Raw genomic sequence first — 144,179 nt, 5'->3', positions numbered from 1 at the left:
TGACTTGCACAACAATGGTCACAGGCACACGGTCAACTTCAAAATCTAGTGTTGGTAGGCGGGCAAACACATTTGTCCCTTCAATGGTGGAATCGCAGCAATTTAATAAAGGGGCGGTTGTTTCAAGACCCTGTGCCTCAGACCATAATCACAACAGATTTATCAATGATTGCTTGGGGAGTTCACCTAAACAATCACAATATTCAAGGGCAATGGGATGTCAAACAGAAACAGCTACACATAAATCATTTAGAATTATTAATGGTGTTCCTTGCCCTCAAAGCATTTCAACCTCTTCTCAAACAGAAGAATGTTCTTATAAAGACAGACAACATGACAACCATGTATTATCTCAACAAACAAGGAGGGACACATTTGTTCCAACTGTCCCTTCTAGCCCAAAACAATTGGAAATGGGCAATTCACAATCAAGTTTATCTATTAGCTCAGTACATTCCAGGAATAGATAATGAGTTTGCAGATATCGTCAGCAGAAATCACCAACAAACACACGAATGGGAGATTCATCCTCAAGTACTTCACAAGTACTTTCAAAAGCGGGGAACACCAAACATAGATCTTTTCGCAACAAGCGAAAACACAAAGTGCCAAAACTTCGCATCCAGACACCCACATCCCCTATCCAAAGGCAATGCTCTATGGATCAATTGGTCAGGGATATTTGCTTACGCTTTCCCCCCTCTCCCACTTCTTCCATTTCTGGTCACCAAGTTGTGTCAAACTTCACTCAACATGATACTCATAGCACCAACATGGGCACACCAGCCATGGTACACAGCACTACTAGATTTACCTGTAGTACCGCACTCCAACCTCCCATGCAGACCAGATCTGTTAACACAAAACAAAGGACAAATCAGACATCCGGACCCCAATGCTCTCAATCTAGCGATTTGGCTCCTGAAGTAATAGAATTTGGATATTTAAAACTCCCGTCAGAATGTATGGAAGTTATTAAACAAGCACGAAAGCCCACTACTAGACAGTGCTACGCAAACAAATGGAAAAGCTTTGTCTATTATTGTCAATCTAAAAACATAGATCCTCTCACAGCATCATTACAAGACATTGTATGCTATTTACTTTATTTGCAAAAATCAAATTGAGCATTTTCCTCAATAAAAATACATCTTACTGCAATATCTGCATATTTACAAACTCTTCAACTTAGCTCTTTATTTAGAGTTCCTGCATTAAAGCTTTCATGGAAGGCTTAAAAAGCATCATTCCACCAAGAACACCACTAGTTCTATCTTGGAATCTAAATATAGTGCTTACAAGACTTATGGGACCATCTTTTGAACCCATGCACTCTTGCCAAATTCAATTTCTAACATGGAAAGTTGCCTTCCTAGTGGCAATTCTTCTTTAAGAAGAGTAAGTGAAATACAAGTTTTTACTCTTGAGGAACCTTTCTTCCAAGTACACAAACACAAAGTTGTACTAAGAACAAAACCAAAATTTCTACCAAAAGTAGTCTCACCATTTCATATCAACTAAACAGTGGAACTGCCAGTCTTCTTCCCACAACCAGAATCTGTGGCAGAAATAGCTCTACATACATTAGACCTCAAATGAGCTCTAATGTACTACATAGACAGAACTAAACAATTTAGGAAAACAAAACAACTTTTTGTAGCCTTTCAACAACCACATACAGGCAATCCTATATCAAAACAAGGTTTAGCAAGATGGATTGTAAGGTGCATACAAACATGCTATATCAATGCAAAAAGACAACTTGTAATCACCCCAAAACTACATTCTACATGAAAAAAGGTGCAACAATGGCTTTTTTAGGAAATATACCAATGGCTGAAATATGTAAAGCAGATACATGGTCAACACCTCATACATTTACTAAACACTACTATGTGGATTTATTATCACAACAACAAGCCACAGTAGGACAAGCTGTTCTAAGAACATTATTTCAAACAACTTCAACCCCTACAGGCTAGCCACCACTATTTTGGGAGGACAAACTGTTTTGTAGTCTATGCATAGCATGTGTATCTGCAGTACACATGCCATCGAACGGAAAAAGTCACTTACCCAGTGTGCATCTGTTCAAGACATGTTGTGCTGCAGATTCACATGCACCCTCCCTCCTCGCCAGAAGCCTGTAGTTGTTTAAGTTAACACATGTGTACATATGTATATACATTTACATGGACATCTCTTTTTCCACTTATATACTTTATCACTCCTTCCTTTATCCTCTGTGGGAAAACAATCTAACAATGGAGTCGATGACCACGCGCAATGGAACCGAAGAAGAGCAGTCACTCGATCCTGTGACTCTAAAAGACTTCTTCGAAGAAAACGAACTTGTAACACTCCGAGCCCAACACTAGATGTTGGAACCGATATGCATAGCATGTGAATCCGCAGCACAACATGCCACAAAACAGATGTACACTGGGTAAGTGACATTTTCCTTCCTACTTGCATTTTTTTCAGAACATTGAATTTTGAAAGCAAAAAATCACTCTGGCTTACAAGCTGCTGCAAACATTTCCATCTAATCAGAGAGCATTCTGAGAGCATTACACTTAGTCTCATACTGTTAAACTTTTCAAACAAGTGTGTACACTTTTTTTTTTTTTTTTTACTGTAGCCACTCCTAGTAGTGCAGCGTGACCTTAAAACGTTTATTCACAGCGCTCACCCTAATAATGGAGGCTTTTAATTAATTAACCATAAATACAAGTTTGAACAGCATTAACTTTTGGACACACATATTACCTCAACTGCAGACAATTCCCTTCTCTATAAACTGGCAGGGTTTGTGCTACAGGGGGTTGGGCCTACTTGTCCCAAGGACAAAATAAACATGAAAACTTGTTGCCCTTGACCCCAAAATATATGTCAGGTGATAGGAATTCCACATCCCTGGACACACACACCAGTGGTAGCAAAAATATGATTTTGAGGAAATACTATTAACTCCTTCTAGTCATAGAGATGTGGCTTAATGTTATGTCAGATCTCACTGTAAGAATGCTCTCACTGCTGCTAGGTCTCTCCTTCCCATCATACATAAAAAGTGCCCTATAAGAGAAACAACTTAGCATTTCACACCTTGAAGTTGTTGTGGGTACATTCCTCGCGAACCCTCACATTCATCTCTTAACCCCTTAGCTGCTGGGCCTTTCCCCCCCCAGTGCTGAGCCCTTTTTTGGCTATTTGGGGTAGTTCGCGCTTAGGGCTTCATAACTTTTTGTCCACATAAGCTAACCACGCCAAATTTGCGTCCTTTTTTTCCAACATCCTAGGGATTCTAATGGTACCCAGAGTTGGTGGTTTCCCCTGGAGGAGACCCAGAAAATAGCCAAAATACAGTGAAAATTTAGTTTTTTCCAAAAAAATGGGAAAAAAGGGCTGCCGAAGAAGGCTTGTGGTTTTTTTCCCTGAAAATGCCATCAACAAAGGGTTTCTGGTGCTGAAATCACTATCTTCCCACCTTTCAGGAACGGGCAGACTTGAATCAGAAAACCAAATTTTTCAACACAAATTTGGCATTTTACTGGGACATACCCCATTTCTACTATATTTGGTGCTTTCAGCCTCCTTCCAGTTAGTGACAGGAATGGGTGTGAAACCAATGCTGGATCCCGGAATGCTAAACATTCCTGAAAACTAGACAAAATTCTGAATTCAGCAAGGAGTGATTTGTGTAGATCCTACAAGGTTTTCCTACAGAAAATAACAGCTGAAATAAAAAAATATTGAAATTGAGCTGAAAACAACAGCCATTTTTCTTTATGTTTTACTCTGTAACTTTTTCCTGCGATGTCAGATTTCTGAAAGCAATATACTGTTTTGTCTGCTGGACTCTTCTGGTTGCGGGGATATAAAGGGCTTGTAGGTTCATCAAGAACCCTAGGTACCCAGAGCCAATAAATGAGCTGCACCCTGCAGTTGGTTTTCATTCTATACTGGGTATACAGCAATTCATTTGCTGAAATATGAAGAGTGAAAAAGAGGTATCAAGAAAACCTTTGCATTTCCAAAATGGGATCAAGATAAGGTTTTGAGGAGCAGTGGTTATTTGCACATCGCAGAATTCCGAGGTGCCCATACTAGCATGTGAATTGCAGGGCATTTCTCAAATAGACGTCTTTTTTACACACTCTCTTATATTTGGAAGGAAAAAATGTAGAGAAAGATAAGGGGCAATAACACTTGTTTTGCTATTCTGTATTATAGAAAACACAGCTGTTTTTTCCAAAGTGCCTACCTGTAGATTTTGGCCTCTAGCTCAGCCGGCACATAGGGAAACCTACCAAACCTGTGCATTTATGAAAACTAGAGACCTAGGGGAATCCAAGGAGGGGTGACTTGCGGGGCTCGGACCAGGTTCTGTTACCCAGAATCCTTTGCAAACCTCAAAAAGTGTCTAAAAAAACAAGTTTTCCTCACTTTTCGGTGACAGAAAGTTCTGGAATCTGAGAGGAGCCACAAATTTTCTTCCACCCGGCGTTCCCCCAAGTCTCCCGATAAAAATGATACCTCACTTGTGTGGGTAGGCGTAGCGCCCGCGACAGGAAACGCCCCAAAGCGCAACGTGGACACATCCAAATTTTTGGAAGAAAACAGAGGTGTTTTTTGAGAAGTGCCTACCTGTAGATTTTGGCCTCTAGCTCAGCCGGCACATAGGGAAACCTACCAAACCTGTGCATTTCTGAAAACTAGAGACCTAGGGGAATCCAAGGAGGGGTGACTTGCGGGGCTCGGACCAGGTTCTGTTACCCAGAATCCTTTGCAAACCTCAAAAAGTGGCTAAAAAAACAAGTTTTCCTCACATTTCGGTGACAGAAAGTTCTGGAATCTGAGAGGAGCCACAAATTTCCTTCCACCCGGCGTTCCCCCAAGTCTCCTGATAAAAATTATACCTCACTTGTGTGGGTAGGCCTAGCGCCCGTGACAGGAAACGCCCCAAAGCGCAACGTGGACACATTCAAATTTTTGGAAGAAAACAGAGGTGTTTTTTGAGAAGTGCCTACCTGTAGATTTTGGCCTCTAGCTCAGCCGGCACATAGGGAAACCTACCAAACCTGTGCATTTCTGAAAACTAGAGACCTAGGGGAAGAATCCAAGGAGGGGTGACTTGCGGGGCTCGGACCAGGTTCTGTTACCCAGAATCCTTTGCAAACCTCAAAAAGTGGCTAAAAAAACAAGTTTTCCTCACATTTCGGTGACAGAAAGTTCTGGAATCTGAGAGGAGCCACAAATTTCCTTCCACCCGGCGTTTCCCTAAGTCTCACGATAAAAATGATACCTCACTTGTGTGGGTAGGCCTAGCGCCCGCGACAGGAAATGCCCCAAAACAGAACGTGGACACATCACATTTTTTCATAGAAAACAGTGCCTACCTGTGGATTTTGGCCTCTAGCTCAGCCGGCACCTGGGGAAACCTAGCAAACCAGCACATTTTTGAAAACTAGAAACCCAGGGGAATCCAAGATGAGGTGACTTGTGGGGCTCGGACCAGGTTCTGTTACCCAGAATCCTTTGCAAACCTCAAAATGTGGCTAAAATACCACGTTTTCCTCACATTTCGGTGACAGAAAGTTCTGGAATCTGAGAGGAGCCACAAATTTCCTTCCACCCAGCGTTCCCCCAAGTCTCCCGATAAATATGATACCTCACTTGTGTGGTTAGGCCTGGTGCCTGCGACAGGAATAGATCACACAACGGTCAATGTTGGTCCTTACGTGAGGCAGCTGTTGACCCTGGGGTGATCCATTCCTGACACAGGCACTAGGTGTAGGCACTCAAGTGGGGTAGTGTTTTTATCAGGACAGGTGAGGAGTCACTGGGTGGTAGGAATGTTGTGGATCCCAGCATATTCCTGTAGTTTGTGTGACAGAAATGCGAGAAAAATAGAGGTTTTTTTCAACATTTCAGCTTTGCAGGGTATTCTGGGTAAGAAAACTTTAGGGAATCCACACAAGTCACACCTCTGTGGACTCCCCCGAATGTCTAGTTTCCAGAAATGTTTGGGTTTAGTGTGTTTCTCTATATGGCCGCCGAATCCAGGACCAAAAACCCAGGTGCCTGCCTTACAAAACCAGTTTGTTTTGCCATAGACAATTTTGATGTCTCCACAATATGATTTGGGTGGTGGAATTTGGGGCTGAACTAAATTGGTGAGCTCCCAAGAGAGCACTCTCCCTCTGCTTGCCGCCGCATTCACTTGCTCTCTGGGTTGGCCTAACCCACTATTACCCAGTTGCACGAACAGCTTGCGAAGGGACAGCAGGACTGTCCTCATCACCTCCCTCATAATGTACTGGAAGAGGAGTTTTCGAATGGGACTCCTCTGACTGAAAAATCACTCCCAGAGTCTGCGCCATTGTCCTATCCCTCAGATGCTGTCTCAGTATCTGATGTCTCAGTCTCTGATCCTATGTCAGAGCGGTCCTCTATAACCCGAGTGCAGGCAGCAGTCATCCATCAAGATGCCATCTCTGCTATTGGCTAAACTGTTGCTCTAAAACACTAGCCTACGTAGACAGTCACAAAATCGATGGTGTGTGTGAGATACGTGCAACAGTAGAGGCCACCTTACCTGCGCTTCTTCCCTCAATCAGCACGTACTTTCAAGACACTCAAAAAACACCTTGTCACATACCATTTGTCACAGTCTTTAGCACCTCCTGCGCCCAGTCCAACAATCATTATTGGTGCTCCCACTCCCTCCTCCTCGGATTCCCTCATTACCACCCAGCAAAAGTGCCCTTCATCTCTCCATAGACTTTACTAATGTACTCAGCTATTTACATAAAATACAGATGTGCTCTTTGCAGTAGGCATATAAACCTTCTGCGCTTCTTTATGGCACTAAAACTGCCACTAGACAAGTCGGACCCTTTTCCCCCCAGGGAAACCACACACATTGACAAAAGTGATGTATATATGACAGCCAACCACCTGAAACTCAACTCAAGCAAAACCGAAATAATCCTCTTTGGCCCTCACCAAAAAAACCTGGGACCCCCCATGGTGGCCCACCACGCTAGGCCCTGCACCCACCCCTGCCAACTACGCACGCAACCTCAGCATCATCCTAGACTCCTCCCTCTCTATGACCCAACAAATCAACGCTCTTACCTCCTCATGCTTCAACAAACTCCGTATACTGAAAAACATTCAAATGGATCCCCACAGAGACCAGAAAAACTGCACTCACGCACTCATCAGCAGCAGGCTTGATTACAGAAACGCCCTCTACGCCGGCACCACTCTAAAACTCAAGTGCAAACTACACGCATCCAGAACTCAGCAGCACGACTCATCCTCGACCTCCGCCGACACGAACACATCTCTCCACACCTCAAATCCCTCCACTGGCTCCCCATTGACAAAAGGATCACCTTCAAGATCCTCATCCTCGCACACAAATCACTCCACAACACAGGCCCTGCCTACCTCAACGAGAGTCACCTTCCACACCCCCACACGAAACGTCTGCTCAGCTGACCTCTCTCTCGCCTCTGTCCCCCGCATCAAACACACCACCACCGGGGGCAGATCCTTCTCCTACATTGCACCCAAAACATGGAACGCACTCACAACCCACATTCGCAAGACCCAAAACCTACTTCTTTTCAGGAAGGGCCTCAAAACCTGGCTTTTTGAACAGTGAACCTCCTAGCCCCTTTCCCTCCCCCCGTCCCCCCCCCCAGCGCCTTGAGACCCTCACAGGTGAGTAGCGCGCTTTATAAATCTCTTTGATACAGATCTACCTATATATATATATATATATATATATAAATATATATATATATATATATATATATACATAGATATATCTATAGATATATCCATGTACCTAGATATATCTATCTACATAGATATATATATATAGATATATACATATATTTTTTTTTAGTTGCTGTATGGTTTCCTTGGGGGCCAAAATGGCCCCCAGGGAAACCCTACAACATCTACAAATAAAATTGCCCCCACAGGGGGTCACCCTGCCCACGGGCAACCCCCTGGCTTTTCATTTTTTGAATTATTTTTTTGAAAAAAAAAATCCCCTGGGGGGGGGGGGGGGGGGCGCGATCGCGCCCCCCCCCCCAGGGGGCACCTACCTTTTTTTTTATAAAAAAAAATTATGCCGGGGGGGGCGGCCCGTTTTCCGGGGGGGGCCGCCCCCCAAAAGTGAAATCCCTGATGTCTAGTGGGGTTTCCTGGCCCCCGTGCTGTGCTGCGATCGGGGGCCAGGAAACACTTTCAGGAAGGCCTCGTAAGAAAGGGGAGACACTCCCCTTTCTTACGAGGCCTTCCCGAACGTGTAAAAGGCCGTTTTCCCCATGAAAGCAGGAAGCGGCCGCAAGGCTGCTTCCTGCTTTCATGGGGAAAACACCTTTGCAACGTCAGCGCGCCTCGCGGCGCGCTGACGTCACAAAGGGGCGGGTGGGGGGCGGGGGGAGACACGGTAGCTTCCGTGTCTCCTGGGGGGAGTAAAAAAAATTAATCCTCGGGTGCGATGCACCCGAGGATTTATTAGTGCCCTTCCTGGTGTCGGCCACTGGTCGTGACCCGCACCAGGCCCGCACTTAAGAGGTTAATATATAGTTGTGTAAATTCACCCTTCACTCATCACTTCATCACAATAATTATAATAACTCAAAAACCTTCTCTCCATCCTATGCTGTAAACCGAAAGTACTCTGCTCATGAATTTAAATTGCCACACAGACAAAAACATTTCTTCTGTTCACATTTTCTGTTTTAACACCGTATAGCTGTATCAATTGGTAAAGTACAGTTCATTTATGAAGGACAATTCTAACAAACTTAAACGTATGTCGTCTAGCCCCACACCTTAAGACTGTATAGACCGTCACTGTCAGTATCCAACAAAAAGGCTTATCAGTAGGAAAAAAATAATAGTAATGCCAGATCGCTGAGATTATGCCAACAACCTTAACCTCACCAAATCCCTATTAGATATCCTTGAAAATTAACACTGCATTTCAAAATCCATCGAACCAGTTGCTGTAGCCCATTAATACACAAACACATTTCGAGAAGTCACCTACACACTTACTGCACTAAAGCTAGACACATTAAATTTAATGGAAGTGGTGTTGTCTAGTCACTATGCTGCTGATCTTGGAATGTGAAGAATTGGAAGTTTAATTCATAATGTAGCACTTAACGAAAACATAAGGTAATTCTTAACTGTTCAATGTATCTGTACCACAAATTCTAAATATAAACACAATTCCACACCGTGCTCGCATGTACTACAATATTTGCATATTGCATTATCATATCCTGGCTTCTGTTTTTTCATCTTAACAAGGCCTCGCATACCATATGGTTCTACATGCAGCTTCTTGCGTTTAAAACGCACAATACTATGCAATATTATACGTTTATATTGTAGCAAACAAAAATAGAAACTCCAATATATAGCAAGGCTAAACCCGCCTCAGAAACGAGCAGGTAACTGAAGTATCGTAGAAGGTAATCCTCAACCTTGGATCTAACCAGTTCTTCCCAATTAACCCCAACTACCTTCCCTAACTGAATAGACTCCTTCAGTGTCCTATTGAAGCGTTCTACCATCCCATTTGTCTCTGGATGATACAATGAAATTTTTTTATGAACAATACCTCTTGAAGCAAGAAAGCCACACATAAGTTTTGAGGTAAACTGAACGCCATTGTCAGATAAAATGATTTTTTGATTGCCTTCTCTGCTGAAAACCTCAGTAAGAAAACCTACAACCGTCCTAGAAGTCACCTCATTGGTGATTAACACTTCTGGCCAACGAGACAACAGGTCCATCAGTACCACAACAAACCTGAAGACAGATCCACACGCAATGGGCCCCATAATGTCAATGGACACTTCCTCCCAGACCTCTTTAGGAATGTTCTTGAGTACCAAATGTTGAGTCCTGACTTTCAAAGTTTTATCAGTCAACCTACACTTAACACATTCTCTAACTCTCCTCTCCAAAGCCAAATCCATGCCAGGCCACCAATATAAACTCCTCACCTTTTTCTTGGTTTTGCTAATCCCATGATGACCAGAATGAGCAAGGTCGAAAAGACGCTCCTGTAGACTAGAACTTGATATTAACCTAGACCCTCTAAGCAACAATCCGTTAAAAAGCGTAAGCTCCGTAGAAACTTTTTTAAAAGGCAAAACAGCTGGATCTCTGCTATCTCTTAATTTACCAGAAAGTAGCAAATCACTAACCTTCAATAGCTCCTCATCTTTAGACATTGCTTCTGACCTATCCTGTTCTAAGAGACACCCATCTGTCACTGCACATACCTTAACATCATCATCCACCCACCAAGAAGTGCTATTGGTATCCTCAACTCCTGTATCAGAACTCATTCTAGACAAACAATCCTCAGTTTTGTTATCACATCCTGGAACATACCTAACTGTCAATTGAAAGTCCTGAAGTGCTACGACCCACTTACAGATGCGAGAGGAAACATCCCTTTTTCTCAAAGATTTCACGTAGAGGCTTGTGATCCGAACATACTTCAAAACGCACTCCCCAAAGAAACTGCTTGAACTTGTTGATTGCCCAAAATATAGCTAGCGCCTCCTTCTCTATTGTTGAGTACCTGCATTCAGCGCCTCTTAACATACGGGAAGCAAACGCCACACTTCCAATTTGCCCATCTATCGCCTGTTTCAAAACACACCCTAAACCTTTGTCTGAAGCATCACTTGTGAGGTAACAAGGCAATCCAGGTTGAAAACTACTGAGGGTTTGAGCTGAAGACAAAGCACTCTTCAAATCTTGAAATTCCAGCTCACACTCACTCGACCAATCCAACACCAAATTTTTCTTAGTAGACTCCTAATGGAACTAGACCTTTTGGCAAAATCAGAGATATACTTAGCATAGAATTCAGCCATTCCAAAAAACACTTGAACATCACTTTTCTTTACTGGAGAGGACAAATTTAAAATAGATTGAACTAGATCATCTTTCAGTTTCACTCCACTACTGGAAATGACATGACCTAAATATTCGATTTCAGACTTCAGAAATTAGCATTTTTCCTTTTTCACTGTTACACCCTTCGACCTGAAGATCTTGAGTACATCCCTGATGGTTTTCTCATGCTGATCTTGTGTCTCAGTAAAAATGAGAACATCATCCTGAAAGAAACAAACTCCTTCAATGTTACACAACATCTTACTCATTAATCTTTGAAACACTGCAGCTGCTGGACATAGCCCAAAGGGCATCCTGTTGAATTTATACATGCCAAAAGGTGTGATGAAAGAAGTCAGTAACTTTGAATCTTCTGTTAATTGCACCTGATGATATGCAGAGGTAAGATCGAGAGTCAGAAAAAACTTTGCATTACCCAGAGAACTAATCATTTCCGAAATATTGGGTAACGGAAATTTATCCTCCACCACCTCCTTATTGAGATTAGGAAGGTCAATGCAAAGTCTCACATCACCAGAACGTTTGGTAGGAACGACAATAGGGGCAATCCATTGAGCTGCCTCCACCTCCTCTATAATCCCGTCCTCCTTCAGTCTGACCAGCTCCAACTTTACTTTGTCACGCAAGCTAATGGGAACATGCCTTGATTTTGAAGTAACAGGTTGAGCATTTTCCTTTAATACAATATGATGTTTATACCCTTTGATGCACCCCACTCTAGATGTAAAGACATTAGGAAACTCAACCGACAAATCATGTTCAATGTCAGATACCTTTTGTACTTGTACTTGAGGGGTAGCCTTGGGATTCAGGATAATGCCCAATTGTTTCTGATGAGGCCAACTTAATATGGTGTCACCAACAACTGGACCATAAACTTTGCCAAAAATCTTATTACCTTTAAACTGAATGCATGCATTGAAGTAACCTTTCAATTGAATTGGTTTACCACCATAAGAATACGGCATTACATCAGGCTCTTGAAGCGTTACGATTCCATCAAAATGCTTTTTGTAATCTCCTTCAGAAACATGAGACAGTTTAGCACCTGAGTCCATCATCATGGAAATCAGAGCCCCATTGACGTCAACAAAATCTGTTGGATAGTCACAACCCACCGCAGAGGTGTCATTGTCGACATCTCCGAGGACCTGTAAAATAAAATCTTTCTCTGCACCATCACACACAACTTCATTGAGTTGTACATCACCCTTGTTGTAAGACTTGCAGTACTTAGCAAAGTGCCCCTTCTTACCACACTTGTTGCAAATTACAGAAAAAGCAGGACACACTTTACAGTTTGCCAAATGTGAGGGCGAACCGCACCTAAAACATAATAATTTAGTCTTCATTCTTAAACTAGGATACATTTTGATGTAGAATCAACTTTCTGAACAGATGTGGAACACTTAGATTGCTTCAAGTGATTGATACAAGATTCAGAATGCTCAGTTTGTTTCGCAGTCCGTAGAACTTCATCTAAGGAAGGATCACCTTTGCACCATAAAGCTTCCCTAATCTTGTCACTCTTGCATTCCAGCATAAACTGATCACAAATACGTTTATCGACACTGCCTCCACAGTTGCAAAGAGCAGCTAATTTCCGAAGTCCTCAATCGATTCTTCTTCATTTTGTTTGCACTTTCCAAAGTAGAACCTCTGAAGAATAAAGGAAATTCTGGGTAAGTAGTGTCTATCGAGTCTGAGTAATGTTTCCTCATATTCGTTCAAAGGAGCATCACCCTCTGCTCCCTCATATGGCAGGTAAAGTCTCCAACACTTCTTGGCCTTCTGCACCTAAGCAATGCTGAAGCACCAATGTATTCTCTTCAGCGGAAAGGTTGCTGCTGCAAACCTTTAAGTATGTTAAAAAAAACCTTCTTCCACTTGATCCAAGGAATGGAAGGTTCACCTGGCACTATTAAGAAAAAGAGTGGCGGATAAATATTTTGCATGGCTGCCAAGATGTGTATTGCAGTAGAAAACAGTACAGTGTAATTTCAGGGCAAAGTCAATAAACAAAAGAAGCTCCAAGAAACCAGTGAAGAACCTCCAGGGAATGTGCTAAAAATGGAGTAAGCAATATAAGTAGAAACGGTACAAGTTCGGTTAGAGTTCTCCTTCGTGTAGCACAAGTAGCACATCGTAGATAAGAAATCCTCGTCGCCAAATGAAGTACCGTAGAAGGTAATGAAGGAAGTCCAAAGTCCAGTTAGGTTGATTCCTAAGTAATTATTCTTGATCAAGTCATAGAGGAAAGGAGAACTACAACCACTCCAAACAAGACCTGCTCACATCTCAACTGTCTTAGACGGAATCGCTTCAACATTCCAGACAGGAGAAGAGAAAGCAAGCCAGGGGGAGGGACGGAATAAACCAAGTAACACAAACAAAGTTAACAGTAAAAATACAACAATAATAAAATACAAAACATGGCTAACTATACAATGCCACAGTAACCTTTCTAGAGTAGAATTATAAAAAGAGTCTTTGAGGCAAATGGTGACATATTGCAAAACTGCTTTGAGCTGAAAATCCTTATCCTCTTTGGGCAACTTCAGCTCACCTGGCAGTAGCTCTCCACTTTCACCAAGCATGTATGGAAGGTCTCCCATTTTTACTTCTTATCCCGCCAAATATATATCACTCTTAGCTGCATGTCAGAATGACAGCGAATCTTCTTGCCTTTGAAACAACCTACCAGAGGTTATTTCTTTCGGTAAAATATTTTTATTATATGCTGCTGATCTCATCAATACTTAAAAACTCTTCATAAAACCAAACAGACTTTGAGAAAAACTGACTGGCAATTATCTCGTACAGAATCAGCACTACACAAACAACATCACACATAGAGGGTCATTGTGACCCTGGCGGCCGGTGGCCGCCAGGGCCACCGACCACGGGAGCACCGCCAACAGGCTGGCGGTGCTCCAACTAGCATTCTGACCGCGGCGGTTCAGCCGCGGTCAGAAGCGGAAAGTCAGCGGTCTCCCGCTGACTTTCCGCTGCTCGTTTGAATCCTCCATGGCTGCGGAGCGCGCTCCGCAGCCATGAGGATTCTGACCCCCCCTACCGCCATCCTGTTCATGGCGGGAAAGCCGCCATGAACAGGATGGCGGTAGGGGGGGTCGCGGGGCCCCTGGGGGCCCCTGCCGTGCCCATGCCAATGGCATGGGCACGGCAGGGGCCCCCGTAAGAGGGCCCCGCAAAGTATTTCAGTGTCTGCCTTGCAGACACTGAAATACGCGACGGGTGCCACTGCACCCGTCGCACCTTCCCACTCCGCCGGCTCGATTACGAGCCGGCATCCTCGTGGGAAGGTCGTTTTCCCCTGGGCTGGCGGGCGGTTTTTCAGCAACCGCCCGCCAGCCCAGGGGAAAACTCGTAATACCCGCTGCGGTCTTTTGACCGCGGCGCGGTATTTTGGAGGGCGGCATCCTGGCGGGCGGCCTCCGCCGCCCGCCAGGGTCATAATGAGGCCCATAGTGTGGTAACAGCAGAATGAATACAATAAAATTGGAGTACACAGAGACGTAACGTGCCATCGGTCGCTGCAAGCCACGAGCTGCGAGTTAGCCGCGAGTCAGTGAGCCGCAAGTTAGCACAGCTGCCAATGCCTAGTAGCCGCTGGTCGCTGGCTTCCTGTTTATTGTCCCCGAGTGGCGTGAGAGGCCTGAGTGGCCCGAGTGGCCCATTTAAGCCTGAGTGGGTTCTGAGCACTGGAGCCCAGAGTCCAGCCTGAGGAAGTAACCAGCAGATTACTGGCCACTCAGCTGTGAGGGGCGAGAATCCAGGAGGATCCAGGAGTGGCCATAGGAGCCACAGCAGTCACAGCAGTGGGTGCTGGGTGACTTAGAGGCACCTTGACTTGAAGATACTGCAGCTTTGCACATGCACAAACCCCTGGCTGCTCTTGGTTGGACTTCACGGTAGTGCCGCTTTTTCTCATTTGCTTTGCTTGTTCGGCGTCTGCCCAGTGCCGGGTGATGGGAGGCGGTTTGTTGGTCATCGCAGTGGAGGTGAACAACTGGAGCTAGCGGTGGAAGTTCTCCAGCCCGCCAGTTTGCTGCTCCTGCTTTTGCTCCTGTTCCTGCCTCTCTCTGTGCCTCCTGTTTGCCCCAATTACAAGGTACTGTTGTTCTGCTAGTTTATATTCTTTCTTTTCACCTCTCACGGTGGCACCGTTGTTCTTCTCTCACTTGACTGATATCTGCACCCCAAGACTTTCTTCAGAGCCTTTCTGCAGAGCTTTTTGCTTTTTGGATTAGTTTACTGTTGTTTAAGGAAAACATTTACCAAAACTCTGAAAGGCATAATGGCAGCTAAAAAACTCAGATATGGCCGCCCAGGGAGATCCTGTTCTAAAACCAAATCTAACCCTTTTCGCAATGAGGGAGCAGCTGCCCCAGGCTTAAACTGCAGAAACAAAATGTTCTCTCTATGGGACAAAGAGAAGGCTCCCTCTAATCTGGAACTCTTGGCAGCAGAGTCATTTTACCATTAGGAGATCTTCTCTATCCTAGTCCCAATGAGTTAGCATGCTCTAATATTTCAGAAGAAACCATTTGGGCCTTTTCCGCACCTCTAACATCCTCTTCTAATATTGAGGTTCCTGCTTCCTGTAAAATCGCCCCACCATCCTCAAGTATATTCCTCCCTTCAGCTTATGATCCCGCCTATTCGGCTTCTGTAAGGGAGGACTTGCCTTTCGGAACTGTTAATGAATGTATTGGTTTGAAAAACCCTCTGGTTGACGTCACCCTTCCAGATTTGGACTTAGATCTATTTAAAAGATATGGGCGCTCTCTAGGAGTGAACTCCCCCCAGCCTTCCTCTCTGCCACTATCTACGGGTTTGCAGCTCTTTAGTAGCACTCCCTCCAATCATACTTCATTATGTTCACATCTCTCAGTGACTCCCAATTTGAATTTAAATTTTAATTCTCCAAGTAATCCCCCTGACCAAAATGTATTGTCTTGTCCTCCCTTTCAAACTTAGAGAGACCTTTATCTTCTATTTTAAATCTCTTAGGAAAAAATGTTGGGGGGGTCAGACTGTATCTTTGATTCCGTAACAGCCATATTAAAATAACTAATTGCCAGTAAAGGAGTTAATTCTGAATCACCTACACCACAACAAGAAGAATCTCTAGTACGGTCTTGTGCTGCAGTGAACACAGATATACTTCTGGGTACTGATTTTTATTTCCAGGCTGGCACACCTCTGATTACTCAGATACTACCTAAGAATTCAGTTCCTACTGAGAGTCCAGTAGATTCCATTAGATTTGTATTGAGCTACTTCTCATCAGGGAAAAGCTCAGCTTTTGATCTTCAAAGTTCAGGACAGGATATGTTTCCAATCTTCAAAGCTTGACCGAAGGCAAACTTTGTGATCGGGGTTCCCTGTCTATCGATGCAAAAGCCACCATGCAAAAGGAAAAAACGTAATAAGGTCAAAAAATCAATCCAACGGTTTTCCAAAAAGGGTCGGAGAAAGGTGCATTTCACTGAGGATTTTCCTGAGCCACAAGAATCCTTTACCCCGGAGGCTCCTGTTCTACAACACCATACTATAAATACTGACTCTCGAGTATTGGTCGGTCCTGTACGTCCCCCCACATGCCAGATACAGCTGACTCAGTCTTGATCCAAAATATGTCTGTCACAATCAAATAGGCTACCTTTAAGTCCCTTAGCACAATCTTTTGGAACTCTTCGGGGCCTAAGCTCAAGCCAGTCTGGTCGCCACCTTCAAAAAGGGTAAAGAGAAAAAACTCTTGAGGATACTTTAATTCTTGACTTTATGCTTTTTTTTTATACAGATCTTTTCCTAAATAGATCTCAATTGTTAAAGTGTTTTTATCACTCAATCTAATTGAAATTAATGACTTATGTCTGGTTACTCCGGGGGACTTGGGTTTTAGTCCCGAGTGTTTTTCTATTCAAAGCTGATTGTCAACAAAATCTTAAATAATTCAGAACATCTACAATGTAAAGGCATCAATGTGGTCCCTGTTCTGAGCAAGGTGGGAAGCACGTTAGACGGTAGGACCTCACAGCATTCCTACAAAGGTGTGAGGAAACACAGATCTATTCCTATTCCCCTAGGTAATCTTGACAACTATCCTTTTGATCAACTGGGTTTAAAAATCTCTCTGGGTGATCATGGCCGGGAAGTGTCACTTAGGGACCCTCCCCCCCGATGTGCTCACTCTACAATCCAAGTATTAATTCCTATTCTTGGAACTGGCTACTGGCTGCGATAAGTAGCTCTTCCACAATACCTCATCCAACAGCACCGCCTCAGTATCAATGAGCTCACTATCGTATACTGGAAAGCTGCTGGTATAAATAATAAGGGGGAAAACATTTAGTTTTTGAATACTCTAAATGCTGATATAATCTGCCTCCAAGAGACTTGGTCCACTGGGGAGTTGCTGTGTGATAAATATTATTCGCTTTGTTGTAATGCTCCCCCCTCGAATGCTATAGAGACGCCAGCAATTTGTTTCTAGCTATAATTTTACATAGCGCTGGTGAAGGTTCTAAGGTAGCTTCACTGGCGTTGATAAACTCTTATATCCCTCGTGGTGTCCTCTACAATAGCCACTTAACTAAGATATTTCTTTTATTAAGGAGTTTTACAATAGGGAGCCAGCAATGCATATTATTATGGTTGGTGATTTAAATTGTAAAATTTATAATTTAGTACTCTCGTCTCTTTGGGATGAGGAAAAAGATGAAGCATTTGGGATTCCAACTTGTGTTTTCCCCCGTAAAATAAGATCTGACATGCGTGAGAAGCTTCTCCTTGAGTATCTGAAGGCGAATGATTGCATTGTAGCAAATGGTACACTCCCATCTGATTCTCCAGCCCACTTTACACACAAGTCTCCTGGGGCGTCGCTATTTTGGATTATGTGGTAAAAAGCTATCAGGGCATTCTCTTTGGTACAGGACATAAAAGTGTTAGAGACATTCCTCAGCGATCATAATATTTTGGTTATTTCTATTGATTTGAAAGTGTTCCCTGCTGATCCCTGTAGTTTGGAGAAGCAGGAATCACAATTTAATTTCAAAACTGGCAGAACGCATTGGTCCCCCGGCAGGTTTGAGGGGCTTAAAGATATTGTAGAGATCATCTCTGATGAACTTGAAAACTTGGCAGGAAATGTTTTGGAGAGATTTACCGAGTTCCTGCAGCAGCTAACTCTGACCATCCGTCAGAAGGCCCAGAGCAAGCATTCGGTAAAACCTCGCCCCTTACTTTTATTGAATAGAGAAATTAATGCTCTCACTCATAAGCAATATAGGGAATACACATTAGAAAGGCAATCAGGGTTAGACTTATTAAAAAGAAGAAAGAGGAGTTGAAGAGCTCGTCTAAAAAAGGATACCATGAATAGATTCTGGGTTGTGGTAAGGGAAGCAGCTTTTATTGGCCATTCCAGGTGTTTTCCTCATTGGTTGCAGACGGGTGTGGTACGAGAACCAGATCTCTTCCAATGATCATTAATGAAACCAGCTGGTCTACCTTTTTATCTAGCCTTTACGCTTCCAGTGGGAATACTGTGGATCTCCCTCAAGCTGGGGCAGATTCCTTATATACATACCCCACTCTAAAAGAAATAGAGGATGTAATCAGAGGCATGCGAAGTTCGGCGGCAATGGGCCCTGATGAAATCCCTGTACTGGTAATAAACACAATATATCCACCTGGTGTAAAATCTTGGTCCAGGTTTTTCAATGCTGCTATGAAATCAGGAATATCCCTCCATCCTGGAAGGGTCGCATTATTGTTACCCTTTACAAGAAAGGGGTTTGTAACTGTCTTGGGAACAATCGCCAGATCGCTCTGCTGCATTCAGTTGGAAAAATGTTTGACAAATATCTGCTTTCCCAGATGAGCGATTGGGCAGAAAGGAATACAATTATCTCTCTGGAGCAATCATGCTTTAGGAAAAAAACATGGTAGAGTTGATAACATCTTGACCCTCCAAGTAATAAACAAGAAATATGTCTCCCTGAGAGGGGAGGTGAGTTATGTAGCCTTCATTGACTTTTCCACAACATTTGATAAAGCAGATTGAGCTACGCTGTGGAAAGAGCTTTTAAGGTTAGGCATGCTTGGCACTCTCTTAGATCTGGTGGTTGCCCTCCATTCCTCCACCTGGTGTAGGGTATTGCTCTGGGGAGAAAGAGGCTTGTCCCATGTAATTTTATCTAAAACAAGGTTGTATGCTGGCCCTGTTGCAGTTTTCCTTATACATCTCTGATCTACCCACCTATTTAACTTGGTGCGAGGGCTTTGCCCCAAAATTGGGAGGAAGGCTGTTAAGCTGTCTGCTCTATGCGAATGATATAATTATATTGGATCGTAACCCGAAAGGGCTAAAAAATCGTCTTCAAGCCCTCGTGCAATTCACGGAACCCCATTTCTAAAAACTAAACTGCCCCAAAAGTAAAATCTTGTGTTTTCACAGGAAAAAGGGTTTAAATATGGTAGTTTCCTATGGTTTTTGGGAGACCAGCAACTTGAAAGAGTAAACTAATACATTTGTTTGGGTAAAATTGTCTGTAGGAACCTTAATAATAGGGAGCATACAGAACATAATCAATATAAGGCTCTATCCCAGGCTAACGGCTTGAATGCCGTATATAGAACAACAGGTAGGAGACATTTTAAATATCTCCTAGAGGTTTATCGGGCAAAGATACCCCCGTCTATGCTCTATGGCATAGAACATATTGATGTTTCCTAATGGGTTTTTCTTGATAAACTTGAGGGCCGTGTCTTGAGGAATCTTACATCTGCAAATTTTGCCTTTTCAGCAGCTACGTCAAGGCTCGAGTTGGGCTTGCGCAGTGCTTTTGTTGAAGGATTGGCTGCAGTCATTCGCTGGGTGGTTAGCTTAATGATGTGTGGTGATGACGCTTTGTGGTAATTGTTAAAAAAATACATTTTGGCCGGCTGCAGAATGAAATACACTATTGGCAGGAATTTCATATATGCCATAGATCTTTTACAATTAGATCCTAGAACCATTTTCACATATTCTTCTACGCAGCTCAAATCCACAATTAGGCAAGCTACTTGGCCTGTGAGTCTTTGCCTGGACAATCAGGCTTGTGTACACAGGCAGAGTTTTTAATCTATAACTGACACCATATGATTGAAGGTCAGGCAGCCCTACCTTAGTTGGAACCTATCTCATGGGGTGAGAAGATTCTGGCTCTTGCTGCAACAGGGGCTGCTTCCTCTTAATATATTACAGGCTAGATGGTATGGATCCTCAGCTATTTGTAACCTTTGTCAAAATGGAGTCCAAGATTTTAATCATGTTGTCTTTATCTGTCCAGCTTTGTCGCTATATCTCGTCCCATCTGTCTCGCTCTCTCCTTACGCACTGCTTCTGAGTTATTGCAGGCCTTCTCCGCTCCCCCAAATGAAATGTTTTGTCTTAGAATCTTTAACTATTTTAAATTATCTTTGTATTAGCTTATTTAGCTGTATATGAAGGTTTAGTTCTTTACTCTTTTTAATAGCTTTTTACTCATGTGTGTTTTATGTGTACCTCCTGTGGAGTTCCGTATCATAAATAAATAAACTTGAAACATCACACATGCGTATAATGCATTGTAACATCTTTTCCCGATCCAGCAGTGTATATGTGCCTAACCAATACCCATAACAGATTCTTGCTGAGAACGAAGGGTGTACAAACCTTCAAAATTGCTGTATGAAATGGAGTAAAAGAGACAACAATAGGCAAAGCCAATAAGTCTGATTTCGGTTGCTATCGTTTGAATTTGCCAAAGCTTATTTGTTTTATTAAATTTTTTGAAAACATTTTTGTCAGGAAGTTACGGGACTCTCGCCAATAAAAATAAAATGACGAAAAACAAAAATACTTGTTGCTCTCTAAAGGGATGCATTGCTTTTGAACAAGGGGCCACATGCCCCACAAAGGGGCCCAAAGGCAGGTGGGGGCCAGAAAGGAGTGGCCAGGGTCAGCAGCCCGACAGTGGCTGCATCATTACAATTTTTCCAATCTTGTTTCCTACGGGGACAGCCATTGGTTGTCAGGGGAGCAGTGGGATCGCTTTGGCAGTCAGCAGGGGTGACAGTGCAGCTTAAAATTACCCTGATAGACACCTTGCTGTCTGCCTTACCCTGAGGCCTCCGTGCGCCTGCTACCCCAAGCTACGGATCCAGGGTACTTTCAGCACACATTCCTTTAGGATAGGTGGATCTATCTCTGCAATGGGAGCGGGGCTTAATGCAGAAACGGTGGAAGACGGACTGCTACACACGCTATATGTACTGCCCAATATGATCAAGGCACTTGGGCTCCCACCGGACTGGTGAAGTAATGACAATGATTTTTCTACCGTTTGCATCAGGTCACATGACGTCCGCTAGTGTGTGGGTTCTTAGTCATTCTTTTGTGCGTTGCGTAAAGTCAAATTTTATCCAGATCATTTGTGCAGATGGGCAATGGACGTGGGTCTTCAGTTTCACTGCGTTGGTAGGGTGGGTCAATATTTAGAGGGCCTAGGCCAGCTCGTTGAGGAGGTTGCTACCCGGGGGCTACCGCCACTGGTACTCATCATTCTTCTTATCGGCAGCAATGATCTGGCTGCAGAGGGAAGGAGGAGCCTATTATAGGCCCTGCTGGGGGAAATTGCATGGTTTGCTAAGAGGTATCCGAGCGCAGCCTCAGCATGGTCTCATGTCATCCAGAGAGGAGGCCGGAAATTTGGATGGTCTGTGAGGGGCTTAAACGAATCAGTCAGGTGTTTGAATCGCAAATTAAAACAATTGCTAAACACACCCCTACTAAAGACTATTTCTCATGGTTGCCTTCAGGAGACATTTTTCATAAGGATGGAGTCCATTGGTCTGCTCAGGGCAACAAGCTTTTCGTGGAAAATTTACTGGCCTTCGCAATGCATCATTTCTCACATCGTTAGGTGGCAGCATATGGAGAGGGTCAGTAGCGGTTAAGGAGTCATGTTTTGATCGAAGCGTAGGCAGATTCAATATGTTTCTAGTTCTTTAAGTTATTGGAATAACCTGCGGCAGGGATGCCATGAACACAAGTAAAGGGATTGTGACATCCGCTACTGAAATTGACCATTACCTGTAAAGGGTACTCCGTTATACGCCCCTTGGGATGTGTGTCTGTGGGGTGGGGTCGCTGCAGTGACCAAGGTATGGCCCGGTTGCCCAGGCTCATATAAACTCCCCCCTCACCCCAATTGAGTGTCATGGGGTATCCCTTTATGGGGTTGCTCTGGCATGTTTTTGGGGGGTACAGCTGCTTTTCTATCGCTAGCTCCTTCCATCTTCAAGGAGTGGAGAGTTTGCATTGTAAACTATGAACTATGCCCCTAGGAACTGCTGTTGGTCAATCAGGGCTCTTAATGGAATGTGAGAACATGTTGGTAGGAGATAGTTTGTATTAGTCAAACGAATGTACCAATTTTTCCAATTTTGTATATAATGAAAATGATTTTTAACATGAAGATAACAGCTGGATTTTAATGTTGTGTTTATGAAGTGTAATAAATATGGACAGAGAATGTGGACATTCTCTAATGCAAGAATGGTGGTTGGTATTGCATCATTGGGTTGCAGCTTTACTTTGGTTTCAGGGCAGGGTGGCAGTTTTAGACTTTTTTCCCAGCCCACAGGACTCATGATGCTCCCCCACCTGTGCAGTTAGTTTCTGGCAATGAAGGGAATTATGGTGTTTGAGGATGTGCCCCTTGTGAAAGAGCATGGGGTCTGATGTACAATGCGATTATACAGTTGCAAAGGGTGAATTTTGCCTTTTGTGACCGCATAACGGTCTTTCCGAATGTACAATCCCTATGTTTGCGAGCCGGCATGCAAATACCGACTCACAAAATAAGAATTGCGACTCGCAATTAGGAAAGGGCGTGCCAAGGGTGTCTCTCCCTAATTGCAAGACGCAGGGGGATGTATGATTGTTTTGTGACTACAATTGCAGTTGCAAAACAATCACAGTTACCACAAATTTCAAATTGGTGGTAACCCATTTATTCACAAACGGACAGGGGTTCCCATTAGACCCCTCCTCCTTTGTGAATGGATGCGAAAATATTTTTTCAGAGAAGGCAAGGACCACAGCCTACTCTGAAAAAATGAAAAGAAAACTTTTTTCATTGTTTTGTTTGAAATGCATCCCGTTTTCCTTTAAGGAAAACGTCCTGCATTTTTTTTTAGGAAAAAAGCTGCTTTATTTAAAAAGCAGTCACAGACATGGTGGTCTGCTGTCTCCAGCAGGCCACCATTCATTTGAGTGCAGCCATTACCAATGGGTTTGCAAATTGTGACCTACCTCATGAATATAAATGAAGTAGGTAATTTGCGACCACACTGGGAATCGCAAACAGTTACACTGTTGTGCATTTGGTTTTGCGACTACCAAATGAGTTGCACATTGTGAGTCGCAAGACTCACGGTTATACATCTGGCCCAGAATTCTGTCACGCACAGTAAGGTTCTTCAGTTGCTGAAGTGGGCTGTCTCACTGTTGAATGCGGGAGGTAAATGTGAATGACACAAAAATGAACCAATGGATGAAGAGGGCTTTCTGAAAGCCCTATAATGTAACTATGTACATATGTATGTGTGTGTGTGTGTGTGTGTGTGTGTGTGTGGTAGTGGTATTCATACACACATATATACATGTATGTGTGTGTAAGAGAGAGAGAGTGTGTATATATTTTTGGTCAAATCAAAAGGCCTTGGTAATACCAGCATATCCACCGATCATCACAACAGTTGATAAAAATTCAACCACACAAGAGCAAAGGGCCTTATAGCTCAAACCCATCAAATCTGATTTCTTCCATTCTTATATTCAACCTGCTTATGCTTTAATTCTGGGCAAATTACCTATGCTTCCCTAAATTAATTACCGGGCCAACACCAATTTCCACGACCTTTCAGCACAATATTCATTAATGTTAAACTGAAAACAGCACATTACCAGGGGCGTAGCTTGGTCAGTAATGTTGGGGGAGGTGTGAGCCTCAGATTTGTCAAAAATCATGCTTACGTATCATGGTAAAATACATTATCTCAGAAGCAGGACATGAGGGCGGCTTTAAGGGCAGAGGGTAAAGGAGAACAGTGCAAGTTGTTGCCTGTACTTTAAATATTTTGTAAAATATTAGAGTTTGTGTGTTTGTTTGTTTTACTCTGTTTGCTTTAACCAACAAATACCTCACCATACCGACTGAAAGTCCCTGTACCCCACTATTTACTACAGTAAACATTTATTTTGGGGGTGTAACACCCCAAACACCCCCCTATGCCCCTGCACATTGCCTCACAAGCTACAGAATTCAGGGATTTTCCTTTTCTGAAGAAAAACAAATGTACTGAGTCAGTTCATCCTACCACCACTCATCCTAATTATGGGCATCTTCAAATATTTCAATATTGTATCTGCTACAAAGTAAAATCAATTACGTTTTTTCAAGTACAGCCAAAAAACACATAAAGATGAAACAAATACAATAGTAAAAACACATAAAATTTAAGATGAGGGGTATTTCAAGGCAAAAATCCACCACCTAATGAGCCTTGCTGTAAGAAGGTAACAAGCTATAACAGCTATCATTTCACTGTGTGTAGGGGTCTTTAATGTGTCCAGAGCGGGTTCCATGTTTTGAACACTGGTGACTCTTAATCGGGGCAGCAACCTTTTATGTCTTAGGGGTTGTATAACAGGCAGAAGAGTGAAAAAATGTATTTTCTTGTGTTCAGTAACACCAGTACGGATTGAACAGCAGCGAGAATGGGAAGAAAAATTGCCCTATTTGGAAAGACAATAATTTAATGTTAAGATAAACATCCTGAATTTAAGACTCCAAGTTTAGCTAAACCTGGGGTAATGTCATCTAAATATGTCTCAAATTTAGACATAGATGTACACGGTAAGAGTGCCTTTGTCATGCTGTTGTGACGGCTATTGAACAAAAGACTGTCCTCGGACCACAGCTTATATACTGATTTTACTTTGGAGGCGCTGTGAGGTGTAATCATACTGGGGCAGTCCCAAAGATGTGAAAGACCAGTTTGGCTGAGCATACCAAACGCAGTCCAAGGCCATCCTGTCTGAATAGTGGAAATAAATTCTTGAGGTGGAAGAGCTCCAGCATGCTCGAGACACTTATCCAATGTAAGAAGGGGCTAGGGGCCAGATGTAGCAAATAAAATATTTGCGAGTTGCAAAGTGCGAGTCCATGCGACTCGCAATTTGCAACTCGCAAATTGGTATGCAGTACGGTGTCTCAGACACCGACTGCAACTCGCTATGGGACCGCAATGACCCACCTCATCAATATTCATGAGGTGGGTCGCAAATTGCGGCCCCATAGCGAGTATAGGCATTCGCAAACATGGAGGCCTGCTGTCGTCAGCAGACCTCCATGTTCGTGACTGCTTTCAATAAAGCATTTTTTTTTTTTTTAAGTGTAGCCCGTTTTCTTTAAAGGAAAACGAGCTGCACTTAAAAAAAAAAACGAAACCCTTTCGGGTTTTTTTCAGGGCAGGTAGTGGTCCCTTGGAAAAAATATTTTTGGGTCCATTCACAAAGTGGAAGGGGTCCCATGGGGACCCCTTCCAATTTGCGAGTGGGTTACCATCCACTTGGAGTGGATTGTAACTGCGACACCATTTGCGACCGCGTACGCGGTCGCAAATGGTATTGCATACCACTCAGACTCGCAAATAGGAAGGGAACACCCCTTCCTATTTGCGATTCCGAAATGCATATTGCGAGTCGGTACCGACTCGCAATATGCATTTCTGCATTGGGAAACGCGATTAGCGACTCGCAAACGGCAATTTTTGCCGTTTGTGAGTCGCTAAACGTTTCCTACATCTGGCCCCAGATTTGGTGGGGGTGATTTCGGTGATCACCACATTCAAACTAAAGAGAAGTCTTAGCAGACTTTTTAGAAACCGTTTTTTGCAGGTAGATGTACAACATCTACATGGCCCCAGAGTTCCACTCCATAAAGAGAAACATTCTGGTGCTGTGCTTTGTATTCTTCTAAGAAATGGAACACAGTGTCCACCCCTTTTCCCCCTATATCTACTGCAAATGAGGCCACTGCTCCTGCACTCTAGGCCAGAACAGTCTTCATCCTGGAGACGTTGCTTCTAAGAAGTAAGAACGGACTGGTTGATGCCTAGACAAGGGAACACATCCACCTGTTAGAGACTAGAGTTGTTCAGAATAAACATTACTCACACCTCATGTGATTTATTAGCTTGGTCTTGTTGGCCTTGGTCTTGTTGGCATTTGTCTTGTTGGCATGTTTTCAGAACTCCGTAAGTTTTTTCTTGAAGGGATGGTAAGGTCATGGTGGACTTGGAAACCAGTAGAGTGTCATTACCAAATAATAAGGTGGCAATCTTTGTTCAACTCAGACTGGGTGCATTGTAAATGCACTTGCTGACCTCCTCAACTACAGGATCCTTAAGGGCTATAATACTGCATCTTCATCTTGAAGACAATTAGATAAGTCAGTAAAACAAATGCATCTCATTACCACCAATGAGGAAAGTCCCTATAGCACATAAGGTTATAGTTAACAGAATGACAAAAAACCCAAATCCACCTATGGGTTTAAATTTTTATTTCCACATTACACTTCAGTGGCTTGCAAAGACCATGCTGCATGCTACAGAAACAGATGGCAACTTCCGAAGCTTGAAACTTGCTAGCACTGTTTATAGAGGATGGTGAAAAAACATTACTGGCCATAAACTGCGCCTAAGAAAAACAATTTCTGGTGTCCTCTCAATACCAAGTAAAAAGCACTCTCCCCTAGCTGCCAGTGCTAATCCTTGTGGGATGCCAAATGCTTATTTTGGACAAAGCAGTAACACAAAAACTCCATAATAGTCGTCTAATTGTATTGAAAACGTGTCATAAAACATTTCACTTCTATTTTAAGCCAATATAATGCGTTTACCATGTTGGTGTGAATGTCATCGAAACATGGTCGTGGCACAAAAGATTAAGCCAAATTGAACTACTTCAAAAATGTGTGTGAGACTGCAGAAGAAATGCATTACCTATTCGTGTAAAAAAGCATTTAAATATGGTGTGGTCATCACTGGCCAAACGTAAAGCCTATACCCACCCCTTCTTCCAGAGATCCCAGATAGACTGAGCACAAATCTTCAGATTCCTTACCAGCCCGAGCACAAATCTTTAAACTCCTTATCATTAAGCACAAAGCCATTTAAAAAGATGACCGGTAAAGCATTGCAAGCAGATAATGTTGCTACAGTTTCGAAGTCAACATGGACTAGCATTACCCAAGCCCTTAATGCAATCTCTCACTTATCCAATCCCACGTGGAAAGAGAACTCTTCCAGTATCTAGGCCAACCCACTTGAACAGACTATCCAAATAGCTCTGCATTCAACTCAGTACTTATCTTTCCCCATAACACTCCAAAATCTGAACAGAGACAATTTTCTACCATTCTCTGAGTGATCTCTACCACTTCTTAATACAGACATATGTTGTTTTGCTTTTGATCACAATATCGAATCAAAAATGTTATGAGTCCCAAATAGCATGGCCCAGTCCAGCTTCGAAATAGACATCACAGTGCAGGACAGTAAGTAATGTATAGAAAGCATGTAACAGGAATTAGAATCGCATACAGGAGTATACATGAAAGAAAAGGATAGCAACAATCTAGGCAAGCAGCACAACGGTGTCAGCACCATAGCAACGATCTAGACAAGCAGCACAACTATATCAGCACCAGGAGGATTGAGGGGCATATTTATACTCCATTTGGGTCCGTTTTTTTACGCAAATTCTGCACAAAACTAACTCCAGATTTATATTTTGACGTTAGACAAGTCTAATGTCAAAATATTGTCATTTGCTCATTTTTAGGTGCGTGAACCTACCTTGCGTCAATGAGATACAAGGTAGGTGTTCCCATCTGAGAATTGGTGCTAAACCCATAACCCCATATTTATCTCCCCGTGCTAAAATGACGCACGGGTGGGAGGAGAGGCTAAATATTGGTGCAAAGCTTCCTGTGGACCCATTTCCATGGTAAAACCCCATGGAATGGGTCCGCAGGTGCCCTCCTCAGGCCCCAGGAGCACTCCTACCCACACCAGAGGGACACCAAAGGATGGAGGACCCCATCCCAGGTAAGTAGGGTAAGTAGGGGTAAGTATTTTTTTTAATTAAAGTGATATCAGGGGCTCAACTTGGGCCCCCCTGCATGGCACAGGGTGCAGTGGCCATGCCCAGGGGACACTGGTCCCCTGTGCTGGCCTTTGGGTTGGCAGGCATGACTCCTTTCTTTTCTAAGACAGGAGTCATGTGTTATGGATGATTTTGCGTCAGAAAATGACTCTAGTCTGGTTAGAGGCATTTTATTTGCCTCTAACCACCCTAATTTAATTTTTGGGTGCAAAACCCCCTTCTCCCATACCGTCACCCCCACCCTGCTAACTTCATTTTCTTTTATGCTAGCCCACCCTTTGCACTGGCTTGCGCCATTCCATAAATATGGTGCCCGGCTGGCGCTCAGGAATGGCGCAAGCTGGTGCTAAACGTTTTAATGCAAAACTGCGTTAGTGCGGTTTTGCATCAAAAAGTAGCATTATGCCCTTAAGTATTCAGACCGCTTCAATAACATAAATGTACAAGATAGAGCATAGTGCCCTAAATCAGTCCCTCCTGTGACTGGCCTGGCTAGTTGTTAGGCATGGCACAGAGGAGGTAGGTGCGGTATGGTCCCCTTATGGCTCAGGGCTTGTACATGGGTGGCATCACCAATATGTAGGTTTCAATCCGGTCATTGCATGTTGCCATAAGCGTAGCCAGTCAGCAACAGTAGGTATTTCTCCGTGCCCCCAGGTCATCACTACTCTGCGTTTAGTCAACAGCAAGGCCATTGCTGTGAGGCACCAAACTCTTCTTGGTACCACTCTGACATTTACTAATAGGACTATCAGCCAATATAAATGTAGGGTGTGCGAAGTTATGATCTCTAGCACACTCAGGATGTCACACCAGTAATTTTCGATATGAACATTCGCAGACAAAATATAAGATTCTGGGGTCACCCTGCTTACAGCAGCGGCAGTTGTGGGGGAGTTGTGGTTAATCCTAAATTGTTATCTTGGGATGGTGTAAACCGGGTGTAGAAATTCGTAATGTAATAACTTATGTCTGTAGTTTGTAGACATGGTACTTGTTTGTTAACCACAATATTTCCACTGAGCAGTAAGTATAAGCATGCCAAGATCCCGCTGCCAAGCCTCTCTGACTGTATCGGCCCTGGCTGTCTAAAGTTACACCAGGCTATAGAGCTTGGAGACCCTGCAAGTGGTGTTCGCAGATGTAATAAAATGTGTGAAGGGAAGATATTCAGCAGGTTCCGCTGGAACACTGGCCATGTCTTTCTCACCGTTTCTCACAAGTGGGCATGTATAAATATATCCAGGGTAGTAGCATTGCCTCAGGAGCAAAACTGATCTAAAGCTATAAAGATTACATTCCTATAAAGATGACTGACCCATTTCCACCATAGCCATTTTCAAGATCGTAATCTACACTGTGCGTTCGATCCTGAGTGGGAGATCGGGATTCAATTGTAAATTAATGCCCAGGGAGTAAGCACAAAGCTTTATGTGCCAAGTAGGTAATGGTGACCGTGTGCACCGCCCTATGTGGTCTGGGCAAGCCCATTGGGAAAAGGGAGGCCAACGGGGTTCTACTGGTCTGAAGTCCCTCGCATCGGGGCCAGGCAAGGAATACTTGCATCGGAGTAGTACCAACATTTAGGAAACTTGACTATTCACCACTAAATAGTATATTTCAGGGTTCAGGATCTCCAAGACCACACGGACAAATGACAGAACCCACATGTCCCTGGCGACTCACGCTGGTTTATTCGCCTAAAGTAGCTTTATCAGTATGGCTCGGAGCGTGGTGAAAAATTGTTTATTTAGAGGTACGAGAATATCTGTGAATTAAAAGAATAATTTAGGGAGGACCACCGTCTTAATCAAGGCTGCTCTCCCAGCTAGAGAAACTGGAAACATGAGCCACAGATCCACCTGGTGCATTAAATTGTCTACTACCAACTCATTTCAAAGCTTGACTACCTCTTCTGGCTGTTTAATAACAAATATGCCCAGGTAAGGTCACCCAGCTAACAATATAGGGACAGGCATGGTGCTGTCAGTGAGTGGGAAGATGTCCGATTTCGACCAGTTAATGGAGACCATGGAATAGGTACTGTATCGGGGATCTCATTGATCAATTAATCCATCCATTAACCTCTACAATAGTCACCTATTCGAAAGGAGGCCTCTTTGAATATCTTTGTCTTGCAGCAGTGTGGCCAAAGCATTCATAGCCAATATGAACAGCAAAGGAGACAGGGGACAACCTTGTTGGGTTCTTCGTGCTAACAAAAAGGCATTTTGATGTCAACCCGTTGACGGCAATGCAGGCCGCCAGGAATGTATACAAGACCTTAATTATGTCTAGGGTACTATTAGGTATGGCATACTACCAAAGGGTTTTATGGATGAAAGGCCAATTAAGGGAGTCAAATGCCTATTCAGCATCAAGTAACACAACTGCTGCCTTAACCTGTGGGGCAATCTGTTTGGGGGCCTCAAAAACTATGCGAAGATTCAATGCTTTGGATCTGTGAGGCACAAATCCAGACCACTGGGCAATCATGATTTCAAGAAGTTGAAAAATCATTTTGGCAAGAATCATACTGTCACATTAATCAATGAAAGAGGTCAATAGGACACACATTGGTTGGGGCCTTTCCTGGGTTTATGGAGCAGAGTGGCCAGTGCTTCATGCATCAAAGGGGGCAGCCCCCAGTCCCTCAATGCATCAGTATAAACCTCAAGGAGGTGAGCGGCCAGCATGTGCTTGCACGCCTTATAAAATTTGGCAGTGAACCCATCAGTGCCTGGGGTCTTAAAACCGCCTATTGAATCAATAGCAGCATTGACCTCAACAAGAGAGATAGGCTGACATAGAAACTGGCAATGCCTGCCCTCCAACCATACCAGCGCAACTTCATCGAGATAGCTCGTGATATCAGCTGAAGATCTGGTATTATACGTGGCATAAAGCCATGAATAATGTCCATGAACTTGAAAAGAATACCATCATCTATGGTTAAGGTCGTCCGACCTAACAGCTCAGCAGTGTGTGATCTAGTCCTCTTACGCCAAAGGAGCAAGGCCGCGTTCTGCCAATTATCTCTCCCCTCTCAATACTGTCTATTCAGGGCTTGTTTCCCAACATGGTAGACCTCTCTACCAACCAAGTCTCGAAATTGCTGCAGGAGCTGACTGCTCCCACAACTGGGCCTCAGTGGGCCTGCATCCCAACTGGGCCTCAAGGGCCGTAAAGCATCTTCTGAACCAGCAAGCTGCTACCAATTGGCCCTTAATACCACAGCATGTTTGGATTTGACCTGTCCTTGGATACATGTCTTGAATGCCTCCCATAGAGTGGCTTATTTTAGTCCAGGCATTCAACTGAAAGCATTCTAGGTTTGCTGCCTGAATTTCGTCCCTAAAAACTGGGCCAAGTAGGGAGGAAGGCAAGAAGCTCCAGCACAGCCTACGAAATGGAGACATATGCTGTATCAGTATGAAGAGTACCTGCGAATGATCGGAGAGTGTGCAAGGTTGATGTTTCACCTCCATAACCAAAGAGATAAGGTCAGAGGATACTAACCAGTAACTTAACCCAGAGAATAAATGGTGTGGTGCGAAATAGAAAGTAAACTTCTTAGGGTGGTGGAATGCTCCCTGCCAGTGATCTGTTAACCCATGTAAAGCAATGAGATCTTGAAGGGTTTGCACAACCTTAGTATGCTGGGAGCATCATGATCCCAAGTTGTCCTGGGTCATGCCTAATGTGAGATTAATGTTGAGCCCCCGAAAGATGGTCTGTGAGTGTGAATCCAGTAGTTTGATAGTAATGTCAATAAAGAACTGGGGATCCTTTACATGTGGTGAATAGGTGTAGATCAGCACAATGGGGGCATTATTGAGGGTGCCTTCAAGGATAAGAATTCGGCCTCCAGGGTCAGTATGTTGACGTTGCAACTTAAAGGCGTACATGAGAGCATATAAGTATACAAACGTTCTAGAATAGGTGCTATAAGAGGAAAAATAGTGTGGGACCTACAATAGAAAAATAGACTTGCGGAGAGCTATGTGGGGGTCCCAGATGCCCACGATCCTTCGCTTGGGCATGGAACTTGGGTTTGTGGGGCTAGGTGCGTCTCCAGTAGAAAGGCCATATCCAGCCCATGGTGATCATGATAAGCCAGCACCCTACTAGTCTTGCCATGGTCATTGAGGCCGCACATATTCTACCTGAACCATGTGAGTGTGTGCATGTGGTTAACCATGGGGAGAAACAAAGGCAGTGAATAACGAGGGATAATAAGTATGAGCATCGAACGGGTGAGAAGTCGGGCAGCTAGCATTGTCTTAAAAGCATAACCATGAACTAACAAAACAGACAAATGCCCTTCCAGTCAAATATAGTCCCCATACTATCCGCACACCCACATTAAATAACCAAACATTCATTGCTAAACCCCTAACTTGTAACCTCCCACAGGAAAAAAAACATACTTCAAGCGATACACATCGTGGGTCGTTACATCGTTCCCAGGCGAGGTACAATAAGGATTAATGTATAGTCCAAATGTGTGAATGGGGGACCACACCCCAGAGCATCTCCTACAACCTCAATAGGCATAGTCCAGGAATTAGGACATCACAGACAATCCAAGATGAATGCATGAATGCAGAGACATCAAAAATGCAATCTAACGATAGATGAAAGGGAGGACCCGAAGGGGTAATTCACAAGGGCTCGGCAAATCAGTCCTCTGGAGTTCCAGCACAGGAACGATTAGCAGCGCAAAAGCTTCTGGCAGAACTTGCTAGGGTTTTAGGTGTATGGATCCAGAGGAGGGGAGGGATTTAAGAAAGTTAAGGGCCTCCGGAACATGCTGAAAAATACGTGCCTTAGCATTAGGTTTCACCTTGAGTCTTGAAGAGTAGCTCATGGGGTATCTTGGGCCCAGATCCAGAAGCAGGCGCCGGACCTCAGTGAACTTACATCGGACTTCGTGAACCACAGCAGTGTAGTCTGGAATTATGGAAATCGTAGATCTCTGATGTTGAGATGGAGGACAGTGTTGCAGTCCTGGTCAGTAAGAAGTCTGGTGATAATGGTATTCAGAGGGGCACCAGGACCTATGCACCCGTTCCACAGGGAATGCTAAAGAGAAGTGCTGCAGCTCAAATAATGAAGTCTGAAGTCTCCACATACGTGGCCATGAGTCCACTATTAGATTCTGTAATATCCAGGAGGCAAATATTGTTGCATCTAGAGCATGCCTCTTGATCCTCGTTCTTCATTAAAATGGCCAAGTCCTGCCTCTTGAACATAACAACAACTTTTGCTCTAACATCTGTGACATCTTCCTCGAGAGCAGAAATTTGCCTATTCGCAGATAACTGCAGGAGGTAGTAGCACTCCCCCACCCCTTCCCACTGGGTAGCGGCATAGCTCCCTCACTGTGTGTCAAATCAAATGTAGGTAGACCTCACAATTGCCGACCCTATGCTGGAGCCACAGCTAGTGCACTCACCATCTCCTCCTGGGTACTACAGTTATCCACAATAGCTGTTGATCCACAGGCTTCACGCCAAGCCAGCAGATCCTCCTGGGACCGCAACCGCCAAGCTCACAAGGTGCTTCGTGTCCACCTAGCTGAAGGCGGCACATGATCAGCGCTATGGTGCAGCTTCACCCGCAACCAGCGCAACCTTCTCCCCATTGCCTCGAATGGTCATCCACATCGCCGGGATGAAGATGGGGCTCCCAACGCTACATTTTAGCACTGCATGCTCACCCGACATGATGGACGGGCAAGTGGAGTGGTCTTAAACTCACCAGGAGCCCCTGAACCTGCGGGATCTCTGAGGCTTACACTACCAAACAGGCCATATCCTGATGAGGCAGAATTACGACCGCCAAGATGGGTGGCAGGCATCCCACCAGTTGCTGCAGAGTCAGTCAGTCTCTTGCTTACTCTCTGCTGGGCATTGAATGGATTAAGGGGATGGGGCAGATTGCACATGCCAGGATCTCCCCCGCCAGTCACAGCTTTGCACTAGGCAGCCATCGTCGACGCCATTGTGGCCACACCCCTGACATTTGTTTTCAATTATTGTTAATTTCCTACTGGGTTATTGGATTCTTAGGGGGTTAGTGTGTGAAGTCTTTAATATATAACTTTTTTACATTTATAATTATTTGTTAATTGGTAGCTAAGTAAGTTAATTGATAGATTAATTGTTCATTATATGTCCTGTTTTTTATTACTGTGTTGATTTTTGTTTGATTGGACAAATTTTCTCTTTGTTAATTCTATTAATCAGAATTGTTTTCTATAATTTCTAATGTAATATTCACCATGGATCATTTTTATATAATTGTGCTTTAGGTTAGTAGGCTGGAAAATATCTTAATTGGAAATAGTTTTAACTGGTATATAGAATGTGTGTTTATTATTTGTTTAGTTAAGTTTTGTCTGTATTTACATGTATTTAAAAAAAAAAAAATAGAAGTAGGAATGATTAGAGAGTCTAACCTCTCAAAAGTCCTAAACTTTCCCTACTTTTGCTCATGGCTTGGGAACATTAAATCTGAACCTTTGTATTTTTCGACTTTTGTAGAAGTATTTATACAAGTTAATGATATGTTTTTTTTTTTATTTTATATGAGTTTTAGGGTTTTTTATTTATAATTTGCTATAGGTGTTTGTTAAATATATGTGTATTTTTATTGGTATTTGTAATGTTAATATTATTTACTTTTATTAACTATCAATCACAAAATGCGTTTATTAGGGGAATGTAATGCCCCCCCCTCCCCCAAGAAACCACACCCCTGATAAGAAATTTGACAAATCTGTTGAGTAAAATTAAAGAGGGACATAGGGAGGAGCGTCCAGGGCTGGGGTCAGGCCCCCCCTATCGCCACCGCCACACAGCTATTATCCTGATTCGGAGTGACCTGGTTAGAGCCTGCGTAGGTCCCCCAACTCTTCTGCCCACTGAGGGAATGCTTCCCTTGGACCTCCTTGGCCTGTCCGCCTGCTAATTGGGAACCTTTTCTGGGGCAGCGGGTGACTGTGACTTCAATGATGCTATGGCCTGATCCATACCCTCCATCCTAAGCATCAACACTTTCAGCAGCGCCTCAGTACGTGAATGCTTGGAACCTATATGCCCACTTGCTGCTATGATGAAGGACCTCAGAGAAAAAAACACTGCCTTAAGGATCAAGCAATGCCATAAAACCCAGTTAATGCACACTAGACTGACTAGAAAGTGCCCAAAAAAGATCCACACAATGCTTCCTGCTGCCACCTTAAGCAATCCCAAGCAAGGTGTGCTTCTCAAGTGGAATGACTACAAAACAGTGCCAGACAGACACTCCACTAAGTCAAACTCAGCCCGAAATGACACACTGCCAGGTGTATACTAGGGAGCCCAGGAGGAAAACAATCCACAGAATAACTATCCAGTAAAATCTCAACTAAGCCAACATCCATGCCCCACTTACTTGCTGATGACCTTTCTACTTGCCGATCACCAAATATCACCATAAACTGTACCAGCTGATCTTGCTCCCAAAATTCCTCCTCACCTGCAGCACCAGGGCCCCCATCGGAGCTGCTACCGAGCAACACTCTGGGCAGGTGAGCAGGGTTTAAACCTGTGTGTCTCCCAGTAAGAAGCTCTGGGCTGCTGTTGAGGTTCAAAAATGTGTTCCTCAATGTAGAGTGCGAGCGGTGCGTGACAAGTCTGATGTTGCAGAGTGCGAGCTTAGTGCGCTGGACCAAAAATACAAAAGAAATCCTGGAAATCCTTTTCCAAGCCTTTTGAGGTACGGCGGTGATCCTGCTGCAGTTGGCGAGCGGGAGAGAAAGACCCACTCGCCGACCATGACCCCTTTTATGGGCAGGGTTGATGCGCGTACGCGTGACCGCAAAGCACTAGAAATGCTTCTGGGGCCACACCAGCGCATTTTCCAATGCCAGAGACTCTGGTATGGGAGTCGGAGGTGGGTGTGCCCCCACCCCCCTATCCCCCACACAAGGTGTTCCCAGCCCAATGCAGTCTGCCATATAACCTGGGGGGTTATATCGATATAGGGGAGCCTGTGCCTATGTTTGGAGGCCCAAAAAACAATGTGGCTGGCTGTTTGCTTTTGGCAGAGGCCCGATTATAAAGATATTCAAAGAACTATTTAACACTACCAGAGTTCAAGAAATATGCAGTTTTCATTAAGCACTCACACACCACCCATCTATTTTAAGCAAAGGCAAGTGTTTGTATGCTGTATAAAGAAAGTGTGCCTGTCTCTGCCTTTGAGGTCCTTCCCCTCACCTGTCTCTGTCGGATCTTTTCCTTTCCTAACTTTTTTCTTTTCATTTACTTTGATCTGCTGTATAACTCAAACGCACACTCTTTCGGCCACTTTGCTTTACTATATATAGAAGAGATGATGTGGTAGTGCATACAGTTTGTAAATAGTGAGGATACAGATGATGGATCTCTTAATATAGGGAAAGTGTAATTACTCCGCATATAGTAGTAGTAAGGGTGTCTCTTGTTAATCCTTGGGGCTGTGAGTCTTAGTGACATGACCAAATAATTCGGTTTTCAGCAGTGTGCTAAACTTTTAGTAGCTAGGCTCTGCGCTCGAGATCATAGGAGGTAGGTACATAGTTTGTTTCTTGTATTCAAAGAAACTTGGAATTTGAGTTTTAGTTGCATTAGTGGTTTGATGTTATTTGTCCTCAGCACTGTATTTACATACTATGCAGAAACATTGCAAGTAGATAAATTGGGAAGGGTGGCACTATTATGTGAGTTATGTAGACTGTCCCAAGAGCTGAGGGGTGGGGCAGAGGTGATGAAGGAATCACTCTCGCTACACTAATAGCCTCAGTTGCAAAATAGAGAATATAAACCGAGTGTGACAGTTTTGTATACATTATGTATTTGTGCAGTATTGTATGTTTTTTCAAGCGATTCACAAGCGACTTTCAGGCTAGGCAGTAAGCAAGCAAACTACAAGTATTAATCCTCGTAACGTTTTTGAGTTCACTGTGTATATTCTTTGGTTGGGGATATCCCTATTTTACATAGCGGGTGAAGGATGGCTGCTCCGCTTGATTTTTTTTATTAAAGCTATTGCTCTTTCTGTTCATTAAAATTTTACTTTCAAATCACTGCAAAGTGTAAGAGCTTGAAAAGGCTGTAAACAAGACTTTCACAGTGCTAGTATAGAGAGCTGAAAGGTTTTCGAAAGAAGGGTGAACGCCTGCAGTTGGATTGTCTAAAGGAACGTAGAAGGGTGTAAGCGGTGCTGGCTATGTAAACAAAGTTAACCTGCTGCTCCCAGCAATTGCCAAAACCTATCTGCAGCTCTGTTTAACACGGGATTTCTCCCCTCGGTCAATACATTATTGTCCTCCTTTCTTAACTTGAGGTCATGACCAGGACTAATGCACAAGTCATCCTGCAGATAAACATTTTATCGAGTACTCTTTAAATATTTACAGGGAATGGACTAGACTGGGAGAACACCAGAAAGGTACACCACCCACACCTACTTCCAAACTTTGTACATATAGTACCAAAAACACATTGCACATCTCGCAGTTTGCAATATTCTAACCCTTGCACATTGAAAGAAGACTTGCACATCCATTCACTTACACGATCAACATCGTTTTGTAAAAAGTATTTTAACTACTTTGCATTTTTGTTATAATATTTCTAACGCTATTTTTGGATTCGTTGAACAGTCTGGTATTCTTTTGACTTCTTTGTGGAACTGCATAAGTGAAACGGCATGAAGCAGTTCCAATTTTTCGATTGACAAACGCGCAACATTCTTGTGTATTGGCTGTACACCTGTCTATGATGACAATAGAAGGCCATTGAAATATTTAATGAATATCGACGAAGAGATATAGCTATCTGCAGTTGCATGCTAATCTTTTTGTAAAATACTACCGAAAATGTACCTGTCTAGTAATGTCTATTTCCAGTGTGGTTTCCTGTTCTTATTTTTTTTTATCTTAGTTTGTTTGTAGTGAATGGCTTTATTAACAGTCTTCGTTCTGTTTCCAGTTGCAAAGAATCTCTCCTACTAGGGTTTTTAAAACAATTCAGACCCAAGAGAGGCCACGATCTGTTGGTTGTACTCTTGCAGCACCTTGTGAGATAGTGCTGAGAAAAAGATGGTGCCAAGGGCTTGGATAAATTGTCTGTACATACAGAGAGACACTTGCATTTACTATCGATGCGTGTACATTTGCCCTACTATCAAACACAGAAAAGGAAACGGTATATTATTTCCCCAGAATCGGGTATTCTCAAACTTGAATGAGTATGCCAGGCAAATAACTACGCTTTAAAACTATGGCCGTTTTTAATGCTCTAATGCTTTAGCAAGATCTCCTGTGAACCATGCACAAATTCCACAGTAGAAAGTTGCAAACTCAAAATAGGAATTAGGCAAAGGAAGCTAATTGGTTATTGCCAGAACTTGGAAATCTGCGCACATGGCAGTCTTTGTGATCCTCGCTGTGTTTGAAGAAGTCCATGTTTATAACGTCAGAACTTAAAAATAAATATAGGAAGAAAAACTCTCATTTAATCTTAGTGCATTCTATAGTGATTGGGGCTTAAATAATTTACAAAATTTTGAATTTTGTTGAGCGCTATTTAAGCCGTTTGTGTATCTATCTCCTGTAATGAAAGGACAGTCTTTATTAGAATGAAAAGTTGGATGGTAAAGCACGAAGGAGAGCAGTTGTTTTAACAGTAAACTTTTCAAACTCACTAAGGAGCCCAGCTGTTTGTATTTGGTCCTTTGCCATTTGCATGAATCATGACGACAGAAGAGGAAGTACATAAAAACGACATCTTACTACAGGGATATACGAGGCCATAATAAATGCATCTTACTTGAATGACAACTTGGCGCGTACAGACGGAAATGGTAATTCGCGCATTTAGCATTGGCCCGGTGTGTGCTTTTAATGATTATTAACACGGATGTGTTAGGGATGATTTTTTTTTTTTTTTTTAAATTGCAGGCATGTAAACATACAGGACCATCGTTAAGCACTTCATTACCGTACTTGAATCAGCGATGTGTAACTGTGCAAGGTGTACTACAGAGGTGATAAGAATCTCACTAACTAGATAGGCCCGAGGGCAGATTAGTGAATGTATATTAATTACAAGATAGGGCACATTTCAGTAATATATATCCCTAAAGTTCTTGACACATGGAGTTCTCTTTTGGTTACTATGTGCCCTACAAGAAGCATTAAAGGTTGCAGTCCAAGAAGATTTGTTTATATTAATTAATTGAATCGATTGTGTGCTACTTTCAGTTGTTCCTGAGAGTTATTTTTTACTCGACGGTTCATCGTGTGGTAAAAAATAATCCAAACTCTAAATTTGATCGCTCTTGACAGGGTTTGAAGGGTTTCTCAAAATTACCTTTAAAATTTTAAGATAAATGTATTAGATTGCCTTTTTATAAACAGCGAAGAATGCAGGGTTCCTATTTATACTAAAATTGTTTGTGGATGTATTCCCATGTTACTGGTTATTTATGATTTCTTGTTAGCATCTCGTGTGCCAGATAACGAGAAAAGAGTATGACATAGATAAAAAATAACCGAAAAATCATGAAGAACACATACAAAGTTGAAAACGGATGTTGGACAGGGTGATAGCGAATTGGAGAAATGGCGAAGAGGACGAAACAGGTTTTCACTGCAAACTTACTTAACTGTTGTGGATGTTTGAACTACCCTCTGGCAGCCATGTGGGAACTAGGCCTCCTTATACGACGTTTGGGAATGTGTGGCCGTAGATTCACCCTTCTCCCTATTTATTTGGGCGTCTTGGGACAGACACAATGGCCTTACACGCATAGAAAGCTGCCCCGCGCTCTTGGCCATTGCTATGGTAAAATCTACAAAGAGGCCGAACAGAGCGGAGTCACCCTATCAGTGTGGAGAACACTGAGAAGGTACACGTTGAGAGACCTACCCGGGTCAGGGGTCTCGGAGGTCAGGCCACTGGACTGAAGGAGGGCTAATGGGATAGAAAACGTGGCCTTTCCATGAACCCATTTTTCTCCCACTTTAACACAACTTCCTTAAAACCCTCTTTCACCATCTCTGCATGGTGGCGTCAGGCCCGGGGCGATAGGCCTGAAACCTATGCGAGATGGAGTTAATATAATTTCTTCGTATTCTGTTGCCTCTTTTACCCACTCTGAAATACATTCACTTAATGAAGGCTTGTAGGTATTCTTATGTCACGGCCAAGTCTAAAAGGCAGAAACGAGAAAAAAGTATCCAAAAAAGGAGGAAGCAAACCAGGTTAATTTTTTTTTTTATCTGTACGATTGAGAGTAGTTATATGCTTTTTTCAGTACACTTTATATATTTTTGGGAACAAAGGCGTGCAGTTCTGTAGCTGAAAACAAACGTGATTAATGTGTGTGTATGGCTTTCTTGGTAGACAGAGGAACACAATAAGGCCCGTCGAATAGAAACTGTTTGTCCAGTGCTCTAATTCATCACTTTTGAAGTGCTTGCAATGAGGGCTTTAATATAGAAAGGTTTACATTCAGTGTTCAAATGTGTATTAGAGAGATTGCAGTGCGTCCCGTCCCCTTCAGCATCTAAACACGTTGTTTTTAATAAACGTGTACACGCTTTGTCTAAGCAGTGCTAGCGTGTCCGTTGGTTTGCTACGTTTTCTCCTTTGGAGCTCAAAATGTTCTTTAAATTATGTTTACCCTCACAATTTTTTTAATGCAAAACAGTACTCTACTACTACTTCAGACTTAAAACATACATGCGAGTCGACCACATTTAAAAGAATGTGGTTGGGCATTGACAGGCAAGCAGCTTCATTGCAAAGAAGAAAAAGAAATACACGTTTTTTTTCACTAGTGAAATATCTACAAAAACATGTTAACTGGGTGGAAACAAATACTACCCGAAGCTGCTGGAAAAGCAGCGGAGATCATAGCATATTACTTGTTTGTCAAGAAAAAGATGTAAAATGTATATTGAAACCGGTAACAAACAAAGGCAAACGAGAGAAACTCTTCCCTTTAGCAGAGTGAACGACGTTAGATTTCCTGCAGGTACTATTTTTTCCCTTAATCTATTGCTATCCCCCACCCCACTCCATCCAGTTACCAAAAACGTGATCTGGCACAGATTTATCAAGTGCCAATTAAAAGTGTGCCTTTTATACTGCAGACATAATCATTAATCTGATAAGCCCGAAAAATATGTTTGCTAATATCGGGTTTGAAAATCTATGCATCTCAACAGCCCTTTGTCTTCGCGTGAAAACATTCCGAGGCCTTCAGTGATGTGATAAGGGCATGCACCGGTGGTCTCACATGGAATCTACCAAAATGGAGCATCCTGTTGTGTCAGCTAAGACCATCATATTTTTCTAAGGCTAGACGCTTTGTGCATCAAAAACAATGATGTGTGGAACCAGAGCAGAACATCATTGCACACTTTATCTGACCCACAACACAGACATTACAAAAATACATGTCTCTAAGCTTGTGTCTGTAGGTCTTTGCAGTTCACAGCAAACGTTGATAATGACTTCCCGCAATTTATAATTGTTATTTTGTTTTTAACCTGACTTTTTAGTACGGAATACACAAGCGAAAGGGGGTATGAACTCGTTCGCTACCGCCTTGCAAAGACCCTTGCTAAACCCAGCAGACCCAATGGTCAGATTACCCTGAATTCCAGTCTTTAGCCTTCTCCAACACAATCTACTTTTCGAAACCTTGCTCTCAATTCTATTGTACACAATAAAAAATGCTGGACATGTTTTTTTCTGCCCCCTGTCTTAGCGGTTTCGGCTTGCCCTTCTTTCACCGATCTCAAACATTTAAAGCTTAGGACACGAAGCAATATCGTTGACCTTATTTTGGCGTTGAAGGCAACGAGGAGCATACATTGAAATCCGAAGCACAGCACTGAGAGATTAAAGCACAAAAGCACCAAACTTGCAAAGGAGAAGAAGTCACACCCACCATTTTATTTATTATCGGCACTATCACATATACACAAAAGTACTTTATTGCAATGTACATTGTTCTGACCAATTAATTTAAAAACGAAATGACACACATCACCCACGAGAAAAAAAACTAGTAATTAATTTAGACGTTGCACTTTCTTATAAACACATATACATATAGACTCTTTCCCATCTCAAAATGAAACCACCTGAACCTGTCCACTCAACAGCGTGCTTGGTGTTCTTGATTTCCCGAGAGGTTTAAGCCTTTCACCTTATGCTGTATGTATGTTTTGAAAAAAGCATAAGACGTCAAATCTCCATTTTATGCTTCCATCTAAAAGCAGCTCTCCCATGGCTTGCGGCTCCTAAAAAATATGAGAATTAAGCCAACAGTCTCTCGCCGTTTTTCCTGTTTATTTCGTCCTCAAAGACCTATTTAACTTTATGTTTTATTCGTTTCATACAAAATAAATAAAACCACGAAAGGCGCAAAATAACTAATAAAAAACACTGACAGATATTCGACTTGGCATCATGCTACATTCCATGCACTAAAGCTTTTTTTTGACGATGTGGCCAACAATACCTCTTTGTTGCACAAGAAGAAAACGACATGAACCAAAATATATATATATGTTTATATATTAAATTCTATAAATAAGCAGTCCCTTGTTTGCTCTCTGCTCTATAACCTAGTGATATCCTCCGCTCGCTGGTCCGGCACTGAGCCCTGTGAGAGTTCCTCGGCAGCAGCAGCGTTTGCAGCCATAGCGCCGCTGGAAGGGGGGTTTGAGGGAGCGGTGGATCTCACTTTGGTGTTCGGCAGCCTGTGGTCCTTTTTCCACTTCATCCTTCTGTTCTGAAACCAGATTTTGATCTGTCTCTCCGAAAGGCACAGGGAGTGGGCAATTTCTATGCGCCTTCGCCGGGTAAGGTATCTGTTATAGTGAAATTCCTTTTCCAATTCCAACACTTGCTGTCTTGTGTAAGCAGTCCTGGACCTCTTGGGCTCGCTCCCATTGTAATTGGGATTCACTGAGAGAGGGGGTGGGGAAAAGGGAGAGACAGAGAGGGTGGAAAGACAGGGTGTTGGGGCAGGAAAGGCAGGGAGAGCGAGAGAAAAAGGCAAAAAGGTTAGCGTACACAAAGAGCTGGCCCAGGAAAACTCAACCAAAATGGATCATAAAGAACGTATGTCGGCTCAAGATTTTCTCTTCCATAACAAGAATGGGGTTTCCCAGGGCTGCAAATATTCTGAATTATTGATGTACCCCTCGCAAAGCTTTGGGAGTTTTTTTCAAACCTTACACCACACAGAACAGAATGAAGCACATGGCTGGGACTGCCCAGACTAGCCTGGCTATAAAATTTATGGTGGGTGTAATTACCCATTCGCAGTCGTAAATCCAGCTCAATTGTGCTAACCCAAAGACTCTCAGCTTGAAGGGGAGAGAGAGAGGGAGGCATGGCAGAGGGGGAAAGCTTGCGAGGAATCAAAGAAGGAGGTAGGGGGACACACAAAAAAGTTGCCTACCAGTACTGACGTGTATTTTTTTCATCCAGGGGTAGACTATGGGCTGTTTGGACGCTGTGCCGTTGGAGTGGTCCTGGATGGAGACTGGGGGGACTGGAGAAGGGGTTGTGGAATCGCCGCCGGAGAGAGGAGGCGGTGGCGGTGGAGGAGGCTGATCGCAGAGCTGGGCTTTCTCTGCCAGGAGGTGGCTTCCGGGGGGCTGTCCATGTCCCCGTGTGTGCGCTGCTGCTGCTGCCGGGTTTCCTGGCCCCGGGATACTGGCACAGCTGTACTGTCTTTCAGGGTAGACCGGCGGGTACAGGTCCTGCTGGTGGTGGTGATGCGGGAATCCCGGATCCCTGGTCCGGCTGTAGTACTCCGGGCTGTGCTCTGGGATGTAGTTATTTTGCGAATATTCCTCGCATGGAGGAAATTTCGGATCGATGTAGTTAGAGTCCATCAAATACGAGCTCATGGTCATTAATTTCTGGAGTGGAAAATAATTTTTCTCGCTTTGTCGTTTTTCTGCTCCATAAAGCCCTCCTACTAGCTGGCGACCCCGTAAAGTTACTTTCACCATGTGACTGCCCTGGCCAATCACAGCGAGCAGAACAGTCCCCGGATAAGGAACCAAAAAAAAAGCGTTTTCAAAATATAAGACAATGTGTTTGTTTGTGATCTCGCAGACTAGCGGGTACTTTCCCTGACACACTCTCCAGTGAGGGTAACAGTAAAAACTCACAAATATATATATGTAAAATAAATATATTTACAGTGAAGTTTTTAATTTGATGATGGCGGAACAGAGATTATAACAGCACCACGTCCTTTTGGTTAGCCCCCTCAATGTTATTCACTTACCCCTTCACTTCCACGTCTGGAACACACAACCTCAGAGGTGGTCCTGGGTGCTGGCGTGAGTGTTGCTGTTTGGTTTTGGGTGGGAATGGGTGGGAGATTCAACACCCGGGCGAAGGGGGAGGAGAGCTGAAACTGTGTTTCTCTGACCGAGACATCGAGATGATCTTACCCTAGATATGAATTTTAGAATGAACAGGTGTGTCTCTTGCTTGCCTCCCAACAGGCACACATAGGTTATCTGCAAAAGGCCAGCATGTAAATACCACATCCAGACACTTGGTACACGCAGTTCCACGGCGCACGTGCTTTTTGCTGTAGAGATACCACAGAAGAGAACATTAGTAGATCTTTTACAGAATTGTGCATTTAAATGTAAAACACAATTTTAACTTACCAGAAGGGCAAACACATTCCACGTGCATACAGGCGTACACCGCACTGCATGAAGCTTTTTAGCTGTTCGGTCAAATGTGTGTTGCTTATGAGATTTCATATTTGAGATTGGTATTTTGCCAAATGGGCTTATTGGGCTTATTGGATGTTATTGTAATGCAAGATTGTGTTTTTTTTTTTTTATTATTTACTGATCTATTCTTTCTCCGTATAGAATTTTTATTTCTCTGCTTTAAACACCCCTCCCCCCACCACCATGACTATCACAGTTGCGCCCTTTCTACCGCCTGACATCCCCTCCGCGGTCTTCTTGGGGTCGCCAAATAACAAGTCAAGGGACATCAAGTTGCTCCATAAACTGCATGAAAACACATCTGCTCGAGGGAGTTCCTCCAGTGCTGGCCACAAGACAGCAGATCTTTCCTGGACAAAACACTGAGGATCAATTGGTTATATTTCATTTGCCAAAAAATTGATAAATTATGGACACATTTCGAAGCAGTTAGTTCAATTAAATGGATTATCTACAGCTCTCATTAAGTACTGCACGGGAAGGAGAGACACGATTGCTCCCATGCTCTGGTTGATAACAATTATACTTGAGAATAGTAGCTTGCAGGCCATTGCAGTATTTTATTTCATAACAATAAAACTGACACATAAAGTTAGATGTTTATGCTTTATTTATTAGACCAAATGTGCCAGCGGTGTTAGAGGCTTTTGGCTCGTTGTAGCAGCTTTTATGGGGCTGTAAAACGTCGTAAATCAGTCACCGTAATGGCTGGGGCTCTTTGTAGTAAGTGTGTTTTTTTTTCTACTTGCTGCGGCTGTTACTTCTTCCCAGGAAAGTGCAACACAAGTTTTTCTATGATATTTCAACCCACGTCCTTAATGTTGAGCGGTCTCACTCTCTCTGTTATGCTCTGTTTATGTGCATGTTTTTTTTACGAATCTAGTCTGCACTTGGCTGAAGCACGTGATAATGTTATTAACATTGCAAACACATTCAAAGGTTCATTAATGGCATTTTGTACGAAACTAGGGGGGGGGGGCAGGTGGAAGAGAGATATAAAAAACTCTGCTAGACTTTGACATCGCACATATACCCCCCAGAGACGAATTTGTGGCTCTTAAATATCCACACAAATTCGATTCTACAGGGTGCACATACTCGACATGTGTTGAGGTCTGGGAAAGCTTGGACAGTGTAGCCAAAGCAGAACAATTACAGTGGTAGATCTTACAAAGAACAGAGATCTCTGGAGTGGGCTTGAGAGGGAAAGCGAGGGGCTATTGAGGGTGGGTAAGTTGGCTGCTTATACCTTTAATACAACGCGTTTCACTAGTTAATGACACCCTCTGCTTTTCAGAAGAAAGTGTCCAACTTTTATTATTTATATGTAATTGGTTTACTTAGTAGGAGAGTAGGTGTGCTTCTCAAGCAATGACTGCGCCTGTGAAGTTCTCATCACAACAGCAGGTCATTGTGTCTTTTGTAGTTTGTCGAGTTGTGCGGAAAAAAATAAAAATCCTATTCCCACTAACCAGCCCACTTACCCTACCGTTTTTCAGAAAATTGTGGCATTTCCTTGAAGTAAACTATTGAGTACATGCACTTGTATGACAAATATTTTTTATTCCTTGGGGCATGTCCACAAACCCCAGCAGTACTACAGTCATTCTCATTTCCTGGAGCATGAAGGCTCTCCTATCTACCTTTGCACGCGCGCACCCAATCGCACACATTTGATCCTCTCTGTTTTAATACTACCGAGATTGCAAAATTTGATAAAACATATTTGTATACATGTTCAATGCATTTCTTGGTTTACTTGTTTCTTCGAGCCCCTGCGTAAAAAAATTGACAAATTTGCGTGTAAGGAAAGGAAGTATCTGCCAAGACTAAATACCCTATTTTTTTCTAAATGTGGTACCTCAGAATGATGTATAGCTCCAATAAGCTGTTTCACTTCCAAACTTCCGAATCGGACAATCTTCAAATTTCATAAGGCTTGGTAATAAAAGTAAACCGGAGATTAATAATCGAACTCTTGTTTTAGACAGCAGCCTAATTTGAGATAACATTATTTCAGAAGCATATCAGTTTTATGAGGCGCTTGGTGGGTTCTGCCTATGTGGTAGACGGCTTTATCTATTATTTTCTCCTTACAACATTCTTAGTTAAACCGTCAACTCATGTTTGCAATGAAAATGGAACAGGTATGTATGTGTTCATGTGTAATGGTATACTACTTTACTTTGCTGGTAAGCTTGTCTAGTTCATGTAAGTTTCCATTGTCTCATCACCCATATTTAACGAGAATGGCGCCTGGGATATATTGATCAAAGTGGATCTATAAGACACCGGCAGTGTCCTTCGCAGTAACTGGACACAATGCAAAACAATCTGAATAGAATGCAGATCGACATCCCTCCTCGCCCCACTTTGCAAAAATAAGCAATATTACAATTAAAATAGCACTGCGGAGTATGCCTATATATTGTATACTGGTCCAACTTGGCTGTTATTTTTTGTTTTCTAGTTTTGCTGTGAAGTAAAACGCTAAGTAGTTCTGTGGGTGTCAAGCCTGCATTATTTTAGCACGAAGTCCTACTGGCTGTGCGGCAGAATACTTGCCCATTGTCCCACGGGTTCATTGTGGGCCCTATTACCATATTGACCGTTGGGTAACCCGCACCTCGAGTCATTAGCAATCTGTGCAGTGGTGAAAAAAATGAACTACCTTTGTACTGACAGTTTACGTTTCCTAGTGTTTTTGAAGGGGGTTGGGGTGCTCACATTCACGCCATACCACAGTTAGACATATCTAACTAGACGTTTATCCAAAAAACAGTTCCAAATAATAATGTAATGACTCAAATAAAAGCGGTTGTGATTTATAACGATTCATGCTATATCAAGTTTCCCTCCTAATGCGAGGCCGCAGCTTCCTTGTGGATATTTGATACAAATTTAAGGCGCCCGTAGCAGAACAGGGCCACCTTACAATGCGTATATACTTATAATTCAAAATTATCCAAATAACTGATAGCGTTAATATTTTGGTTATTAGAGTATCCATCCCTCTAAAATGATTTGAAAGCAGTACGTGCTCCTGCACAATCCAGTCAATCCATTTATTGCAGCTCTTCATTAATTTCCCAACACTGTGCATACATCTTACATGTTCTTATTTGTTTGTTAGTAGCAAGCGTAGGTTGTTCCTCCTGTGGTTGAACTCAATTTTCTTCAGATCTGGCTTTAAGTGCCTTTTTAAAAGTGAACGCATTTTCATATTGGTTAGACGGCGTGACCTGAATTTCACCTCGGCTGTTTGACTGCCTCCAATAGGTCACTGCCAAAGAATTATTGATGGTGAAACTCCATTGAAATTTGTCTCCGTTCAAATGGCCTTTAGATCTCCTAGCTAGTTCAATAACTAGTTATAATGTAGAAGGGGAAAAATGAAGCCCAGAGGCAAACTAATTTGATGGTTCATTTTTATGCTGGAAAAATTGTTGTTTTTTCACTCTTTCTCGCGCTCTCCTTTTCTCCCTCTGTCTACCTCTTTAAAAAAATATACCTGGTTCGCTGCAGAAACCCCTTCAGCAGCAGCAGATCCAATCTATATTACAATTTGTTTCATATATTTCCTGACAATCGAGCCACAGTTCGTGAACTCTTGAAGAATGAACTTTCTTGGACCCCCAAACTATAACTTTCATCCTGGTAGGAAACCATATAACTTCATTTGTTTTTAGCAATTATGAAATCTAAAAGCACTCTAGAATAATAGGATGTAGTCGAATCTAGTATGAAACATGAGTTTTTCCCCCACTCAAAAACAGTATATGCTCGTAGGAATTGTTTTGGGATTTCAGAGAAGTTAAACCGGGTGTAGTGCTTTGTAAGCATGACTGCGCATAATTGAGTATAGTACAATAGGAGAGTGTCCTATTCACGTCTTACATCTGTTGTGTCGTTTACTGTGAAACGTACTGTTGTGGAGCTGTATGCTTTTCGTCTTCGGAGAAAGAGTTGTGCCGCTCATAGTAATAATGCATGTATGAGGATATCTGTATGTGTGAGTGTACATATATACACGCGCATGTGTAGAGACAATCACAGTTGTATATTTTATACTGGGGTGTGTGTGTGTGCGCGCGCGTTTGTATGTGTAGTCGGCGGTATTTTGATTGGCGGGGAAAAGGCCAACAATAAGTAAATTAATATGCCGCTAAAACATTTCTTGTCGCCGGTATTTTTAAGGACGCCAATAACCAGGCGCCTTGTTTACGAATTATTTTCGACCTGTCTTGCTTATCAAAACAAAACACATCTTCCTAGTATCAATACATTTTGTCAGCGTTAAGGGATATCTGAGTTATATTGTGGGAGAACCAGGCAAGTTGTCCATTCCCCTTTTCTGCCCATGGTGGAACGACCCTGGCCACTTCTGCAGTGCATTATGTAGACTGAAATTGGCCTTTGATCTGTTCAGACACTGACGTTTTCTTCCAACTGTATGGGAAACATCACGGATGTTTGTAGGATCCAATGTAGACGTAGCCCGGCCAGCTGACTCTAAATCAGCAGCCTCTTTCTGCCACCATCTCTGTCTTCGCACCACTGCTGTGCAGCGACCAAGCAGTGAACACCGGCCCAGAGCCCCCACCACACCGACCGCTGAGCGGGGAGCGGCGCCCGCCAGCCCCGTCCCAGGGTTTGTACCGGAGCATTTACAACCCCTGGGTAGACTGCGACCAGCACCTGCAGCAGGCTCTAGCTTCTTATTTAGGTGCCTGCGATTTACGATTGCAAACCACTGCTGGGCTGTTTAGAAGTTACAGTGGCAGAACAACTTTCCGGCGCCAGTAAGATTAGAAAGGCACGCGCTCTCTAGGCCGTGTCTCCGTATTGACGTACTGACAATTAAATATCAATTTGGAGCTCGCTTTCTCTGGGGAGAGGTAAAGCAAAAAAACAATGTATTCTTAAATAAAGTACCGCTGGCAGGGAGGGCTTTGCTACTGTGTTCTCCGACCCGTGCTATCTGTGCCACGTGCAAGGGGTTAAACTCCAGTCCCTTTGGTCTGGGCGACTGCTAAGGAATGATACCTCCGCAATATGTATGTTTATACTGATAAGTGGTGAAATCAATAGCTGAATGTTACGGAAAGGGCGCATAAATCAATTTCGCTGAACGTTTTTAAAGCCTCTTTTCATCGTGCAAGTGGCCCGGCAGTGTTGTGTCTGTGTATATACAACGGCCATCTCTACTGTGAAGGGCGCAGTTTCCCCATAAGCAGGGTTTCATCAAGCTGGCAGATCAAGAGGAGAGATGACTTCTGTGAGTTGGGAATCCCGGCAGCCTCGGTTTTCCGCTTAACTGGAGGCGGTGAATCAGGCTGTCCCAATTCCTACTATAGGGCTACCGTCTCCCTTTCACTGTTAGAACGTTTTCTACGTGTTATTGCATCTAATGATTTTCAAACGAGGTTTCCAGCTCTCAAGCAATGCTTGTTCGGAGTTGGCGTCCCTGAGAAAGAGGTATTATAAAGTGTATTATTATTGTTATTCATAAAAGTGAACCTTTTAATAGGGTATTTAGATGTATTTGTAGTTTATGTGTTATGTTTAACAATATTATTAGAACAGCTATTTCAGCACAGGTGCAGGGTGTGCGAGCTGAACAAGAACAAGTAAACCCGGACTAGAAATTAAGGAGATGGCACGATATGGGATTTTCGTATAGTGCTAGCATTATTTGGTTCAGAAAACGGATCTCCTTGATTGAATGGACATTAACGAAAATTCGTGTTGCACGTTGTTGTGCCTGTGTTCTCTGGTTATTTGAACGTTTGTTCCCACATTTTGTCTTTCTTCCCACCCTCACTATTGCTTGAAAACTTTTCTGGTGCACACCCAATGTTTGGGGCGGCTACCCATCACCTATGGAACGGATGTCTAAAGCAGTCTCCCAAGTAATATCTGCCATCTTCCGTGAATCAAAATTATAGGTAGTTGCCACGACTACACGGCAACTGCTTAGAACTGCATTTGATCCACTTTAATTTTCTTTTGATTAGGATTCTGTATACATTTCGGTCTGCAGCTGCCATTAATCAAGTCACAAAAAGCACAAAAAAAGAAACTGAATACAATACAGTGTAGGTGGGCAAGCGGAACTCCGTGTTAAAAAATACAGAAAGATGTCTGGGGTAGTTAGAGATACGGGACATTTATGCTACTGAGGAAAAGTTCAATAAAGCCTTTTGTGGACCCTGGGTATGCTTAGATCACACCCGCGAGTAGTGTGGTCGACATGCAACGAAAGTTTTGCTAAGAGCATTCGTCAGAACACGACACTATGATGCATGAACCTGAAGCTCCATGGCGCAGCAGTGGTCGCAATGTTACGGTGGCAAATACTGCTGTGCCCGCAACATGTCAGGGGAGAGAATTGCATGTAGTTGTCCCATTTCCCTAAAATAAGATTTCATTGATTGGTTTTGAAAGCAAATCATTTCCTGGGCGACTTCCAGTTTTCTGCCGTAGAAAGTGACATGTTTAAAGAGGAAACCGAAGAGGATCTGACACAGTCAGCTCCATGGTAAAAAGAAAGCCGTCTCACATGGCATCCCAAGTCCAGAACAACATACCACGAAGGCTCTTAAGAGGCAGAGAGGTCTTTATGAACGTTGCAACGTCTGCATCGACAGTACCTCGCTGTAGTTTAGAAGTCCTTCCTGGAGCAGACACCAGAATCCATGCTACTATGCAACCCTCAGATCTGGGCGAAAACGACTGGCCCTGAGCATCGTTTATGTTGATGCAAACACCCAGGGAACTTGCTGCACCGTGTCTAGCGTGTGAGCACCAAGTGTGAGGTGCACGACTGGACCGAGGGACTTATTTCTTTCCCTATGTGCAAGTATTAAGTTTAGTTATCATACTCATGCTTTTAACTATTATGGAGATGTATGCCGGGAGGCACATTTCATTGGACCTATGGTTTCTACTTGATAAAACAATAACACACTAGTGGAAGAACTTTAAGCACAGAAAGTATCTTTCTGAAAAAGAGGAAACAAACATTTCGTGACCTATCAGTGATATGTCATTCGTTAAGGGCAAAAAAGTCAATTTGACAGAACCATAATTAGTTTTTGACTAGATTCCCAAGTCACTTTTATCTCAAGATTCCTTTGTCCTACTTTTATTCATCACCCTCCTCACCCCTGTCTTTCTTCCTGCTAATTTATTACAAAATTGATCTTTTATACATTCTATTTTCTTCTCTATATTCTTCCAAACTATATAAAGCACCTTACTTGTTAACAGCAAAATGGAAACGTTGCTCGGTCTTTAGTTTGTCAGTGCAAGTCAGAGAAATGGGCCTCGTATAGTATGGAAGGGTTGTGTGAATGGGTGGGACTGGCTGTGTGAGATGTATAACAAACATATCATGTCTAAATGGTAGGGACATGTTTTGTTACTATTAACTGTTGTAACCTTTCTTTAGGATTGGTCCTTTCATGGCACAAGTTGCCACTGAGGATGTAGAGCAGGGCAATTGATGGACCAATACTCAGTATATGTTTAGAGGCTGGAATATCTAAATCATGTTTTTTTTCCTTGTCTTCTCGAGGTGCCCTTTGGAAATCCAACAGCAATTGAGATAACAAATTTCGGAAATTTACAACGGTTGAGCAAACAGACAAGCCCTTCCAGGGATCATAGGAGATCAAACCAGACCCCTACCTGCGTTTATGGCCTCCACACCCTGCTCTGGCCGAAGGGCAGCCTGCCATAAAACTTCCGCCAGCCTTCATCTGTTGGGAGGGGTGAAGGGAATGTGAAGCTATCAGCTGCCTCATCTGGCTGTAATAAGAAACAAGGGTTGAAGTAAACACAGGAAGATGGTTTACTGATAATACTACGAATCCTGCCTGCAAAAATCAACCAGCGAGGAAGAAAACGCGCTTTAAAGCGCTGAATGCTGTAATACGAAGCGGCTCTTTTACACAGCGTTATCTATTTAAGCAGCAGTTCTCAGTTGTCCTAAACGTGTTATTCTCTCACGCAGGCCTTACAACCTATTTAACTAATATCCTCTGTGTAATGTGGAGGCCTGTGAAGGGTTGGGGTGAGGCTATCTTACCTGTACATTCTTTTTATTGTATTCTGCCAAGTAAGTAAATATTATGGTTCTCTCTCCTTCTCAAAATAAGGAAACAATCAGTTCCAGAATCGGGGCTACAACTGCTATATTACCATCATGTAGTTTCTTCCAAGATCTGTCCACATAATAGCCATATGTGTGTGATTATGTTAACTTTCAGGGAATTATGTCATGGACATTTGTATTTGCATGACATACTTTTTTAACAGAGTAATGTGTTCTGTTTATTGTGAATTTTTATATTTCTGTGCATGTGTTGGGAAAGTATTAGAAGGGTGACCTGCATTTTTTGTAAACTTGGATTACATTTTCAACTTTAACTCTAAAAACAAAGTTGTCCACAAAAGAAATGCATAAGTTGACAGCGGGCATTTGCTTTTTTCTATTGGTTTTATTTTTTTGTCTGGCGAACCAAGTCCAATAATCATTTTGCAGTAAGCCCAGACCCAACCAACAACAAACCCCTTGCTGTTTTTAAGCACAGTTAAATGAAATCTGATTGCCTGTTCTACAAGAAAACCTGAACTTTGATATTCGGTTTAGGGTTTTTCCAGTTTCTGAAAACGGATTTACTACATGCTACAAAGGTTACAAAAATTTTATTTGCTGCAAAGTTCGTTACCCAATAACAGCGTGCCCTATACATTGAACATGACAATTGGCTGTGCATTCACCATCAAGAGGTGAGTTTGTAAACGCGCGGTTCGAAGGTAAAAGACGCTGCCTCCTTGGTATCTTGTGACCAATGCCTCTGTTCCACCACACATGAGAGCAACACAGCCAAGGATAAACTGCATGTTTTTTTTCACATATGGCATGGCTGCTATTAGCTTCTACCTGTGTCAGCTGGCCAAGAGCCACCTGCAGTCCTTTAAACAGCATAGCATGGTGCTGAAAACTCATTTTAAAGAGTTAAATAGAAAAGAGCTGTGGAGCACCCTTATTAGAACTGCCAGGCTGCGTTAGGGCGCATCTTAGTCCCAGATTCAGTGTCTGAGCATCTTTACTGGCTACTTTCATGGCCAGTATGGGGCGGATACTTCACTGCGAGTGCCCTTGTTTTAGTATGTAGCCTTTGTTCTCTGAATTTGTAACGGTACACGGATACCGTCCTCTCTGGTTTGCCTTTCGTAAAGAATACTGCGCCTTTAAATGTGAACCGCTACCACAATGAGCTGCAATTTTATTTCCTGACTGTCCCTGTGATTTTCTTTTGCTGCGGCTTGAGAATAAGGCACGTTTTTTGCCCTGTTAGTTTGCAGTGTGTAGTTTATGACACTAAACATGACACCAGACTTTGCAAGTGACAGTCCTATATCGATCAAATTAGACGCCGGGTTTTGGAGACATTAACCAAGCCAGTAAAACAGCAATGTCCAGCCTAAAACCCACAGTGACTAAAAAAAAAATATGAACCTCGCTCTCCCTCATTAACGGTGTATGTCTTGGAAAAACACGCAAGTCTCACCAGCAAGTTCTTTCTCTTAAGCTATGGAAAATGAAGTATTCACCACGCAGCGTCGATGCATGGTGTGTACTGCTACAGAAAACACATTTGGCAAAAATCGTAGTAATCCTTGGACCCAAAGAGTGGCAAATAAGTTGATATCGCCGCATTTGGATTTTTGAGACCACGTGTATAGACTAATTCCTATAATTACAGTTCAAAGACCATCGATGGATGTGCTGAGCTGGTACACTAAACAGGTACAATAAGGCTGTGTCTGAACACACAATTATCCTGTCAAGTTCACTAATACCACAGCATTCCTATTATCATCCCTGGCCTCTCACCACAGTCCCATCGTAAATAAAAAAGAATGAGCCTAAAAAAAAAAATAACTCAGTACCTAGAGCTTAGAAGCCCGCAGGCACATATTGAAGAGTTTACATACAGTGAGCGCGCCATTTTGAATTGTAGTGATGTAACCAATGACCTGTTTCACACACTGTTGAGTCGTTGTAGCCTGCTCTGCCAGAAGTCAATGAGGCTTTATTAATCCCTCAGTCGTAGACATCATTACCATTTCAATTTGTTTTATGGTGTTATATGCACTTTTATTACATGATGACTATTTTTAAAGGGTTGAGTGGATTGCCGACCAACCCACCTTATTCCCGTTACTCTCTCACCTTCATTTCTCCCAGATGTAGAATATTTAGGGCTTGAGCGGGGGGGAGTAAGTTAAAGTTGAAGTTTGATTACCACCGACTCCAATTGCCTGCTCTGATCAGATGGTCCTGTTGCAGAAACGGAGTTGCATTATTTTCTTTTACCCGTCAACCCGGTCACCAAAATACACCACTCTAGCCCGCATCGAAGATGACTCAATGTGAAATGTGGTGTATTTAAAGGCAATTCGGACCCGTTCTCTATACCTACTCAGTTCTGGTTTATGTTCATTTGAACTACAGTTAGGTAGTAAGTGGCCTCGCCCCATACCAAGCAAACAAGAAATCACTGTTTGGCCATTTTCCACGTAATATGTTTGAAAACAAAACCAGTACTGATTTGCTTGTCTTTTACTAGCTAATGTCACTCCGAATGCGCCCCCAAATGGGAAACCCCGGATCTATTTATAATGTTTGTTTCTTTCCTTTGTATGTAAAACATGTTTATGTCCTCGATTTTTAATGTAATAACCAGGGTAGGATACAGACTTTGACTACTAATATAAAGTAACACTACCTATAATCCGAATATTTTGAAACTTTTCAGTTCCAGAATGTAACATAACTTTCAATTGCACGTGTGCCGGACAAACTTGCACTAAGAATCGACCACCGATGAAAAAAGGAGAACCATAACGCCTGAATTGTGAAAAAGCAGCATTTTCTGCCAGTCGTTCAGTGCAAATGTCGCTTCAGGAAAGGTCTGAAAGAGCATGCACCATTCCTAAAACCACTGCTAAATGTCCGAGTATTGGCGTTTTTCTCTGCATCTAGTCATATTCACCAGAGGGAAAACATCATGTAAGATGGAAATGCATATATCTGCACCTGATGGCATCAGTGCCGAAGTCGCTAGGACAAGGTCTGGCTGATCTTTGGGCCCTCTAGGCAGGGTGGCCTTGGGGCTTTGCCTCATAGTTGGCTGCAACATTGAAATAACCATTAACACTACTCAGCCGTTTTTTTTCGAGAACGCAAGGGTGACTCTGGAGCACGTCTACTCTATGCTACTAATACAATCGCAGTTGTGTTGCTTATTTGTTATACTGGTGCGTGCCGCCATTGCCGGTGCAGTTATGTGTAAAAATTGTAATAAAGAACTTATAATAAAAACTTCTTCCAACCAATAAGTTTGTCGGTCTATGCATGGCTGGTGGTGTGGGGGTGAGGGCTTGCTGGCGGTCTCCGGGTTCTATGCATATTGGGGAACATACAACACGCCGGGAATATTTTACACGAGAAAAAAAATCACAATTTGTTCTAATTATTTGATTTTTGCTCTGGTGCAATTCTGTTTCCAATGCATTTCTTCATCCTAAAGAAGAGGTGGTTGGAGAGGGTAAATATGCATTTGTTGAAAAAAATAGTTTTATGTCGAATAAATTGTTGACACCGCTTACACCTTGCTAAACATTTTAACTGCATGTATGGTGAAAAGAACAGACATTGTTCCCTCAGGTATTTGTGTATAGCTTACGTCTTTTGTCTTTCTATCAAATTGGCCGTGCAATTTTCAGACTCAAGTTTACAGTTGTGACCCTCTAACCAAATCCGACACGAGTTTCCACACTCACCATCGACTTTCCTGGCCAAGCAGATCTTAAGTGAAGCCCTCTGTCCCCTCTCCAACTCGCTTCTCCTTCCTCCCGAGAGCACCTTTCGACGAAATAAACCGTCTATGAACTGAGTCTGAACTTTTGAACTTATTCTGCCGCCGTTCATGTATCAGTCTGCATTGTTCCCAAGGTCAACTGAAACCTGCGGGGGGCGGGGGAGCCCGGGTAAAGAAAAATCCTCAAAGTCTATCTTGCTGAGCAACAAAAAGCTTTGCCATGGTACGGCGTATTTGCAATGAATTGAGAATAATCCTTTGGCTTATTTTTCACCAGCAGCGCCCCTTACTTTCAAAGGGCGGCCTGCCCGAGCAGTGGCTGCATTCCTTCAAGCAGGTCTGTCCCTCCTAGGCACACTATAAATACTCGGCGTCTACACTGTAAAGTGCGTAGCGGGCGCTCAGTCACGAGTGAACACCCAAACCATGAAGACATAAACTACATTCTAATGTGTATTTTCCTACCTGGTCCCGTACTGACGAGTACGAAACTTCTCTTGGTCTTTGTGGGGGTACAAAAGTCGAGTAACTAGATTGTGGTGCAACTCACAGCAGGTCAAGAACTTCGTTTATTCATGCCCTTGCAACAATAATGTTCACCTCACTCCTTCTAACACTTCACTTCACAACATTGTTTAAGTCTTTGTATATTTCCGTATTTAATTCACCTAATCATCAGTGCCTGCACTCCCAATAAAAAAGGAGAGTGGGCCTGGAATTGTACGGGAATGGATTATAAACCCGTGTTTCCAGGTTAGGCCCTATACAGAAGGAGAGGACAAAACACGCACCGATTCATGTTACAACCATCCCCGTGGACTAGTTTTTTTTTTTCTGCCAGTTGGGATCGTAACTTTAGTGCCCAGAAGGAGTCCATCGCCTGAGCTCACTGTTGTTTAAGAAATTTCACCTAAGCAAAAACAAAACATGGCTCCAAGAACACTGTAACAGTGCATGCTCAAGATATCTAGCGTGTGTTCAGAAAGAATACTCAAAGAAGCAAGTCCCTTCTGACTTTGCCTGCGGGAAGTGCTCACTGAAAAGTTACTGCCATTCGTGTTTTTATGTGCTTGCATGGGCGTCAATTCACCAAAATGGCAGAGGTAGCAGAAGTGACATCGCACGCCATTTGAGCTTCACTGTGACTCACACACACATGCTTACACATCCCCACATATTCACATATGCTCTCACGTAAACACACTCTCATCCGCAAGCATGCATACAACATACATTTAAAAGTAAAATCACTTCTTATGTAATTAGAAAAATGAACCAAGAAATTTCAGCTCCAGCCCACATCCTTTAGAACGAGATGCCACTGTGTCTCAAGCACAGATTTTGCCACCTCGGAGGCCAGAGGTAAAAAAACTAGTATCAGTGGTCGCAGTGGGCAAGCCAGGGGTCGCAGCTGTGACCCCTGGCGACCCATAAATGACGTCCATAAGTGCTTGTGGGTTTAAGGATGTGCTGCAATTATGGTTTTGTTGAATACCTTCATGATGACTTCCCTTTCACCTAGATCCCAATGATAAAGCACAGTACAAGTAGGTATCAGAGGTTTGACTTTAGTGATATTTTTAAGATGTGGTAGATTAACTTCGGTGTCAAGGGAGACCTGTTAAGCCATCTAAATGACAATTTACTTTGAAAGGGGATGCTTTTCAAGACGTGCGTTACACCTGTGCACACTACTCCAAAAGGGCACAGTCTTTCGTTTTGCCTGATCATTTCGTGGCTTGGAAATAAACGGGTGTTAATGAGTATTTAAATTAAAGGAACACGTTCCTGCTATATATTTGGCAGCCTGGAATTAATGTTTTAACGCTGTTTGGAAATTGTGGATTAATAAGTGTTGTCCTAAACAACACTTCTGCATGACTTTCATTCGAAAAATAGGTGATTTTGTGTACGGGGTGGGGCTTAGTGCATGATGACCAAAGAGAAAGGGGAGGGGCTGGTGAGCACATACCTGTCTGGAAAAGGGTTTGAATACCTCCGTTTACACAACGTTTCTGGGGTCATGAGTTTAGACATGTTTTTCTCTCTTTTCTGCATACTGCACACCTGTCAGCGGAGGTGGCGGCTCTTGCATTCAGTACAGATTAAACCTTAATGCACGTTTGATATCAGTGCCTCACCCCACCGCAGAGCACACCCTCGACTAACCAGGTACCACTGACGTCTCGTGCTTTTTAAAACAGCGGCTGCAAAAAACAACTCAAACCGCTGGATTCATTACCTTTTACCAACATCATTCGTATTGCTTTAGCTCTTCTCGAGAGCTCGTGGTTCTCCGTTGCACATGTTTAGGGCCCACAATTGTCGAACAAGACAACTTTTTGGGGGGAGTGGAATATGTAGGCAGAAATCCGCCATGGTTTTTTTTTATCAACCTTTCATAAACAAGAGTAACCAGTGCTGTTTTGAGGTAAGTCCAAATTACAAAACACCAAACAAGATCTGCTCCTATTTTAATTTAAGTCAAGCTGTAGTTGTTTAATGCCCCTCTCCATCCCTCGGTAATTACTGTTACAATCAGAAAATGTCACACAGAGCGAGAATAAGCAAGGGACTTACTGAGGCCGACTGGACTGCATGTGAGACGCTGTGTCCTGTGCTACAGCATGCGAGGTAATCCAAACTAGCTGCTGTGACCCACTGTCCTAGCGTTAAAGCGCCCTAGCAGCTGCGTCCGTGGACAGTTAAGATTATATATGATGTAAATATATTGTGGGATTGTCAGCTTCCCCAAACCATAAAACTTACTTTAATGACACCACGTGTTTCAGGACAGCCACTCAGCGCTCTTGCTTAGGGCAATTCACATAAATAACCTTCAAAACTTTTTAACTGCTAAATTCGGCATAGGAGCCTAGGGTATTTGGCCTTATGGTCTCAGTTAAACTTAAAGCTTCTTCTTTTAAAGTGCTGGAGCTGTTCGAAAAAATACAAATGAGATGGCTTTTTCGCTCAGTTTATTTTTCTTTCGACTTTTGATTTTACAGTACCTCCTTACCAGAGGGGAAGGTAAGTCTTCTTTTTTTTCTTTGTGGGTATGTAGTTCAATGGAAGGGAGGGTAATGCTTTAATGGGCACAGAAGCAAAGGGAAAGACCCTCCGCGCGTTTTGGGAATTACCAGGCAACAGGAATTGAAGGGAGGGGGGGGGGGGGGTTCTGATCTACTTTCTTGCAAAAGTGGATTCTCCGATTCAGCCTGTTTGCCATAAACTAAAATGAATAATATCAGAATAACGTTATGGCTTACTTGAGTGATTTGGTAGAGGAGAGAATCCAGTGCCGTTGGCATTATATTATTTAGACGACTGGTTCTGTCTAATGCCCGCTCCATCAAATTATCAGAAGTTGAGGTGGGCATAGCTAGCTGGACTAGTTGTGCATACAGAGTGGGAAGTGGCACAATCGTCCACAATCTTTGACAAGTCTTTTTTGTACCATGCCATATGATTTCAAAACGTAGGCCTCTGGCATCAATAACATGTAAACTGTGACGCGTTTGTTTCGGTTAACTTCGAATAAACAGAGAGGAGCGTACGATATTATGTCAAGGACTAATAGAAGTGAGGAAGTAACTTTTCACGTAATTCACTTTCTGTGAGTGATTTCTTACTATCAAGTCCTCTGCTGACGAACGATAGGGTAATTTATTAGTAATTTATGAAATCAAAGATGACGAGAAATAAAGTTTCACTTAATGCGCCATTTTCTTCATTGACTCACAAATTTCACATCCATTGCTGAATACCTCGAGCAGTTATACAAGTGAAAGAAAAAGCTAAACCAGAAACCGAACATCATCCAAAGTGTAATTGGCTTCAACGCTCAATGTGAGCAATCTCTCTGTTTTTTATTTTTTTTTATTTTTAGTTGTGGGGATTCGTTTCAGCGTAGCTCTTTAATGCTGAAAAGTCTCTAGAGTGGAGACACAATGTGGCCTCTAAACTCTCCTTAGCGATAACACCCCCCTCCCCACCCCCCTCAACACCAACATTTGTTCTCTTCTCGAAGAAATTGTGCCTTTGTTCAGCGAGGTGTAAAAGGAAACGCTGTAAAGTTTTATGAGCCTAGTGACCGTCCTTTTACGCATTTGTTGGCTACTGTAAACAATCTAGGTCTGAAAGAGCCAAGTGGGATGAGGACCTTGGGGGAACAGTTGGGCTGACCTTTTACTCGTGGAATTAAATGCAGCAATGCCAATGGATTGTGTATAGTGTTTCTTTTAGCATTTTCACAGATTTTGACCGGGCCTTAGGATAAATCACTATTAAAAATAATGTTATAATGTTTTTTTAAAAATAGCTCCTGGTAGTGACCACAAAACACTCCCAATTCCATTGAAACCTAGAGTGCTGTCACTACACGTAAATTTCTTCTAATCAAATTTTTTTTAAGGCATGAACTAAACCTTTGACATAACCGTAAAAGGGGTCTTGGCCGTGAAGGCTGCACACACACACACACATATATACATTTACTGACACAGTCCTCTATATACTGACACAGTCCTCTTGTCTTTTAGCGGCATATGCGAGTCACCTACAAGCCTATGCCAACATTATGAAAGCATATAATATTTCCAGGAGCTAGAATAGATGTCACAATGCAATAGAGGTTGAATCTTCTGAATGGTTATACTTCACTGCAGTAATTTCTTTAAGGCTGTCGCAGTCAGGCAAGTTGTCGGTTGGCAAGGGCCTACTGAGCCTTGGAAGCATCAACTAAATTTAGCAGACTTGGGTCACAGCATCTTTCAACATCACAGCGTATTATTACGAGTACGTGGCAATGTTGATAAGATGTTCCAGGGGATAGAAATTGTTCACAGTCCCATCCTACGCTTCCTTTTGTTAAGCAGGATATTGTTTGGAGCATTTCCAGATTCATATCAATAAATGAGAATACACTTTTGTTCAATAAATACATTTGACACCTTGATTTTTGGGATTCTTTACTATATACTCAATATGACAAAATATATGTTTCATGGTCTGTCACTGGAAAAACTCAACAATAAATATGTGGACTCCATTAATGGGGAAAGACTAAAAAAACTATGCTCAAAACAAAAATGTACAAATTAGTTTATATATACTTTAGTATCATTTCATTTACTCTACATTTAAAAACTCAAACAAATAAATTACACGGGAAAACATACTTGCTCACCCTTCCCAACACTGTTTCCTTAGTTTTCACAGTTGCCCTCTCCCAACCAATAAATCATCAGCTAGGCAAAGGAGAGAATTTACAGATAGTATTACTTTTTATCAGTCTGGAACTTTTAAGACGTGAAATGTACCTATACTATATTATTTTTCCTTCAAAAGGGAAAGTATATCACAATTACTTCGTATGGCCACATAAGTGCATCCGGAAACGATTGGTCGAGGTAACATTAAACTTTACAGCTGAGGCTGGCTTTGTTAGTTCCTCGACTACAAACAAAAATAATAATAATATCAACCAGCTTTGTATACATAGTTGGTAATAGCGTTTCTCTATTCTGTCTTAAAAGTGATTACCTGCGTTTTGTATTGTCCTGGGTCTCACAATAAAGACGGGCATTCGTGTCCCGAGAGTAAGCACATCAAGATTAGCATATTGACCAGGAGAACTCTGTGTGACCCCAGACAGATTGCCCTGTTACAGACGGGAGGCAATCTGCTCCCAGCGCAGTGTCCGCTGCTGGAGGGGTCCTTCTGCGTTTTTTTAAAGGTTTTTAATATAACCCAAGACATTAACTTGAAACCAAGAATTATCATACATTAAATTTGGAAAAAGGTAAGGATGTAGGACTTATAAATAAAAAGTCATAGATGCGTTTCTTTTGTCTGCACCGTCTCTCAAACAAACCATCTCACCCAAAACACTGCCTCCCCTCCCGCAAAAAACAGTTTTAGTAGGTACATCCGCGGGGCGCTGCACAAAGGTCTCTGCAGTCCTTAGAGGGAGTCCTTAATTTTAAGTTTGGAATCCTTTTTCCATTTCATCCGGCGGTTCTGAAACCAAATCTTGATTTGTCGCTCGTTCAGGCAGAGGTTGTTGGCGATCTCAATGCGCCTCCGGCGAGTGAGATATCTATTGAAATGAAACTCCTTCTCCAGCTCCAACGTCTGATAACGCGTGTAGCTGGTCCGGGATCGTTTTCCGTCTGTTTCTGTAACGGGCAAAAGGCGCACCAGTTGTGAAAAAAACACCGATTGAAGTGTGTTTAAATTAAACAGCAGCATATAAAAGAAACTGTTGTGAGTGCTTTTATTTCCGTATCTACAAATGGAAGGTCTAACAAGAATATCTTAATCACAGCCTCTGGCCAACTTCAAATAATAAAAATGCGGAAGCTTTGAAATGCATAAGGACGGTATTATATCGAAGCCTATGGTTTGATCGACTTCAGATTCCAACTCTTATTCTGCGCTTTAAATACATTTTAAAGCTTTTATAGGCACTCAAAGATGCAGGTAATTGACTATTTACATACTTAATCTGCTTAGAAAAAAAACTACTTTCGTAAAAAATTAGACCAATTACTGTACAGAATTAAAACAAATGCCTACACTCTTGGAAAACATTAACATTCAGAACATTTCTGCTCTATAGGGTTTAACAACATCGCCAGTTTACAAAAACACTTTATTAAAAGTTATTTTCCCTTGCAAACCGAGTCTTAAAACTATAAAAATAAAATGGAAATATTGCCTTTTCTACACGTTTTGTTTCTAGTATCCAATTATGCTATCATAAATTTGGGTGTCTATAGCCTCTAAGCCGTTTAGTGGACAGTTTTACGAGCAATTGATGCCTTAGTCGTAAAATTTACGACCTCCGTTTTTTTTTATTATTTGGCCGTATGGCCTATAAAACGGAGGCAAACCCCTGTGAAAGAAAATCAAAAAGTGAAAGTTTACCATGACTCATGTGTAGTTTGGTCATCCAGGGATAGATCTGAGGAGGTTGCTGCTGCTGTGGCAGTTGTCCTTGTTGTTGGGTTGTTGGTACCGCTTCGGTTTTTATCTCCCCTGTGTCTTCAGCTCGGTTCTCCAGCGTGCTGCTCCCAGATTTCTGGCTGTAAATCCCCGGGTTCAAAGGACTCTGATTTCCTCTGCCTACAGGGTGCCCCGAAGACCCCATGACTGTGCAGGAGGGTCGGTCGGGCACGGCTCTGGGGGTGGCAGGGACGTCCAGCCCGCTCAGAGAGTTGGACGGAGAAGACGAAGGAAAGGGGAGGCTCAAATCCAGCCCACTGTAGCAATACCTGGACGGCTGAACATCAGAAACTGATCCATAATTCCCGTAATTTTGCATTGCATATGCAGGCACATTTGGACTTTGCTTATAGTACGAATTTGCTACATAAGAACTCATCCTTAGTAGTTGTTATTGTTGATTATTTTAGCACCCTTTGATTAAGCTTGATTTGTGGCCCTTTGAAGTTCAGGGGTTTTGTTCTCTAAAGTGCAGAATTTATAGGTGGAGATTCCTCTTTCTTTATTCTATGGGCTGTGCCCAAATATGGGATGTTTAAATAGAAGCACGTGATTTTGTTGGCCAGTCATAAATTTGGCTTGATGACCCCGGGAGGTTATTGATGGAAGCCTGTGAAACGTATCTTGATATGTTGGCAGAGCAAACTGAAGGCCCCTTGTCGGGAAAAAACAGTGAATCTCGAGACAACGAGTCCAGAGCGTCACCTGCTGTCTGCAGTGGAGAATGACACCCTCCAGAACGGGGCTATGCTACGTCCCCCTTGTGTGATGCAACAATCTGGAGGGTATATATTGGGAACCTGGACTCAGCAGTGGTATTAGGTTTAAGATAGAGACTTCGGTGCTACAACCTGTCTTCTTTGGTGCTAGGATTGCCCCTTAGTAGTGTGAGAACTGCGCCATTTATTGGCACGTTAGGACAGACGGAATGTGGACAAACCGGGCAGGCTCAGATACAGAGGTAGAACTAGGACGCTGATAGAGAATGAAAGATATATAAAAACCAAAAAGTCAACTACTATAAAGAGACGTAGTGAGCGTTGTTGCGCCTTGCGCTGTTATTTAATACTAAACGCGCACACTATTACCACTTAAGTGTAAATACCTCTTTAATAGTCTCCATGTGTTTATATATACACACACAGGCATATCGCTCTCTTCCCTCCAACATTTCTACATTCATAATAATAGTATGATATAAAACATCCAGTAATACCTCCTCTTCTAAATCGTCCTGAAAAATCCTTATAAATGAACTTTCTGTGTCGAATTGGTCACAACTATCTATGAGCCTGTGTCCCTAGCTCAATAGCGAATGGAAGGGAGTCGCACACATATGTATATATGCTTCAATCCAGCTATTTTTATAGCCATGCTAAGGTTTCATTACTGATAGTGTGTTACATTTGAACGTGCGAAACAGATTAGTCTGTATGTAGTCTTTTTCAACTGTTGCATTCTAACAGAACAAGAAGCACAAGCCTGAAAGTAAACATTGTTTTCTGCTAAGGTAAAATACCGAGGTGAACAGTGCAACTTATTCTGCCACTCACTACCAGACATTTTAAATCTACACTATGATAGGAAATTATAAGACAATAAATACGGAGGATGTAGTGTTTAACTTGAAACCCACGTAAAAAACATGTTATAGCTTTTATCGTGATCGGCGCATTTGTATTCACGAGCTTTGAATTTCTGAAAGGTGTCGGCGTCTTTTGCTTTTCCATTTACCCCAATAGACTATTTTAAAGAACCGAAAGATTTTTACCTAGTCAGATTTTTATTAGGGGTGTAGTGGGGAGATTCCCACCGCCCGATGCCATATACCGACACACCCTCATCATACTTGGGTTTGCCTATTTATGTAGGCTCCATAATAGAGCTTTGTTGACTGGATTCAGTTTGTTTCCCTTTGAATGTAGTAATAAACGTATTGATTGTTTAGATGAAAGAGCTATACACAGATATGGCGAGAATGAGTCGTTTCTGATTTAGCTGATCGGGGCTGTTTTACTTACATTTTGTGTTCCTTGATCATATATATAACTTACCATTACCCGTATCCCTATCAATGCACACACATACACACACATATATGTCTTTACGTTGTATCCTTAATTCGCGATGAGTTCGGTATTTTTTGTTGCTGTTTGTTTTTCTTTAATAGCAGTGCGTTCTGTGGCAGGGTAGATTATCTGCCTATTGCAAGTTGTATGAAGTGCTTCAAAGACTCACGAGGCGACCTTTCTGATCTTTGATCACATCTGCGCATATCTGTTTCCAAGCAGTCACTTTTCAACTAGATAACAAGCAGTGCTTTTTTTTTAAGTACCTTCAATTTGGAAAGTCAGTTATGTCGGTGATGGGCCACGCGGATTAAAAGGATTTAAAAAAGCGCACATCCTTAAAGCACACTGAACAATTCTGAGTGAACCATGTAGTATTTGACGAAAAATGAGTGTTAGACTGACAGTATTTTTAAATTGTTTTAACCAATAAATCAGTCCCGTGAGTTAAATGTGAAGAAAAAAGGCACTCATATACTCATTAAAAATAATATCAAGTTTATTAAATACTGAACAATCAATAAGTCCTCTGGACGTTCCTTTATACAGAGTAAGTGAAACACAAAGTATTATCTAACACTAGGAATCTGCATTCACTTGATACTCCTCGTACAATAATACAGATAACTAAACCATAAATATAAATACGGATAAGCACCACATACAGCTAAGAATGAACACGTTAGAAACCGTCACAGTTTTGTAAATACGCAGGGTGATTCGGGTGTCATTTAACACAATGATGCTAGTCTTGAGAAAATGCTATATTTTCGTGGTCGTAGCTTCCAAGAAAAGTGGCAGAGGGTGAGGCTGATCAAACCGGGAATGTGCAATGGCGTGGGCAGTTTAGGTAGCATGTAGTCTTGGTGCGCCACCCCAAGCTCATCCCAAAACAAACAGGCACAGCCATTTGCTGCCCCCTTTTGCATGGTATTTTCAGGCGATGAATTTTCTATGTACATAGTTTGATTTGCTCTGGAACACAGTCTCTTCATTCATAGTTCGGTAAACAGAAGAAAAAAAGCAATGTCATTTAAAGGACACGTATAGATGACAGTCCAATATGAACTGGAGCACAGTGAGGTGGGAGTTTGTCCTTTAGAAACCATGGTTGGTTCTCTAATGTTCTGTTTGGTGGGGGTAAGATACCCATCCATATTCATTGTGCCAGTGATAAATACAGCTGGGGTGCAAGGAAGGGCCAGAGCCGGGAGCCTTCGCCTCCAGTTCACTCTTTCGGTTGTTCCTCCTCTGTCTCCTCTTCCTTCTCCTTGCCCTCTGCCAGGCTGTCGGAGGCGGCCCCCGTGCCGCCGGACAAGGTGGAAGTCAGATTGCTCTCCTTCTTCCACTTCATCCTCCGGTTCTGGAACCAGATCTTGATCTGCCGCTCGGTCAGACACAGCGCGTTGGCGATCTCGATCCTCCTGCGCCTGGTCAAGTAGCGGTTGAAGTGAAACTCCTTCTCCAACTCCAGGGTCTGGTAGCGCGAGTAGATCTGGCGCCCCCTTCTCCGATCCGTGCCATAGCCCACACCTAGAGATTCCGAAACAAGACAAACTGGACAAAATTAGTGAAAATCATGTTTTGTGCCAACGCTGTTCTTCTGCCCAGAGGCAATGTTTAGACGTCAATTTCCCCATCACATCACCTAAATGCACAAACCTCCTCCTCCTCAGAAACAAACTTAAAGTCTACGATCAAATTAGCAGAGCCTCACGAGCAATATTCAAGTCCCAGGGAAGAACTGCACAATAAAATGCAACCCAATACCGGAAATGCACTTATTAGTTAGTTTACACAAAAGCTCCCTATTGAATGCACTCTTCATATAAAGAAACAGTCCACTCGAACTGTATGCACCCAGTTATTTCCCTCCTCCAACATATACAACAGCGAAATTCCCACACGAGAAACGTGCCTGTGTCCCTACCCCAACAGAAAAAAAAATCGCACCAAGCGCCTCTTATCTACAGACTCACGAATCAGGCGCTGCCCATAACAAATAAACTATGATAAACGTTACAATCATGGAGCACAACAGAATATCTTCACAAAGTAAAGAAAACACACAACTTGCCACAAGACTTTGACGTCTGTTGTACCATATCTCCGAACACGGACAGACTCCGAGCAAGAAACAAACAACGATGCTTTTCCACTAATGTGTGTACTTATTATCATAAACCCTGAAGCTCTGGGCACCCACATTAGTGGAGTGAAAATTAACTAGATCATACGAGCTGTATGTGCTAAATCGCAGCGTTCATATATATATCTTGCACACCCTTTACTAAGAGTAGCAAAAACTTTTTAATGACTAATACTACAAAAGGTAATGGGAAGAGCGAGTACATTGTAAAGTCTTTTTTCCTCCCAGGCTCACCCTCGAACGGTGTTAAATGTAAACACTGCTTTTTTTTCTCTGGTACCTATCGCCTATGCCTGTGAAACGTATCTCCCCTTCCCATTCAAAAAGTCTTACTCACACGACAGAAATCCTCGCATAAAACATGAAATAAAATATCCCAGAGCCTGGAGGTGCGAACTCGGTATATTGTTTCAAATTAGTAAACTGTTTTACTTAGAAAGAACATAGAAAGCCATGTTTGCTTGCAACAACTTAACAAAAAAGGCCTATAGCGCCAACTGTGAAAGGAGGCAGCCTTTATGGCTTTTATGGGGCCATAAAAAGGAGTCGAGCCTGTTCTGCGAGGGAGAGATGGTCGTAAAGATGATTCCGTTTATTTAATTTATATCTCCGAGCTGTAAAGAGGGAGAGAAAAAAGACTCACCACTGTGGGAATTCATGCGCTGCATCCATGGGTAGATCTGAATGCTGGTCTTCTGCTCCTGGGCACTGGTCCTGCTTTGGTCGCTGTTAAAATCCTGGGCAATTGAGGTCTGTGTGTTGTGTCCCATCGCATTCTGCCGGCAGCTAGAAAGCATGTCCTTGTCCTGGTAGAAGGCGTTAGACCCATACTCGTAGGGGCCGCGGCCGGAGCTGAACACCACGTTATCTTGCGGTGAGTAGAACGGAGACGAGTAGATCCTGTTCTGAGCCACGGCGGCTCCATAAGTCGAGAAATGCCTGACGGGATCATAAGCAGATGAATTCAGGGCCACGTTGGGCAGCACCTCCTGCCCACTGGCTAGGTGGCAGGATAAAGACGGGTTGGTGAAGTAGGAATTCATATCGAACCCCCTTTTACCTGCCGCTAGGATTTCTTTAATATTTATTTCTGTCTCCACTTTGTAGCCTGATCTAGATTGTTATAGGGACGGCTCCACTCCGGGACAGACAAAATGACAAAGTCAGCTGACCTGCCTAGAGCCAATAGGAAGCAAGGTGTCAAGAAAGGGAAAAATTGGTTTTGCTTGTGTTGATTCCCCAGTTGAAACTAAGTATACATGAAAAGTAAGTCTCGAAATGCTGAATACCTAACAATTTACCTTATGGAGAAAGTGAAAACGAGTAAAAAAAACATGTGCAGTTGTAGTTGAGGCAGAACGGGGCATGATTGCTTTAGACTAAAAGGCGACCAACATACACAATTTTTGAAATACCCTTTCGGTTTACGAGATGAATGAAAATCATACTAATATTTAAATATTGTGTGATAAATGAATATTGTGTAAATGTCAGCAAGGCTCTGAAGGCGTGACAGTTGATTAGCTTATGTGTACATCTTCGAGAAGCCTCATTATGAAGAGAGGGCGCGTTTCCGCCTCTGCATTATGTGCCTCCACTGTGCAGTTGTTACTGATTTCAGTCCAGTGCTGCCGTATGAATCTTAATTGCTATTATTTCATTGCCATTATTGCATAGTAGCCATCGCTATAGCATGTGTGTGTTGTTCTAACAGACTAGCTTACCTGGGCTCCACGCTCGCGTTTTCTTAATGCCATTCATTACCCTCTCCCCAAACCCGCGCTGTCGCAATTATATGCTTTTAAAGGGTTTATTAAGAAAAAATGTGTTGGTTTCTGTTTCTTGTTGTGTAGTGTGGTTAGCAGTACGGGTTATAAATCAAACCCCAACTGTTTCAAATTGGAATTCTAGCAATTGTAAGCATAATCTCCGTCCCAGGTGCGCACTGATTCCAGGAAGTACGTGGAACGAAAGTCTAATATGGTATTTGAACATATTTTTAAAGACGATTACTATAAAAACAGATGCATATTGAGGAGTAAGAACACATATACAGTGTGTATCTATGCGTCCATGTGTAATCGAGTGCATTTCAATTGCAATTCAACATCAACATCTTAAACTGGGAACCTGTGAAAATATCACTGTGTGTTTTCATGCGAGGCCAGGAACAATGCATTTTCCTTTTTTAAGAATGGTTACAGAAAACCACGTCTTTCCGGTTGGCGCATACACACATACGCGCGCACACACACACACTCAGACCACAGACACACACACACACACACACACACACATTTATTCAACAATGGCTATCTTCCAAGCCATTATTTCACCATGTGGAAGAGAAAGCCATATTTTCTCTTTACCGGGACAGGAACCCGGATGCCGAAGGGTTTTTACGATCCCTTTCCTCTGTGGTACAAAGCAAGGGTAATCAATGCTGGCAATAAAACTCACCGAGAAGGGAATGTAGTCAGAAAGCTGGTTTATTCATCCCTTTTTGCACCAGGACTTCCTTTTGCCCGTTACCAGGCAAAACAAAGTCGAAGTATTCTCGCCTCTTTGAAGCCCTTCACCCCCTAAGATAACACCATCCCTTTTTGATCTCAAGCAATTGACTCTTTTAGGGGAAATAACCAGTGGTATAAAACTTGATGTTTGTATTTGTAGAAACGGGCCTGTTTTGCCTTGCTCACTTGAAAAAAAGAACCTTGTATGGGCACCCTACACAATAATGTAAATGTGTAACTATCCACTGCTGCATTGGTGTTGCCCAAACCACCCTACTGTTACATGTGTATCTTAGATACCCTTCATATGTTCATGCATGAGGACATTATTCAAAACTTCAAGTTGTCCCCTTTAGGGATAAATGTTAAAAGAATGTTCGTCACCAAATATTATTACTCTTAGATCAAAGGAAACTTCAAATGTCAGGGGTACACCTCTGTATATCTGTGGGTATCTCGCCTATTACTAGATGATGAACACATTTCAGTCGTTAGCTACTAAAAGCGCTCCTTAATTTGCTTTCTTAGTTATGTCTGGCAGACAATTTCAGTTCTATGTAGTTAGGGACTGTGTTCCCCCCCTGCTAGCGTACATATGTATGCTTTCTGTGCAATGCGAGCCTGTGTGTGGCTATGACAGGCACGATCAAATATAAATATGTATTTTCTAATTTGTAGTTACTGAAGTTTTTCCTCTCAGTTGAGGTGCTGCACAACGAGTAGTGGCATGGATGGCTTGTATGGAGGATTATTGTGTCATGCAGTCGTGAAAGTTCGGTGTTTTATTGCATCACTAAGCGGGGGCAACGCTTAAAGATCTGTCCGATTTATGGTGAGCAAGTGCACAGCTGCTCCAAATAATGCGGCTAACACAAAGGAACTATAAATATTACTGAACGCTTTGATGAAATGGAAAGAAAAATATCTCAACCCAAGCACAGTCTTAAACTGTGCAATCAATGTCACATTATTGTTGTGATGCAAAAAAGCATGCAAAAGTCGAACTACAGGAAAATAGCGAGGATCTATAAACGAGCTGTGTGCCTTTTTTTAGCATAGTTTCTGTTGTGCAATTTTTTATTAGTTTCAGAGGTTGAGAACCAAAACATTTTTAGCCATGTAACCACCGTTTCGTTTGTCAATTTATTGTTGAGGGTTCGGTAAATAATGATTGATATATATATAAATATATATATATATATATATATATATATATACATATATATACATACATACATACTACATACATATATATGTAATATAATACTAGTAGTTCCTCCATATCCTGAACCAAAAAACCGGGAACTACACCGTCGACAGACACACAAGGCGCACACTCTCTATATTCTATATCTTTACTTATATCTCTCTCTCACACACACTCTCTCCACTATATATATAGGTTTTTACATAAAACGACATTTAACTTTTTCTTGCCACGAGGTACATTCAGCTTCACAACCTACGAATTTCAGGTAGGGTCGGACTTTTTTCCACTAAAAGATAACTGGCAGATTGATCAAGTGAGAGGAATGAAAAATAGAAATGATGTTGCCAAACACGCGTGTTTTCTACGCCCTCATAAATACAACAAGGAAGGCGAAGTGTCATTTGACCAACTTGCGGCTTCATAAAATCAATAAAGCTCGCAGGATCCTCGTTTGCCACATTTGTATACGTGCAAGATTCTTCCTTTTGCTTTTTCCGATTGTATTGATTATGTGTCCAATATTCAACTGGGCAATAAAGCCCACATGCATATGAGAAAAGAACAAATATAATGTCTATTGTATTTAAATACGCAGGAGTAACTGTCATACATGTTAGGTGTGTGCAAGTCCTACTTTGTTGTCGCCATTTCAATCAATTATACTACCATACTTTGGAAGTTAATGTTCTATTTACAAATATGTATCTGCTTACAACCCCCATCGCATATAGATTCTGCGTGCAATTATAACAGGGGGTGGGGTTTTCAGATGGTGTTATTTCGCTTCTATGTGTATCACACAGGCCACTTGCATGGCAGTGTGGCGTAACAGTTAACCAGTTGTGTGTTAGGTATAAATAGATACACGAACGTATACATTAAAACAAACATGACGGATTGCTTATCTTTCCCAACCTCGTGAAATATTTATTGGTGTAATTTATTACGCTACCTAGTTCTTATATTTATTTATAACTAGGCTTTCACAAAGTGTGATGGTTTTGTATCAGAACTCCCATGTTATCCATACGTTTTAAGAACCTGGTTTTATGATGTGTTATGGGTGTGACATGATAGGCCGCTGTTCTTTGAATGGCAACGTCTCCAACTTTCAGGTCTTGGTGTCATTAGTGAGAACAATAGCACACTGAATTATATTTCATTTCATTTGAATATGGGCTCTAAAAACCTGTGCCTATGTTTTAATGATGTTTTTTAAAAAAAATTGACGGCCTACTTCAAGATTTTTTTAAATAAAATAACATTTAATTTCATGTATTTGAAAACTTATGAAATGCTTTACCTCCTCACAGAAAACATATTTACATTTTAACTTTAGAAACAAAAACAACATTTGCGTCTGTTAAAATTATTTGATGCCCGCGTACATTATTATTCATATTGTATACATGATGCAAGTAAAGGTTTGTGTCTAAATATTAGCAAGATTGCCTCATGTAATGTAAATAGTACTGCTGCAATCCCGAGACTTAACATTTTTGAAGAAACACACGAGGCTCATCGGACCTCCCATTCATACAGACCAAACTATCTTTACCTATCTCTAATTATTCTTGTAGTTTAATGTATACATTTAAATAGGGCGAGCATGCTGCGTAGGTGTGTGTACAGAATATTTGAAGGTAACGTAACTTTTTACTACAAAGTGGACTGCTTTATATGCAGGACACACTAGTAACATATTGGAGATCTCATCCTTTCTTGCTTTTGTGTACGTGCACGCCTATGTGTGGAGTTTCAGATGGTATACATGTATGTTACGTATTGTTTGCCATTTGTCTTACGTGTCCCGGTTTCATTAGAGAGTTTAAAAACTTGCTGTGACCAGTATATATAGTCGATTGTCCACGTGTGTTGAATAATGTTATGAACTACTGGTATTATTTGATGGAAGCGCTGTTCCTGTAAGTGTTCTAGTTACTGTATGTCTTAAAATTGAGGAAATAGCTCATAGTTAATGAGCTCTACAAACGATTTTTAATACTTGAATTTTTTTCTATTAGGATCCTATCTGCAGAAAGAAGTCAGGAGACGCACATGTGTGGATCAAGGAAAGTTCGATTTTATGAAATACTTGTAAACGTGGCTTTATTTCCAAACGAAAATTTGTGGTTTGTGTTTATACGGATGTTTGTATGATTATTTCTGCGATGGTCCTTGTAATATACATGTTCGAAACGATGCGTCCCGTATACAGTATAAACAATGACAACTTCCTGTAAGCAATACTGTTGCAGAACGAACACACAAATCATCCGCGGTAACCTGCAACTCCTGCTAATGCACTTATGAAGATGGCTGGAGCTGCTAAGACTGTGTGATCGGTTTACTTGGTATTGTTAATAAATATGTATCTAAGCGCATCTGTACATACACGTATATTTACTTACATGTGTGTGTGTGTTTAAGGACGATATTGTTAATCCCGGAGTTTAAAAGTTTTTATGAACGTACTACTTACAAGTTCAGAAATGTCAATTTTCTATGGGAAATAAACATTGGTTAATTCATGAAACATATATCCATAACCATTCTCCGAGTGACATTAAAACGTAATTGTACAAAAGTATTGATTGGTATTGTTTTATTCCATTTATAAGGCTCTATCTGGTGAGGGGGGTTTAACGCTGCCAACGTGAAAATGGTAGGGAGCTGTCCTACCGATGAGTCTACCAGATGTTACAATTAAAAAGCACAAGCCGCTCCTCATCGAGCTGCAGGAGGCAACATTCCTTGTTTAATTTTTCAAAAAGGTAAATGAGAATGCTATATAATATATATTGCTTGACTTGATCATTCTGATTTTTGCGCATCACAAGTAACATATCAAACAATTCAAATACATAATAACTAAATATTGAGTTTTGATAGCACAGAAAAGTGCCACTAAAAGTGAATAATTTACAAAAAGTATTCTAAAATATATGACAGATCAAGAAAATACCATTGAATTATGTATATTTAGAAATTGATCCGGGGAATAACATCACAAGAAGCTGCAGCAAAGCATGTTAATATTTTGACGAGGATGCTTTTGCCCTTACTGCAGAGTCACAGAAATTAAAAGGCCTGTGAATATCTCGGAAGGTATAAAAGATCACTCCGCCGTTAAAACATGGCACAGACTTGAAAGCAGAAGTTTGAAATCAAATAACACGAAAGACTTAATTGAAGACATGACACCATTTCCATTGAGTGGTTCCTGTAATGTGCGAGACTTTAAGCAAGCCAACCCACAAATTACCTAACTCACTTAGTAACGAGCTTTGGTGTCGCCAGGAAAAAGACACACGCACCCATACACATTCACTCTGCACAAACGTTATGCTCATTCAAATGGCAAATTCAACCGTGCATGGTAGTACGGATAATCCAAAGCGTGCTCATGAAATTAAAATTGAATACTATGTAGTTTGGCAAAGGCAAGCATTTTAAGACAGTAGCACTATTACTTGAACACCTAAAGTCTGAAGTGAGTAGAGGTTGGGTTTGGGGTGTAGGGGGAGACAGAGAGAGAGGTAAACATATATACATCACACTCCTCTGTGACATATGTTCAATTCGGCTATAAGCTTCCTCTTTCATACGTGTAAAGGTTTGTTTATTCATTAGCAATAGGGAAGTTGATGAATGAACGACTCACAAGGCCTATTGTACCAGATAATATCCTGGTTACTTTTACACCATGGCAGTGGCCCCACGTGTTTTCTAATTTTACGCATTGCTATCCAGTAACATTTCGGATCATTTCACTTCATTACATACCATACAAGATCACCCATGCAGCACTGCTCCATCGTATATAGTCTTGCGGAGAGTTCTACTGAAAGCTTCGCCTGTTGCATGCTAGTCCCATGCTGATGGATCCCAGAAACCCATACGTTGTGAGATAATCCCTGCTGCCCAGTTTAAACATCATCTTCATACCGCTGCAGCCTCAGAAGCCAGATCTGCAGTCGCAGGCCACTACACCCAGTAAACACTATCAACATTGTTCTTGCAGCTCTTGTGTTGGCAGGGGGAGGGCGTACTTTCGGATCCATCTCCCTAAAGGCAGCAGCGGTGTGTAACTGCCGCCGAGCACCCACGCCTTCCACGCTGTAATGGAATCGGAGAATACCTTGCGGTGCTAGTGCCCTCGTCCAGGGGCCACTTGGTCGAATACTTGTCTGGTCATATTTCAGTTGCACCCAGATACCCACAGAAACCCTTCTCGTTCCTTCCATCGTCAACTATCCTCTCTGACACACACTAGTTATTTAACATTGGCCTTTACACTGGTTTCTTTTGTGATTTGTTTTCTCAATTTCTCCTTCTTCCTTATTGGAAGCTCCGAATAATGCGGACCAGGCACCCTCAAGCATACGGTTGAAGGGTTGTGGTGGGGGGGCGGTCTCAAACAGTCCTGTACATGAAAATGTGAAAGGCATGACGTTTCCTAAACATGTCATATTTCCTTGGCACATAAGTATTACAATGTTGTATACTGCTTCGGTCGGGGACACGCAAAATTGGACTTACATACTTTATATGAAAGCTTTATATATTTATGACCCCTTTGGTTTTACATTCCCATCATCCAACGACCCTAGTGTTTCACCCTCTCGTGGTGATTGCATCAACTGGTCCATTTATTTAACCAGTTCCCACTTTAGGCCTGCCTTTAAAAGACACATTAGAGTACAGGCGCCTTGCGCCCTAGAACTCCAGAATCTGCTCTACGGGGTCTGAAATCCCACATCCGCTGCCAAGCCTCATTTAATGACCTGCAACAAGCAGTACAAGATCAAGAAGCTGCCGTCTTCCGGAAACGGGGCCGTGGGTGGGAATTTAATGTCCCCGCCTACTGAGAAGTTAACCCGACAACCAATCAGCAGACCATAGTTGCCTCTGCCTCCACAGCTGCAAGTTTTATTGGAGGCGCATCGTCTTAAATGATCTCGCGAAGAACACGTCATGCTTACAAAATAGGCGTAGCAGATACTCACAAAGGCTGTTTGTTGCTATGGGAAATGTACTGACAGAGCACTCACTGTGTGCTGATAAACATTAAATTAAGTCGTGAATGTTACTGTTTTTAGTTTTTCTGTACACGTCAACTGGTGCCTGCCCTGAAAACTAAAATGGCAAAGGCATGGGTATTGTTTGAGCTAATATGCACCCACGACGTAGTTACAGGCCACGGCGTGGCACTAGAAAACACCTCTTAACACACTGGCAACACTTGATCTTTGAATAAGAGCATTTAATCGCTTACAGTGAGTGAGAAACAACGCGTATTGCCACGAGAGCTAGCGTTACACAGCCCGGCGCCCGTAGAGAATCTTCTAACCTAAAGCCACATGTATCTTCTATCCTCTGGGACAGGTACGGCTCTATGCCATGCATCTTATATATCCATGCTATTTTGCCATCCTCTTATCAACGCCCTCCTTTAGCGCTCGTTTTTATGTGCTCTCTATACACACACCGTTTGTGTTCTGCTTTTTTATTCGTTCAGTCTTCACCTCCCCTACTCTCTCTCGTGGACTCTCTTTAGCCCTTTTCTCCTACGATGATGATTTGTTCATTCACGTCTTGCGTTTTCTTTGTAGTTCCATTGCTCCGACCAACAGGTAGACAGATTGCCTGCCGTTACTTAATCTGTTTATTACTAGTTGGTACCATCTGTTTCTGCCTTACACATAGGAACAAATAAATAATGAAATGCACATATTTGCGTATACACATAAAATCGTATAAGTCCGCACACTTGGTCTGTAATTACTTTAACCAATGGTTAATACCACATTTAAGCACAATATGTTTCCCAAAAGCTCTTTCCACGAATATGTTCCTTTAACTGTATATTGCGGATGATTTTATATGGCTTCGCTGCAACCTCACCATCAATGTTAAAAGCTCCTCACTTTTTCTTCAACACCATAAATCACAGTTGTAAAGGCGTACAATATACCATTTAAGAAACGCTAAGTGTGCGTGTTCCACAAGCGAAAATGTGTCCTGGCAGCAAAAGAAGTTAGCGGTACAAACACGGACAGTTAATGCGCAGAAGTCGAACACAGCACACATGACGCTCACACGGCATATACAATGGTTTAGCACTTTCATGAGAAGTGAGAGTGTGACGCTGCTGCGGAAACATCGATACACGAGAACTGCTGTCTCCGGTGGCAAGGGATAGGCCTTCAGACGTCGATGAACCCGTGATCTAAGCATTGATTCATCGACTACATTATATGTATACTATATAAGTAGCCTCCTCTATTGAAAGCATTTGCCTGCTTAAAGGAGCTCTATGAAATAATTGGTCCTGTGACCATTTACAAACTAGGGGTTCTGAAATGATGGGCTGATGCAGGAGCACGTGGGCCCGGCTTTATACAAGCTCTTGTCATGCCAAGGGCCTAATTGCTTGCTATAACAGAGGACGAACCATATTATTTCAAGAGAGTAATTGAAATAGATGGCCAACGTGCTCATTTCAAATATATATCTTAGATTCAAATAAAATAATTAATATGAATCGCTTTATAATAGGACACATTATTTCTATGAATACAAACGGATAACTCTCGAAATCTACTTTTTATTTGGATTATTTTTCTCGTCGGCGAAATATAAATTGCTGCTCCCCGCTACACCTGTTTGATTCCGTCTTTGTTTATCTGAGTGGAGTGGTGGGACTAATCTACCTAACCGAAATAATTTATTTGCGTATTCGAGATTATTTCTCATTCATAACGGACTCCTAATGTTCGGTCATTTTTAGTTTGGCCGAAATAGTCGAGCAGCGCGGAAAGGTTTCCTTACCATCCAGTGTTCACAGATACAGTACGTAGCCATAGTACGGACGCCTCTGGGGTGTCATTAAGACATTTCAATATGAAATTGGACTTTTCGTTAGACTCAAAAACATATGTGTTAAAATTCATGAAAAACACTGATTAAAGTTACGATACCTGTTTCTGCGAAGAACTATATATAGAGAAAATTGATTTAAAATGTACTTAACAAGGTTAGGATTGATCCTTGTCCCGAAACACCGACACACACATTAATTGTGCACATGGTGAACTCCGGCATGAGTCCCCATTTGCCTGAAATGTAGCGAATTGAATGTGGTAAGTAGGTGCAAAATATTCCTGCATTTTTTAAAGAGACTTGTACCTGAACAACACATATTTAACAGCAGCTCAGCTAGTGTTATCCCTTCTCCCTCTTTACTATTATAGGCTATATGGTACAAGTATATTGCCATGCTATATTGGTACAAGTTATTTACGTTACAGCTTCATTATGAACGTCAATATTGTGATTTTGTAAGCCTTATGTGTTCTCATTTATGAAAATAAAATAATTAACTAGTTACATGATTTGACCAAAATGACTTCCATCCCCAGAAGTTTTCATTTGCCCCTTTTCTTCAGCTCCAAATGAAACCAAACTTTTGTTAGAAAGCGATTTTTTAATATGAAGGAAAGTTATTTCAACAAAGTTGAAATTATATATCTATATGTGTGTGTGTGTGTGTGTGTGTGTGATATATGAGTGTGTTTCCTGTCTGCCGAAAGAAAAGACTGAAACATTAAGTGTTTGGGAAAAGTTTGCCTCTTGATGTGATGGCGAAAACTCATTAAAACGCTACAAATCCCCACACATGGTTTTACTTATTTTTTAAAATGATCAGAAAAGGGGCCGTCATTATATGAAATTCCAGTTTACATCTTACACTCTCCAGTGGCAACAGAAATTGAAATGATGTAGAGGATAGGTTTAGCAATTACATCAGGAAAAAAGATACAAGTATTCATGGAAAACATAACTTGCGCAATTAAATTCCTCATAAAAATGAGAAAATAACGAGTGCAGTGTCTGAAAACAAAATTCAGATCCTGGCTCGTGGTGTGACATTGGAACCAAACCAACATGCTAAAGGCATAGAGCAACCAATGCAGATTTGGCCTTGCAACTTCCTGAGTCCTGCCGCCTTGCACTGCGCATGTGTCGAGAAGTCATTTTATCACAATTTGAAACCGCAGCAAACCTGTCCACGTTTAGCCCCTTCCAACCCGTCGTCTCTGCTACTCCTGCTAGCTTCTCTTGGTGCTTGTTTTTATCCCCGTCTCTCCACTAACATTATTTTGATTACACGTGGACCAAGAGAAGCATTCGAATAATGAAACAGCAATAGCATGCGGCCAGCAACACACCCCGTGCCTCACGTTCCGACACAGCAGTGCTCACAGAACCCCCGGTGACATCACAAAGAGCACCCCGCCTTTCCCTCCCCACCCCCACCCCGCGAATTAACTACACTCCTGCCGACCCTGATTACACTCCCTCATATCAGGGTTCCACGCCTGCTTTTTCCTGGCTCAGAAAATCGTGTATCATTATTTTTTGCCATCCTTTGCCACGGATCATTAGTTAAAACATTTTATCCAATAAGGGAACACTTACCCACGCTTCCTCTCTGTTTCCCTGTCTCCCTGTCTCTTTCCATTTCTGCTTCCTTCCCTCTGTCTCATCCGCTGTTGCTTGGTCGAGCTCCGCAGACACAGGGCGAAGAGGAAAACGCACGCCCCGAAGAGGCGCAGCGGAGCAGAGCACGGTGGCTCTAAGAGCAGCCGAGATTAGGGAGGGAAAAATGTATACCCAAAAGGTATTTACAACTCCTTGCTCCCGTGCTCTGTGATTCTCCTAAGGAAATGGATTGCCTTTTGCCCCTAGGGGTGGAAAAGGGGGAGGCGGGCGGGAGGTGTAGCTATTCATGGATTCCAAAACCTACGGGCAGCACGGGGAGAGGATAAAAAACAAAAGGAATCTAGTTTTTTTTATGGGGCGGGCGAGAGAAAAATGACAAATTAAATTAAAAAGGAGGTTGGATGAACCCTCTGTCACTGGCACTGGTCGGACTGTTAAAGAAAGAGAGCACTGTGAAATAGTCATAAGCGAAACCAACAATAAAAAGTTCACGTTCACGGATGGTGTCCACATGACTTCCTGTGGCCAATCCTACTTGTGATTCAGTCGTAAACTTTTATTGCTTAGCTGTAAATTTCCTGCAAACAACTCGGAATGCGCTGCATCTCTGTGGCGTGTGCAAACCCGATCCTCTGCCTCCGCCATATTTAGAACCGAATATTAGGGACTTCTTTTTTGGCCCCCGCCCTGCAGTGTGGCCCCACCCCAAAAGGAAAAAAAAGAGCTTTCTGCCTCTGACTGCATTGAGGGCGGAGGACTGAAACACCTTATTGCAAAGTATTAAACTCAACGCACGGATGATCTTAAGAGTATGTATAGGTATCTTATTTCTTTCTGAGTGTTTATGGCTTCGAGTTTTGGAATAAAAGAGTGGGCCGATGTTTTACTCTTTTTACTCAAACTCTCAACTAAGGTGATGCGTTTATAAAGGCACACATTCATAGAAAAATACTTATTTCAGTGAGAAAAATACTACCTGTTTAACATTAAAACGTACATGTAAATAAGAATACTGCTTTAAGCGCCTCTCAAATGAAAGAAACTTAAACTGTTTTTCAACGAAAAGCCAACATGTCAACTTTTCCTTCCGTCACTAACTAATGCCATTTCATGTCCACTTATGTTCGTCATAGAGGCCACTTCTATTCAAATATTCGAAATTAAAACGATTTCCAACTTTAGGCCATGGAAACGTTTCTCTAGGCATTAGATTGAATACAGATAAAAAAAACATGGTTACAGCACGTCATCGACTAGGACATTCTATCTATTTTAATACTCGTTTCCAGTTCTTTTACATTGGCTGTTCGGCTTTTAGGGGAGGATTTCTGGTTTTCACTCAACAGTTTGGGATAATAGTTTTATAAATGGCGGCTTCGTCCTTTTGGGTGTGCCTGTTATCCCTTTTATTGACAAATGTGGTAGTTACTTGGCTAAACGATTCTTGTAAATACAAGAAAAGAGACAAATGTCGCAATTAACGATATAACTTTTGGATGGGTAGGAGACTCAATATTGTACTGAAAGCGCCACGAGGGCAGCATCTAGGCGCGGATAAAATCTGATAAACACTACAGGTTAGTCTGAGACCTTCTCCGGAGTCACTAAAACAGGTCGGCTTCAATTCCAACAATGGTAATCCGAAAAACAGCTTATTGCTCAGAGTTCTCCAAGTCATGTTCACTTACATAACATAATGCTTCAAGCCCTCCTTTTGCCACAGAAAAGACAGGGGACGAAGCTTTCCTCCAAGAACCACCTTCTCGCACAGTGTTTCCCCATGTATTACTTTACATTTTCATTTTATTCGATGCTTTTCCGTTCAGGTTAGCCATCTCGTTTTTATGTTTGCTTTTGATTTCGTTCTATTTTTACATTCCTAAAATATTTAGATTGCTTTCCATTATTGCATAAGTTTCCCCATCATTATTTGAATGCGTTTTCCACCCTTGCTGTATTTTTTTACCCGTCTTTGATATTGTATTGTCTGATATTGCGTATCTTTCCTTTTAACCCTTGTTTGTGGTTAGGTTCCTCGAAGTTCCTTCTGTTCTTTACTCTGTTCTCTGTTTTAATTACGAATCGGGACGGAGATAGCGTACTATCCCCACTATTCTCCGCCCGATACTGTATGGGAGGTTTTATCCCCGTCACCGGATGCAAATAATGCCCTTAATACCCTGATGCACTTGGATGTTACATTGAATATAGGTTGTCAAACTTACAAGCATAAGCCGAATGTATAGAGGAAAGCTTTCCCCGTGCGAAACAGCATTCTAACGATTTAAAAAAATTAAGAGCATTGGCAGCTCCCTTGCGCGCGGTGTGTGTGTGTGACACGCTTGACATAATGTTAAAAATGTGGTTATTAATTATTACTCAAAATTTTAACTATATTTTGTTTTTCACTGATTGTCGTATTATCTCTCATCGAAATGTTAGCAAGTTGCACGATATCACCTAAAGAAACATATTTTGATGTTCAGTCACAATTCCACCTTTTATTAATATTCTGTTTTCTGTGTGTAAGGCAGCCATCCTTATAGGAACAAAGAAGATTTATTTTTCGGCTTTTCACCGTAAATGGAATGGTACCTTTGTAAAAAGTTAAGGTTCTTGCTAAAAAAAATCGTAACGTATTGCGTGTGAGATGGTTGGTTTTTTAACCAACGTTGTCTTCTTGAGATTAATGCAACATTGGCTCTATATCGAACACTAGGCTTGGGGCTTTTGATAGCTTATATGGCTTTTTACATGAAGTAGATCTACAAAAAGGTGTGGTTCGCAAATAAAAAAATTAGAGAGAAGAAATAACGTCTTATAGGTTTGTCAGTGGTTTTTACGTTAAAGCGAGATATCGTTTTCAATATTTGATGGCAGACGAGGTAGGATTCTTATCTCACAAATTACTCTTTTCTTCCATGGCATTTCTCATTTTTACTTTTTTAACAGTATTCAAATCATAAAGTCAATCATGTGCCCAATTCATGAAGAAATAAAGAAGTGTTCTATCCATCTATCTAACCCCTCAAACTAGTTCCCCTATGCATCGATTCCGTTTTGTAAAAAGAAAAAAAACTGAATGTGATTTCTTTTCCTGATTACACTTGGGTCATATTACTAGGTTGTCCTCTGTATATAGCAAGTTATGTCTTTTTTTATCTATCCAGGTAGCTATCTTCTTCCTTTGTGCCTCTAGTAAAGTTTGTGGATCTGTCACTTTGTCTCTTTGCATGTGTGCCTGTCATTCTGACTAGCCAAGTTTCTTCACTCGTCTGTCTCATTGTCCGCATTTGTGTGAGTCTAGTATCTTTGCTTATCTGCTTGTCTGTCTGACCGCCTGTCGGTTGCCTATCATCCACCGTGTCCTTAACCAAGTGCACCATTCTGGCTGTCTAGTCGCGGTATGTCTGACTGTGTTTCTAGCTATGTTTCTCAACATTTCTTGTCTGTTTGTTTGTCTGCCGCAGTGCATGTTCAGGTTTGTTATTTTAGACTGAGTTTGTGGACAAAATTGTCTATCTGGTGATGAATACAGCCACCTATCTCATATTCCATCATATTACATCAGCTATCGAGGGTTTCTTTCCTACTTGTGGCTCACCAAGCTGTTGAGCTATTACGGCACCCTGTGCCTAAACTTCTATCTATCTATCTCTCTCTCTCTATCTATTCCGACTCTCTGTCTTTCCATCATTCTATGACATAAGTATGTTATTTCTTACGAGTACACGTTGCTGTCTATGTATGCACTGTCTGGATGCAATATTACATTTGATGGTTCCTGTAGAGTACATTAATTGTATTCTAACTAATGTTTTTGTGGTGGCGGGCCAAATGCTAGAGAAGCTCCTTAGAGCCCCGAATTAATCAGCTTGGAGGCCAATAAAACAAGTTGGGTATGTTTTCTTGTTGCCATCTTTGATTCTGTGAAATAACTTTTTATAGTGGTTACTGTTTTATTACTCAAAACTTTCAAGAATCTTATTGATGGAAGCCTTTGCTAAATGTAATATTGTGAATGTTAACAGTGCAAAATTACGGTGCCGCTCAATATCGAGATAAATGGATGACCATTTTAGTCACCCCAGTAGCAGTTATTAATATTGGAAGTCTTAGGATTTTTTGTAACTATTGATAGATACTTATACATATTAAGAAAAATTATACTTCAATACTATCTTCTCATACCTTTGATAATTTGAATATATATATCAAGTGCACGCAAACCTCGAATACCTGGCAAAGCTCCTCGGATGTGCATATATATTAGACTTGCTTGCCAGGTATTTTTGTAGGACTAAATGTTCTTTTCCACTACCTTAATGCCGGACTTTTCAAGATGCACTCATACCCACAGTTTGGATCCATAGTTCTGAAGTGTGTTGGCCAACGAGCAGTCATACTTTGGTGGGACATATGACTTGTATACATCATCCGTGGCGCTATTTTCTATCATTCAAAAGGAACTATTGAAATGATTCATCGGTACAGAATTAGCACACTCCTGCACTGCATTGAAACACAAGCAAGGATAAGCTATTGTGGATTTCCCTGTCGCTGAACTCAGGCACCACACTAGGATTACCGTGGGAGATCGGTTGGCGCACGGGTTGTGTTCTGCATAGTCAATCACTAGAATTACATGTTTGCCTTTTAGCTCACAAAGTGAGCAACGGTACATTGCTTTCGAGGGTCTTTCACTAAAAGTTTTAAGTTTGGGGAGTCCATCGATCATGTCCTCTGGTTAGTACTGAGAGAAAAGACTCCCACTTCCAAATGGCTAGTATACACGCTGTCCATTCATCCTCAGAAAGGTGCGCAGACGCGTTGTAGAGCAGAATAATCAGGTTCAGGTGAGGGGTCAGGCTTAACAGGTTCGCATCTCTCGCACAAGCATGAAAAAGCAAAGAGAATCCAGGCTTCGCGAGAGGAAATCACACGTCATTAAATCCACTTCCTCTGTAACCTAAGTCCCTTAAACTATGTTCGCAAACATGTCAGATGAAAAGCAAACGGCCATGGTTTATATTTTAAAGAGAGTTAATAGCCAATGTTCCCTTGGGCGTCTGAAAATATAGAGGTTGCTTCCTTGTGGATAGGCCTGTTATGCAGAACCGAGGCGAGGTTTCTTCAGAGGGCTGGCCCACTTTCAAAAACAGACACAAAGGCCTATTTTATGAGTTTATTTCGATTTCTGAGACACACTAGTTGAGTAGAGCAGAAGGATGGTTTGGGAACCTGCATTGCTTTTATTTTATGCTATATAGTCCGTCCAAGTTAGCACAACGGCCTTTTCTGTCTGAAATGGGTAGGTGCAAGACGACCAGCCATAGCACCCATGCACACAGACATCACATACATATTATGTGGTTGGTAAATGTAGAATGTGACATTTTATACCACCTTGTAGCCCCTTACAGAATTAAAGCACCTGGCCTAGTAACGTTGATCGATAATGCTGGCCCCTTCCGAGGCCTAACTACTGAAAGTGGAATTCACCGAGATTCCACTTGGCGGAGGGATATTTCTACGAGGACTTCTTTTCACTTTGTAAATTGCTGAGGATGCGCTGTACAGAAAGTCTGCACGGACGCGAGACCTTTGCACTGCGTCTGAAGCTGAGGAACTAGGTTATATTTAATTTCTGTTCTCAGAGCGACCACAAACAATTTTTGTTTTTACTGTCCAACATTGTCTATGCTTTCATTGTGCCCCCTTCTATCCCCTCTCTTTTCCTTCAATCCAGTTCCATTCCTTTGATTCGTGTCTTAGAACAGAGTACGTGTGTATACACCATTTGCTTTCATCTCTCTCTTCCTCTCAACTGAAACAATGAGACGAAATTAGATCATTTTAAACCTGTTTTATTATCATTAATATTATTTACTTAAAGTCGCACGTACACAATACAAACCTGCCATCTCTAGAACCTGGTCCAAAGACAGCTGTTACATTCACTCATGGTTTGAACACGCAGAGCTATGCTGTTACAGAAATAAAAATCAACTCAAAATAAAGGCTCGTCTTGCCTTTATCTTCAGCACATTGCATTAAACAGTTATGGTCAAGACAAATATATAACTATACATTCAGTGCAATTTAGTCCTACACTACTTATAAGCACAACAAAAAGTAACAACATGTGCGTTCAACTAGGCAGTTTTCAGTTGTTGGGAATATGTTTACGGAAAAGAAAACATATATAAAGCTGCAGCAAACGACAACACAGCTGCATTCCGCATTCTTCCCAAAGCAAAACTTCTTCAATAGGTAGTTATGACGTACAAGATACAGTTTATGTTCTCATCTCTGTACGGGCTACTTCGTAGCTTGCATCTGGTAACACCGCTGTTAGTTACACACGGCAGGACACGTACACATTGCATTCTGTAAGTGCCCTCTTGGTTGCTACAGGTATAGAAGCAGGTTACCTGGTAGGTAGTACAAGAACAACTCTTAAGTGTTCGCAGATCAATAGTAAACAAAAAAACAAAGAGAATGCCTACATGGACAGCGCGTACAATGGAGAACCCCCCCGCAAAGTCACCGGGCTTCTTCTCTCAGAGAGACATATTGTTCATTAATATGACGGTTGCTGTTGGCTCCTCATCTGTTATCGTCCCTGTTTTGTCAAGTTATAACCGAAAACGTGCAAGTTTCATTGTAATACTAAAAAGTTATTACCACTGGATGAACATACATACATACATGGTATAGAAGCAAGACGCAAGACTGTCTCTGCATAAATGGGAGAAGTGGGGTCTCGATGGATAGATAGAGTGATAGATAGATAGATAGATAGATAGATAGATAGATAGACAGATCGATAGACAGACAGACAGACAGACCGATAGATAGACAGACAGACAGACAGACAGACAGACAGACAGAAAGATAGATAGATAGATAGATAGATAGATAGATAGATAGATAGATAGATAGATAGATAGATCGACAGATAGATAGACAGATAGATAGACAGATAGATAGATACAGACAGACAGACAGATCTCTCCACTTCTCCCATTCATCGAGTACAGCAAACGAGGAAGCAGCTGTTGGCCTCCTCATCCTCTCGCCCACCCCACGAAAGAAATGACTGCGGTACAACAGAATACAAACACTGAGTTCTACTTGTTTTCAGTTACTAAGCATCATGTGCAACTTGGCATAACACTGGTATTTGTCATTGCTTTCTGTCCTCTTTTGGCCTATCACTCTTGATATCGAATTCCCAATATTTCCATGTGACCCACAAATAAGCAGGTTCCTTTAATGCAGCGTAAGACCCGAGGAACTTCAGAAAAAAAGGATTCGACTCCCAGGAAAGGTAGTTTCTTATGAGCAATTCTCCATCCTTTGAAATGAAAATGAACACAAGGAAAGAAGTCCTGGGCATGGTTCTATTTTCATTTGTCTGATGCACTGGATGGGCCAGAAATGAAGCCACGGCAAACAAATTTCAAAATGAAGTAGGAAATTGAGCAAGAAACAAACAGTAATACACAGATAAACAAACAAGACTATTCCTTGGCGTCCTCCTTCTCCTCCTCCTGATCCTTCTCTTCGTCCTCGATCGTCTCTTCCTCGGTCTTCTCCTCGTCCCTGGCTCCCGGCAGCTTATCCTTGTTGTTCTCCTTTTTCCACTTCATCCTCCGGTTCTGGAACCAGATCTTGACCTGGCGCTCGGTCAGGCCCAGCGCGTGGGAGACCTCGATGCGGCGCTTCCGCGTCAGGTAGGGGTTGAAGAGGAACTCCTTCTCCAGCTCCAGGGTCTGGTACCGGCTGTAGGTCTGACGGCCACTGCGCCTTCCGGGGGCTGCGGGAAGACAAGAGAAGCAACACCAGTTTTTGTTTTCTTTTACTTTTTTTTAAAGTTAAGTTGTTGCTTTGTTATTGCCTTTTCTCAGCCTTCTTTTACTACAGCCTGTCCCTTCCTCTCCCCGGCCATGCACCACAAGTGCCCTTATAAAACTAAACAGCCCCCTTTACTGCCGCACTAATCAACTTTTACCATCCTGTGCCTTTCATCCCCGAGGAAGGAGCTGTTTGGCTCCCAGAGCCTTCCCCTCTGGCTTCCTCTCTCGTGCACGTTTTATTGTGGTTTATGCCTTCCCAAATCCCCCATTAACAACATTAGGTGTGAGCAGAATGCGAGAGGGCTCTGTGTACCGGGAAGGCCGTCAGCGAGGAGCGTGAGCCCGGCATGCGAGTGCTCCTCGTGCAGCACGGCACGCTGTGTAGAGAGTGGGGAATGTGCGGGTTTCAAGCCCTAGCAAACGGGCCTCGGGAACCGCGTTCAGACACTTGCTAATATATACTAATCCATAAATCGTGGCCAAACTTTGCGGAACAACGCAAATCTGCATTTCAAATAATCTGTTGTGTAGAATACAAGTGCATTCTGTGTTTAAATGGCATGGCTGTCCTGACTTCATTAAACTAGAATTTGGAGTCAAGTTTCAGAAAGGTGCTGAACTAGAGACTCCCTTGGGGTACAATATGTTCTGGCCGACTATTTTTGGTAAAAACAGCACAAGCACGAGGAGCCAGATGTTGACCATTACCACAATTTCTCTCCACAAATCACTTCTAGAACTAATGTTACAGGCTGCGGAAGCGGTGTGCACAGTGCCGCTCTCTGTAGCGCCTTGTAATGCGTTGGCATTCACGGTGACCCTTCAGTGTAAAACATTCCAACCCCAACTCCGTGGCGTGAAACTCTGCATCTCTCTATCACAGGGACCCGAAAATAACACAACCACAACAACACAGCCGGCACAACAACCAATAATTTCCAAACAACCTCCTGGGAGCTGGATCGCGTTTCTCTCCTCGAGGCAGAGTCATAAAATAACTCCAACTTTATGGCAGGGGGGTCGGCACGAAAAAAGTTTTAACAGAAATCACATAGATAAACTCTTCCGAGAAGGGGGAAGGATCGTGCCTCGCCTTGTGGGCCGAGGCAGGGGCATTAGATTCTACTCTTCTCAGCCCTAAGCTGTATTAGTTTACTTTTTTCAAATTAAAAACGGAAAGGGAAGGGTTCAGCATGCAGTATCAACAGCAGAACAACAACACCATGCAAGCAAGCGACATTCCAAAGACCCGGGCATATTTACGTGTCCTAACCGTGTGGTCTCATCCACGGGAACATGAGGCTGGGAGACGAAGTTTGATTTAAGTGGCTCTGTCCGTCGCCAGTGTTACTGTTGGAGGAGGACTTACAGTCAGGGTACTGAACCACGCTCGCCTCTTGCTGCCCACCGTAGAGGGACTGCCGCGGAAGCGCCTCGTAGCCATAGAACTTGGAGGCGTCCCCGTGGCAGGTCAGGGCGCAGGGGTTCTGCTGGTAGCCCGTGCTGGAGATGCTGGAGGTGGTCCCATGGTGGAAGAAGTCCTGCACGTGGTGGGACGGATGCTGGAAGCCCGGGGCCCCCGAGCCCGGGCCGTACACCAAGGCATGGCTCCTGCTGACACCTTGGGGGAAGCGACAGTCGTAGTACGTGGGCTCCAGGGACTCGCCGCCTTTGTACTTGGAGAAAAGCGGATTCACAAAGTACGAGCTCATGGCTGCAGCATGGACAGTGCGACCTGCCTCTCGCTCTCGCTGGCCCCCTCCCAAACCGAAAGCAAGAAAATGGATGGAAAAAAGAAAACACCCTCAGCCTTTAATTCGAAGAGACCACTGCTTCCTGTCCCCCCGGCTGTTCGTGAAAGTCCTTCAGTGTTGGTGTGTCTGTGACACGGGGAGGATGTGAGCAGCCCTCTTCACAGATGTATCATGGTGGCCGGGTGTGTGGGGCTCTTTAAAAAAATCTCGGTGCTGCCTCTTGGCTGTGCTTGTATCAGTCGGTAGGTAGAGCTGTGCTTCAGTTTCCCCTTTTACTGTTCCTTGCCTGAGCACCACAGGCAAATTCCTCAAAATCCCGGCGGTGAGCGCCTTCACACGCTATTGGCGCTGCCTGCCAATAACCCTGCAGCAGGACGAAGCAGGGAGAGAAATGACAAGGGGCTCGAGGGGTGGGGGGTTGATGGAAGGGGACGTAGAAAACCAACCACCAGGATAAAAAAAAAAAACATAAATGAATGAGGGTGGGTTATGAACGGTGCGCATTAATATCTTTAAGGTGCTTTTTTTGCTGGCTCGCTCTCTCGCGCGCTCCAAACCAGCCTCTTCACTGCTCGGAGAGGGATACATGCGCTGTGAGGTCAGCTTAGGTAACCTCGACAGGTAAAAGGAAGGCAACCTTACCCGGCGTCGTGATTCACAAATTGGTGATTGATATCGGTCGTTAAGTGCCCCTCCCACCTCTCCGCCTGTATTTATTTATTTCGGAGAATAATGCACAATCAACAGAAGTTGTGACGTCACGGGAATCTTCCTCTTCACACACTCCCTCTGCTCCGCCTCTCCTTCACATCACCCTCTGTAACATGCAGCCACGCAGGCTTTAGCTGTCGACATGTGTGTTTTTTTAAATGGAGAAAACAGATTTAATGTATTTATAAACAATAATATAGGAAAATATTACAGTTAAAAGATTAGCGCAACCAACGAAAGGTACTTGCCCAGTAGAAGAAACTTTACATCCCAAGTCACTGTGAATGGGTCTTTTTTTAACATAGGGAGAGACAAAGTCTTTTCAGTGTCCGATATGTGGGTGTTATTCACTTCATTCTCGTGTGCCTGTTGCCTGCTTAGGGAGTGGTTGACTTTGAGGTTCACAGCAAAGCATGCATACGTTCAATAAGTCAGACTTGCTTTTATTCAGTAGCAGCTGGGAGAAAGTGAGGGGCAAAGCAAAACAAAAAAAGCCGCTTGCTGCAAAACAATCTTATTTCCATCTGGCGCGGTAGCAAATACTGCACAAGGCACAGACTTTGTACTTAGTGGTTTAGCGGCTCCATGCTGACAATCATTCAGCTCCTCAATTCAAAAGACTTCCTTTTTATGACTGTACTAAAAAAACTCCCATAAAATCCAACTTGCAGCTCTCGGAAACAGGAAAGCGCGTACAAATACACTGCTCGCTAAATGATTGGTGTATCGCAGCCTACATCCATTTGTTCCTCTGTGCCTACATTTGACTTTAGGTTAAGCACATACGCTGCATAGCTGATATTTCTCTCGCGCTTTCTTCTGTCCACCCTGCGCCTACGACCACAAATGCCTTCTACGTCTGAAAGAAAAAAACAAGCAACATACATGCAACAGCAATTCAGCTTCGTGAGCTCGGATGTTTACACTTCCCCGTCTATTTCAAGGGATAGTTTCGGTTTTCAAATGCCAAAAACAGGCGAGGAGTAGTTTTTGATCGTCAGTGGTTTCTCTCGAAGGAAAACACCGCGACTTACACAGAAGCAATATATCACTGTAATATAATTTCTGTGCACCTGACTGCCTAACCATTCACAAATGTAGAACATATATATACATATACATATATATATACATAGATATATATATAGATATATATTTTTAATTAATGGGCAGCCTCTCATAAAATACTTACGCATTTCAAGCACCACCTTATTTATACATTATCACTAAAAGACGAGGGTCCACTTCGGGGAAATACAGTTATATTAGTTTAACAGTCTTTGTTTGTGTACTGCACTGCGTTGTGTTGAATTTCGGAACGTGTGAGCTATGAATTCGACTGAAATTGATTTAATCTTCATGGCATTAAATGTTAGAGTCTAACACATAAGCTCACATTTGCAGAAAGGGATGTTTCCACAGAGCTTGTTGTTTCCACTGTACTGTTTCTTGAAATGTAACTGCCTTGCCTTTTGCTTCCACATTGCAGTTTTAAACCAAATGCCTGAAAACAGCGATCGGATTTCTCTTGTACCTTTCCGTTCTGCAGGTCTTTTGAAATAGTTATCGGATTGCTGTATGCCACGATAACACTCTTTCTTTTTCATTACGTGTTTGTATGAGTTGTGTGTGTCCGTGTGTGTGCTTTAACCATGCAGCAGAGAAAAACAAGCTATTTTTTTTATTTCTCCTCACAATCGGTCATCAACAATCTGTGACTTTTTATTTTTATCCCACTGATCTCCTACATGGGTGTGGGACCACAATACCGTCGAATGAACGTGGTCTGACTTATTGTCTCAAATAGCTCTGCAAAAAGATTTCGCCTCTATAAAAGGTACACCTAAATGGGCCCTAGTTTTGTAAGCAATATTCAAGAAACACTCAGTTAAAAATATTTATGTATACAAAATTCTAAAACGCCTGAATTCTCTTTCTGCATGTTAATCTATTTCTGTATATCGTATCTGTGTAAATAGCTTTGTTTAAATATATGAATGTGTATATATATATGTTGTGTTCTTAAAGTGTGCATATCTGCAAGAGATGCTCACAGTACACAATGTCGCTTGGATTTACATCTGTATCAATCATGTAAATGCCTTTGAATATTTACAACTTCATCTTTCTCACTAGTGTGTCCATCTTTCTATCACCAAACACACAGCACACACCCCGCGCGCTCGAGGCTAAGCCGCATTTGAGAAGTACGTGACCATATTGTGTTTTTCCTCCACTCAATTTCAATACAAGCGATTACGTTTTTTCAACCAACTACTGTTGCTCTTGTAAACGTACCCTTCCCTGCCTTCTGTTTACATTCTCACACATTATATGGCAACTTTCTATTAATAGCGGAAATATGCTGTAAATATGCGTTGAGTTCCTTTCAGCATCCTTGTGAAGGCCTGTAAGTGTTATAGCAGTTTGTGCAAATTAATGGGTGAAATTACTTGTAACATTGACCAACAGCGCCATCTCGCGTCACTTTTTTGTCCAGCACCTTGAACCCACAATATATTTTCTGACAAAAGAGAGCAGAAACTAAACAGATATTTTCATCAAAATAAAATATAACATGAAAAAGTATTTTCCTTTCTTCTTTTTGCAAAATGTTACGCCACGCCTTCGTTTCGTTTTTTTAACCTGTGGTCAAATGTTGTATCTTCTCTGCTTGCAGGGACTTCTGTAACTAAATTGTGTTAACCGTCCGACATCCATAGCTGCGCTCCATTAAATACTGCAGCTCAATGTACAATTTATCAGACTTTTGTTTTTGTATTACTTTAAACTTGACATATGTGATGTTAATTATACCACATTATTCGGCTTACCTGCCTGTATCCTCCTAAATAACGTATGTTACAATTAAAAATCTTTGATGATTAACATTACAGGCGTTGACTTAATGTGTGCTTGTGAAATATTATTTAGTATAGAAAATTTAAGGCATGTCGTGCTATTGAAGAATTTTCAAAGAGTGAACCTTTGTGTAAGTAACACTTTCTATAAATGATGCACATTTAATCATACTCTGGCACCCATAAAACCATGCAGAGAAACATGTGACGATAAAATCGATTATTTAAAAAGGGAATGTGGTAAAACAAGGAGGTCGTTGATTTGACTCAATTTCAATATTGATATTTTGATAAAATGTTCACCGGTCTTTGCGAAATGTTACAATTTCCTAATATTGAATTTTAAATAGTTGTGGATGTACTTAAATATTAGTTCTACGGTGAACGCCGAACTTGTTTTTTTTTTTTACGATTTTATTTTTGTTTAGAAAATGCTGGCATGCAGTAACTCCTAATTTGTAATGTCCCCTTTCTACTCTTAATTTAGGCCGTTTTGTCGAAAATTTGGGTTTGCTACTGTTTCTACTGCTAGACGAAACATTCCAAAAATCCAGTTTCAAAGGGAAGCGCCTCCGCTTTATTTCAACCATAAAACAATTAACGCCAGACGTCTAGCCATCCCGGGATCCCTGTTTTTTGTTCCTGCCTTTTAGGACAACAGCAGCGGGACAAACAGAGCTGTAAAAGGCAGCAGTTTTGTTGCGGAAGTGCACCTACGGATTGCTTTCAGTCCCGCAGGAATCCATCCTGTTCGCTGTTTTGTGACGGGCAATAAAAGGCAGTCTTCCTGAAGCAATTTAAAGGAAGAAAATAAAAGTGCACCGACAAAGGGCTTGAAATGCACCACTGTACCGAGATATTGAACTATTTTCCATAAAAAAATATTTAGATGGCTTATTTGCACTTTACCGTTGGAAAAAAAAGTTGCTTCTGTTTTAGCGCCTTGGGATCACTTGCTTGGTTTGTTTTTATGTCTGCTTGCGTCCCCTTTCTTTGAAAAGGGGTCCAATCTCTTCATGGGACACTTCACTGATTAATCTATTGTCCCGGGTTTGCAAACAACCGTCCCTCTGAGCCATATTACTCCTCGATTCCACCTCTCAAACCGTGGCACTATAGCGCCGCGTTGCCTCAAACATCGCGGAAACGTTCTTTAACATCAAAGCAGCAACATCAGAATAACAAAACTTACAACAACAGCGAAACTACTGTTCTTTCTCAAAAGTGTCAAACGTAGAAACATCAACTAATATTAGCAAAAATGTGTCAATCTTGCCTTAAGTGGAGTTTTTCAATTCGGCCCTAACTCCCTCGAGTGTGAATAAAAGGCATCTAATGGTTGTTACCCGTTTGTCATTCAGCTTTTCGTCGATTAAGACAACTACTGCTCTTTCCGCGGCTATTTTTCATGTTAAATCACATTCCCGTGTAACGGTGCAACTCCGGGGGTTTAATGCGCCTGTTTTGGTAAGAGGAGATGAATGTGCTGAAGGTGGGTGTACAGGCGCTCACTGGCCGCCACATACACTTGAACGTTGTAGCATTATTTGGCATTTATTTATAAATACACACAACACTTCTACACGTACATTTAGTTGTTTTATGCCATTACAGGACGCACTCGTCTGTAAATAGCACTTTCTCACATACATTTATGCCCACGGTTTGTGTACACTTGGATGCACTAATCAACAGTGCATACCAAGTTCTGTGCGTGTAAAATATATGTCTTTGTGCTCGTGCTGTGACCGCGCCACAGCCTTCTCAGCCCTCACACACTAGCCTGTGCCGTGCCACGTCGCCGTCACTGCTCACACCCTACCATATAAATAAAGATAGGCATTACCTTCTGGGGCAGCTATCCACTATACATCGCCTGCGTTAGGTAACCTCTTAAAAGCTGGCCCTTTTCTGAGGGCAATATCCATTTGAGAATTAAATGCAAAGAGCTTTGGGGGCAGCGCAAAGTTTAATCATGTCCAGATTCGCATTTCGGCGTGCGGTGGGCGTCAGACCTCCTGCTCCAGGCCGTGTGTTTATCATTAGCAGAATTGAATCTCGCTGCAACCCATTTCATTAAACCCACCCCGATGGAAACCTTTCTAGCAAGAACCTCAGAGAGGCTCTTTGTTTCCAACATTCTCCACATATGACAAGTACATATTTTTAGTTTGTGCGGGTTGGGGTGAAGCAACACTGCACATGCTGTACCGTCATGTTCAATTGTGGGAGCCCATGTGATGTCTTTCAATTATTATTAAAAGATCAGTGTATCTTTTTTTCCCCACAAAAAACATGGACATCGCAGAACACAACCAAACTTCGAATGAAGGGTCTTTGTGATGTAGCTATACATTATTATACACAGACACACTTCAGATACACAAGCACACACACCATAACACACCAGAGACACGCGTATACTTACAATCACAAAGAAAAACACGAACACATACTACAGAGATACACACATACACCACGCACATTAAATATTAAATGGTTGCCACTAAATGTCGTCATGGAGCGTCGAATAAGCCGTTTAGATATCTCTTCTTATTATGTCAGACCCAAACGTCCGGAAACCCAGAAGTAGCTCATTCGCGAGGGAAGAAACGAGGGAAGAAACGAGGTCGATGTTGTTCCCTCCTGCCCACCAGAGACACACGGCACAGCTGGCCACACAAACACACACGAGGTGGCAGTCCTAATTCCGTGTAGGCTGGGTTCAGTTCCGTTTCATATATTGTCACTCTGTGCGTACCTTACTATCGTTAAAGAATGAATGCAGGCAGTGGACGCTGAGGATTGCCAAGGGATATTAGTAATTATATTAATAATGATTGCTCCACAAGTAGCCAGGTGACCAGAGCCTTCCACCAGTTCTAAGACCCTTAGTACTAGCAGCCACACAAGGAATGCTCAGCAGAGCCCACAAAATGTGTTTCCTGCTCGATTTCCCCGATTTGAGTGTCTGTTTTGGCTATTTCTCTAATGTATTGAAGGGTCGCATTAGCAGTTTTGTTGCCTGAATGAACAGTCAAATAAACTGGCTTTAATTTAAATAAAGAATCTTCCATACATTTGATCAGTGGTATTAGCTATATTTACAGATTTTCTACAAACAAAACAGAATAACATTACAAGTAGGGTTTTTTGTGACAAAAGTGAAACAAGTATTTATTTACACGAGAACATATTTCATAGACAACAGCTTTCTAAATAAACATACACTTCCCTACTTTAACACAAAATAAACAATCACAATCTGTAAAATAAAAAAGAAACACTGCCGCAGTATAAGTTACCAAATAAAATAAAATACTACAAAACAAATACAAAACAACAATTCAAGTACTTGTATTCTGAGGAAATAGACGAAAACATCGTTTTTATTCACGTATTTGCTTTTCTAGAAAAGCATGTGCTCCAAAATACTGATGTGTTTAAACTAATCTAAACACGAATCCTTTACATTCAAAGTCAAAAAACATGTTGTTTTATCCAGAGTGGTTAACTTTTATGAGTTCTTTTTTTGTTCTCTTCATTGATATGCACACGGCTTATTTAAGTTTTTTTTTTCTTTTTGCCATTTCAAGGTTGTTCTTTGTCGGTTTTCTCTTTGTTCATCTTTTTCATCTTCATCCTCCTGTTCTGGAACCAGATTTTGACTTGGCGCTCAGTGAGGTTAAGAACCCTGGCAACTTCATAGCGCCGATCTCTGGTCAGGTACATGTTAAATAAAAACTCTTTCTCCAGTTCCAAAGTCTGATATTTTGTGTAAGGGCATCTTTTCTTCCTGGTGGACCGTGCGTGAATCCAATTCGCCACTGGGTTATCTGAGCAAAGTTAAAAAAAAGAAGAATTGAAAATACACAGGAATCATTGTGAATATATAGTCTTACTTCGGCTACAGCACAACCGACATGCACGTGTGTACAACTGTTTTGAACATGGCACTCTGGAACCTCTAAGCACTTTTTAAAAACTTTTGACTACTTGTAACGAAAGTTATTTGCCCTCTTCTTTTCTTGCAGTGTCCACAATTGCTTGCTACTGTAATTAAAAACGAGTTTGCGGTTTATGTATAGGACCTGTAAAGGTAACTCGAGGACATAGTCATAAAAAGTAAAATATATCCATGCATACAGGGCCCATAAAGGCGTTTTACAACCGCAGCCCTACAACAGGGCGTGGATCCAGACTGCGCTTCCGAGTTTTTTGTTTTCCTCACTCACGGAACAATTCAGCTGCATTTTGAGCTACTTGTGCACGCCTGGTACCTCTGCCCACCAGTGTTACTACTCTAAGAGGTATGAGCGTCGAATTTCCTTCTTAATGTTTGTGTCTGAATTTGTCAGTGTGTTTTCGTCCTTCGACCGATCAAGGTGCAACGGATGGCTTATTTCCCACAGTGGAGTCAAGTATTTTTCTGTGTCCTGGGAGGCAAGGGATTCCATGTGTGGCATTTTGCTCTTTTGCTCACCGCTGTTTCTTTTCTTAAAACGCGCACAAATGCCTTGGGGTAAGAGCCATGTGAAGTAATATTGGCTTACAGTCTACACTAGGGGGTAAGATGGGTCCAAGTGACAGGGTCAGTGGGCATCTCCGTGCCCTCACCTGCGGGCGCTGCATGGTGTGGTGGCCTGGGGTCCTCGAGTTGGTGTGTGCTGACCTGCACACTAAGCTCTCTCTGGCCAGGTGTGCGCTCAGGAAGATACCTGTGTAGGTGTGTGTGCAGCGGCGTACTCGTCTGTGTGTCTGGTTAGATTTACACCCTGTGCTGACTCCTCTGACCGTGTTTACACAAGATATTTACAGCCATGACCCTGCCTGCATCAAGTGTAGCACATAATTGCCATCGCAATCATTATGAGGGGATGATAATCTCTCCTGGAGCTTGAGAGCCACCAGGGCTCAGTTTCAAGAGTAAATGAGGCGGTTTCTGAGCTCACCGTGCACCAGTTGGGATCAGTCATATGCAAGGTGCATGGCCCTGAACTAAGGGTGTGAGCATGTTACAACAGCTTCTGATCGGGAAGTGACACTAACACTTGTGTTGGAGACGAAATAGCCATGTACCGTGCACAACCCCATCATGTCTCTGTCTATTTTGTCTCCCTCCCTCTCTCTTCATACCTGTACCACCGAAATCTTTCCTTTTTTCTTCCGTATGAAATTGCACGTTTCTGCCTAGCTACGAATTGTATGAAACAGCCCTGAACCCTGCCATCGCCCTCCCTGAGGCTGCCATGCAGTGGGGGGTAGCGCTTGGAGCTGCTGCAGTATGGCTGCCTCAAGAATGTGCATCTTCAAGGGTAAGAGCCACAGTCATGGCTGCCATGGTGGGTCCCTGTCCTCTTACTCTAGCTGCTGTGCTCCTAGCGCGGTCCCAACCGGTAGATGAGATCATGTCAGCAACCCAAGAGGTGGCCTTACAGGCTATCTCCAGTGGGGACCAACCTTTATTTTATTTCCTAAACCCCAGCATGTGAAGCCTCTGGGGAAACCCCTGTGCCCATCTTGTCCAAGCTCTCTGTTCCTTACTCACTCCTTCCGCATGGACCACAGCCTCGAGTATATGCTTGGAAAGTGTGGACGCCCTGGACATTGTTATAAAGTGCACATAGAGCAGGAAGAATCTTTCTGTATAGGAAAGGCACCGAGTGAGCCTTCTCCGGCGCAGTCACACATGCAGGCACATTCTATCCTCCGGATTATTGAACCCTCCTGGTGTCCTTTACCTCTGACAATCCTGGGGTTGCCATCTCCTGCCTTTACAGCCTCTGCAGGAAGAGTGCCTTTCGGAGAAGCCCCTATTAAGGGCTACTTAACAGCCCAAGGTAGTTACATTTTATTGAGGACACTTCAAGGCACGTCTATAATTCTCCCTCCATCCACCCACCACTCCCACTCCCGGTTGTAAACAGCAATAACTGCAAACTTACTGGGGTCCAGTTCCGCCTTGTCGTCTTTGTGCTTGCTGGAGCCCAGGGCTTCGGATTCCGGGGAGGGGATGATCTGCGGGGTCCTGTCGCGGAAGTCGCCGGGGGAGCCGTACATGTAATCCGGGTAGCTGCGGGGGTCGCCAGGGCCGCAGTCGCCCCTCCTGCCGGGAAAGGAGTCCGGCTTGAGCCCGTAGTGCCTGCCGGTGGCCGCGAAGCCCGGGAAGGACACGGCCCCGGACAGCGGCTCCAGCCACGAGCGCACGTACCTCGCGTCTGTGCCTATGTGCGGCTGGTGGTGGGTGTAAGGGTGGTACACCACCGACGACTGGGAGTGCACGGGAGCCCACGAGGTGGTGAAGACAGTGGGTTTGGGGGCAAAGCTGCAGGACGGGAAATCTGCACAGTCCGGGACCAGCCCTGACGGTCTGGCGGCTGCAGGGTGAGCCCCAGTGGCTGGGAACCTGGAAGCCAGCAGCTCGTCCCCCTCATGGCCGATCAGGGAGTCCACATAGTAGTTGCTGATGGGACCCGAAGCCGACATTGTGTGCCCCCTCTTTTACATTCATAAGATTATTGTATGAAGTGAATGTGTACTTTTTATCTGCTCATAGAACAATCAGGGCAGGTAATTATTTTTTCAGCATTTCCCTGCTCCCTATTGGATCTCGCCTCCCACGTGATAGTATTTACCCAAAAAAAATACAGTGTGTATCAATGCGCAGGTTCTTTTTCGCCCCCTCCCCTCCACTCCTTTAATAGAGCCAGGCAGCGCCGTCTTGCATAACTCTGGTGGAATTACCATGGAATATTAGTCGTGGGAGCCGCTGAAATCATTAGAGCAAGTTAGGGTGGGGTTGTCGCGGGGCTGGCTTCCCCTCGGGATGGGAAGGGCAGTGTATGAGGGGCAAATCTGGGGAAACGAAGGGAGCTTGAGGTACGTGCAGTGAGCAGGCTGTGGGGACTACTTCTTCACGTAATCCATCTCTGTCTGCCTTTGCCTCTGCAGTTTTTTTCTCGGTGTTCATCCCTGGATACATTTGGCTTGAAAGTGCAGAAAATATCTCTCTGATTAAAATAGCAAAGAATCGTTATTATTTCAATGTAATGAGTTTTCTTTCCCCTGCAGTGATTCTGTATTTGTTAGGATTTTTTTGTGAGTGCAGGCCGTTGGCACATCTTCAGTTTTTATCAAAGTAAGTTGGAAGGTGGTCCTATTTATAGTCCAACAAACACTTGTGCACTTGTATGTCCACGCAGATGCACCAGGACACACTCCAGAAGTCGTGCATGCACAGCAGTGCAGCGCACTGAAGACATGCCCCCTCCCCTCCCAAAGAGCGCCGAGCCGAAAGGCAGCCCTCGCAGGCTTGCAGTCGGCAAACGGCCGTGGGATGTTTTTATGTCCTTCAATAAATTTTTTACGAGGACCATTCGGTTGTCCATAAACATGTCTTTCAGGAAACAAAAATGGGAGCGCAGGGTATCCCTTGGAAAAAGCTCACTTTTGAAGATGGGAGACTTCCGTCCGGTTCCTCAGAAGGGGTGTTTGTCGTTGTTTGTGTTCTCGGATCATTGTGTACAAGTAACGTATGGGCCTTCGACGTGTGTATTTTTGTAGTTCAAATAATAGTTTTAAAATTCTTGTTTTGGGACCAGAGTATTTTAAATGTGGAGAGGAAGCAGCGATGGTGCCTAAAATGTAGTTTCGAGAGAAAGTCTGAAAAAAATAAATTTGTTGTTTGATTTTTATTAGAAAATTTATGCTGGAAACGCATTATTTTTTTCAGTTTTACATTTCAAATAAGACGAACTCGCCCGGAGGTATTGCAGCGATTTACATGAGGCACCAGTTACATTACACAAGGACACATCCATTTTTTGTTTTTAAGGCATTCGTCCCATCTTACATTTTTTCTAATTTTACACGATTTCGGGAACATGGGAAGGATCCAATTATCTTCTTTGCCTTTGAAACACTCCCGAGTTCAGATTGAAGGTTCAGTAGGACTTAAGAAGATAAATCATGGACAACAGAGCCTCGTACATACCATAAGCATCTACTCCATCTACATTTGTTACCAAAGCAAAGCCCACTCTTCATATGACTGACTTATACACACAACCACACATCCTGAAGCAATGCTGCTCTGTCGAAGTTCATTTCAGTATAACAGACATACATAGATCTGTGTTGAATTTAAATGATGAGTTTTTAGATTAAAAATAAAGGTGTCCCTAGTGACACCACTGGTCACCTTTGAAGACTTGTGTCCCTGCCACCCCTGCCACCACCACGCCTACTACGGCTGTGAGATTCTTGTAGGGCCCCCCTTCTTTCTAGTCGTTGTGAGGACAAGACCTATCCACCAAGACGCTTCTTTCTGTCTCAAGTCACTTCATTTTAGACACAATGAACTGTCTCCAGCCAAACAATTTAGAAAGAGGAGAGATTTTTCTTGCGTGAGGAGACTAGCATTGGCCAGAATAAGCAAGCCGTTTACACACACACACGGGTAGACACACACACACTCAGCCAGGCACCATCACTTGATGGCTCAAGTGTCCACGGTCGTCTCTATGGCTGGTAAGTACAGGGCTGGAAAATACTCCCACTAGTAAAGGGGGAAATGGAAGTATTTGTTTGTCCATATTCGGCCTGTTGTCTCGGTTGTTGAAGGACCCCCAGCCACACCGCTACCCCCCCCACCCCCCGCAAAGGATGAGTGGATGACGCCTGTTTCTGTAACCCCCAGGGCGGGCTGGGTGTGTGTGTCTCCCTGGTGGCAATGACTTCCACATTCAAGCAGGGCCAAGCTAAGCCTGAGCCTTCTTCACAACCCTCGCTAGAGGCACTGGCGGTGCACGCCTGACCACAACACCTAGCAGTGCCCACTTCAAAATATCCCCGAGCACTGTCCCAATGCAAGCGTAATACTTCATGATAGCAAAGTATCATTAAATTGCCACAATTTCTGCACCGCGTTAACGTTTTTAGTGATCAGTAAACACAACATGACGCCAGCTTTTCAATGCATTTCGTCCTTAATTTTCAAGTGCAACTGCAATTCGTGTTTGGCTCATTACCCCCCCCCCCCCCCCCCCCCACACACACACACACACACAGACACCCCCTCCTCCCCCAGCGCCTCCTTCAAAATCTCCTCCCAACACAACCAAAAACCAAAGCAACAAGCACGAGTCAGTGAAAGAAATATTTGGGTTTGTAGGCATGGGCAATGGAAGTCTTAGCAAACTCCACCACAATCGACGACCAAGGCAAGGCAGCTTTGTTGTGTGTGCAGAATGATCCTTAAAATAATTTCCTAGTTAATTATATTATTCAGTACACAAACCAGGGAGAGAGAGGTTCTCAATAGTAAAGCGGAAACGTCGTTTTCTGATTGCACACGGTGCGCAAAGCTTTTAAAGACAGCACTCGGAACAGTGACCCGAGTAGGAATATTTTGTAATATCGACAAGGCTGGAGGGAGCACACAGGGAGCACCTTATTCTCTTCACACTTCACAAGAAAACTGATTTTTCGTGTCTTATGGAAGAATGCACATCCCTACTTTTGATTCTCTACAACTCTCATACAAACTAGCAATGCTGATCTGTGTGCAGCTTTTGGATAACTTTACCATCTCAATGCGCTGAATGACATTCTGTAATACACAAAACCAACCCCAGCTGTTCAAGTGAAATAAAACCATCATCTTAAGCAAACAAAAAACAACCTCGAGACATTAGTGCCGAGCACTAGCGCCAGGTGAGCAGCGCGGCACTCTTACGTGGCTTCTGGGCAGTTTCCTCATGCGCTGCTCCGTGACGCTCGGCCAGTTCAGATTTACGGATCCAACTTCCAAACTGTAAATAGAACGCCTTTACCGATAGCAGAAGCGCACGATCACACTGTAATCATTCCTCACCGCGTCGCTTGGACTCCCACGTTAAAAAAGAAAAAAATAACTTCAAATAAAAATTTAAAAATGTGAATTGCCTCTCTGCATGCATTCAAGGTGTAGGGAACGTCTCCTGAAATGTATAGTTCCTTCCCCCTGGTACCAAACTAGAGCATCCAACAGAAGCATCCATCCGTCCTCCGGAAGCATCCCACTGCAAGCTCCATCCTGGAGGGAGGACAGAGGAGAGGCTCTCCTTGAGGGGCGGCGTGCACCAAGGTAGAATGTGATGTCCCTTTAAGTGGAATATCAGCATCCTGCCTCACAGCCGACCTGAGAGGAGGGAAGTACAGGTTGATTGCCCACACGCTGAAAGGCCTAGCATCTTGCAGACACTAACGCGCCAACCTTGACAACACAATGTCCCGTAGAGAAAAAAAGCTTACTGATAGGACGAACGATTCTCTCACTTGTTTCAACAAATTCATTCGAGTTCGCAGAAATGTCGCCCTTTCTGATTTTTCATTCCCCGGCTTCAAACCACCAAGTCTCTAGCTCCGAAATTTCCGGACGCTGCCAAGAGGGGCGAATTAGTGTGAGCATGATCGAGGTCGCCTACCCGTACCCACAAACGGGTTTTCTGGATTGAAATTTTAGTTACGGCTTCTCTTATTTATTCGTCTTAATTTGATCTTTTCTGTCTTCTATCATCTTCCTTTGATATGTTATTTCGTCCCCCTTTAGTCTTTTATTGCCTTTGCTTTCCTTGTTTCTTATTTTATTTCCTTGAGGATTGGTAGCATGTTTGCCTTCTCTTAGACGCCCCATTCTTTCTAAGATTGTTTTACTCGGTTTACAAAGGGAGACACAATTTATCGTGGACGGTTAAATCTCAAAAAAGGAGGAACATGTCCCATTTCTTACGAGCAGAGCTTGAACTTGCCGGACACTACGCCACTGTAACTATCGTATTTTCCTTTTCGTGCCCAGCTTGATAAATTACCAAAAAGAAACAAGAGCATGGATTGTACAATTGAGACTTTCTCACACCACGACCCCCTTGGGCTGCCACTGTCCCATTATCGTTCATGTGTGTGACGAGAAGGCTGCCAGAGGACTTATTATTTTTAATTTAAGAATACAGTGGACCTCTCAACGGTGTAACGTGCCGTACACAAAGATCACCTCCTCCACAACGGGGCGCCCCTTAAAGAATGAGGCAGATTTCTTGAAATCTCAGTTAGAATCTGGCGGTGTAAAAAAGAACAAGCTCCTAGGAGGAAAATTAGAAAATGCGAGTTTCGAAATCGCAGTTGACTAAGTATAAACTCTTCTTTTCTTGGGTCTGTGCTTTCTATGTGTTTACGTGGCACAGTGATGTCATTGTACCTGCTAGTATCTCTGTCTGAAAATGTTTAAGTCAGAATGTGTTGGACTGCGGCCTGATTTTAGTGTCGGAAGTGCCCTGTGTAGTAAACATTCCGAAGTGTAATTAAGGCAGTCACGATGTGCTCAAGTCTCCCACAAGTGCCCCAGATTTCCTTTCTCTGTAGGCCGAGTGGGCCCCTCAGAGAGTCCGGGTGTGCCTTTTTAGTGTGTGTCTGCTCGTCCGTAGCAGCAAAAGCTGCTTTTATGCAGGCATTCCGGACAGCAGAGAACCTTCGCCCTTGCAGTCCTTATACGAGGAGTTTCATGAAAGAAAACATACCGATGGAGGCTGGCGCTGATACTAAGGGGACGCATATTTCCTGCTAATTTTTATTTCTCTCTGGCACGCACAGATACACGCAAAAACTCGCCCCCACGCCAATACAGCGCTGTAATTCTTATTCACGTGCCTACAGTCACACCTTCATGCCTATGGCAGTCCCTATAGGATGCTGCAAATACACGCGTGTGTATGTACAGATTAACAAATATACACGAATACCTACACAGAGGAGGGTGACACCTAGATGAAAGTATGTATTATTCGAAGCATTACATACAAGTGATCTAGTAGCCTGTAAAAGTCAAGGTCATCAAACAGGAGGCATACACTTAGTGGCGGAGAGCTGCAATCTAACTGAGAACCAAACTCGCGAAGACTCGCTTGAAGACATAGGTTTGCTCTCAGTCTGTGCAGCGTAAGTGGGTCCAGAAACCCAAAGAGCGCCCGCCACCCTGTACAAAAATGACAAAAGGCAAACGATTGCTCAAAAGCAGCTGAGAGTAACGCACCCCGGACTGTGCTGAGGGGGTGGGTGCTGTGCATCCTGCAGAGGTGCAGGAGCACAGACACCGGGTAGCTCCACCCGGAAGCGCAGGGCTTGGATGTGGACGCAACGGGGCGTCCTGTAGGACCTGCGGGGGAGGGTGTATCCCTACAGCCACTGAGGGAATGCATAACCACGGCTTGTGGGCCCTGGAAGCAGCCGCCACAAGAAGACTGAACTCCCCCCTGCAGCACTCGCTACTTTCAGGAGGCCAAGGTGCCTTCTCCGGCATCGGACGTGTCCTAATAGAAAAGGCCAACTCCGTTCGACTGTGGCCTGTTGCCAGTTTTTATAGTTCCTTGTTAAGTCAGCATACTGTAAATGGATACAATACAGATAACCAAACGACTCCCCAAAAAACTGACCATTTTGACAATGCCATAAACCATGTTCATCCAAACAACAACGCTTATGTTTTGAAAAACTATTTGGTTAAGCGCAGTAAATCGAAAAATACGAGGACACCAAAACTCCGTGTGTGTGCGCGTGCCTGTGTATATAGACACACGCGCATGCATAGAGCCACATAATGACAGATATGTACACATGTATGTGTTTATATATATGTACGCAGACAGAAAGGCAGAGAAGCCTATATTACATACAGACGCACACCGTGTGACCCCCTGTGTGAGCGAGAGAGGCACATTTGTCTTGGTGTGTAATTGTGCGTGCAGGTATAATTATATTCCCTCATCTGTGTAATGGGCTCCGGGACTTATTACATGCACTGTGTTTAACAAACTGTTCTTACTTCCATGTGTTTGCCCGGACGATAACACTGTAAACAAAGTTCCACATATGTGTTTACATTTCTCATGTGTACACCTACAGGTAAAAGTACCACTGAACCTGCATTTAATTTCTATATACACATTTATCAGACCTCTTCAAATGATGCTCCCCGTGCGCTTCCTGGATGAACATTAACAAAAAACATATGGCGCTTTGGGGCGATCAGCCTCTAAAAGCAGCGCCTGCTTGTGTCTGGAGGTACAGAGAGACTACCACGACTTTACCCCGCACTAGTGCGCACGCATTAGGCTCTCTCTCTTGTAGGTGCCGATCGACCATTTAGGAATTCGCTTGTAGCAACACATCCGCTTACACTGTAATTACAGCCCTTTGTACACTTCGAGAAACCACTTGAAAGCTTTATTTGCCACCACAAACCGCCTCTCTTAATGCTGGGGCCAAAGTCATAATTAAAATCACACAGTGGAAGAAGAATTAACGTTGATTACATCGCGTCTCTAGAGCGTGTTAAACACTGGGGTGGGGCACAACTATTATCAGTGTGTACACCAGATCTATCTATCTATCTATCTATCTATCTATCTATCTATCGATATGTATATATATATATATATATATATATATATATATATATATATATATATGTATATATATATATATATTTATATGTATATATCAGACTTGAACCCTTTTCCAATCTTCATGTTAGAGTGTAGAGAAAAAAACACGAAGGCCACTCTGGTGAAATCAACTTTCTTTTGTTTACAAGATATAGAATTGTCAGCCGCATAATATGTTGTGTATATTGAAAATGGACAGACAAGTTGACACACAACTGAATATTCTGTCACACTAGATAGATAGATAGATAGACAGATAGATAGATAGATAGATAGATAGATAGATAGATAGATAGATAGATAGATAGATAGATAGATAGATAAATGAAGGAAACAATTTACTACTAACAACAATTTTAATTTCAAAGTATTGAACTAACTAAAATAGTTTATTTGCATGTTTATCTGGCGTGTAAACATTTTGTTGAAGTAACATAAGGTTTGTGAGCTTCAATGTGACCTCTTTATAAGTGTTCTTCTGCTTGTCACTTTTGATTCGGATGCTGACACTTTACAAATTGAGCTGTTTTTCTTTCCTCTCTCTTTCTCTCTGTTCAGATCAGTTCGTCTCCTGCTGCCGGTCAAGCAAGATGGGTCGAGTCCTCAAATACTATTCTATATTTTTTAAAAACATATCGTTCTCAAGTTTTAAAAGTTGTTGATTTGCAATGGTATTTTTATCCTGGAGCAGTCCCCTTCCCTGCTTTCTATGTCTGCCCCTTAAGCAAATAATAAAGGAAATCAGCCTCAATATCGAAGTGTTGTATTTATTAGTGACGACCAGAGAGTCCTTTTTAACACTTGGCTTCGACAATAGAAGGCTTTCTTCTCTAAGCCCCAAGCTAACAAAAATATACAGCAAACCCCGTCCCCGCTGCCGGTTCCGGTTCCACACACCTCCCAGGTTTTGTTGAAAGGGGAATCTGATTCATGTAAAATGGGAAAAGACCCCACTCGCCAATTTGCGAGGAGTACTTGCGTTATGGCTGTTTCTGTTGGATCTATTTTGGGAATTCTGCTTCTGTCCATTGAACAGCCGCCATAACCCAGCAGTTCACACACAAATATCTATAACACCGTGAAAAGCAGAGGCATTTATGACGACAGTTCGTACTACAGGGTCCCTTCACATGCCACTACAAAGACCCCAGCTCAGACAAGGTGCACCCCCGGGCAACCCTCGGGTTCCTGGAGTAGGAAACCCAAAACGAGCACAGAAGCGAACCCCATCCAGCAAGATTCTAGCCGAGGAGCCGGGGCAGCCGGGCTCCGGGGGAAGGTTCCCGCGTTCCTGTCAGTCACTCTGGGCCGATTCTTCAGTCCTGGTGGGAATCAGTCCGACTCCCACACCGAAGTGCAGAATTCAAAACAGAGCATGGCGAGCGAGACCCTATTGTGTGCCCCAGCCATCGAGCTTGGCACAGTACCGGCAAGGGGCTCTCCTCCAAAGTCTGCCCTCGCTGCTACCTGGAGGGGTAGGGGCTGGCTAGGGGCGCGGTGCCACGGTGCCACGGCCTCCACTCCTGGTCTCGGTCCATGGAACAGTGCGTGAAGCCGGGCTTCTGCTCCTGGGTGTCAGTCTTGCTCGGGAGGCAATTGCAGTGCTCCCTCTGTCTTGTGCGTCAGAGCCGGTGACCTTGAAGAAAGGAAACTGACGTAATTAAGGCAGTTTCTTGTTGCCGAGTTAAAAAATTATCCAAGCCCAACAACATGAAACTACCTAAATCACGGGTCAGCTGCGTGGAGGAGCGGTGGATCCACGGAGGAGAAGTGAACGAGGGGACGGCAGGACTCCACCACCGCAGTCCCCTCATCGTGGCCGAGGTGGCGAGTGCCTCGACGCGCTCACGCGCTGCTCCGGGCCCAGCTCCGAGCTGGCACCCCCCTAAGTGCTTGGCTGAACAAGCAGGCTCCAGACTACCTTGGACCCTGTGCACGCTCCGGAGCAGGCAGGAGGAGCAATGGCGTGTGCCTTGCCCCCTCCTCCCAAGCCTCCCTTGCTTATATGCTCCACGGTCGGATCGTTCACCTTCAGACTGCATTGAAATGATGCCACATAGACCCCACGCTGCCCACAGCAAGGAACCCGCACCCAGTGAGTGCCGCCCGCGCCGAGCTCCCACAAACGTGCATCCGAAGGCAACGACAACCCCACACACATCGTACGCCTACTGCCCCTCATACATAAAGACAACCTTTTCATCGAGAAGGTGGTAAAACTGTGAGAAAATGTACATATTATTAGACCTGGCGCATAATATCCCCTCCACACCTCCAAGCAAAACCTCACTTCACTGAAGTTTCCAGTTACAGGGCAGAAAGCAGAAACACAGAAAATTACTACATCCAGTTCCACCCCCACAATCAATCTATGCACAAAATGAAAAAAATACATTAGAACCGTAAGAAATCACTAAACGGGTCAGATTGTACGTGGACTTCACTCCGGTTTGTGCAGAGACGAAAAACACCAACCATCCCGCAACCCTCAGCAAACGGAAAAAGGAATAAAACAGTATGTTCTTCTTACCTTTCCCTCGCGTGCTTCGGATCCCATTCTGTGTTTTAATTCGTTTTATCCCTTGTTTCCTCGCTGGGGGAGCAGCAGGGGGGAGGCGTCCTTATTCCACTGTACTTAAGAAGGGTGGACTCGCGTACCAAAAAAAGACCAAAAAAGCACAAAAAGGGGTGTTCTTCCCAAGCCTGGAGCTCTCGCACTGGCTCCCCTCCTTCGCCAGAGTCACCTTTAACAGCGTCTTTTACTGCGGCGGCACATTATATTTGCAGATCATAAAATCCACCTCCAGCGCTTACCAAGACGGTCCTGACATAACTGTTTTATGACCTTGACTTATCGTGGTCACCTGGATAATATTTAAATCAACGTTATGGTCTCTCTCTCTCATATTAAGCTGGCTAGAGGAGGCTCTCGGAAGCTTTTAAAAGGACGCGACAGAAGACTTAGGGCGAAATCTACTTTGCTAAAATTAAAGTGTGTATAAAAATATAACAGGAAAAAACAGGCAACACAGTCAAGTAGAGCTAACAGAGCACGGGCACGATTCTATGAAATTTATTTTTGCTGCACACAGGAATGCTACATGCAAAGGATAAAGACACATTACGACGTGGGTTTAAATAACACATCCACGAAGGATGCTCTTGTTTCCACACAAGACCCACTACAAAACGCGGTTTTATGTCATCGTGGATCGTAAGGGGGCGATTCACTGGCAGTTGTGCTAAAACTGCTTTTAAAACTCCTAATACTGACCAAGACTTTCGTCTCAACTTCTGTCATCAAACATTTCAAATGCATTTTGAGTCTTTTTTTCATGATACAACATTCATACTACGCTACTCCACGGGAAGCAAGAATCCGCTCTAAACATAATAAAAACACAACTCTCGACACCCTCCCTTCCATAAAAAAAAGCAGCAAAATGAAACCTGCACTGCAAAAAAAATAAAGCAAATAAATCTTTAGCGGTTTTGGCAAAAGCTTTGTCCGTTTCTCCTGCACGGCAATAACTTAATATTTGTAAAAAGCTGACGAAAGGGACCGTTTACTTCAATTTTACATAGAAACACGGATGCAATATATATATATATTTATATATATTTACATATATATTCTCATGCTATTTTTTCAATGCTTCCCCCTCTCGATAAACTGCTACCAGCCAAAAAATGTAAGAACTCAAAACGTTAACTATGTGAAAGTCCTTATGTTCCCTTACCAATTGCAAACTTGACCCAGCAGAGTTTATTTTTCCTTTCCGCGTTTCCTCTTTGTTTTTAAAATTAATTTTGTTTCCACTGCAAAGCTCATGTGAAATTGAAATTGGAAGTCAGTTCCCTTATCCGGTTCTCCCTATTCATTTTCTTCAGTTTCATCCGGCGGTTTTGAAACCAGATTTTGACTTGCCTGTCTGTCAGGTTGATGCTCTTGCTAATCTCTAGGCGGCGCTCGCGAGTCAAGTACATGTTAAACAAGAATTCCTTCTCCAGTTCCAGCGTCTGGTGCTTGGTGTAAGGACACCGTTTCTTTCTTCCGCTCTTAGCAGTCAGCCAATTTCCTGTAGCGTTTTCTGCCTTTATATCCTCTGTTAAAAATAATATTCAAACGTAAGTATTTCTGGAACAGCGGGAGGGAAACACCTATGTTAGTCTCAAGCGTTGCTAAAACTGCAGAGGTCATCCTTAACTGGAAGGTTCCTAGGGCCATTATTTTAGTTTTAACTTGAACGACAGCAGCGACTAATATTTGGTAACAAAACGCAATATTGTCCTCATTCATTGGAGACAAGGCGCACAATTACAGATTCTGCAAACCAAGCGGACACAGCAGCGGCTCTGGGGGGGTCCACGCAGCCACTCACAGGGAAGGAGAACAAACAAATCCCCTGGGCACAATGTAGGGCGACACCGTTTTGGGAATTAAAATGCCAGTGAAATAACCTGTCCTCTGGGCTGGCCCGAGGTGTGTGCTGGCCTCCGCTGCTGAGAGGCGTCGGATGTACATGACGGGCGCCCTTCATCCAGCGTTACCAGTGCTGTGTGCGGCTCTGCCAGGGTCACCCATCGCTCGTCGTCTGAGTTTGACACACACACGCGTAACTGGGAACAATCAAATCCAGGCACCCACTCACGCAATCCGAGTAACACAGCGCATAGCCAGTGAGCTGGTTTAGTCCAGGAGTAATGCCACGCACTCCAATCTATCCAAAGGAATTCGGCAGTATGTGTGTCTTTTAAAAATGTGTTTAACTCATCAACTCACTGCCTGTTATTATCAAGACTCGTGAAGGACATCACCCTTATGCCGCTGTACAATTTCTAATCGCACACACTGCAGAGGAACGCACGCTTCAGTCAAGGGAGTACACTGAGTGAGTGTCTGGTGTGTTTGTTAGCCTGTTGTATAACAAGGTACTGACTGCATCGAATCTGTTGACCTTTCTGTCTGGACATATGTGAGGCACACACAGACCCGTAGGCATTGTCATATATCTCAATGCAGCTTTAAATAAACGTAGCCTATATGTCCTAATTACTACGTGGCTTCTTGTTATCCGAGCGGTAAATATTGGTAAGGGAATTCTACGCTGAACCCCATGACTCTAGTGAACTAACATATCAATACACATCTCTAGCAGATTGTGACCACCTCCTAATTCGCAGGAGTATAAACCAGCGTCATTGCAGGGGGTGGGGGCGTTAACAGTAGCGAACACCAGCGTTTGCTTTCTGAAGAGGAAATAAACTACAGAGTCTCAGAAGCTGCGAACATTTGTGTAAAGGTGGAGAGTATCAGAAAAGCATCTGCCCCTTTCCTCCTCTGAATCATCCTACAGTTGTATCTTCCCACTTTTCCAAGAAAAAGGTATTCCTGTAATCAGCTCCTGGAAAGGTATGTGTCCCGCTAGCTTTTACACATTACACGGTGGACCTGACTTTCCAGCACTCAAAATTGCTTCTCAGAATTCTGTCAAAATTTCGGGAATCCGTTTGCAAACCCAAGACGAACAGGAAACTCTCCAGACAGTGCAACAGTAACACATATTGTGTTTTGGATTTAATAACAGCTTCCAGCGCAGACAGTAACGAGTGCGTTACAAATTACATGAAACAACAGGCACTACATTCGGACCCACAGTGTTCTGCAAGGAAGCGCTATGTGCGCTTGGCACAACGAAGACGATGCTGAGCGCAAAGAACCAGTTTCACTTTGCACAACGGGGTCCTTGCTAAAGTGGGGGCTCGCCAGCTGACCCGCTGCACACCTTTAGGGGAGAACTTCTAGACACTTACACTTTTACAAACAGGGGAGGGTGAATACAGACTGTTTTGATCGAATTTTTATTCTTTTAGCGGTTCCTTAATAGTTCTTGCTGGCTTGAGATGCAATGCATCATATCTATTTATTGTTCTGTATTTTATTATTTTGTTCATAAAATCGAATAAAGATATTTTGAATTGAATTGAGGAATGTTTTTCAGCCAAGAAAAAGAGTCAACGGTCTCTGTTTCGTTGGCATGCCTGGTTAGTAGCCATCCTCCCTAAAAATAACAATACGCGGATTTCATGTACATGGTTCAAAACGGTTCATTCACAACCGATGTGTGCCTGTGTGTGCACACCACACCACTCGACGGTGTCTGCAGACAACACATGCGGATATTGAAGGGCACTTTCTGGAATGAGCCCTATTTCTGTTTTAGCTTTCTTTTTAACGCTAAGTGCAGGGTTTATCAAAATACTTGGCGAGTACTCAGGTACACTAAGGAGGGCGCAGGTGTTAAAAACACACACGGTAACACGCGCATCTGTGGATCACAACTATCAATGCACTTAAACCTAAGGTTCGCCTTTTTCTTAAATAATGCACACCTGTATTTTTAAAGTGAAAAACTTTTCCAGACAAGTCCTGTGATTATGTACGATAACCTCACTTAGTTACACATAATATAGATATCTTTGTGACAGTAAACTCACTTGTCATTTACAGAATAACAGAAGCCATATATTTCATTATTTAATGCTACCAGAACACCTCATTCGACGTTAACTGAACGAACCAACACAACAGTAAGAGGTCTCCAGACAGCGGCACGGCTATGTGTGTACACTGACACAACGTACACACACAAACACACAGATATATACAGATACCTATATATGAAACTGACTGTGATCGATTTTGAGGTGAAACGAATACATTTCGCACTTAAAAACACTTAAGAGTTATTAGTTTTCTGAAGGCGAAGCCGATACTCAGTTTGGACTTATTTTTTTCTAAAATTCATAAAAGATTACTCTCAATTACAAATTTTCTTCGTGAGAAAGAGTTTAAACCTTAGTAAATTTGACGCTTTAGAATAAATGAATAAATGTATATGAATGGTTGTACTAGAACATACAGGTGTATGATTTATATATATATATATATATATATATGTATGAATATATATATATATATTTATATGTGTATATATATATATATATATACATATATAAATATATATATATATAAATATATATATATATATATATATATATATATATATATATATATATATATATATATATATATATGTATAAAGCTATGAAGTTTCAGGTAAGTTGGGAAATGTTAACTTTCTGCAGTTGAATTTGTGTCTCATTTCTGTTCGACATTGGACGAGAGCAGGAAGACAAGCAGATGACATCCAGTGGGTTCCTCTTCTCTCCCACGGAAGTCCGTCCGCCCTTACTACCCCCTCGCGAGCCTCAGGGAAGAGTCCTTACCTTTAGTTTCATCCTCAGAATTGTCGGTGCTGCTCTCGGTGTTTTTGTGCTGCTCCTTTTCTGCTTCCGAGGGGAGGCTCTTGGGAGCCGGCGCCGTCTTCTCTGTCTTGATCTCACTGGAGGGGGTGCTGCTGGTGGTGGTTAGCGTGGGGCTGGGGTTTGGGGTTCGCTGGTCTGCTTTGCTCTGCTCCACAAAGCCCACTTTGGCTGCCGGGGGCGGCGGATGTGGCTGCCGCTGCTGCTCCAGGTGCGGGTCACTCCTGGGGTTCAGGCTCGCCCTGCTCTCAAAACTTGTCTCAAACTCGGTGGCGCTGTTGCAGCCGGGCGCCTTGTCCAGGGTGTAGCCCTGGCTGGGGCGGTAGTAGCTGGGCACCGGCACCTCATGCTCCGCGGGGCACTGCTCGGGCATCTGGCTGGGGTAGAGGGCCGCCTCGGTGGCATGTTTGGCTCTCTTGTCAGCCGTGTACATGCAGCAGACATTCTCCTCCTTGACACTGGCAGGGAAGGAGCAGGCGGCCAGCTGTCTGGCAACAGGTTGCTCGAGCCTGTAAGTGCTCTTGGGGTCGCACCAGCTGTCCAGCTGAGAGAGGTAAGATGGATACGTGTTGAGAGACAAGCTGGGGTTGTTCACTTCGTCCCTTTTGGAAAGTGATGGGGCAACAGCACAGTTCCTCATCACCCCACAGTTGAAATCGCTCCCAGGCTGCATGTACATCCCTTGGCTGGAGGAGTAATTGTCCCCTCTGCACGCTCCGGCTAGAGAGTCCATCAAAAAGGAGTTGGGAGTCACATTGTTGGGGCATGACATTTTCAGGGAGGCTTTTTAAAGTGGAATACTACAGCCAGAGGCTGACATCTTTTTTTTAGTGAAAAATATCAGCACCATAATTACCCACGCATTGGCCCCACCACGTGACTCCCAGGCCAATGAGGATTGAAAATGGCCTTGATGATTCAGACGCCGGCGACGTCACAGGGTCAAGTTGTTCAAGAAAGCGAAAATTAGCGTAGAGTGATGGTGCCATCTAGCCGTCCTCGTGGCGTACTGCAGCCGGGACCTTCACTTTGAACAAAGGAAATCTTCGCCAGTCTGTTTACCGAGCGGCGAGCCCAAAGCGCGCACACCGAAGAGGGGCTCCAAGGTGTACCCCTGGAGGTAACGCCAAGAAAACACTATCAATGAAATGACATGTGGGAAAGCGGCTGTACGATTTTTGACACTACTGGCCTTATCCTTTCCGCACACTCTGTGATCGCCGAGGTTGACACGCTCAACCCTTAATTAAGTTAAATGCAGATGTTGTGAAGTTTTGATTTACTGTAAGACGGATCCCCACAGTTTTGCTACAATATCTTAATTTCTTGTCGTCGATGCGTTTGTCTCCTTCTTCCTTGAAGACAAGTGGCTGCTGGTTTTATCTGGGATCATCGTCGATACCCTTCGAGGCTAACGTGTGCACAACACTAAACAAAATGGACTGAGCTGATCTGAATGGTCCCGCTAACATTTCCTTCCCAGCTGTGCTGTAAACTAGGTCGAGAGTTATTTTACGAGAAAAAGTGCGAAACTATTTCCCAGACATCGAATTAAGTCACCCGAAGAGAACGATCGTTTTATCTAAACATTCCGGTTCGTTGTATTTTCGTTTATTGTGGCGCACGGTCCGGTTTGTTTGTGTAGTTATTGACAGTGTGCCGGGCGCCCTCTGTTTCTCTTTCAACTTTATTATACTCGCATTGGAGTTTGACCTTCCGTTAGATTCAAAATCCGTTTAGTTGCTTCTGTATCAGTAGAAAACCGAGTCCGAATGTGCTGCAAAGCGAGACAAAAGCCTCCAGGTCACAGAGTTTGCGTTCTCTTTTCACTTCGTTTACTTTTGCCCTGGACCGTCGTTCTCGCAGTAGCATCACACGTCATAGTATTTGCGTCCTTACATGTACTAAAACATTAGCAGTGTTTTATATAGAGTTTGTGTCATGTTCGTATTTTTTTTATAAAATGTATCAGTGCAACCTTAACAAATAAAAAAAAATTAGGAGCTTACAACTAAGCGTCGCACTATTTTTCCCACGGTATCCCGTGATATGTTTGCATAAAAAGCACTGTTTCGTTTCTCCCACTGGAAGCACATTTTTATTTCAAAGCTCTGGGCGTGAGCTCTCGAGGCTGAAAAGGCAGCGCGCGTGTTACTAGGAAGTTGCAGCCTTGAGGGAAAGCGGCACACCTTTAAAGTGAAACAATTAAGTAAACAAAACACGAATAAAGGCCAGCTCGGGATCTATGCTACGTTAGTCCCACAAAGCCAAGGTGACGCGTCTTGTTGTCCTGAAAAGACGAGCAAAGGAACGCTCCGCTCAAAGCCTTCGGGCTTTTACACCCTTCAAAAAATATCAAAAACTTTATTTTTGTGTACTTACATATCTGGCTTTTTCAAGAAGTAACCCCCCATGTCTGGAGCTGAAACCCACTTCTTAATAAAATGTCTCTATAATAAACCGTCTCTGTCTTATTTATCGTTTCGTTGTAAATGTCAGATTTGAACTGCTTTGGACAAAAAAGTAACAATAAAAACAACTTCTACACACGGCGTGTTCTGCTCGCCTAGCCCGCGTTGTAAACCTTTGGCTCTGCAAACGCCATTTGCTCTCTCAGGAAAGCCATTTCCGACTTTATGGGCCTCTGTTTGTGTTATCTGCATAGCGCCCTTCCGGGATGCTTTGGGGACCTCGTTCCCTTTTATGGTAAGCACCACCGCCACCCCACAATATTTCCAAGCACGGTGTCAAATGTACTGTAGCGTTCGACCTGCCCCAGTTTGTAGGTGAGAGGTTCGGAGCGCGCCGTGTTGATATTCTGTCCTCACCGGCTCCCTCCTTGTTTCTTGAGTGGGGATCACGTCTTGCTAACAGGGGGCCCTGGAATATATTTTCACACGTGTGCACGTAGAAAAGTGCCCCCTGCATTGGTTTACAGTGTTTAAGAGTCCTCCCATTGGTACCGATTCAGATTAGGCGTCAGGAGATGAACCTTATTTTTGTTTACGTTTTCTCTCTTACAGAGTTTGTCCCTCAGCGTTGCGTGGGGGCAACAGTCCACCCCAACTGGCCGAAGCCTGCAGAGCGCCTGGAGATGACGTCTCAGAAGTGACCTTGGGAAGGGGCTTGTGTTTGTGCTCGCTACAGAATTAAAGCAAGCGGACTGAGAAGTGTTACTTGGCCTTTATTTGAGAATTAAGCTAATGCTGGATCTAATGAAACCTATTTTAAAGACACGTCTGTAAAGGAGCTTTCAATAGAAAACCGTTACATTTTAGCCGTAAAACAAAAACATAACATTTCTACTTTCGTTCTGTGTCTCTTTAATAGGTGCTAAGAGAAATAGTTTATTTAACACCACATGCAACGTCTCCAGGAGACCAGATATTGTTTAAAGTTTCAAATCCTTTGAATTATGATAAACATTGCCTCGTTAAAAGGAGGGAGATAAAATTCATCAGCCTAAGTGGGTCCCCCGTTGGGACAAAAGCATGCCTCTAATTACAGAAAATAAATATCAACACGAGCTATCAAACGGAAAGGGGACAAGAGGCATTTACGACACGAATTTTAATATCTTTCCTTATAAAAAAAACTTTACAATGGGAAAATAGGAATACGGAGAAAGGACAGTGAAACGCAGACGTGTGACGGGCATCAGCTTAGCTTTACCTGCATTTTCAACCCCATCGTCCCCTTTTCAGGCCAGTTTAGGATTCCATCATGGGAAGTATTATTTTTTTGGGGGAGGGGGCGGGGGGTTATGAGTAAGGTTTACAGCAATGTATAAAACTAATAAAAACATTAAACGTTGCCCCTTTTTTGGGAAACTTGACCTCAGATACGTGTGCTCCCCTCCCCCTCTGCCTCCAGACTTTTACAACCCGTCTGAATGCGTCTGCTTCCGCAGGCTGGGTTGTGCCGCGATGGTTATTGCCATGTTTATGGGCTTTCTGTTGGGCACAGAAGAAAAGACGAGACTGGACATGCCGGATAGTGCTGGAGAGGCCGCACATGGAACCTTCCTTAAAATAATTTTTTTCCCTTTTCCAAGAAGAAAGCGCCTTTTAGATATTGCAGTGCAGTGCACAGAGGCGAAAAGTCCCGAAACGCAAATGCTGTACAAGAACCCACCCCTGTCCTCGGGCCTGTTCAATTCCACCGCGACCCAGACTTGGAAACTGAGCCCTTCTCTGCCACCATCATTTCCTGGAGGCAACATTCTCTGAAAGGAGCTCGGAATGATCATTGCTGCCCAGTCTCAGGCCCGGTGTTCCTAGGGAAAATGCCTGATTTATTGCAAACCTACACTGGAGTACAATAACAGCCATGCAAAAAAATAAAATAAAAACCCCACGCTTTTAGACGTTGGCTTTAGAAACTGTAAAGTATCACCGCAAGAAAGCCATCAACGTTTGCAGGCTCCTTCCCCTGCTTCCTTCGTGCGTAGGAACTTAAGTCGGAGACTTATATCGTGATATTCTGTTCCGGGGGTGGGGCGGGGGGCTGCACTGGCGAAGAACACGACGCAGAGGGTCGTCTTATCCCATACTTAGAGAGCCACATGCCTGAGTGTGTGTGCACATGTGTGTCCATGCACTTCAGTATATTGGCTCGCTTCTGTACTGTCTTAAGCTGTACATTAATGTGTACACGCGTGTGCCCTTACCTATACTTGCGTCTGTGTGAAATGTGGCGAAAATATGCATTTCTGGTTGTGTGTGTTATTCCTAACGGTGTATGTGACGGGATATGTTTTTAAATATGTAAACTTATATATCGCGTGTGGTTATTCACACATACACACATCTGCACACACGCACATCTGATTGATTATTTGTATCCCCGTCAACACTAACGCGCACGTTTTTGTGTGAACAATCTGACGGTTGATACTGCCTTCTATATGTAGGTTGGGTTTGAAAAAGCAAAATCTTCAGTAATGATGATCTGCTTATGTAATCTGTTTTTAAAACAGATTTTACATTCCTCTTTGCACCGTAGTTTGCGACTATAATATATAATATATATATATATAATATATATATGTACTCCTTCCCTCATTTTATATTAGAAATATGCATTGTCCATGTAAAGATTGTGGATAGTCCTATTAATAACGTCACTTTGTAAATCCAGTAAGAAATTCGCTTTCTAACTTTTGAAGTGCTGTACAAGTGCACATGTCAGGCATCCCATTCTTCATTTAGAATTCAAAAGAAAATTCCACATCTAAAGACGTAGTTGACATTAAATCTAACGAGTACAACAGGTATATTGCACTTTTTACCATTACTTTTAAAACACTATATTTAAATTGCAACTCTCGCAGGACTTTGAAGTATTTCTTTGTAGGCATCTATCAGTTTAATATTCCCAGAAGTCGACAGATTGGGTTATTTTGTGTAACATTTTCAATTATGGCCTTTACATGTGTCTGGGGCAGATGGAGTAAAATATATTATGGGCTTCTCTTGGTGATTTCATATATATAACCATGCATTTGTAAATGAGACTATTCTGCGTCGAAAAATTAATAAAAACGTGCAACGCGTTTTATAGGTTAATGGATGTAGTTTTGGTAATGCAACATCTATTACGTTTTATAAGTTATTGTACACCTAGCCGTGTTTATTGCCAAACTATTAAGCTATTCCACATCACCTACTGCATTTCTGTATACCCGTGTAGCCGCAAAAAATATATTTAATAATGTATACAACTAATAGTGTATTAGGCAATAACTTATTTAGTGTATACTTTTTGTATTGTCAAAGCATTTGAAGACGGCCTTGCTTGAAATAGGATTTTTTTGTTCAGCGTATTTTCTATAAAGAAATAAAACACCGTGGTCTCAAGTTTATTGTAATGTTGGCATCCGTCTATCGCATCTATGTATTTATCATTCTTTTTGCCGTGTGTTTAGCTGCATAAATCTATGTCGACATACAATGGTATCGACACGTTCTCTATATAGTTCTCTGCATCTATATATCTAAATATTCATACATTCCTATGAAAACTTGCGTTAAATAATCCCATCCAACATTTTTTATATTCTCAAAATTATTTCAGAGAAATTCTCAGAAACCCCGCACGTACATATATTTCATGTAAAAAGAATACGTTAGAAGGGGCGCATCTCTGGATCGCTCTATGTTTGTGTCTCTGTTGTTTCGATTGTAAACATATAATAAAATACAGTTTAACTAGCACGGCCGCTTACTTATTTGCGATCAACACGAGCAACGACTACCTCATGTTTTGACAATAAAAATATCGAAAAACCTCCTCCTCCTAATCGGCCTCTCTTTGTGTTCACTGTGTGTGTGTGTGTGTGGTGCTAGTAACAGATGACCACACGGGGGCTTGTAGTCAACAGGTAACGAAACATTTCTCGCGACCGCGAAAGCGCCTAACCCTTCAAAGTGTGGAACAGAACATTACTGTAGATACTTTACAGTACTTTCGGGTTCTCCTCGCCGCATGCGGGGTGGCAAACATGGGCACATACCCTGGCACTGCTCCTAACAAGTCAAGCAGATCCGGGTTCTTTTGAAGTTCAAGATTCAAGTGCATTAATCGAAACTGCCCCGGTGTGTTTCTACAACAAACCACGTATTCTGCCAACAATGCACTTTCACGGAGGAGCCATCTAGTGGGCAGGGGGTGGCACAGTCCCACGTGTGGTAAAGCGTTTGATCGTACGAGTTTACTGGGTGCGCCTCACGCACACACACACACTCACACGCACACACCTTGAATGAGTATGTAAATCCTCAGTCCTAGAGTTACCATTGAAGTTCGGGCTCTGTTTTGGCCAGAAGAAAGCGTAAACCATTGTAGAATTTGCCAGCACAGAAACGTTCAACCAGGCGAGCTCTGGGTGTAAAGAACACGGCCCTGCGCTTACTGTATAAAGACACGAAACTGCAGGTTGAGGACGTCCTGCTGTCACGCCGGATACAAAGAGACACACACCCCACATACACATGCACACACCGAGTAGCAATATGTTTTAGATCGACTTTGCAAATAGTGTTCACCGTGTGAGGGGAGTTTCTCACCTCCCACGTACACGTCCACAGTCCGCGTCTTTGTGTTTCTTTCTTCGGGTCCGTCCTGAGGCCCACGCTCTCCACCTCCCGCCCTTCCAAGCCACCCTCTCCAAAAGAGCGCACCCACCCCACATGCGAGATAGTTTGTTGGTCCCCCTTCTTTCCACCTAAAACCGGGACCCTGCGATGCTCCGCCTGTTTTTAAGTCATAGTCAAGTTTATGTTTCCCGCAACTCAAGGACGAGCCTGTGCGCTGTGGTGGGCATGTCTGGCCTTAGCAGTCACGTCCAAACGCGCCCCCGAGGCCCTCCTCACGAGTCTTACCTCCTCAAACACTTTTTTATGTGTCTGTGAGTTTCTTTCACCAGGCAGTGTGCGTGTGCTCCGCTGTGCGTGGGGGCGTGCGGGACCCCACCTCGAGGCCGCTCGTCCAGGCTCCCGCCAGGTCCGCTGCTCGCCCCACAACACAAGGTCCACGACGGTCTCCCAAATGTCCTGCAGAAGTGTTGGCGGACGGGGACCAGGCTTTGGGGAAGTGACTGGTGAATTTTTACGTCACAGGCGAACAATTAGCGTGTGTGTCATTAACAACTCCCTGCCCCCTACCCCGGCCCCAGGAAGCCCTTCTCTTCCGTCCTGGGCCAGAGGGGAGCATCCTTGCCGGGTACATGTAATGCGACTGGGGCCAACAAGCAGGGGAGGTTTACAAACACTAAGTGAGGGGTTGGGCTGTCCGCGCTCATAAACTCGTTTCAGTTGGTGAGATCTAGGAATATTTTCTACAAAGCAGTGAGTCTGGTGTTTGTCTACCGCCTGCTACGTGTCTGCCCGTTTCTCCTTCCGCTTGAGTGTTACACGCTGGCTGCTATTGGTTTAAAACTCAGTTTTTAAGGCATTCCCTTTTGTGCGCTCCTTATATATGTCGATCATAGAAAAGAGGGGCAGAGTTTCGAATTTCCCCTTCATTACTTGGGAGTTAAAGGCGGCGACCTTGACTTTACTGAAGTTCAAAGACATCATATATTCACATTTTTCCAGGGTATAGGGTTCCCCCTGAGGCCCCACCGCCCATGTTCCAAAACGAATCTTAATACCCACCGAAGTCCCCTCTTGCCCCCTCCTTGGTGGCGCTGCAGTGGAAGGTATGTGCGAACCCACAAGCGCACTCTCACATCCGGCCTGGCCTCCTCCTGAGGTGGCCACACAGGGTCCCCCTTCTCGCTCCCCGTCCTGCTTTTGAAATAAAGGATATTGAAGAGCCTTTTTTTCCTACCTGACGCCCCTGCTTAAAACTGCTGGTAACTCCCACGTGGTCCATAAACTTGGAGTTTTACGGCCGGCATTCCATTTTAGCTCCAGGAAACTTTGAACTAGCCCTCCGCCGGCAGTGCCTGGGAGCAGGCCCCTCCCTCCCCCCCTGTCTGTTTGTTTACTATTTACAGCGGAAGTCTCCCCTCGCTGCCAGACGGTGCAATTAAGAAAAATGAAGCCGTTTAGTGCTGCACATTTACTGCACTGTCTAGACTTGTCTGCCATTGTCCAGCCGAGCACTGCTGTTCAGGGCATTAACTTTAGCCCTTGGCCACCTGGCAGGCACCTATTATCCACAGTCCAGCCCTGTCCAACTTAGCTACATGGAAAAATAAAAAACAAGGTGTGCTGCACAAAAGCTACTGGCGAAAAGAGTGAGGTTGGCGCAGCTGAAATTGTAGGTAAGCAAAGTAAAAAACTAAAGATCACACAGGAAGATCTGTAAAGAAATCTGTTCTTTGAACTGTTAGCAAATACAGGGCTTTACTCTGCGACTGAGATGAAAACACGCAAAAGGAAAAAATATTTGGCTATCCAAAAAGACCGGTTTCTTACCTAAGGGTTGAAGGTAGGTACAAGGCACACATATTATCGTGGCATAAAAACAGCATGTTCGGTAGGGGGGTTGTGCTTTTTTTCTAATTCGATAAAACGATAATTTAATTATAACAAATGTGCATATTTAGCAGGCTGTTTTGCGGGTCTTTTCTTCAAGGAGAAGAGCTTATTAAAATGCTTAGATCATGGAGGGTGAGCTGGGTCCATCCTAGCGTCATTTGGGGGGCGGTGGAAGGTGGGGGTGGGGGGGGGGGGGGGGCAGATCGCGCTCATAGTTTTACACCGAGTCCTAACAGTTTAATAAAACACTCTGTCAGCAGATTTTAATGTTGTTCAATACTCCTTCTTTTGGCGACAGCACGCGTTCCGCTCGGGGGGCTGGGGTCTCCCCAGCTCTAGTCTCTGCAGTCAGAACAAAGAGATATAGAGATGGAAAAAATACTTGCAAAATATCGGAACCGGCACAACTTCATCAAACAGCCAATCAGGGGAACATTGTTTCAGCTTTTTTAGCATGACTTTTTAAGCAAGAATATAACAGGAATACACAAACCAACAGTTTGCTAAAACACCAGCAATAGAAACAGTGTTGTGAATTGTTTACATAAAGTACACGTTTGAGTCACCGAATTCCTCTTTAACATTTTAATTTTGTTTCTGTTCACTTTGTGTCGTAAACCACATTAACAATGACGTGAAATCGACCATCGACTTAGCGCACTTCATTTCCTCGGAGTGTATTTTTCCCTTTTTCATGTTCTCCGGGTTTCCTCCTTCCGCCGGAAGGTGTTGCGCCAGTTATTCATCCTATGCGCTTCTGGGCGGTTCATGGCTATAATAAAATATTGCCCCATGAAAAAATCAAATAGCTGCGCCTAGAAAACTGGGAGATTGCGTGTCACAGAGGAGACAATGCAAGGCCACTGAAATAAGTAGAAAATGCGGATTCTGTGGTTAAAATGGTCCGTGCAGGCAAAAAAAAAAAGATATATAAACATGCATTGAATTTGACATTGGCAGTGTTGCAAAACCGTGTTCTGGGGAAGAGTTAGGCCTGTAGTAGGGGTTTGCGCACAGTGAGTCTGCGTGCGCTGCGCGGAATATGTCAGCCGCAGTTTCTTTTACATATGAACATGGGCTGAAATACATTCACAACTCTTGCGCACCATGGCGCGGGACTGGCACCACCAGACCACTGTCCATGGCTCCTAGAAACTGCAGAGACAGGGAACGCCGCTGACACACCCACGCGAATACAGAAACTCACACGAGTATATGCACAAGATTGCAAACGAATATCACACTTTCCAGTGCAGCGCTGTAATTCACAGGCCCGGCGCACACGCAAAGCACAGGCACAGGTTACAGGTCTGGGATATATCTAAATGTGTGTGTGTATATATATATATATATATATATATATATATATATATATATATATATATATGCACAAACAACATTTCACCCCCTTCTTTTTTTCTGTTTTTGCCAAGGGAATCAATAGCAATTTGGATGTTTAGCGATCTTGCAGAATAAAACAGAAACCAGCGCGAACAAGAGAGTAAATATATGTCTTTGCGTCTATTTCAATGCCTGCTTTCGTGAGCTAGTGTGCTTAATATGTGTGTGTACCCCAGCGTGGAAGTTTTAAGTGTGTACACACACAAACATATAAACAGCATATTCAGAACAGGAAACGCATATTTTGTGTTTTATTTTATTTTATGTACGTAAGTGTGTGCGTGTGTTTGTGCGTAACACGTAATTTACTTCAATAGAGAAAATGGAACATTTTGACTTTTTTTTTATTTCAATGATTCTTCCAGGTTGCACGATACCACATCTTCCATAATAATACCCCACTGTGATCATAACGAACAAAAACGGAGTGACGCAATGAATGGTCCTGTTTCGCAGTCTTAGAGTTAAATATAAAGTTTGTGTATCAAAGTTCGCCAAGGTGTAGATAAAATATCCCCTTAAGTCCTTGAGGTACTCGACCCTGTCCAAACATGAGGCCTGCAGTGCTGGATGAGACGAGCCCGTGAGGTTGAGTGGTTGACTCAGTGGTCCCTCCCCCCGGCTGCGGGATGTCGTGGCAGCAGGTCAGTTCCATTACCTCCGTTTTCACAACAAAGGGTTGCCCGAGAAATACTGCAGGCGGTCTCTGCTAAGTTTTTTCTCTTTCATTCTCCTGTTCTGAAACCAAATTTTAACTTGCCGGTCAGTGAGGTTCAGCATCCGCGAAAGCTGGAGCCTCTTTTCCTTATTAATGTACACATTGAAGAAAAACTCTCGCTCCAGCTCTCTGATCTGGAACTTGGAATAAGGACACCGCTTCTTCCTCGTGCGTGGGGCACCTTCAAAGAAAGAGAAGAGACCGTGAGCAGCGGAAACACGGCTTGTGCGCTTCACACTCACTGAAAATATTGTACACATAATGCACGCGCGTCCATTGTGCCCTGTCACCCATGTCCTTCGTCGCAGATGTACCCGTGCACGCGAATATCACATCACCCATGTGCGCCCGCAGCCCAGACACACACCACAACACACCACACGCGGGAGTGTAACGTGGCGTCGGCAGCAGGGGAGAACCGTGGCCGTGTGTGTGCGTCTGGGGCCGACCACCGCACCCTCACCCTTCAACGCACGTGTGCTCGACGACCCACCCACATGGCACCCCACACACATCCGTCTAATCAGCTACTCACACTCACCCGTTCTCTTCTACGGCGGACTGCTGGTGGGTCTACAGAATAAAGTGTAACTGTACATATTATTAGTATGAATACCGCACCAGCTCTATCTCGCTATCTTTGAATATAGAAATCTGTGTGTCTAGCTGATAAAAGTGGGGCGAGCACACATTTATCGAAGAACCGAGCAATAGCCATGTGCGTAAAAATAGGTGTGCGTCTGTGTAAATACACGCGGCCTCAAATCCACTTTATTTGTGCTATTAGATATCAACGTCCACACATCTCATTTTATTTTTGTGTCTTCGGCATCAAGGACAATACACGGTTTCACTTATGCCGACCGATAAGGCAGGGAGGAAGCACGAACACACGGTGCGTCTGTGTACACAACATAAATATATTTTCAGCATCTAACATAATGTGAGTGTGTGTTGCAGAATTCTAATCCATGTGTCTGTAATACATCTATCTGTCACGCTTATCGTGTGACTCAATTGTCATGAATTGTTACTCTGGGATATTCGGGGTATTAGAACATGTATAAATTTACAAACAAATCGACATTTGATAGACACAAAAGAAATATCACTTGGGATGTAGTACTTAATATGTCTGCTTTAGTTAGTGTCGCCCTTACACTCAGCGTACACATTCTACTATCGTAAACTTGTAAAAATGTACATGAATAATGTAAAAGAGTGGCTGCACAATGTGCGGATTGTCATAGCACGGCCTCATTTGTATTTGTGGATCAGTGTGTCAACACAGAAAAATGTACAAATCCATATGTACAGGGCGCTCTCTGTTTGTGATGGCTATTTCTTTTAATTATGTTAATGTTCAGTTTTTAATGTTACAATAAACTGACGGAGAACATTGCTCTACGACGTGTACTTTTATTCATTTTTTAAAATAAATATTCTGCGAAGATCTCGTTACACTCCTAAGTTCGTGTAAATGCGCCCAGTGGGGAGGGGATCTATCTATCTATCTATCTATCTATCTATCTATCTATCTATCTATCTATCTATCTATCTATCTATCTATCTATCTATCTATCTATCTCTATCTAGCTATATATCTCACCTGTGTGTGTTTCCAGTAAAGTTTGTGAACCTAATTGTCGCTTTCTACCATGCAGCAATGTATGTTGTAACTGAACACACACGCGCCATTGTAGAAATTGTATTTGTTTATTTGGAAAAAATGGAATATGAGCGCATGTTTGCGTGTATACGCACATGCTCTGACACATACACATAAAATACACAGTTACCTGCTTTTGGAAACACAGACAGGTAGATGTGTGCCTGTGCCATAAAGGGTGTTTCAGTGATCTTCTGTCCTGCATAGTGTGGGTCTGTTGAAATATATATTTGCATTAGTCGATTAAGCCTTTCGCTTTTACTAATGTATTTTGGCTTCTAATGGACAAATGCTGTAACCCTATTCCCAAGTCCTAATCCTTTAACCCTTTCGCATGCTGTCTAATCAGTCCGGAGTCACAGTCACGTCACACCTCCTCGTCTGCCGACACATGCACGAGATTTTACACGACCCAAGAAATGTCACGATGAAGGCGTGCACTCACGCATACGGTCCGAAACGTGACCGCTGATCAGACAGGTCCTGGAAGGTTAAGGTCTTAGGACCTGCTCATTGGGCTGCAGCAGACATAAGCGCCTTGAAACATGCCAGGTATCCAAGTGGAAGGAGCCTAGTTTTTTTTAACCCCCTTCTAGGATACGGAATTAAACAGGATTTAAAAAACAACTCGTGAACAAAAAAATCGCAGAGCGTTGCTGAAAGGCTGTTTTGGGTCACAGGTCCCTAAAGTTGACATGATTTCCCCGGGTGTGCGGTCCCGCGCCTTTGCAGAGGGCCCCGCGGTGTCCAGGTTCAAGGGCACCCCCTGACTAAGATGCTTCAGACTCTGGGGGTCTCCCATGTGAGGCATCGTCCAAGGCAGTAGTATGTAAAGTGTCAGACAGGTCTCGGAAACGCATGACCCATGAACATGATCTCAAACACATGACCCATGAACATGATCTCAAACACGTGACCCATGAACATGATCTCGAACACATGACCCCTGAACATGATCTCACAGCTGCTCCAGTGTAGTGAAAGACCACTCGACTCTAGCCAGGCTGACTGAACAGCACGGCGTGCTCATGGGCTGCAGGTGGCACCCTGTGTCCGCTATTGAACATTGGCTTTGCGTCAGAAGCCGCCTCTGTGCGCTAGAAAGGTAAAACTCACAGCCGTTCAAGGCAAAGTGATAAACTGCTGTCGTGGGGTGTGGGAAGGGGGGAAATAAAGGGGTAGTTAGAAAATCATTATAATAATAATAGTGAAGGTTCCAGTCTGTCAGTACAATGGGATAAAGCCACACGGATGCCGAGACGCTGGCTTGCGCCGAGTGGCCGGCGTACCCCCGCGCGCCCCGCTTCTGGAACAGGGGAGCTTTAAGACGGAAACCTACACGTGTGAGTTCAAGAGCAGCCCGCTCCGCAAAGGGAGAGCTGGGATTTTAGGAGTGTGGTGCAGGGGAGGGGTCTGGAGACTGAGTGATCTGCCCTCGCTCTCCTGCATCCCATCAAACGCACCCCAAATAAAAAAATGCTGCCTGGAAGTTCACGATCAAAGCTCATTTTGGCCACGCAGGTCTGTTGCTTTTCAAAGAATTTCACAGGCCCTTAAAGAAGGACGAGAGGGGGTGATGCCCTGGGATGCAGTATTTCCACTTTGTCCCTCTTCCCATCTCGCAAGGATTTTTTTCTGCCATCGTAAACACTGTCTCGGGCTGGAAGAAAGCTCTTTCTGGCGCACAATAAAATTGCTTTGAATGCTTATAAAACTGCACATAAAATGTGAGCGACAAAGCGCGGGGCCGGGCTCTTAACCTCTGCGAGCCCCGCTCCCCCCTTTATAGCTGTACCTACTGGAGGCGCTGCCTTTGCTGCCGTCCTTGTGCGCAGGGGAGGGCGAGGCGGAGGAGCCGGGGTTGCTGGGGTCCTCCTCGTCTTCCGGGTCCGGGGCGGCGGCCGGCTGCGGGGGGTCGGCGGCCTTGGGGGCGCAGTCCTCGTCCGCCGCCGGGGGGTCCGGCCCCCCGCAGTAGGCGTTGTCAAAGAAGCGGTCGAAGCCCTGCGGCAGCACGCTGTTCTTGTAGAAGGCGCCGCCGGGCGGGTGGTGGTGGTGGTGCGGGTGGTGCGGGTGGTGCGGGGCGCCGTACACCCCCTCGCTCTTCAGCAGCACCTCGCCCACGCCGGAGGGGGGCAGCAGCTCCTCGGCCGCCGGGTAGCAGGGCGCGTAGCCGCTCCGGGGGTGCCACTTGCTGCCCGGGTCCAAGCCGTAGGGCACCTCCCGCCCCGGCTGCGGGAGCCCGGTGGAGTAGGGGTACGAGATCTGCCGGGAGGGGGCCTGGGGCAGGAAGGAGGGCACGCCGGAGAACTCGGGCACATAGTAGGTGCAGCTGGGCAGGTAGAGGCCGCTGCGCTCCCCGTACTCGGCGCTGCGCTCCTTGCGCGGCTGCGAGCAGAAGTTGCTCAGGTTCACTGAGTTAAACATCTTTCTCCCGCTTCTGCCTCCACAGATAGATGTTTTTGGAGGCGATCTGCAGAGGGGGGAAAATTTGGGAAGGCTGGATGACGTGCTGTCCGTCTTAGTCGCTCCCCGGGAGCACGTGACGCCCCAGTAGATATCGCCATATATCAGTTGCAGCACTTAGTGGCGAGGAGGGGTGCTCGTAGGTGAGCTCCGGAGCGGGTGCAAAAGCGATTGGTTTGCCAACACCGCAGAAACATTATGAAAATCAATTGCAGATTTGTATTCGGGGGGCTCGGTCCCCCTTCCTTCCCGGTGTAGGCACTCCCCTTGTGTGGAGCGAGCGAGAGAAAATCACTCCCGGCGCCCAGGGTGGGAGGCGGAGTGGGTGGGGGAGGGGAGGGGGAGGGCTTGGCACGACAAGAAGTTTGTGATTTTTTATTTCTGCTTTCTAGATTTCTTCGATATCGGCCCCTTCCAGTGGAGCTCGGGGTCCTTGGATAGGGGTGCAGTTCCTCTTCCAGCCCCAGCTCCCACACACTGCACCCTAGAAAGCGCCCCTGCCTGCTTCCCCCGTTTTAAGGTGGGTGGCAGCTGTGGTGGCCCCCCTCCACCCTGCCCCCTGCACATCTGCCAACCATCGCGTCCAGACGGGAAAGGTGCGCTCCTCGCCGGGGGGCAATCAAGGGAAACCAGTGGCCCGGTTTTACACGCCCTTTCGGGGGCTCCTGCTTGTCCGAGGTGAGTAAATCAGAGAGGCACTGGGCGCTGAGGAATATTCTTCTTTCATGGAGCATCGGGATATTGGGGCAACGGGGACCATAAAGTTTTCCAAACTTTCAAACTTCCACCAGCCTTGCTCATCCCCAGCTCCCGGAAAAGCTCTGAATATCGGATTTCTGGTGGAGACCAGGCGGCCGGGGAGGCCGATGAATCCAGTGTCTAATAAACATGCGAAGCCACCCTTTAATGCTGCCCTTCCCAGCCGGCATTGCCTGAGTGGAGTATTGAATAGTTAATGGAAAGTTTATTAACAATCAATGACCACTCGAGGCACGGCCAACCTGCAGCCCTAACCCCGAATCAAAGAGTGTTATTAAAGCAATCTGTCTGCTCACTCGTCTTTATTCTCGTGTGCGATATCTGTACTTTATTGCACTCATGCACGCCAGACGAATTGGGTATAGATGTGCACGCAATAGACACATTCATAAATAGACAGATATACTGATCTTTAAATAGGTCGATGGATAGGTAGATAGGGAGAGATAGATAGATAGATAGATAGATAGATAGATAGATAGATAGATAGATAGATAGATAGATAGATCGATCTAGCTCACAGGCTCTCGGCCAGGTGTCTATTCCCTGACTGTACGCGGAAGGTTACAGTCGAAAAAATACCCGTCCAGGTGAGACTGTGAGGAGCATCACGCGCGAACCTACATGCATCTCTGACGTTTACCTTTGACGTGACGGGAAAACGTTTTGTGTCTATATCACTCCAGTCCACTTTTTCTAGTTTTTAAAACCAAAGTCCGAGTTGTTGTTATTTTATAGATGCACTTAATTTTGGAAGGAAGAATACAAATTACAAATACTCTATTATCAGCAAATATTCAAGGGACGTTTACGAAATATGCTGCTTTCATTAGTCAATAGCTCAAATGAACCCGATTTATACCTAACGGCCCCCGAGCCACACCAGGACGCCAGACACAGCACGCAATCGCAAAAATAAATTAAGGTAGGTAACCTGCGACCTGACAGCACTTTTAAAACATATAGAAATGTTGAAGCGGCCTTCAGACCACACCAACTGTCCACAAAGGCCATCGCAAGAAAATGCTGTTTTCCTTCGTCTTCGTTCGTAATACTATGGGAAACAATACCCGACGTTCTTTACCTGGGAAAAAACTGAGAATCGTTTACTTAAAAAACACATACATTCTGTCCCAACGATAAGTTTGTAAACGGATCGGATTAAAAGAACTATTCTCTGCGTAAATTGCATCTTATTCGTGAATTAGGGGAAGTACTGCTGTGTTTCCAGGATCTTTGGTTTTCCCTTGCTTTGCTTGGAGACGCAAAACAGTATGAAACACACACACACATACAAATATATATATATATATATATATATATATATATATATATATATATATATACACACATATATATATATATATACACATATATATATACATATATGTATATATATATATAATAATTATTTATTTATATATATATATATATATATATATATATATATATATATATATATATAGAGAGAGAGAGAGAGAGAGAGAGCGAGAGAGAGAGAGAGTGCGAGTGTGTGTGAGAGAGAGAGAGAGAGAGAGAGAGAGAGAGGAGTCCACACACAGGGCTGGAAATGTTACTAACTTTATGGCTGGAATCCAACGTATTTACCACACATCCTGCGGCAAACATGAGGGTTTCACAGCCCGCGGCCCATTCCAACCCCCTCCACAGCAGCCTGGGCTGCTCTCATGTCCTTGCTTCCTTCACTCACAGTATTCCTGTGTAAAACACCAGCCCTTCATTATTGACAAACTAGTCCCAATGTCACAAAAAGTGCAAGAAATGTAAGTGCCAAATCATTTACACCACTGTCCCCTTGTTTCTTTAAGTCTCACTCTCTGCCTTCTTGCCTTCGGGCTACCTTTCTGCCGTGTGTCTGTGTCTGTGCGTGGGTCTGTGCTTGTGCCTGTGTTTGTGCGTGTGGTGCGTGTTTGTGTGTACAAGTTTCCTAGACTTTTTCAATTTGTTGCTTTTACGAGCACAGCATCGTTCGCAGCACGGACGACAACGCTTTAATTAAAATGCCACACTAGTCCTTTTACTTGCCATTTTATGGGCCAATATTAATCCCACCTACAAACTAATAACCTTAAGCTGTTTATGGGTGTCATTATTTCTTTCTCCACTTCACTCCCAGCGACTAGAGGCAGGCGAGAGTGAGCGAGCAACATACACATGAAGCAGACCCATGAAGGGGGCCAGGGACCTGCGTGCTCCTGCGCTGCCGGGGTTGGGCTCTGGGTGACATCCGGTCCAGTCCAACCCAGGGGCCCAGTGTGCAGCTTTCCTGTGGTATCCTTTGCAGAAACACACTGGCCTGTCTCAAACTGTCTGTATGTGCTTTCAGTCTGGGTCTGTCTGTGTCTATCTGTCCTCTCTCTCTCACACGCACACACGCATGGAAACACACATGCACGCATGCACGCGCGCACATGCCGTACTCCTGTCAGGATGGCGCGTGCCCCTTAACATCCACAACGTAAGGTGGAGAGGCATTCTGAGCAGTGACCCCAAGCACCTGCATTGTCTTCAATGCACTTAACGCGCAGACATGTCTAGCAGTCCATGTCTGTGTACATGTGCATGATCGGCGTCTGCTACTGTGGTTTAATCTTGGAGACTGCCTAGATTAGTCTGAAGACGCTCCTGCTGGTGCTCGTTGTCGCTTTTCACCAAAGACACAATTTCCCGGCTTCCTGCTCTAAAAGAACCAGCATCTGGGGGCGCGAGCCCTTGAATTTGACCACTAAAGGGAATTCCTTGACCGTCATAAAAGTCGGAAATCTGTCTGTGGCCCCCATTCCTTTTGGCTGAATAGAAAGAATGCAAGAAGGGCGAGCCAGAGAATCCTTTTAGAAGACAGCAACATCGGGCAGGCAAAGCACCCCAAGGAAGTTACATGCAAGGTTTTCAGCAAACAAACCCAAACGTTTTGCCAAGTAGTATTGTACATTAAATTGCTATTTGGGGTAAAGGGCGCAGGAAAGACAGAAATAAAAACAAGTGCCTTTATCACGCCGGGAATGTTCTCAGACAGTGCTTGTAAAATCCACTTTTAACGACAGTTGCCATGTTCGCAGGATTGGTGCCCAGCGAGCTGAGAGTGGGGCGCAGACAGGGTGTTTGTGTGTGGAGGGGGCCTGGTCGCATGAGAAGGTGCAGCCGCGCCGGGTTAGTACCTTCAAGCCATCATGCCATAGTCACCATGCGGTGTAATCCGAAAGGCCGGCTACTGGCTAGGAAAGATTTTACCATATACAACAATAAAAGGTCATTACCCGCAGGCATGTGCGTGGACGGAAAAGCACGCGCCAGGAGAGAGGGGGTCTACGAGTGTCCTTCGCCGGAAAGTAATTGTTTAGTGTGATTATTTGAAAGGGACCTTCTTCTTTATCTGAGCGCGCAAACACACAAACACACACACACATACATTGCTTAATGCATTCACGTGTATGCACCGGCATGTTGCACCTTTGTCAAGGGGCGCGCACACCATAAACAAATCTATCTATCTATCTAACTAACCAACTATCTGATAACTGCAAATAAGAACGGATGTAATTGTAAACTTTTAATATTGCCTATTCTGGTGCGCTCCCGCATTGCGTGTGTGCATGAAGAAGACAGATTTTGTGTATCTTGCAAGGTGTATTATCTGACTGGGGTTACTTCAAACAATAAGTAATATGTTTATTTATATATATATATATATATATATATATATATATATATATATATATATATATATATATATATATATATATATATTCAATGATATAAATATATATGCACGAATATACTGTAGCAACTGTGTCTCTAATGTTGAAGCATCTTCTCCACTACGCCCATGAGTATGAGATGTGACGAGAGTTCCCTTTTTCCGATGCGCGGTAATGAGTGTCGGTCATTCGTAAGCACGGACTAAATCTACTGCTAACAATATTCAATTAAATATTTAAAGAACTGAAACAACTAAACGTTCATGCTGGTCCTATATAAGTGAAAAATATTACGCCGGCCGCAGTTTTGAAAGCCATATTTGGCACAAAGCAACTTGAGTGCAGTTTGTCTCAGTGTGATTTGCTCTCGGTATACTGATAGACTGCTCAGAAATACATATAAACTCTAAGAGACTCAGAGCGCTATCTACGCACGCGCACAGGCTCGCATTCTCTCTCACGCACGTTCTAATGTACTCGTTCGCACACACGTGTAGACTATGCCATGTTCAGAGAAAAACCATCTCTCTAATGACATCACAATGAGGAAGGTGTCTCTGTCATGCAGACACATATATGCACATATGTGTCTGCACATATACACATTATCTGATTCTCTCCCTACAGACACTATATGACACACATATACGCACACATAAACACACATTCTCAGTCACAGACTTCCTCACACACACACTACCACGCCCAGGCACGTAGACATGCCGGTACCCTCTACACGGTCATACGTAAACTCACTCGTTTATGCACGGGGTACTGTTCACTCTCATGCATTAAAATAACACGCTTGTCCCATATCATCTCTCTCACCCAACCCCACACATACACATTCACACGCATTCCTTCCCGTGTACACTCTAACATACACACTTTCACACATCCAATCTCTCGCATAAAAAGGGCCACTAGAATTATGCGGGCAGGGAAGGACCAGATTATGCAACAGGGCAAGAAAAGACAAATTATGCGTTAGAAAACGGCACATTTGATCATACCTCATTCAGTCGGTTTTACACAGAGTAACGAGATCTGGAGAACGTCGCTACCCCATTAGGATCGGTCTAACACCAAACACAGCAGCAAACAACAGAAAGGTGCCTCGCCGACCCCCTGGGGCGCCTGGACAGGTGTTTCGTGTTTTTAGTAACTTTTCATATCTTTTAGCTGGAAACTATTTTTTAGATAACATCTCCAGGATATGCTTCATTTCAGTGGTTATTTTGCAAGTGTGACAAATCCATAATTATTTAGAAAACGTGGTGGCCCCATAATCTCAAAATTTCAATCGCCCAGGCGTACTCCTAGAGTATTGCTCACAGGCGCGCTCTCGCACACAGCGCCCTTCTTAGATTTCTATTTCTAAATTCGTCTAGTTTCGGTACTAACATTGCCTCGATGTTACTGTTGCCAGATATCACTATATGGACTGTCAGGCTGGTGTTTTTAGCCCACGCTCAGCGTGAACGGGCCACTCACACTCCCGAAGATTGCCTTCCAGTAGCTGACCCTCCAAACAGAAATGACCCCAGCCAATCCCATAGCAGACAGAGGACCTACATTCGACTAGGAGCTTAATGAAATGAGGGTGGGGCAGGCTCGTAGGGAATCCCTGCAAACACCAGCTGTCGGTGATCACATGCTGCCCTAATGAGTGGCTCATTACCCAATGTTGATACCTTGTTTTAGAGGTAAACAAGCCGGTGATGCTCTGCTTCAGGAAGCCTGTGCGGCTCTGCCTCCTGCTGCGGGCGAGGCCGGTCCTCTGGGAGAAGTACTGATATTTACAAATACCGTAGTACTCTGTTTCTGTGTCAACCAAAGACATGCGCTTGTTCACACATGAATAGAGGGTTCACTCTGTATGTTGGTTGATGTAGAACACAAGGCATGTATGCTGTGCGTTATGGATTACACATTTTTTTAACCCTTGTTGGGGGTGGGCATTTTCACAAAGCCTCCAGGATGTAACGATGCCCAGCACGTCATCAACGCAACAATGGCAATAAAAAAAACAGTATTTTTGTTTTCTAAAGAGGGTTACACAGTGCTGAATTTTGACCATTGTACAATGATCACAAATGAGTGACAGCTTGTTTATTGTTTAATAGTACACTTGTTTCAAATGACGTGTTGTTTCTCTCTCCTCCCTCTCTAGCTATCTATATTATATATGTGTATATATACACATATATAATATAGATAGCTTTATATATATGTATGAATATATATATATATATACACACACGCACACATAGACGCGTCCCACGGCACAACATGCATGTAACACGCCAAGTATGACCATTCGGGGGTCGGGGCAGCCATAAGGTAGAGCCTTCAGTGGGATATAAAGCCCCTCTCCTCCCTCGGCAATGCTCACAAACAAAGCATGACGGTCTGCGCACCTGTATGTAAACCGGAGGCTGCAGCCGTGTTCCCTGTGTGCATGTTTGAAGAAAGGCATTAACCAGAGCAGGATGCTGGGCTTGAACTCGGCAGTCAGCTGAAATCAGACGGAAGCGGAAGCGGCCTCCTGAGCCTCGTGCCCGGGTGTCCCGTAAGATGGATCTGGGGGGGTAAGAAGCGGTTTTCTCGCGCCACTTTGGCTGTACTGCAGCCATGAACTTGAATGTGATCTTTTCGCCACAGCGATAAGACATATAACGACTTACTCCTCTGCCCACTCGCAAGCTCTGGAGCCGAGAGCCAGCCCTGGGTCACATCCACTTCTGTTCGTTTACGAATTAGAGGATTTCAAGAAACCAAAGGCACAGGAACACCTTCAGAAATACCGCCCATCTCGCTGATGCAAGTGCAAAATGTAGTGTGAACGAATAATCTATCTATCTATCTATCTATCTATCTATCTATCTATCTATCTATCTATCTATCTATCTATCTATCTATCTATCTATCTATCTAATCTGACTTCACTTTCAGCGAACACTTCTGACATACGCTCCGTTTCCATAGCCAATTACTTAATTGTTAAGCAATGCAATGCTGACGTTGATAATACGTGTCCAGATATAGTAAAACATATTTATCAACAGGGTTTTAACCTCTGTATATGTATTCACCCCTTGGATTATTTTTCCCCTTGTACTCCAAGCGAACACCTGAAAGGCCGCCCCCTAAAGACAGCCTGCGCCTTGGTGTCGGTGTCACCCCAACCCTCCCTCAGCCCTCGGGGCGCTGGTGCCTGAGAAGATGCCAGCAGGCGCTAGGAGATGAGTTCGCGCGGTGCGTGGAGGACAGCGCGGTCCGCCTCTTATCACTGCGGCCGCAAATCGGATCCGAAGAGGAAATTACAGCCCTCAAATGGCTCTACTCGGACGAGGGCCAGCCCGTTCCAAAATACAGTGCAGGGTGCAAGCTAGCCAAGGTAAGGAGGGGGGCAACGGGCACGTGGAATCCGGGGGCAAGACACATGGCTTCAGTGGAGGGCAAGGCGCCATGGTTCATGGCGGGCAGCCACATGGGCAGCGGGCAGTGCGTGGGCACCGTCTGCGCCCCTGCGCACGACTCACAACAAATAATGCTACGAGAAGGGCAGCTTTTATTAAAGTATGGGGGTCCCTGTGCACAGTGCAAGTGGAAAAACTGCGGCAGCTTAACCTGTTGCTTTCAGGGTTTGTGCTATCGAGTGACCCTGTCAATTCACGTCTACACGAGATCAAAATGAACGAATTTTCTTTTTCGAAATGGAGTCTGTTTTTATGGTGTTGCGTTGCTGGCATGTGTTTTAATAAAATAAATTGGGAATTAAATGGATGGGAGCGGCCAGGGCCTCTTCTGTAGATGAAGATTACTGGGTTAATAGGCGCGAGTGTCCATTAATAATAACTCAGAACACTAATAATGATCAGGCGCTGAACTCGTAAAGTGTTTCCAGTAGACACAGCGCCTTGAGATGTTTTCGTTCTCCGCCGCATCCCCCAGCTAAGTTGTTCGTGGCTTTTTACAGACGCGTTTTATTGGAGGCTGGGTTTTCAAGAGCGAATTAACTTTTTATAGGCTGTTTAAAAACACGCATTGCTTTTTCAAATGTTAACATGGGAATCCCAGCTCTAAACATGTCGTGGATTTCGCTTTTCGGACTAACAACTGGGGTGTACACCAGGTCTACAAGGCCTACCTTGCTTACTGGGGTAAAAGCTCATTGTCCGTGTTTATGCAGTTTATCCAGGACATTATCGAACTGTCCATCATAAACCATGATATGAAACTGTAAGCCACACGCCAGAGCTTCCAACCAAAGGGGGTTTCAAATATTTAACCATCCCCTGTGCGGTGTTAAGGATACGGCGGCTCACTTTCTCTGCCCGAGAGGCCGGTGAGCTCTGCAAATAATGGAGGGAGATCTGCGACTGGCAGATGTCAGCGTGGAGTGACCGGAAGAGAGGGCGGCAGACACCCAGAGAGCGGGAGACCAGAGACAAACTCTGTCCCGTCTCATCGCCCCTCCGCAGTGTCCCCCTGTGTGCTCACCTCACCCTCCCTTGAGTTCAGGGGCAGAGCTTCCTCTGTCCTACTGTCCGTGTGTCTGTCCGTCCGGCCGGCTCTTCCCTCGGCTGCCTCCTGTCTGCCCTTTCAGTGGTTTTTCTGCCACAGATCGTGGCTGGCACGTGAAGCCCTGGCCTGGACTCGGCGCGGTGCGGACGGGGTGTGCAGACAAGCCTCTACCCAGCCGCTGGGCCCGGCTGCTACAGATCGGAGGTGCCTTCGCGCCTACTTACCTTACCGGGCTGTGATTAAAGCAAACTACTCCTCCCTTTTGCAAATCCTTCCAGGAAATTGGAGTAATTAACCCGTAACCCCTTCTTAAGTGTCTTCCGCGTGTAAATATTCCGTGGCTTGGCAACCACACCTTCCTCGAAGACGTTCTGGCTAGAATTGAAGGTCTGCCATACATCCCATTCCGGGTCCTCTCACATACATCCCTCGCGCGCAAATATTTACCAGTAGGTGTGCGGATAGGCACACGCATATAGATAGATACACACGTGTGTTTGTGCATTCGCGTCTACAGCTATCTACTTACACGTATGCATACATATACAATATGTCTGTGTGTCTGTATGTGCATAGGAGTGGTCTACTTGTGTCTAGGGGTCTTTGTTTTCCGCTATGTCCGTCCTTCTTTAGATCAGTCTAGGTGCCTGCAATTGCTTACCGGAGTATTTATTTACCCCTCTATAAATTCAGACACACATAAGTGACATCTATCTTCCACATTACAGGATCGCACAAAGATGGCGCGTGTGTGCGCGTCTACATCTATCCATAAACGTGTGCAGCGCTATGTACCCGAGTGCGTGCGCAGGTGTGTGATCGCCTGTGTGGACCAGGCCCACATCCCTCCTTCCTGCACCTATTCCTTCCCAGCTGCTTCACCGTGGCAGCTCCTTTCAACCCGTTTCCTTGACCGGCCTTCGAGGCGGTGCAGAGGCCGTCACTGGAGGGGGACGGACCCTAGCAGAACCCTGGGGGACGAAAAGCAGCGGTTCTCATATGGAGTAGGTCTCTGGGCACAAAAAAACCCGTATCTGGTGGGACTGGACACCGTCCCTCCCTCCACGCTTGTGGTTGACATTCTGAGGAGCTGCGCCCTCATTTTTGACATAAACGCAAACTTCTTCTGTAACACGAGGGGGCGGAGTACCCCCAGATGTGCAGAGCATCGCCTTTTTTTCTTGTGGCTAGAAGCATAGAAACCGGAAGTGGCCCGCGCGCCCAGGCTTTACAGCGCTCTACACGACCTGCAGTGTACGTTCGTACACAGGTCATGCTGATGTAGCATAAAAATAATAATCACACTGCTTTCTTAGCCTAAGAGGAATGTTGAAGGAAATATTTTGATCTGCTTCGTACGAAAGCCAGCTATTTTACTTTTTTTTTTATATTAGTATTTTAGGAGACATGTATTACAATAAACGATACATAGCAATGATAACTTTCCTGTTGTACACACACCGTTTGAGTCGCACATATGTAAGTCTGAAGTCCCCAAGTTGTAGCAGTCAAGCAGGCGGACTTGGCCTTGTAGGCCCGGCGAACCCCTCCCCTTCAAAGTCTGGCGCAGGGACTGAGGTTCAAGTCTACCAACGCCGCGCTGCCCACTGCCCCGTCCTCTGAAAATATCCACCAATACAGAGTTTTTAATCATGCCAATGACGGTTAACTCATCGCTGCTCGGTACCGAATGAAAGTTGATTTATTTACATATAACTAATATAATACTCCAGATCCCAAGTCTGCCCAGTCTGTGCCTTCCAGTGTTGAGTGTTTTCCCAGTGTTTATAGTTAAAAAGCCCCGCGCGCAGGCCCTGGCGGCTGCTTGTCCTCCCTGATCCCGGAAAGCGCCAGGATAATAAATAAGGTCACAATGCTACCGAGACAACTCATCCCAGGCCCAACGCAGAACCATTTCAATGCAGCCCCCGGTTTCTTCGCCCCAGCCTGTGCTGCTGCAATAACCTCACAAGACAAGCAACAACCCGGCTACAATGACGCATTTCTATGGAAATATAAAGACAACCTAAAAAGGCAGCCCTATCCGCTGGCGCACAGTTTCTTTAGCAGGGGGTAGAAATGACCCCTTTCTCCGCCCCCGCAGCGGGTATGTACGAGCGTGCCAGCCCACCGTGAACCTCACATTTAATACAAAGGGGACCCAGAGCCCGGGATGTACCCACCCACCCTGGACACCCAGTGCGCCAGCTTCCGGCAGCGAGGGCTTCTCCCTGCCCCAGCCCGCGCCGTGGATGCCCCGGGGGTCGAGGCCCCGCTCCCCGCCCTCCCGGAGCCCGTGCCCGCATGCACCGTGCGCACCTCTAGGCGCCCCTCCCTCCCTGGCACCTGGCTTCTTACCAGCGGGACACCGGCGGCTTTGCTCGAAGAAGCGGCCCCCTGGGCTTAGGTTTAGGAAGCGGTATTTTCTCTGCAGTCAGACGCGCTGTTTGCTCCTAGTCGAAAGAATGGCCGTTTGAAGTCTGCGCCGGAATCCCTTCTCCGCCCTCCCGTCCTCCTTACCGCCTGTGATACTGTCTCGTAGGATCTGCTCCCTCCTGACTCCTCCGGACTGTCAGCAAAACAATCTGACGCGTTCCTTCCCCCGCAAAATAAAGCCGAATGGGAGATGATATGCCCGGGCCAGGGTACCCGCCCCTGGCACCTTCATGTGAGGCAGGGCCCGAGGAGCCGCACTTTGACAAAGATGGTAGGACCTACCTTGACCTTCACTTTGCGGAAGGGGCTCCCGCCCACCCAGACAGACAGCTGTAAACATCTGCTCCGGGCAGAAGGCTGAGCCCTCCCCAGCCAAGGCCATTAACTGCGTCCAGGCAGCCCCGCCGCCGGACCCCCGGCGGGTGGGCCCCAATAAAGCCCCTCCCGGCTGCCCTCTTTCTCTCCCTTGTCTTCCCTTTCGGGGGCTGCGGGCAGAGCGCTTCAGGGGTGGCCTCGCTCGCCATATCCGGTCTGATTCCAGAGAGGAAAGGGCCACTGGAATTTGTAGTTAGGGATTAAGTGGGACTGAGAACAGAACCATAAACTTCCGAGGCACTCAATCTTTAGGATTTGGCAATAAAAAAGTGCATCGCGCGCAGTTCCAGACCCATTAAAGGGCCAGAAAATTGCCCGCCAATTTCATTTCTCTAAACTTAAACACATTTATACGAATAGGTGTTTTGTGGTGCACACAGACACACATGCACACTCCATAATGCGCAAATTTAAATACACAGAAAAGTGCACAGAGCTCTGCCTAAAGATACAGCCACCCGTGCGTGAGTTCATCATTGAGATGGTAGTTATGAAAGTATAGTTATTGAACTTTGTGTGCACACGGGACACCCCCAGGCATGTGAATGTGTACCCGCCAATGAGAGACAATATGAGGGAGTACAAATACACGCACATTCGCACTCTGATTGGCACACACAGGTATGCACGTACACACCCACGGGATTAGGGCAATAGAAGTCCCTGACATAACATTCGCAGGACATGTATTTGTATCCACGCTCGTTTGTTCACACAATTGTGAGGTTAGGCTCGCGCACGCCCGCGACGGCTTCCATTAAAGCTCACTGAGTGGTCCGTCCCGGAGCGAGCGCCCCGTTTCCAGATCACACCAGCCACAAACCATCCCCAAAACAGATCCATTTAGGGGGCGAGGGTGGTAAATATTCTACACATACACCTCTAAACGCGCTTCCAGGAAGTTCTCTGTGGTGCACCTTAGGGGACAGACGCTTCGCGTACTTCTAAGCACGCCTCGTGGCGCTTGGTAGAACCAATGCGCCTGGAAGCCGTGATTACTGCCAGCGTCTATACTACTGCACATTTATCCGCAATCTCAGACTTCAAGAGAGGTGGCGCACCTCTGCATTCACATCTAAATATGTGTAGGAACTTTCAGCGAAGTGTGATGAATATAGGAAAAGCTCCCCGAAAGCGCCAAACTGCATGTCCAGTAATACAGTAATAGGCTAAGCGCCTTAAAGTAACATCTCTCTCAGTCGCCGAGGTAGGGGGCGTTTGTTAGGTAGGATACTCCTGTACGCAGGTCGTGTTCCTGGGACACATATCGCACCGTTGTCAGACTGTAAAGTCTAAAAACGAAAAAAGAGACAATGGCACTTTACATTTGGAAAGTTTACTCTCCATAAAGTGCTGTGCACATTAACAATATTATTCCTCCACACCAACTCTCTCTCTCTTTCTCTCTCAGTCTTCCTCACCCCTCTCTCTCTCTGATCCACCGCCCGCTCCCCCCCCCCCCCCCCCACAAAAAGAAACTAAACGCTGAGCAGCAAAGTGACCACGTTAGATGCCCCCAGAGACTGTTTGGCTGCCCCTATAGTACACACATATCGCCGCACACTTGCAGCTGTACGATTCCGTTTTATGCTGCTCTTCGCATTTATTCTTATTATTTTATTTCACAGACTGCAGTGATAACAAAACAAAACAGTCACAATCAATTCAAAACAACAATAGATATAATAAAGCAGAGAAAGTACGGTTATGCGCCGTCTTCTTCGCTCCTCTCGGGCCCACCAGCTGGTGAATATTGCCTGATGCATTTTGTTTGTTGCTTCACGATTTAAATCGTATACATCAATTGGCACTGATTTAAAATTGTGCACATTTGGCCTCTGCTGCTAAGCGAACACACACTGTTAACAGCTCTCGCCGTCGGTGCAATCGCACCCTCTATCAGCCTTGCGAGAACCGCTCCATCCTATACAAAGTGAACAGCTCCTCTAACCATTTCACCACCTCAGACGGGAAAGCGCCAGATCACGAGCTCGGTGTTTGTGGTTTGCGCCCATCACAAGAGTCAAAGCTGAATGGCGCTACATCTCCCGCCAGCCGCCAGACTCTGTGTCCCTCTAGGTCGGAAGCTGGATGAATGCTGCAGAACACACACACATATCTATCACATATCACATATCTATACTGTCCGGACTGCAGCTAAAGCATCCAATAAATCCACTGACACCTGCATTATCTATGTATTACTTCTCCAAAGACAGAGGCAAAGTCATTATCTATCTATCTATCTATCTATCTATCTATCTATCTATCTATCTATCTATCTATCTATCTATCTATCTGTCTGTCTGTCTGTCTGTCTGTCTGTCTATCACACCAGTGACAATAGCACCTCTGTTGTGATGGTTAGCTCAGAGTTTCAATTAAATGTTAATTTTTTTGTTGTCTTATAACTTTGGCATCATTTGACAAATCTGCAGAACAATTTCCAGAAAAAAGTTCACCCACATTGGAGTCTTCATGTCAAGTTTCATGCAAGTCTGTCAAGCGTGGAGCCAGAAGAAAGAGGGGGTTCAAAGTGGCCTTTGCCATTATAGCCTTGATCTGAAAAAAAAAGAGAAACAGCTAAATGTTATTATGGCCAACTGGGCATAAAAGCAGAACTTTACTCAAGGATGTGCCTTTTCTTGGTTGGCGTTAATCTGGCTAGTACTTTTCAATAA

The 144,179-nt window shown here is 43.7% G+C and overlaps 7 protein-coding genes across 13 annotated transcripts; all 7 read right to left on the bottom strand.

The window, feature by feature from the left end:
- Positions 1 to 42,647: 42,647 nt before the first annotated feature.
- Positions 42,648 to 46,337, bottom strand: HOXC4 (homeobox C4). The gene is made up of 2 exons (XM_069230998.1): positions 43,790 to 46,337; positions 42,648 to 43,290 (listed from the first exon to the last, which is right to left on the bottom strand). Exons 1-2 carry the CDS (start codon positions 44,346 to 44,348, stop codon positions 42,941 to 42,943), a joined length of 909 nt encoding a protein of 302 aa, XP_069087099.1. The 5' UTR covers positions 44,349 to 46,337; the 3' UTR covers positions 42,648 to 42,940.
- A 15,608-nt stretch (positions 46,338 to 61,945) lies between these two features.
- On the bottom strand, positions 61,946 to 65,012 carry HOXC5 (homeobox C5). The gene is made up of 2 exons (XM_069230997.1): positions 63,923 to 65,012; positions 61,946 to 63,171 (listed from the first exon to the last, which is right to left on the bottom strand). The coding sequence occupies exons 1-2, from the start codon at positions 64,377 to 64,379 to the stop codon at positions 62,957 to 62,959; spliced, it is 672 nt and encodes a 223-aa protein (XP_069087098.1). The 5' UTR covers positions 64,380 to 65,012; the 3' UTR covers positions 61,946 to 62,956.
- A 1,534-nt stretch (positions 65,013 to 66,546) lies between these two features.
- HOXC6 (homeobox C6) lies at positions 66,547 to 81,053 on the bottom strand. 3 transcript variants are annotated; one of them, XM_069230996.1, is made up of 3 exons: positions 80,426 to 81,053; positions 68,862 to 69,157; positions 66,547 to 67,626 (listed from the first exon to the last, which is right to left on the bottom strand). In XM_069230996.1, exons 1-3 carry the CDS (start codon positions 80,491 to 80,493, stop codon positions 67,298 to 67,300), a joined length of 693 nt encoding a protein of 230 aa, XP_069087097.1. In that variant the 5' UTR covers positions 80,494 to 81,053; the 3' UTR covers positions 66,547 to 67,297. The 3 variants fall into 3 exon arrangements, with proteins under 3 accessions (XP_069087097.1, XP_069087095.1, XP_069087096.1); XM_069230994.1 differs by lacking the exon at positions 80,426 to 81,053 and having other exon boundaries at positions 68,862 to 71,390; XM_069230995.1 differs by lacking the exon at positions 80,426 to 81,053 and having other exon boundaries at positions 66,547 to 67,602; positions 68,862 to 71,388.
- Positions 81,054 to 86,300: 5,247 nt separating this feature from the next.
- Positions 86,301 to 92,204, bottom strand: HOXC8 (homeobox C8). Its single transcript, XM_069230991.1, has 2 exons — positions 89,585 to 92,204; positions 86,301 to 88,271 (listed from the first exon to the last, which is right to left on the bottom strand). Exons 1-2 carry the CDS (start codon positions 90,021 to 90,023, stop codon positions 87,976 to 87,978), a joined length of 735 nt encoding a protein of 244 aa, XP_069087092.1. The 5' UTR covers positions 90,024 to 92,204; the 3' UTR covers positions 86,301 to 87,975.
- A 4,582-nt stretch (positions 92,205 to 96,786) lies between these two features.
- Positions 96,787 to 102,260, bottom strand: HOXC9 (homeobox C9). The gene is made up of 2 exons (XM_069230993.1): positions 99,583 to 102,260; positions 96,787 to 97,473 (listed from the first exon to the last, which is right to left on the bottom strand). Exons 1-2 carry the CDS (start codon positions 100,121 to 100,123, stop codon positions 97,229 to 97,231), a joined length of 786 nt encoding a protein of 261 aa, XP_069087094.1. The 5' UTR covers positions 100,124 to 102,260; the 3' UTR covers positions 96,787 to 97,228.
- A 7,892-nt stretch (positions 102,261 to 110,152) lies between these two features.
- On the bottom strand, positions 110,153 to 122,256 carry HOXC10 (homeobox C10). Of its 2 annotated transcripts, none has more exons than XM_069230992.1 (2): positions 114,406 to 115,254; positions 110,153 to 111,221 (listed from the first exon to the last, which is right to left on the bottom strand). In XM_069230992.1, the coding sequence occupies exons 1-2, from the start codon at positions 115,211 to 115,213 to the stop codon at positions 110,944 to 110,946; spliced, it is 1,086 nt and encodes a 361-aa protein (XP_069087093.1). In that variant the 5' UTR covers positions 115,214 to 115,254; the 3' UTR covers positions 110,153 to 110,943. The 2 variants fall into 2 exon arrangements, 1 of the variants encoding a protein (XP_069087093.1); XR_011202676.1 differs by lacking the exon at positions 114,406 to 115,254 and adding an exon at positions 121,824 to 122,256 and having other exon boundaries at positions 111,086 to 111,221.
- Positions 122,257 to 125,071: 2,815 nt separating this feature from the next.
- Positions 125,072 to 141,394, bottom strand: HOXC11 (homeobox C11). 4 transcript variants are annotated; one of them, XM_069230989.1, is made up of 2 exons: positions 129,016 to 130,002; positions 125,072 to 125,728 (listed from the first exon to the last, which is right to left on the bottom strand). In XM_069230989.1, the coding sequence occupies exons 1-2, from the start codon at positions 129,638 to 129,640 to the stop codon at positions 125,496 to 125,498; spliced, it is 858 nt and encodes a 285-aa protein (XP_069087090.1). In that variant the 5' UTR covers positions 129,641 to 130,002; the 3' UTR covers positions 125,072 to 125,495. The 4 variants fall into 4 exon arrangements, 2 of the variants coding, with proteins under 2 accessions (XP_069087090.1, XP_069087091.1); XM_069230990.1 differs by having other exon boundaries at positions 125,501 to 125,728; positions 129,012 to 130,135; XR_011202673.1 differs by lacking the exon at positions 129,016 to 130,002 and adding an exon at positions 141,208 to 141,394 and having other exon boundaries at positions 125,591 to 125,728.
- Positions 141,395 to 144,179: the final 2,785 nt, after the last annotated feature.

The sequence above is a fragment of the Pleurodeles waltl genome, chromosome 4_2, assembly GCF_031143425.1.
Source record: "Pleurodeles waltl isolate 20211129_DDA chromosome 4_2, aPleWal1.hap1.20221129, whole genome shotgun sequence".
Lineage (NCBI taxonomy): Eukaryota > Metazoa > Chordata > Amphibia > Caudata > Salamandridae > Pleurodeles > Pleurodeles waltl.
This window is presented reverse-complemented; position numbering and strand designations above follow the sequence as displayed.

Excerpts from the sequence above, each read along its gene's own strand:
- HOXC8 (XM_069230991.1), bottom strand. The coding sequence starts at position 90,023 with ATGAGCTCGTACTTTGTGAATCCGCTTTTCTCCAAGTACAAAGGCGGC. Across the intron at positions 88,272-89,584 it reads CCCGTGGATGAGACCACACG|CCCCCGGAAGGCGCAGTGGC; the intron begins GTTAGGACACGT and ends GTCTTCCCGCAG.
- HOXC5 (XM_069230997.1), bottom strand. The coding sequence starts at position 64,379 with ATGAGTTCTTATGTAGCAAATTCGTACTATAAGCAAAGTCCAAATGTG. Across the intron at positions 63,172-63,922 it reads CAAACTACACATGAGTCATG|AAACAGACGGAAAACGATCC; the intron begins GTAAACTTTCAC and ends TGCCCGTTACAG.
- HOXC4 (XM_069230998.1), bottom strand. The coding sequence starts at position 44,348 with ATGGTGAAAGTAACTTTACGGGGTCGCCAGCTAGTAGGAGGGCTTTAT. Across the intron at positions 43,291-43,789 it reads AAAAATACACGTCAGTACTG|TGAATCCCAATTACAATGGG; the intron begins GTAGGCAACTTT and ends CCCCTCTCTCAG.
- HOXC6 (XM_069230994.1), bottom strand. The coding sequence starts at position 69,261 with ATGAATTCCTACTTCACCAACCCGTCTTTATCCTGCCACCTAGCCAGT. Across the intron at positions 67,627-68,861 it reads GCGCATGAATTCCCACAGTG|TTTGTCTTGTTTCGGAATCT; the intron begins GTGAGTCTTTTT and ends AATTTTGTCCAG.
- HOXC10 (XM_069230992.1), bottom strand. The coding sequence starts at position 115,213 with ATGTCATGCCCCAACAATGTGACTCCCAACTCCTTTTTGATGGACTCT. Across the intron at positions 111,222-114,405 it reads TTCTGAGGATGAAACTAAAG|AGGATATAAAGGCAGAAAAC; the intron begins GTAAGGACTCTT and ends TATTTTTAACAG.
- HOXC11 (XM_069230989.1), bottom strand. The coding sequence starts at position 129,640 with ATGTTTAACTCAGTGAACCTGAGCAACTTCTGCTCGCAGCCGCGCAAG. Across the intron at positions 125,729-129,015 it reads CAGCAAAGGCAGCGCCTCCA|GTGCCCCACGCACGAGGAAG; the intron begins GTAGGTACAGCT and ends CTTTCTTTGAAG.
- HOXC9 (XM_069230993.1), bottom strand. The coding sequence starts at position 100,123 with ATGTCGGCTTCGGGTCCCATCAGCAACTACTATGTGGACTCCCTGATC. Across the intron at positions 97,474-99,582 it reads CAAGGCGGAACTGGACCCCA|ATAACCCAGTGGCGAATTGG; the intron begins GTAAGTTTGCAG and ends AACTTTGCTCAG.